Source organism: Quercus robur, chromosome 3, assembly GCF_932294415.1.
Source record: "Quercus robur chromosome 3, dhQueRobu3.1, whole genome shotgun sequence".
Classification (NCBI taxonomy): domain Eukaryota; kingdom Viridiplantae; phylum Streptophyta; class Magnoliopsida; order Fagales; family Fagaceae; genus Quercus; species Quercus robur.
In genome coordinates, this window is record NC_065536.1 from 54,638,053 (window position 1) to 54,780,349 (window position 142,297).

At 35.6% G+C, this 142,297-nt stretch overlaps 11 protein-coding genes and 1 pseudogene across 20 annotated transcripts in view; 5 read left to right on the forward strand and 7 right to left on the reverse strand.

The window, feature by feature from the left end:
• Nucleotides 1-16,046: 16,046 nt before the first annotated feature.
• Nucleotides 16,047-18,650, reverse strand: LOC126718404 (plant intracellular Ras-group-related LRR protein 3). Its single transcript, XM_050420566.1, has 3 exons — nt 17,981-18,650; nt 17,119-17,285; nt 16,047-16,994 (listed from the first exon to the last, which is right to left on the reverse strand). The coding sequence occupies exons 1-3, from the start codon at nt 18,443-18,445 to the stop codon at nt 16,346-16,348; spliced, it is 1,281 nt and encodes a 426-aa protein (XP_050276523.1). The 5' UTR covers nt 18,446-18,650; the 3' UTR covers nt 16,047-16,345.
• Nucleotides 18,651-19,616: 966 nt separating this feature from the next.
• Nucleotides 19,617-25,122, reverse strand: LOC126718405 (uncharacterized). 3 transcript variants are annotated; one of them, XM_050420569.1, is made up of 10 exons: nt 24,892-25,122; nt 24,616-24,725; nt 24,053-24,171; nt 23,852-23,949; nt 22,523-22,610; nt 22,299-22,433; nt 22,076-22,184; nt 21,505-21,644; nt 20,536-20,615; nt 19,617-20,028 (listed from the first exon to the last, which is right to left on the reverse strand). In XM_050420569.1, the coding sequence occupies exons 1-9, from the start codon at nt 24,951-24,953 to the stop codon at nt 20,556-20,558; spliced, it is 921 nt and encodes a 306-aa protein (XP_050276526.1). In that variant the 5' UTR covers nt 24,954-25,122; the 3' UTR covers nt 19,617-20,028; nt 20,536-20,555. The 3 variants fall into 3 exon arrangements, with proteins under 3 accessions (XP_050276526.1, XP_050276525.1, XP_050276524.1); XM_050420568.1 differs by having other exon boundaries at nt 19,618-20,022; XM_050420567.1 differs by lacking the exon at nt 19,617-20,028 and having other exon boundaries at nt 20,099-20,615; nt 24,892-25,121.
• Nucleotides 25,123-30,205: 5,083 nt separating this feature from the next.
• On the reverse strand, nt 30,206-33,265 carry LOC126718406 (pectinesterase inhibitor 10). Its single transcript, XM_050420570.1, has 3 exons — nt 32,966-33,265; nt 31,490-32,868; nt 30,206-30,734 (listed from the first exon to the last, which is right to left on the reverse strand). The coding sequence occupies exons 1-2, from the start codon at nt 33,120-33,122 to the stop codon at nt 32,381-32,383; spliced, it is 645 nt and encodes a 214-aa protein (XP_050276527.1). The 5' UTR covers nt 33,123-33,265; the 3' UTR covers nt 30,206-30,734; nt 31,490-32,380.
• A 15,468-nt stretch (nt 33,266-48,733) lies between these two features.
• On the forward strand, nt 48,734-50,073 carry LOC126716423 (uncharacterized). The gene is made up of 3 exons (XM_050417263.1): nt 48,734-48,959; nt 49,053-49,121; nt 49,335-50,073. The coding sequence occupies exons 1-3, from the start codon at nt 48,890-48,892 to the stop codon at nt 49,628-49,630; spliced, it is 435 nt and encodes a 144-aa protein (XP_050273220.1). The 5' UTR covers nt 48,734-48,889; the 3' UTR covers nt 49,631-50,073.
• Nucleotides 50,074-54,498: 4,425 nt separating this feature from the next.
• On the reverse strand, nt 54,499-59,711 carry LOC126718407 (F-box/FBD/LRR-repeat protein At5g53840-like). Of its 5 annotated transcripts, none has more exons than XM_050420573.1 (6): nt 59,485-59,711; nt 58,384-58,440; nt 57,967-58,064; nt 56,980-57,834; nt 56,689-56,856; nt 54,499-54,992 (listed from the first exon to the last, which is right to left on the reverse strand). In XM_050420573.1, exons 3-6 carry the CDS (start codon nt 58,030-58,032, stop codon nt 54,684-54,686), a joined length of 1,398 nt encoding a protein of 465 aa, XP_050276530.1. In that variant the 5' UTR covers nt 58,033-58,064; nt 58,384-58,440; nt 59,485-59,711; the 3' UTR covers nt 54,499-54,683. The 5 variants fall into 5 exon arrangements, with proteins under 5 accessions (XP_050276530.1, XP_050276529.1, XP_050276533.1 ...); XM_050420572.1 differs by having other exon boundaries at nt 58,388-58,440; nt 59,485-59,710; XM_050420576.1 differs by lacking the exon at nt 59,485-59,711 and having other exon boundaries at nt 56,713-56,856; nt 58,388-58,468.
• Nucleotides 59,712-61,476: 1,765 nt separating this feature from the next.
• On the reverse strand, nt 61,477-65,342 carry LOC126719795 (putative indole-3-acetic acid-amido synthetase GH3.9; annotated as a pseudogene).
• A 25,328-nt stretch (nt 65,343-90,670) lies between these two features.
• On the forward strand, nt 90,671-94,880 carry LOC126718408 (inorganic phosphate transporter 2-1, chloroplastic). Its single transcript, XM_050420577.1, has 3 exons — nt 90,671-91,637; nt 93,365-93,556; nt 93,991-94,880. The coding sequence occupies exons 1-3, from the start codon at nt 90,870-90,872 to the stop codon at nt 94,813-94,815; spliced, it is 1,785 nt and encodes a 594-aa protein (XP_050276534.1). The 5' UTR covers nt 90,671-90,869; the 3' UTR covers nt 94,816-94,880.
• A 1,493-nt stretch (nt 94,881-96,373) lies between these two features.
• On the reverse strand, nt 96,374-115,384 carry LOC126719796 (uncharacterized). Its single transcript, XM_050422311.1, has 18 exons — nt 114,744-115,384; nt 114,369-114,417; nt 112,447-112,884; nt 109,331-109,683; nt 109,033-109,233; nt 108,756-108,944; nt 108,474-108,548; nt 108,330-108,396; nt 107,122-108,202; nt 106,984-107,040; nt 104,151-104,225; nt 103,966-104,001; nt 103,731-103,734; nt 101,464-101,795; nt 99,915-100,167; nt 99,062-99,835; nt 98,373-98,619; nt 96,374-98,026 (listed from the first exon to the last, which is right to left on the reverse strand). Exons 1-18 carry the CDS (start codon nt 115,152-115,154, stop codon nt 97,587-97,589), a joined length of 5,082 nt encoding a protein of 1,693 aa, XP_050278268.1. The 5' UTR covers nt 115,155-115,384; the 3' UTR covers nt 96,374-97,586.
• A 1,846-nt stretch (nt 115,385-117,230) lies between these two features.
• Nucleotides 117,231-117,840, forward strand: LOC126719797 (uncharacterized). Its single transcript, XM_050422313.1, has 2 exons — nt 117,231-117,589; nt 117,675-117,840. Exons 1-2 carry the CDS (start codon nt 117,231-117,233, stop codon nt 117,838-117,840), a joined length of 525 nt encoding a protein of 174 aa, XP_050278270.1.
• Nucleotides 117,841-118,486: 646 nt separating this feature from the next.
• Nucleotides 118,487-128,577, reverse strand: LOC126718409 (ABC transporter B family member 26, chloroplastic). 2 transcript variants are annotated; one of them, XM_050420578.1, is made up of 18 exons: nt 127,820-128,577; nt 127,588-127,715; nt 126,744-126,786; nt 126,461-126,505; nt 126,243-126,365; nt 126,050-126,153; nt 125,583-125,637; nt 125,421-125,491; nt 125,156-125,258; nt 124,401-124,611; nt 123,153-123,226; nt 122,508-122,564; nt 122,342-122,416; nt 120,251-120,325; nt 119,895-120,176; nt 119,684-119,748; nt 119,550-119,610; nt 118,487-119,096 (listed from the first exon to the last, which is right to left on the reverse strand). In XM_050420578.1, exons 1-18 carry the CDS (start codon nt 128,270-128,272, stop codon nt 119,016-119,018), a joined length of 2,106 nt encoding a protein of 701 aa, XP_050276535.1. In that variant the 5' UTR covers nt 128,273-128,577; the 3' UTR covers nt 118,487-119,015. The 2 variants fall into 2 exon arrangements, with proteins under 2 accessions (XP_050276535.1, XP_050276536.1); XM_050420579.1 differs by lacking the exon at nt 127,820-128,577 and having other exon boundaries at nt 127,577-127,715.
• A 4,957-nt stretch (nt 128,578-133,534) lies between these two features.
• LOC126718410 (uncharacterized) lies at nt 133,535-140,306 on the forward strand. 3 transcript variants are annotated; one of them, XR_007652901.1, is made up of 5 exons: nt 133,535-134,201; nt 134,312-134,464; nt 134,608-134,813; nt 139,517-139,618; nt 139,911-140,053. XR_007652901.1 is itself a non-coding variant. In XM_050420581.1 (4 exons), exons 1-4 carry the CDS (start codon nt 133,716-133,718, stop codon nt 139,309-139,311), a joined length of 867 nt encoding a protein of 288 aa, XP_050276538.1. In that variant the 5' UTR covers nt 133,535-133,715; the 3' UTR covers nt 139,312-139,502. The 3 variants fall into 3 exon arrangements, 2 of the variants coding, with proteins under 2 accessions (XP_050276538.1, XP_050276537.1); XM_050420581.1 differs by lacking the exons at nt 139,517-139,618; nt 139,911-140,053 and adding an exon at nt 139,290-139,502; XM_050420580.1 differs by lacking the exon at nt 139,517-139,618 and having other exon boundaries at nt 133,538-134,201; nt 139,911-140,306.
• Nucleotides 140,307-141,678: 1,372 nt separating this feature from the next.
• Nucleotides 141,679-142,297, forward strand: part of LOC126718411 (protein CHLORORESPIRATORY REDUCTION 42, chloroplastic) — a 944-nt gene continuing 325 nt past the window's right edge. Inside the window, exons 1-2 of the mRNA XM_050420582.1 lie at nt 141,679-142,049; nt 142,234-142,297. The exon at nt 142,234-142,297 is cut by the window's right edge and continues 325 nt beyond it. Coding sequence (XP_050276539.1) covers nt 141,751-142,049; nt 142,234-142,297 — 363 coding nt within the window. The 5' untranslated portion in view covers nt 141,679-141,750. The remainder of the gene's footprint in view (nt 142,050-142,233) is intronic.

Below are 142,297 nucleotides of genomic sequence, written 5' to 3' on the forward strand. Positions count from 1 at the left end.
AGGGTTTCTTTCTCCACCTCCATATTTAAATAGGAGGTTAACGGGCAATTTAAAAGGGTTCGCTTATTCCTATTAGGTTTAGACAAACCTTGGGCTCTCCTAATCCTATTAGAATTATACAAACCCATAAACAAATAGCCTCTTAGAATAAAACATTTTGCTAGCTATATTCTGAAATCCGTCACCTCGATAGATCGAGAGGTGTCGAGCTTGTATCGAGAATTCTTCATTAAGTCTTGATAGATGCTAGCGTCGAGCTTATGTCGAAACTAGTGTTGAGATTCACTTGTTTCTTGGTTCAATCTTCATGTCTTTAATGATACCACTTGTAATGTAAACTTTACATACTTCTTGATACATTAAACTAAATTTAGATCTACTCAGTTATAAGTAAAGTTCATTTTGTCAAAGGATATGCCAATATATAGAAAATATGACCCTAACAATCTATCCATTTGGCAATTCGTGACAAAACCACAAAAACAATCATGAGAGAATATGACCCTAACAATCTCCCCAATTGATTCATACAGAAAATAAGCCTAGTCTAAAAGATTTGAACCTTGGAAATTGTTGCAAGAAGAAGACTCAGAATATTGACTTGGCTTTAACCCATCTTCCCTGAAAGGCACTAAACAAGACGCATCAAGGTAGCATATGAAAAATATTGACAAGTTAAATAAATAAGGTCAAGAAAACTTTTATTCACAATGCTAGCAAAATAAACAACAAGAATATCTCAATCATAGCATGTGAACCAAAGCACAAAGATACACATCTCAAAATATATCATTATTAAGTGTATCAAACTAACTCTTCCCCTAAGTTAGTTACATCAAAAAATTTCTTCTCCCTTTAACATAAAGTTCTCCCCCTAAATCTATTACTTCCCTAAGGAATAACATTCAAAACTCAAATTTCTCCTCATTTTTTACACAATTGTCAAAGGGCATAGAAAGCCAAAAAAAAAACTTGACCGAAGACAAACAAAAAACTAACATAAAGAGTTCTAAGAATAAAGCTCTTGAAATAGAGCTCTTTTTTAGTTTTTATAAGCTATAACAATCACAAGGTGACTTTCCTTGAATTCTGTTATGCTTGAAAGCCTAAAGATGAATTAAGGCCTAATGATCCCTTTTTGTGTCCTGGATGTGTGTGGTGGGCCTTTTTTGCAACTCTAGGCTGAATTGTCTCCTACCACATTACGGCCCAATGGTTCTGAAGTAGGAGAGTCGTGACTGGCTTGACTGCAACACACCCCAAGCCAGCTTGTGCACAAGCTAGATCCCCTTTGCTGGGACCTTGGACACATGCCCACGACAAAGGATGCTGTTACAAAAAAGTTATAGCAGGCAGGTGTAATATGAAAATAAGAAGAATATGCTTACTGTCAGCCAAAAGATGAAAAAACTAAATCATTTTCTTAGTAAAGGAGGATATAATACAGCGATATAAATGTGGCAGAAATGAGTTAATAACAACAATAAAAAGAAAAGGAAATAATATTAATGTTTGATCAGCGAAAGGAAGAAAGATTAGTCGACTGTGCTTGATTTTTCAATGGAGTCAAGTCTAGGAAGGGAACTACTCTTCAATATGGGCAATCTCACAGGGAAGTCATACCACAGAAATTGCCCACTTTGAGAGAATGGGCCTAAATGGCTTATCCTCGAATTTCTTAATCCTCACTAGAGAGCAGGCTATTAGAGGAAGAGAAGGGAATAGTCTATTGGTCCATGCCTACCATCACACTCTTGCTCACTCTCTGTTTTTCCTTTCTAATTCCTTTTTCCTTTCTAAGTTTCTTGTTTTCTCTCTTATCTTTCACTCCTTTTCTTACTTGTTTTTCTCTTGTTTTATCTCTCGTGTTTTCCTTCCCCTTTCCTCTGTTCTCCTTTGTTACCCTAACTGTGCACAACTAAGACCCTTTTATACTATCTGCCGTAATGGGTTTTTATTGTTTTACCCCTTAACTGCTTTTATCTTGGTATAGGTGTCCTTCCCAGACCCATTGGTCTATCAGCTACCCAGCCATCACCACTTACATGTGCTAGCCATGCCCCATTCCATTCCCAAACAAAAGAATTTTATTTTGTTTTCTTGCTTTCCGTGGCATTCTCATTTAGATAAGGGCGGGCATTCTCTCTAACTAACCCCTATGGTATGCACCCAGTGATTCCAGCTCATCTTTCCATCTTTTGGGTGGTATGTCATCCCAGCAGGACATTTCCCCCAAAAGAGCTTGAGCGAAAACCCAGAATAGGCATCCCCCTTCTCCCTACCGCCAGACCATACCCTTTCTTACCTTTGACTCATGGCCCATCACTCCTGTATTGGCTGGGTACAAGTGGGTAGTGCTTGAGCCTTATGCGTGCTCCACTTCCATGTATGTCCATGGCTTGTTTGTTGTTCATGCGTTTGCCATGACCTGGGGGCTTGTCTGGTCTTTGCTGGACGTTCTACTACTCATTCTTGACCTCTTGTGGTGTGGATGAGTCATTGGGTTTTCATTCCTTATACATTGCTTCCTTCCTAGGTTGGGTCTTGCTTTGGCATAGGCATTTCCTTCTTCAATCCAACCCTTACCTTCTTTGTGGGTTGGCTGACACCTTTGCCATGTCGCTTCGTTGCTTCTGTCATGTTATCATTTGACTTGTGCTTGCTGGGCCTTTTTTGGGCCTATTGTACACTTTCCTTCTTCTTGGTTCCAGTAGCCCAATACTATCGTTGGGCTTGTATTATTTTGGGCTTTCTTGGCCCATTTCATCTATTTGGGGCTTCCTTGGCCCATTTTATTCCTTTAGGCATCCTCGGCCCATTTCATTTCCTCAGGCATCCCCGGCCCATTCCAATCCTTCATTCCCATGGGTTTTTGCTAAGTCTTTTAGGCTTCCCCAGCCCAAATTACCATATCATTTACTTTCGGGGTTTATAGGCTTTTCCACCAACCTCATTTACTTAGTTCCTTCCTTTGGGCTCCTTTGGCCCATTTTTGCTTGCTTTCCATTTCTCATAATGCCCATGAGTTTACTAATTCTTTCTTCAGGCTCCTTTGAGCTCACTTGCTTTCTTTTGAGACCCTTTTACTATTTTACAGGCCTATGAAACATTATTCCTGCCATTCGGTCTTAATGATTTTCTTCTCAATTTGCTAATTCTTCTTTTTTATTCCCTCTCATATTGTTGGAATTCTTTCTATTATTGGGCCTCCTTGCCTAAGTGGGCATTTGGGCTTCCCCGGCCCAAATTACCATATCATTTACTTTCGGGGTTTATAGGCTTTTCCACCAACCCCATTTACTTAGTTCCTTCCTTTGGGCTCCTTCGGCCAATTTTTGCTTACTTTCCATTTCTCATAATGCCCATGGGTTTACTACTTCTTTCTTCGAGCTCCTTTAGGCCCGCTTGCTTTCTTTGAGGCCCTTTTACTATTTTACAGGCCTATAGACCATTATTCTTCCCATTCGGGCTTAATGATTTTCTTCTCAATTTGCTAATTCTTCTTCTTTATTCCCTCCCATATTGTTGGGTTCTTTCCTATTATTGGGCCTTCTTACCAAAGTGGGCATCAACAATGTGGACCTGACCATGGTAGGTTTGGCATGTTGCCTTGAGGTATAGAGGTACCAAGGCCACACATGCACACAGAAATAACCAAAGGTTAAAAAATAAAAATAAAAAAACACCAATTCCAACCCCAATGGACCAACCTCTTACTTTGGGTTTTAAGTTTTCGTTTCTGTGCTTAATCCATTGGCAATATTCACAGTAGTTTGCTTTGTTGTAGAGATTAGATGTGGTAGAGAACTATGTTATAACAAAAAACAAAATAAAACAACACCAATTCCAAACCCAATGGAGCTATAAAGTAAAGACTAGATGTAGTAGAGAACTATGTTATAAAATTTGCTTTGTTGTGCTTTTATGGTTGTAGACTTAATTGTGAGACTATTTGAGGATGTATTTGGAATCTTTATTTTCTCATAGTTTAGTTTAATGAATTGTTGAGAGATTTGATATTTAAATGTTGTGTTGATGATTTGGTTTAGTATATTTGGGGACAAAATGGGCTTCTGCCCTTTTCGGGCAAATTAATTAGCCTTTTGCCCTTCTTTTCAAACTAAATAGGGATATACCCCTCTTTTGAAATCGAGTTTTTCAAAATCGATTTAAGCCCTATAGTGACGTTTTCAAGGACCTATAGTGACGTTTATAAAGACCTATAGTGGCGTTTTGTAACTTGATATCCATGAAATGGAGTTATAGGCAAACGTCACTATAGGTTCTTAAAATGTCACTATGGGTCCGTTTGGATTGAACTTATTGTTACTGAAACTGAAAACTGAAAACACTGTAACAAAATAATTTTTAAATGTGTGAATAATGTCGTGGGACCCATGAACAATGCGTGAATAGTGTTTTTTGTCCCCTGCACAATGATTTTACTGTTCACATGCAAAGGAAAAAAAAAAGGCATGAAAACACAGGAGTGAAACGCAACTTTCAGCTCTCCCCAAACGCTCACTATAAGTCCTTAAAAACGTCACTATAGGGCTCCAAAATTTTTTTTTTTTTTAACTCGATTTTGAGAAACTCGATTTTCAAAAGAGGGGCATTTCCCTATTTAGTTTAGGAATAATGGCAAAAGGCTAATTAATTTGCCCAAAAAGGGCAAAAGCCCATTTTGTCCGTATATTTGGATATTTAGCTATGCTATGTTCCATTTTTAGAGGTTAGTGCCTCAAATCTACAAGTTTGTAAAGAAATGTTGTAACTCTTATCCAAGTTTGATATTTTGTTCAGTATATTATGCATCACTAAGTCAAAGTTGGACTTTTAAGTTGGACTTTTCTTTGTTGGTTATCACTATAACTTTGCTGTGTTGTCAACAATTATGTGCTTATTTAATTGTTCATGACAAGCCTTGCTTGCTAAGCATATATTAGTCATATGCTAAGTGCATGCTCAATGATTTTTTTTTTCTCAATTATGCATTTTCCAGTCACCAAAACACTTATGAGTATAATAAGATATAATAAAAATAATAAGAAAACACACCCACAAACTCATTTCATTCCACTCCTAGGTATTTTAATGATTAGAAATTTCATAAATCCCACCAACAAAATAGAAATTATTTATATTATTTATATATGTAATTTCATTTTTATTTTATTTATTTTTATTGATACTATATTATCATTCCAAACATTTTTCCCCCTCTTTTAGCACCATCATTGTTGACCAATCCTTTTCCTCTCTCCTTTTATCTAATCATTGAAGAAACTATCTGATTAAAAATAGCAAAGTAACTTCAACTCGCCCCACACTCGCAATAAGGGTCAGAATTCAAAAGCCTATCAAACTCTATCCCACCCTATTGCCATCCAAGTTTGAATCTCTCATTTCTCTTCTTTCGGAAAAAAGTTCCTTAGGCCCAGTTTACAAAATCAGCTACCTTCCCTTTGAGGCCCAATCTTAGCCCAAATTAATACAGCCTTTACAATAGTGGCTAGAATTCAAAAGGCTGTTGGTCTAAAAAAAGAACATGCGCCATGGGTTCTTTACAGAATATTCTTTTGAACCAACATAATTAAAAGACTTCACAATATTTTTGCAATTAAGAAAGAAATAAAGAAACTGTACCCAAACAGTCCCAAGATAAAAATTGGCCAAATTAGTTGAACTCAAACGGATTGAGAATATACTAGCTTGAAAAAAAGATAGGTTTATGATATATAGAAATGGAAATTGATAATTTTACTAATTCTAATGCTGGTTTGGATGGAGGTGGAAGGAAGGGTAGTGTTAACCAAAAATTTTATTTTACTTTTAAGAAAAGAACTTGTATAAAAATTAATATGCTCTGTCCCATTTTTTTTTTTATGAGAGAGAGAGAGGCGTGGAAGGGGTTTTGATGAGAGAGAGAGAGAGAGAGAGTGATTTGTTACTGTGTACTTGAGAGAGATCATTAACGTTGAGAGTTGACAGAAGTTTTCCCATGTCCATTGCACATGACCTTGCACACGTGTCTCTCTTTTGGTTTGACATCTGTCCCTATATGCAACAACTACTGCAGTCTTGTGTGCAGGAAATCCTTGTCCTTGTACTTTCTATTCTTGAGACTAACACAGTATGTTGGTAGTCATCACTGTTCAGAGCTGCAACGTCCTTTGGAGCTTCTTCAAATTTGTTGATATACAGAGATCGTTGTGGACTTGTGGGTTTAGTGGTTTGAAGATTCCAATAGAAGCCCGGTAAGATATAAGATACCAATAAACCTAAAAACTTAAGTTTATGGGTTTTTAGTTCAATTATGCTATTTTCTCGTTCTTCTTCTTATTATTTAATGTGAGATTTTACCATTTAATTAGCCACATCACTCACGTGTGTATATTACAATAAATCTCTCATTCACATTTGTCATTACCTCTTTGTGGGTTTTTGAATTATCTCTCTTGTGGGCTACAAACAAGTCCTATAAACTTTCCTTGTGTCTATGGCCGAGCTTATCTTTATCTGTCATTCATAGAAATCACAACTCCACGAGAACCTTATGCAACATCATTCTTCTTTAATCTAGCGCCAATGACAATATTATTTTGTTACGCCTTTTTTCAAGATTACCTGTGTGTGGGTTTTATAGTCTTGCGGTGTGGGATGAACGCTTGTGTAGATTCCAAGTACGCCCATTATGTCCCCGCTCAAACTATGAAAAGGACAAATTATTTACCCGCATGAATAGATTTGAGAGGAGTACATAAACTGCTTGGTGATCCCATGTCCACTATATTCACATGGGAGATGTTAGAAATGTTGGCCTAGGCCAACCTTATAAGTACGCTCACTATAAACCCGATCTACTCCATAATTAAGAGTTATCTCACTTGGTTTCCTACAAGTAATTACGCATAACTATCAATGTCATAGTCTATAATTACGAGTACTATATAACCACGGGTAAATACATGAGAAAAAAATTAAAGTAAAGAACTCTTAATTTCTGTCCATTTTCACTTTTTGTAGAAATGAATTCTGGGCCGTGGATTCATGATTTCATGTGTCTTCTCTAGTAACCAACATTACCATAAATAAAGGCATGGAGAGCTTCATCAAATTCGTCGATATACATAGAGATCAGTGTGGACTTGTGGGTCCTCGTTCTTCCAAGGATTTGGAGATTCTGTTGGTGCAATCACAATAATAATAATAATAATAATAATAATAATAATAATAATAATAATAACACAACGAGAAACTGAATAATACTTCTAAATATTATTAATTTAAAAAGAAAAATTACACAACACTATTTGGATTGAAGCGCGGCACTCACTCTCTTTAAGGAGATTTAAGCCTTCGGTTGGCTAAACTTTGTAACCGGTGCAAACCTTCTTTGACTTGTCTCCTCTAGGATACAATAACCCAACAAGTATCATATGGCTAGAACAACCTTTGCACAAAGTGTTCAAGCCCAAAACTCCACAAAAAAGAACACCCTTCTTTGCCAAAAACCTCTCTATATTTTTATGTGTATATTGTATATTGCAATAATTTGGATTGGGTCTGAATGAGTCTACTTATAGGCTCAATGGGCCTCACGAAATTACTACCCAAATTAATCTGATTCATTTCCATTTTTGATACCTCCACCCTTCACCTCCCCCTTGCGCATGTATCTAGCCCAATATCTAAAATAATTCATGTTAGCCCATTAATCACCACAATTAAAAAGAACAAAATAGTCTCTCTCCTTTTTAATATGGGATTAAACATTTTCACTAACTCCTCATCTTCTACATCCACTCCCACATATTTACATTTATATTGTAATATTTATTCATTTTAATTAATTAATATTAAAATACTCGAACAGGTTCCAATAGAAGCCTTGTAAGATATAAGATATCAATTAACCTAAAATTTGAAGTTTATGAGTTTTGGCTCAATTATGTTATTTTTTTTTTAATTCTTATTATTATTATTATAATAACTATTTTAATGTGAGATTTGTCATTCAACTAGTCATATTACTCACATGTGAATATTGCAACAAATCTTTCCCATTTACTATGAAGTATTGGCCACTCTAAGAATTAAAATTCTACATCACTTTGTAAGGGACAAATTTTTATGTAATTGGCACATCCTTTGACAAACGCATTTTATTTGTATTTGGGTAAATCTAAGTAGGTTCAAGATGATCATTACAAGTGGTTACATTGAAGACATGAAGATTATTCAAAAACTGCTTAAGAAAAGTGCAATTTGCAAGTCTCAATACCTCTTCGACAGAAACTCAATCTGTCGAGATTCATTAAAGCTCGACACGTGTCTCGATCTATCGAGCTTACGGGATTCAGACTATAGCCAGCAACCTTTTTATTCTAAAAGGCTATTTGTTTATAGGTTTGTATAATCCTTATTGGACTAGGAAAGTACAAGGTTTGTGTATACCTATTTGGAATAGGAGAGTCCATTGAGCTCTTATTTAAATAAGGAGGTGGAAAAAGAAAAACCTAACCCTAAAGAGCTTCATAAGGTTTTCTTTTTGAAACCCTAGCCTCCTCTTACAGAAGAAAGAATTCTTACTGCATTTCTTGTATGCTTTTGGGTTTTGTAACCAAGCAAAGTCTCTCACACCATCATTGAAGATCTTATTGGTGTTTCTATGTGAAACTGTTGAAAATCAACTACATCAATTAAAGGGTTGCTGTGGAGTTAGTCACGTACTAGGATTCGTGTTTTGAACAAAAAGATTGCCGCTACAATACAAGTCCAATTAAGTATTGGGATAAGGGTTCAACTGTAGGTTGGTATTTCGGGATAGGTCAAAGGGTTTGGTAAGATTTCTTATACTTATAATCGCTTGTAATTGATAATAGTAGATTTTTAGGAGTAGTGACCTTAAAATCACCCGGTGGGGTTTTACCTTGGTTGTTTTCCCCATTTGTAAACAAATCACCCGTGTCAAATTTAATTTTCCACTGCTTTTAGTTTAGTTGGTAATTTATTTGTGCTGCCACACTATTGCATGAAATTTGATCTAATTCATTAACTTGGGTAATTAATTAATTAATTGCAATGGGTCAATTCATTTTAACCCAACAAGTGGTATCATAGCAAGCACACTCTGATTAGGTTTTAATCTTTGCTATGTGATCCATTGACCCCTGTTGTCATGGAAACTCTTGATTGTTTTGATTTGCATGATCTTGTGTTGAATGATGATGATGATATTCAAGATGCCTATTGTAAGCTTTATAATTTTTGTATGAGATCTCTTAAAAGTTCTACAAAATTAAAAGCTAAATTTAAAAAGGTCAAGCTAGAAAAAGATGATTTGATTGCAAAATTGGATGAAGCCAATAATTTGAATGAGAATTTTAAAAATCAAATTTTATCTCAGGTGGACAAAATTAAGAGTTTGGAAGAGCAACTAGTTGAATTTAAAACTGAAGTTGAAAAATTAACTAGTGCCAAACTTGTTGTTAAGCCTAACTCAAAAGAAAAAGATTTTTATATTCCTCCATTTAAAAGGAATAATGAAGAGTTGAAGGCTAATATTGCTAGGATAGATAAAGGTAAAAATTTTGATGTTAATGCTGAACTTTCTAAACCTATGTCTAAAACTCCTCCTAGGAAGAATAAAAATTTTGAATTTGTCCCCACTTGTCATCATTGTCATATTGTTGGTCATATTAGGCCAGATTGTCCTAAGTTATCAACCTTTAAGGTTAGATCTCCTTCTAGAAAGCCAAGTAGCTTTAAAACTACTCATGTTTGTCACCATTGTGGTGCTTCCGGTCACACTCGGCATAATTATTGCTAGTTGTTTCCTCATAAGCGAGTGTCCAATAGGTCTTATCCTTTGTCTAAAGGCTCTGTACCTATTCTTGGTGAGTTATTAAAAGTTTTGAGCTTTTTAACTCAATTTCAGGAGAATTCTAATTCCTCTATGTCCTTTAGTAATCATACTAGGACACATGTCTTTTCATTTTCATGGCCAATGACTCATGCTGTGTGGGTGATAAAGGATCCTAAGACTTAATTATTTTTCTATTTGTCCTTTGCTTTAATTTTTTCTATCTAAAGTTGGACTTTTTTGCTTGATTTCTTATTTGCTTTTGAAACCATACTTTCATGCATTTGCATCTAGTTTTATACTTTGTTTTGTTTGTATGTTTTTAGTTTTGCTTTTTTTTTTTTTTTTTTCATAAATAAATAAATTGAAAAATCAAAAATACAAAAATAGTATGTTTTTTATTCATTGGTACTAGTGTACCTTGGATGACTATTGAAATAAAGTTTTCTAAATTTTGTATTTTTTGTAACTTAGATGAGCATCTCTATGCACAACTAAGCAAGTGAGTTTTGTGGCTCGTGTTTGTAATGAGTAAGATTAAGTAATCTCTTGTACTTAACACTCATATCACTCTTTTTGACAAGAAGGATTAGAAAATCCTAAGAGAAATGCATAAATAACCATCTCACCATTGTTGCCCGCTAATCGTGATATGACATTTGTATGCTCTGGTATATCAAAATTGCAATGTCAAAGCTTAACATAATTGGGTATTTCTTCTCTGTCTTATATGCCCATGCATGATATGCTTAGAAGAAAAAATATATATATGCAAAGAAAAATTAAAAGCAAAAAGAATCAAAATTCTTTTAAATATGGTTGCAAGCGCGTTTCTAGGAGATGTGGGAGTTATAGAATGTACCTCGAAGGTGATAGTCTCCATCAAACAGTTACGATTGTGTGTGAGTTTAATTGATTTTCTTATATCTCAAATCATCATAATGTGAGACACTTATGCACTTTTGCTATGTTTTCACACACAACACGCAAATTATTTGCTGCTTTTGATATATGTGCAGGTACAATGTGATTTGGCTATCACAAGAGATACATGTGTTAATGTGTACTCACTAAATTGTCTTGACTTGTTTTTGAAATATAAAATTGGTCAAACTTGTTTAATGTGTGTGTGTTTTGGATCATGAATGCTCTGCACTTTTTTTTTTTTTAGAGATGTTTTTAAGAGCTTTGCATGTTGTTTGGATCTTTAGTTAAGTAGCTTGGTTGATTGCATTCATTTTTGTGTGTTTTTCCTCTCTTTGAAAAACTGGCTTTTATCTAGCTCGACAGCTTCTCGACAGATCCTCGACAGATATCTATCTATCGAGACCCTTGGACTTCTTTTCTCGATAGATCTTATCCTATCTTCGATCCATCGAGCTATCTGGAATTTGTCTCAATAGCTTCTTGACAGCTTCTTCAATCCATTAAGAAACTTTCTATCTGACCAATAGATTCTCGACAAATTCTCAATCCATCGAGGTTGGCTTCTTCTTGATAGATTCTCAACACCTCCTCGATCGATCAAGATACTCTTGCATGTATTTCATTTGTCTTTGTTTTGCATTTTTTTTCCTCTATGTCCATAGCATCTTGTTTTTCTTTTTCTTGTAGGTCTATGGTTCCTTGTTCTCTTTGTTCCCTCTATATCTTTTTTCTGTCTGTCTCTAGTCAAGTTTTTTTGGCCTTTTACGCCCTTTGACAATCGTGCCAAAAAGTGGGAGAAATTTGAGAATTGAATGTATTTCTTCAGGGGGAGTAAATGACTTAGGGGGAGAACTTCATGTTAAAGGGAAGAAAGTTTTTGATGTAACTAACTTAGGGGGAGAGTTAGTTTGATACACATTGATATTGATATATTTTTTGTGTTGTGTATCTTTTGGTTTTATAACCATTTACTTACATCATGTGTTGTTTCTATATTTGATGATAATGTATGTGTTTCACTCTTTATCTCACATATGTTGTTTCTTTTCTCTCTTTATACACATATTTCTTGTTTATTTAACTTGTCATTATTTGCCACATGGTACTTTGATGTGTTTTATTTAGTACCTTTCAAGAAAGACAAGTTAAAGCCAAGTCAAGATTCCAAACCTTCTTCTTGCAGCAACTTCCAAGGTTCAGATCTTTTAGACTAGGCTTATTTATTCTGTAATCTTGAGTAAAATGTATTCGAGGGCATTCAATGTATTCTTGTGGTTTTGTCACGGATTGCCAAATGGGGAGATTGTTAAGGATATATTTTTATGGAATTGGCATATCCTTTGACAAAATACACTTTACTTGTATTTGGGTAAATCTAAGTAGGTTCAAGATGATCATTACAAGTGGTTATATTGAAGACATGAGGATTACTCAAGAACTGCTCAAGAAAAGTGCAATCTACAGGTCTCGATACCTCCTCGACAGAAGCTCAATATGTCAAGATTCATTAAAGCTCGACACATGTCTCGATCTATCGAGCTTATAGGATTTAGACTATAACTAGCAACGTTTTTATTCTAAAAGGCTATTTGTTTATGGGTCTGTATAATCCTTATAGGACTAGAAAACCCAAAGTTTGTAGGTTTGTATAATCCTTATTAGACTAGGAAAGCCCGTGTAAACCTAATTGGAATAAGAGAGCCCATTAAGCTCTTATTTAAAGGAGGTGGAAAAAGAAAAAGCTAACCCTAGAGAGCTTTATAAGGTTTTCTTTTTGAAACCATAGTCTCCTCCTACAGAAAAAAGAGTTCTTGCTATATTTTTTGTACGCCTTCGGGTTCTGTAACCAAACAAAGGTTCTTGCACCAACATTAAAGATCTTATTAGTGTTTCTATGTGAAACTGCTACAAATCAACTACAACAATCAAAGGGTTGCTGTGGAATTAGTCACGTACTAGGATCCGTGAATTATTAGTTAGTCACATACTAAGAGTCATGCATTGAACATAAAGATTGCCACTACATCACAAATCCAATTGGGTATTAGGATAAGGGTTTAACTGTAGGTTGGTATTAGGTACTGTGATTCTTTTTACTTATAACCGCTTATTTTGATAATAGTGGATTCTCGGGAGTGGTGACCTTAAATTCACCCGATAGGGTATTGCCTCGATGGTTTTCCCTATTTGTAAACAAATCACCTGTGTCAAATTTATTTTTTGCTACATTTAACTTAGTTGGTGATTTGTTTGTGCTACCACGCTTATTACATGTAATTGAATCTAATTAATTTACTTGGATAATTAATTGATTAATTTACCAAAGGGGTCAATAAATTGTTGACCTATCAGACTCCTCAAGAATTCAATTCACCCAAAAAAGTCATAAAAAATATAATAATAAAACTAAAATTGCTCATTAGTCTGTGATGTGAGACTTTTCTTTAAAAATGAATAAATAAATAATAATTTAACATAAAAGATTTTAAGAAAATTGTATTCTATGTTTTTCATTTGTCAAAACCATTCAATTATAAAAATATTCTTTCTAATCAACAATTATTATTATTATTACTATTATTATTATTATCTTCATCATGTATAGTAAGATACACAAGTATTTGTATACTATATAAAATGTAAAGTTCATATTTTTAGGTTGGCAACCATGAACAAATTGTAACATTTAGAACTTAGTTTTTGTCTAGTGTTTAATCTAGAAATATTCAAAAACAAGAAAAAAGAATTTTTGCACAATTGAAGACTCAAGAAAGTAGGAAAAGATAAGTACACGAATCTCGATTGGTCGAGATACTGAATTCTCACTTTCTTTCTTACCCATTGGGCCTAGGTTTTTGATAGATCTTAAGAATATGTAAATATAAACCCTAGAACATGGTTTTACACATTTAAGAGAATAGTGTTTTGTACACAAATCTGGAGTTTTCCAAACCCTTTTGAAGCTACAATTGGAGACCTTGTGCAAACAAAAGATCTAGCTATAGAGTAAAGCTAATGCATCAAATTAACCATTGGATCTAGGTTTTGATAGATCTTAAGAATATGTAAATATAAACCCTAGAACACGTTTTTACACATTCAAGAGAACAGTGTTTTGTACACAAATCTGGAGTTTTCCAAACCCTTTTGAAGCTACAACTGGAGACCTTGTGCAAACAACAAATCTAGCTATAGAGTAAAACTAATGCATCAAATCAACCACAGTTGATGATCTAAACCTTTGAGTGGAGTTTTCAAAGTCACAAACAGAAGTGTTTGTGTGCAACAGTTTCACTATAAAAGAATCTGTGGATTCGGAGCTGCGTGTGGTAACATGAATAAGTACTACACGAGGTAGCAGTAAATTTAGGGTTAAGTCTATTGTACAAACTTTCATTTTATTAGTAAAATGTTGCCATGAGGATTGTTTAGGTTAAAACCTCTCCAAGTTTTTACTTTAAAACCACAATTTCAGATGTTTTCCTAGATCATCATTCTTGGTATTCATGTGGTTTATGATTGTGTGATATTTGTTTAAATCAGATCTAATTGCATGATTAATCATTTTAATTAATTGACTAGAAATATGATTGAATCTTACTCAACTAGGGTCTAAAACCCTAACATAAAATTTATATAAAATTATAAATCATCATATATATATATAAGATATATTTATTATAAATTTGGAACATAATCAACTAATTACTAATTTAATTATCACTTATACTAATATTTAACCAAGCTAACTAAATAAATTAAGTTAAAATAAATGTCTTCTTCTCAACAAAAAAAAAAAAAAAAAATGTTCAAACTCATAAGTGATAATACATGATATATAAGCCAAAATAATAATTTTTTCTTATCTTATTAATCATCTAGCCTAATCAACTTCATCTCCCTAGTATAAGTTAGTTTTGTCATTATTTTCATCATCTTGCAAAACCATTTCTTCATTGATATCTTCTTCCTCATTATCTCCAAAATTTATTATCTCTTCTTATTCTTCTTTTTCGATGACCTTTATATATATATATATATATATATATATATTTCTTCTTGACATTCAAGTTTCTTTGATTTATAACAAAATTAAAATATAGTTATATGGTTATTTAATACTTTATTCATAATATAGAAAAGAAATTGGTAAATGTGAAGGCCAAAAAAGTGAGTCAAGTGTGTGGTCCAAATTTTGTAGGAGAGAGAAGAAATCATGGTTGGACATGTTATTTTATTGGGTTCAACCAAGTAATTAAATAATTTTTTATTTAAAAAATTACCAAAAACTTGTTGGACTTCAATCAAAGCACAAATATTAACCACAATAATAATAATAATAATCTAAACCCACATGCCTATGTATTGTTCAATACATACAATAATATAATATGATTCAAACAATATGCATGTATGTATCGTACAGTTTATGAGTATCATCAATACATACTTATGATATGATTTTTTTTCACTCAATTTGATACATAACATGTATTCTACAATACTAACCACTATGATACAATAATTGGTAAGGACTAGAAGATCAATGTGTTGGAAAGAATAATTCACTTTCCATGCCATTGAAGATCAAATCAAAATTTTGATTGCTAGATAAAATCATAGGAATGAAGGGATTGAAGCAATCAAACTAGAATTCAAATTCAAATTATCATTGGCTTTTGTGTGTAATTCCTATTATAAATATGGGGAAATTACACTTTATCCCTCCTAAAATATACATCGTTTTACACTTACACCCCTAAACTATGAGAATGCATTTTTACTCACATAAACTATTACATATGTAACACTTGCCCTCCTAAACTATGAAAATGCAAATTTACCCTACCTAAACTATTAATTGTGTTTTAAATTGCCTTCCATGGGTTATAGTTTAAGGAAGTAAGTGTGCATTGCCATAGTTTAGGGGAAAAGTGTAAAATGAGTCATAGTTTAGGAAATTGCCATAGTTGAGGGGTAAAGCGTAAAATGAGTCATAGTTTAGGAGAGTAAAATGTGCATTCTCATTTATTTATGAAAGCAAATTTTGAGTATGAAATAAAGATTCACACAAGAAAAGTGATCACAACATTTCCCTTGTTTGTGGTCTTTATTAATACGGTGGTGGGTTGCACACTCCTAGAAAGTCTCTCGGATGCAGTAAGAGTAAAATGAGTCATACTTTAGGACGATAAAGTGTAACTTTCCCCCTAAACATGATAATATTGTAATGTACTTTCAAGAAAAAATAAAATGAGAAAATATAGCCACTTAATCTTTTGTCTCGTGGATGTAATGTTACAACTAACAACTGGGCATAACCAATGAAAAAATACAAACAAATAAACCAGTTAATTTGAGTGACCAGTAGTAAGCGGGTGTATCTAACTGTTCCAGAATGGACAACTGCACACTACACACCATATTACTTTATGTACATATATAACATCATTATGTCATCTCGAATGGACCAATAACTCCATTCAACTACAAAATATATATATATACACACACAGAAAATTCTATAAATCCCAGGTCAAGAAGATGATCAAATCATAATTGTTGATCCAACCAAGGGTCTCTCGAAGCTTTTCCAGCTCCCACATATCCTGCAACACTTTGTGAAACCCCAGAAACCAAGTTATTCAACAAGGAAGTTCCCCATGCTAGCCAACCAGTCTGAGCTTGCTGCTTGTTTTCTTCAATCATGCTCCTCTGTTGCTCCTCTGCTTTGATATCAAGCCACCTCTTTGCCATGTACTCCTTGACAGCTTCAACCCCTTTATTCACAATATCTATGGGAGGTATTATGAGCGGATTTTGGTCCAAATTAAGCTTAGTTAGATTTTTGAGCTGACCAAATGTGTCAGGAAGAGCTCGGATTTGGTTGTTGCTTAAGTCAAGCTCCCTTAGGTTCATAAGATCACCAATTGTTTCAGGAAGCTGTGTTAAATCACTGAAATTACTGCTAAGGTTCAGAACCTCAAGATTTGTTAATCTCCCAATAGCATGAGGTAGGCCACGTAGCTCATTGAAATGAACATCTACATATCTTAAAGACCTCATTTCACAAATTGATGCAGGAAGACAACGGATTCTATTCAGGTGGATTGAGAGCCTTTCAAGATTAACTAGTCCGTACCCAATATTTGATGGCAAACACATCAAATTGTTAAAGCTTGCATCTAACTCCACCAGTGAACTAAAAGGAAGTAGGAAACAGTTAATGAATAAAGGACCTAGTGAAGATGCTAAGAAAAGAATAGGAAAATGCAAATTTTCTAGGGAACAATAGAAAGTGAAACACTAGTAAATGATGTCTTTACCTGCAGCGAGCAATCGAGTCAGGAAGGGAACTAAGTTTATTTCCTGAGACATTGAGGACCCTCAGGTTAAGCAACAGTCCAATAGAACCTGGCAGGGATACTAAAAGATTGGAAGAAATATCAAGCTCCTCCAGTTTCTGAAGCCCTGCTATCGAATCAGGAAGGACCTGTTTCCCCAAACGAATAAAGAAAATATCAGGAACTGCATATAGAAATTCTATAATTCCAGTTACACTTTTGAACAAACGATCATAGGTAGGTTCTTCACCACTCAAAATCTCGCATGTACTCTATGTCATGATGGTTCATCAAGGTTTCATATTATGATTAGCTCTCATGTTGCAATTAGAGAATACCAAATGACCAACATCTTTAAGTTCTGTACGGCAGAGTCAGAGACCAAGTTTGGAGTAGACAACTAATATAATCAGAAGTCAGAACTTTTTTTTTATTTTTTATAAATCTAATCAGAACAATATACCTAAAGAAAGAAGCCAGAATAATATCCTATCCAGGAAGCATGCACAAATAAGGTAGTTCTTCACCCTCCCTTCTTTTCTTTTTTCTTTTTTTTTCTTCTTATTTTTATTTTTGAAATAAGTCCTCTACTTTCCACCTACTTGTTCACTCCTAGAAACAGAGTTGAGTAAAAGAAATATAATATTAATCATATGCGACATTTGACACAAAAACTTACTTTAATAGCTTAATTGATCACAAAGTAGGGTCCCTGAATTGGAATTTTTTTTTTTTTTTTTTTTTTGGTTCATTCTTGAATCTGAGATAGTTTAATTTCCATTAATTTCCTACTTTTTTCTTTGCAGCCTTTCAAATTTATCAAAAAAAAAAAAAAAGCACTAACCTCTAGCTGATTACGGGACAAATTGAGCACGAGCAACCCATGAAGCATCCCAAATGCCTCAGGAAGAAACCTCAGCTGACGCCCACAAAGCTCAACCCTCTCCACAACAACCCCACCTTCTGCCTCCTTCAATATCCCAACTACCTCATCACACACTTCCTCTTCCTTAAACCCCTTCTCCAACTCTGACACAACTGATCCATAAACCTCGACCAACCTGTCCTCTGCTTCTCTCAACTGTTTCTCATATTCCTCATGCATCTCTTCCAGCCTCACCGACTTGGTGATCTGGGTGATATCTGGGATGGCTTGGGCTAGTGAGGCTAGGACTTTAGGGTGGTTGAGATAAGGCAACTGGGTCAGCAGGGTTTGTTGAAGTTGTGGAGGGAGTCGTGGATGGGAATTGGGGTTGAGTTGGGATAGGACATAGGAGAGAATTGGCAAGTCTTTGGGGTTTTGATCCATAAAGCAATGAGAAAGTCTAAGAAGAGTGGACTACAGATAGAGAAGATGGTGATGGTGATGAGCATGAGAATGAGAGAGGAGGAGCGTTTGAGGAGAGAAATATAGTTGGTAGAGAACGTAGAACACACTAGACTTTGATACTGTGGGCTGAGAAAAACTGTGTATTGGATGCTGTTTCAGTTTGATTGGAGTGAAAAAAACGCAAATGCAAGATTAGAAGTTGGCACTATGATTTGGAGTATTATAAGTGGATAAATAAAGAAAAGCCAATTTGACCGAACAGATTTCATTCATGTAAAGGTCAAAAAACATAATATGTGGTATTATTCATTATCGTCGTATGGTATGGGGTCAATAAACCTACACTAGAAACACTCTTTTTTCATTCAAGAAAAAAAAAAAAAAAAAAATCCCAGATATATATTGTTGACTAATGATCAATTTTAATTGAGTACTCATCTCTTTTAATATTTCTGTTTTATTGGGATATATATCTTATTGCCTAACCATTTGGTTTTGATAAGATACTCTCCAAAACTTATGTTGATTGCTTATTTGAAAAGTATTGTAGGAAATGAGGGGGAAATTTTTCGCATGAGGAGACTCGCCAAAATAAGCTCTAAAAACCCAATTAATTTTTTTTTTTTTTTTTTTTTTTTTTTTTTTTGTGGGTTTTAGCTTGCCAAACTAACTAGTTAGATTAAGGAATAAAATTCTGTTTTCCCCCACTCTTAATCTTCTATTTCATGCTCCACAAATGCAAATTCTATGTCTCACTTGTTGTATTACACTTTATATTTTATTAATCAAAACATATTACACTTACTCTTTTTCCCTTATAAAGTAACCAAAATTTAAAAAGGGAAAAAAAATTCTCACACGTGACATCTCGCTAATAAACCATAAAGTAAAACACTAAAAATTAAATAAACTTCAACAAAGCAAAAACACAATATCAAAATATAACACTATATTCAAATTATGAAATAAAAAATCATTTGTCCTACTCCTAGTATTTGATTATATGATTCATTAATCGCAGCATGTCACGACTCACGTATACTTTTTTTTTATATAAAGTAACTAAAATAAAATCTAAAACTCTGTTTTGCAACCACAATTTCTCATAGAATTTTTCACAAGCTTCCATTTTAAATTCAAAACATCTTTTCTAACAGCTTATACATGTGATACACCCTATGAATAGTTAGATATCATGTCAATGAGTTAAATCAATATATAACTTACAATATTTTTTTTTAAAAGCAAATCTTATCAACTTTAAAATCACATCTTAATCATCTATATCTACGTGGAAATTGATATATGACCAACTGATCTGGTCTGATTTCCCATTATCTTCAAGAATCTTCTGGGGCCAAAAACCCATTAAAATAAGTCAATGGGAAAGAGACCTTCATCCAACAGGGATTAAAAAATATATTCGAACAATCTCGGGCCACTGCTTACGGCCTTCTGTAGTATGGCGACGTTGCTACCTACTCTCTACTCTCTAGAGCTTGCCACAACCATCCACTAGAAAAGCTCGTATTATACGTCCAATTCAGTACATGTGGCTATTACTGGGACGGGTTAAGGGAATAAACTAAAGCAAGAACAATGAAAGGTTCAATTTCAGTAATGATACAAAAGTTGAAGTAAACAAGTGTGACTAATAAATAATCCATTTTCAATGGCCTCATTCAAAAGCAAATAACTCAGGTACAAGATTCATTAATTTCTGAGAAGAGGTAACATAAACGAAAACTCCAAGACTAGAAAAGACTCAAGAATGCTACTCTTGTACAGCCCCTTCTCCCACAAAGAGGAAGAGAACCAAAAGCTATAAGAAAACTATATAAAATCAAGGGAAACTACTATGATTAAGAAAATATGTCAACTACAATCATGAGATATCTATCAAAATTTCGTCTCCTTTAGTGACTTTCTTTCTTTGCCCACTGAGATTTGAAACATACTCTACACCCACAAAAATTTCATCAGTGTGGTTCACACACTATGAGAGGGAGGATGCATGCATCCAATGCATAAGATACCTTCTCTTACATCTGACCCCATAAAAAGGATACTTTACAAGTGAAGCAATATGCTACAAGCACTCAGTGCAAAAGATAGCCTTTTCTCTTTCATCAACATCTCCATGCTCAAACTGACAAATAAAAGAACAGATTTGAATTGTCTAGGATCTTGATTGGATGTAGCTACTGACAATTTACAGAAGTAGGAAGCAAGCAACTGCAAATTATTTGTATCTAAAGTGTCCATCTCCAGAAACAAGTTAAATCTATGAGAATTCATTCTCAAGAAATTTGAAGAAAATTGCAAATAAGAATTGCCTAAAAATTATGCGAGTGAATTTATTAGTTTACATAATCATCAAGAAAATGTGGTAAGATACCATTATCTTACTTCACTGTATCCACTTTTGATCTATTACTTTCTTATTATAATATCCATTTTTGATCTATTACTTTATTTTTATAAGGGGACACCGGACACCACCAAAGTACACAAAGAATTTAATAGTTCACAGTAGGAAAGAGTTTGGCTCCATAATAGTTCACATTAGGAAAGCGTTACCAATTGAGAATGATATTTGCAATTATCGTGTGCAATGCACATGACTCACTTAACCTAACCAGCCAAGTGAGTCACGTACATTGCACATAACAAGGCATGTGTCATCTTTCTATTGGTGGCTGGAGCCCAATAGAAAGATGTGGTAAGATAACATATCATCAAGAAAATGTGGTAAGATAACATAACTTCACTGTATACAAAGTAATGCTAGAACTGATTTAACTTTGTTCGTCTATGTCCTACATCAGGTTTCCCCACCAAAATCAACTAAAAATATTTCAGTTTTTTACACATAAAAAATAAAAAATAAAAAAAATAAAAAAAAAAGGGTCTATGTTCTTTATGAATTTAGAATCAACCGAAGCATAAGAACAGTCTTTGTATGAATGGAAGGTACTATACATATCACTAACAATGTAAGAAACCTGTAAACAAACCAAAATGTCATTGACCATTACCTCAACAAGCACCCTTGCTCTCTTCTTCAATTTGGCATCAGGTTCATCTTTCGCAAGCTTTCTTGAAGCTGGGGCAGTTTCCTTCCCCACTCTCTTACCAGCAAATGGCTCAACGTCTTCATCATCTCCAACCATTTCAACTGCATCATGAAACTCATTTTCTTATTCCATTTAAGAAACACATCTGAGAATCTGGTCACGTACTCTTGTCCCATTATTTTATAAAGCAAAGCCCCACAATTTATAATTTAATTCCATTATTCAATATGCATGTAAACTAAAAATGAACTACTTGGGATCTGCTTGTTGTAGTTTATTTTGTTTTTCAGCTAGGGCAGCTTTTTTAAGCTTCAGTTTTTTCTAGGTACAGTTGCACTTGTTCACAGCTTAGTTTTTAAATTTTAAAACAAGATATGATAATGAAAATAAGCTCATCCAAATATACTCTTACTTGATGCAAGTAAATATATGAACTAGATGTGCACGCAAAGCCAGGCATAAGATCAACAAAAATTTATAATCAACTTTAAAAGAAAATGCTTGACACAGAGTAATCTAGTGACTGCTATACCATTGCCATCGTCCATCTGAGACCAAGCGATAGCAAGACCACCAAAATCTTCTATATCATCTTCTAGTTCAAGTTCTTCATAACCCTCAACATATTCTATCTCAGGCTCCTGCTTATTACAAGAACAGATACAAGGGTATTTAATTATCCTAAAAGTAGAACCCTCAGTAAACATAAAAACAAATAATCCATATTTAAAACAATAATACCAGGAAGTTCATACCAGCTCTTCTTCATCTTCACTAGCAGCCTGCCCCTCTTCTATATCAAGAACTTTATTGTATTCTTTAACAGGATAGTTGTATATGTCACCATAAACTCCTTTCTGAAGACGTTCTAACAATTCTTTTTCAATGCTCTGCAGAAAATCTATAAAGGCTTAATGAGAGCTGTAGAGACAACATATAGTCGATGTACACCAGTAGCATAAGGCTCATGTATAATAACCTTATCCAGTGCTGCTGCCCTTTCAGCCTTTTCCTCTCTTCTAGCTTCTCTTTTTTTCTCCTTCCTTGGTGTTGTCATTATCTTCTCCCTGTTAGGCAACAGAAACAATTTCCATCATAACAAAGCACGCCAATGTGTGAGGACACCATTTAACATATTAGGGTTAAAGCTGATGAGCTCTAGCACAATTGGCACTCCCTTTTCCCGTGATAATGGGTTAGAGGGTGAGGTCATGAGATCAATACCTAGTTTACCAATTATAGAAAAAACAGGTTACAACTAGACCCCTTTCAGCATCACCACACAATGTCTGAGTTGTCAATTCTGTGCATAACACCAACAAAGTTTTCACATTTTCTTCTTTCTTTTTTTGCTTTTAAACTAAATATCTTTCTTTTTTTGATAAGTACTTTTAAAAGGTAGCTTTTTGCTTAAATTATCTACTGTTTGTGGGTCCAATGCTACTTTTTTACTCAACTTTATTTCAAATAATTTAACTTTCAACTTTTTGAAAATAAGTTAGCTTTTACCTTTTTGTCTCACATTATGCAAATAAGCTATAAAAAATAAGCAATTCGCAAACAAACATTTAAATATCTCACAATGAATAAAAGATTTTCTCATTTAAAACATCCAACCCTCACTTCAATGAATTCCAGTCCGGAGCAAATTAAAGTATGGAACACCTACAATGCATTACCGACCCAATATCTAGATCTTTGCTGATCTAATTGATTTGTCCCATAAGCAAACCTAATTTTTCTGCTTATTAATTACCATTTTCTCATTACATACAAGGGATCTTATAGTGCATCTACCTTCATTTATCAAATGAATTATACTAATATTTTTTATGAAAGAAAAAATTGATTTATTGAAACCTGTAGAAATATCTGAATAAGGCTATGGTTTACTGTATGCTTGCAGTTGAGAAGTATGGAAAATATAGCTTTAAGATAACAACAAACATCTCCAAAAAATTCTTACGGGGAGAGGAAATGCATTTGAGCCAAAGTTCATTGGGAAAAAAAATTGTTATTTAGGATATGATAGTGAGACGCAAACATTTGAAGATCTGCATTACTCCAAGCCTTAAAATTTGGCCCATGTCAACTTAAAGGTTTACATATGTGTGTGTGTGTGTGTGTGTAACATCTTTTCTTGAAAACACAACTAGTAATGGTTCATTATAACTTCAATTATTTTCCCAGAGAAACCAAGTGAAGTACCCAAGACAATCTTGTGGCACATTACAAAACAATATTGTCACATGAGTAAACATTTCTGGTAGTGAATTGAAATCAATTGCAAGCATGAGAAAAAGTGAACCTTGTTTTCAAAGCAAGCTTCCTCATGCGTATCCGCATTTGAGTCATCTTGGTCAACCGTTGCTTTGTTTTGTGCACAAGAGTCTTTGGCCAATACATCTGTCAACCCAAAAAGGTTAGATCAAATTAGCCTCTTCCAGAACTGATACTCAAAATCACATTAACTATTCCAAATTTTCAAAAGCAATCTAACATTCAATACCAGATGTTTGTCTACAATCTCAAGTGCCTTCTCATAATTTCTGGGCAACTTAACTCTCTCCCACAATTTGTTTGGCATATGAGCTCTCTCTATGGATTTCATATAAAGATAGAACACTCCTGCAGCATACCAACACCACCACATAAAAATACCACACAAGACGTTTGTTAATACACACACACTAATCAATGTGCAAAAGCAAATCAGTCCACAGACCACCTACACATATAAACAACCCCGAATCCACTAAGATCAACTAAAAAGGCCACATATAGCATACATTTCCATACTCTTCAGTTTATACAAAAAGAAAGAATAAGGCTCAATTCAACAAATCCAAATAATCTTATTGAATTCAATTGGGTGTGAATTTCTGTTTTCTCAATTTTCATGACAAACACAACTCAACAGGTTGTTTCTCCTAAAAAAACCAAACAAACAATATACAATATTATAATGATTCAAATGCCTATATGTAAAAATCACCAGATTCACCACCCAAAAAATAAAAAAGACCCAAATGACAGAACAAGCAGGAGGATAAGAAAATAGTGAAAAAATACCATCATGGTCACGAATGGTGGCATAGCGACTATTAGCAAGCGGGCACGAGCTCCGGTTACAAATCCCGGTCACATTATAGGGATTTCTACAGAAATTTCCAGTGGCAATTCTACCAAAAAAAAAAAACATACAAAAACCCAACCAAGTTTCAAAACCCACTGCAATACTAGCCAGCCACCATAAACAAATGGATAAAAAACAAAATTGATAAACTTTATAAGGAAGCCAAATAAGCAATGGCTTTTCAAAGCTTAAGAAAGAAAAAGAAGACTTACTTGGACATGAAACTGCAATGGTTGTGCCTGATAACCTGCCATATGACCTCGTCGTGCTGCATCTTTAACCAAAATTTTCAGTTTCTATTAGGGTTTTAGTCCTTTTAGCGCTTAGGATAAATATGAAAAAAAAAAAGAGAGGTATGGGGTTTAGGGCTTTAGGATTCAGGGGTTGTTCTTGTTAGATAAAAGTCATAAAACACTACAAACTACAAAGGCTATATCGATAAGGGGAAGGGGGTAATTAGCACTTTCCCTTATATGGATGTTTTAAAAATTGTAATAGAGAAGAGGGGAAATGATTAAAATAAACAATTTTACTTTTATTTGAATATGAACTTGAAACATTGGTCTATTATTAATTTAAAAATACTAGTAAATTAGAAAATTTATCTAGACAATAATTTATCTACTCTACTTTTTTCCTCCAAATCTCTCCAATTTGGGGAATTAAAAATGAGGGGTTAAAAGTGGTTGAAACCCCTCCAAACTCCTCCCATTCTTTCTTAAAAAACCTCCAAACAAGGTAATCGAATTACTCTCTCTCCCTCTACACTACTATCCCTCCTTTTTTAAACTTCCAAACATGCTATAAGTCTATAAGACTTTCTCGCCCTAAACTTTTAGACTATTTACAATATTCCCAATTTTTTTTTTTTTTTTGGGAGAAACAATAACCCCAAACTATAATGTGATTTATAATTTATAATCTCAAAAAATATAATAGTGTGATTGAATCTTAAAGGATCCAAAAATTATGTGTAATTATTATATTCTCACATTGATTGTAATTAAAAACTCAATTTTCATGATACAAATTTCAAGAATTGAGGTGATAATCAATGCAAATTGATAATTTAAGAGGACATTATAAATTAGGTGAAATTTTAGAACGGAAAATAGTAATTTGTGGTAAATAGTAATATCGAAATTGTTGATTAGCAACTTTTTTAAAATGAGAATACAATAATTTAAACTTTATAATTTTCGAGTGTAACAAATTCAACCATATAGTTTTACAAGAAACAAGTTAAATCCTTAAGTTTAAAAAAAGTAACAAATCAAACCCTATAGTTTCAAAAGTAATAACTTACACTATGAGTTTCAAAAAGAAACAAATTAAACCTAAGCTCATTGTGTTGGAGGTTTAATTAGGGTTGTCCAACTATAACTGCACCTGATCAAACTACTCGACCCAAGCCATCTGATTGGAAAAATGCTTTATCCAAGTAGCACAATGGTTAATGTTGTTTATGTATCATGGAAATCCAATAGTCGCAAGTTGAGTGGCGATTCTATGTCACAGAGATCCAATTCAACCAATTTGATTGAAAAGCTCCACCTCTCCTCCTTCTCCCCTCGTCACAAGCCATTTGTTTCCCTTTCTTATTGTCGACCTTTACAAAATTTTGTGAGATTTTTGCCAGATCTAGAGAGATCTTCTCCAAAATTTGTTCCGCAATAGTGGGTAATGGCAAATCCACCATGACACATTGACTCCACAGTGCATAAGGCGATTTCAATTAATCCAACTAGATGAAATAAAAAACTATGGCAGTCGATTTCAATTAAAGTGGCAATCAACAACAATTCTTCCAATCTCCCACTAAACATTGTCAAGTCAGGTGAGGGTTTAACACCAAAACCGATATTTTTGATTGGTAAACAGTTTTAAATTTAATTTTGACCCAAGGGTTTAATCTGTTACATTTGAAGTTAGATGATTTAGTTTTTATTAATTTTAAATATCAATATTTAATTTGTTACTTTTGAAATCATAAGGCTTAATTTTGTTACACTCCTTAAACAATTAAACTACAGAGTTTAAAATGTATTTATTTTTATTTTTACAACTTGGTAAAACAGGCCTTAACCCAATCCAACCCAATTGAAATTTAACAAGAAATTTGGACCATTGCTGGGTGGTCAACCACAAAACACAGTATGGGGATAAGTTTGTTTGGGCCTAGACTGTCAACTATGCAACCTTAGCAGCTAGCATTCGACCTCTTGGTTTGCTTAAAATCTGATGTATTTGTTTGTGATGACCCATGAAGGCAACTTTGTTAAACTAATAACTGGGGCACGCAGGGCAAGTACATGGACCACTGTCTAAAATCTATAAAACTAGACAAATATGGACCCCCAAATAGGCTGGGCCACATTTACAGATGGTTACCCATCCCACCGACATTTGTTTGGAGAATCTCTAACAGAAATATAGCATGCAGATTCTCAATTGAAAAAGTGAAAAGTTCTCTTACCCCTAAAAAGAAAAAAATCGGCACGCAGTGGCCACTGCAGCTTTGAGGTGCGGGACTTATGATATGCACTAGAGTTACTGGCCTACAGAAGTGAGAAAGTAATAAATCATAACAGAATCTTGTGAGGCTTCTCATTCTTCGTTACTCTTTTGTATCCTCTTTTTAGAGACAGAGTTTTGGCTTATTCTAGTGATTGATTCATGGTGATGGTGGTATTAGAAGCACTTACGTTTGATGTGCCCTCCCATATCCATTGTCCCTCATCGATTGGTTAGGTGACATGGACCAATTCTTTGATCAAATAGGTTTATCAAATATCAAGAAGGTTAGGTTTGTCAACATGAAACGGATAGATGGGAAGGGATTATTGGTACGGTATTGAAAACTTTCACCTTAGAAGGGACAAACCCGCCATAATACATTGGGAAAAAATGAAAGAAAAACTTAATTTGTTCTCAAATCCTATTAAGATAAATATTTGTCCAAATCCCATTAACGTCATTAACGTGACTTCCTAGATCAAAGAAACAACATGAGTAAGTGGGATAGACCCACTACTGGCGATACGGCACAATTGGAAGAAGATGACATTAGTGTTCGCACAATTTCTAATCTAAAGTCCACCCCAATAACAATGAAATCCATACAAAAGGTCATCCAAGAACTAAAAATTGCTAGTAATAATACATGACTAGACAAAATAATGGCTTCCGTCCAAAAATTATATAATAATCTCAAGTAGAAGTGTCCATGGGTCGGGTTTGTGCCCAACCAAACTCAACTTGACCACTTCAAGTGGGGGAGATTAAAACCCACTGTCGACCATAAAGGGACGTTGGATCGGACTAATCATGCCCCATCGGGTGTTAAGGGAGTGTCAGTTGGAGTTGAGTTTGTAGTAAAGGACTAGGGAATACATTTTGTCGGATCTGGCCAAAATCTGGTTAGATTTTTTGAGATCTCGTTGGATTTGGACAAGATTTCCTTATATTGGCAGAGAGAATTAAATCTTATCAAATTTTGGTCAAAATCAACGACTTGTGATGGAAAACTCACCGAAAAATGGTGGAATATCAAATGGGTTGAGTCCATCGAGTTTTGAAATTGCTCACCAGTCACTCGAAATGACTTCATTGTATCTAGACATTCTAGAACTGCTACCAACCGCCATGCTTATTGGAACTATCAAAGTCCAAGTCAATTGACAATGGGTTTGTTGGTTCCATTTGGTTCGATCGGTCTTAGACACCCCTAATCTTGAGGGTAAAGCTTCACACATGAGAGACAATAATATTGAGGCACCAAAATGTTGTGTTAAATACAAGTAACAACAAATGTACACTTAATACAGCCTAAACCATGTGTAGTAGACCTAATTTAGCTTGTTGGAGGGCCACTCTTTGATGAGGTGAAAATTCAGCAAAAGAACGAAAAAGCAAAGGGTGCACATGATCTGAAAATTGAGTTTGATGCCTACTCTAATCAACCCTCCATGCTTGATGAAGTGGAACAGCTTGATATATGATGGTACTACCTATAATAGAAGATAAGGTTGTATCATTTATTCCACCAAGTAATTTTTTCATTCCAAACGCAAGAATTCTTATCCACAACTCAAGACTCAAGAGTTGCTACAATTATCAAGTGCAAGAATTCTTATCAATCAACACTTCAAGACTCAGGTTGAATTTTCTCCAATTGGGAGAGTATGATGCAAGAAGCAAAACCAAAATTATTTAAAATTGAGAAATGATATGTCTACAACATTTTAATGGCAAGTTCTTACTAGTTGTTATTGTTGGGGTTAAAAAAATAATATCAATGGTAGGTTCAAATTTGAATTAATAACAACTAATCATTTATGATTTATTGTGAAAATATTGTGGATGTAGCATTTCTCTTTAATTCTTTTGAGATACTAGGTTTTAAATTTATTTATTTATTTATTAAAATTGACTTTTATTATGATTGAGGATCCATTAATGTAATCCCTAAATCCTAGTAAAAAGAGGCTTTTCAGAAATGGTTTGATCATTGCATTTAGAATAACTATGTTTTTATATAGAATTTTTCTCACCTTGGTGGTGAAACCTAAGGTTTTCCTTTTATTTCTTGCTTTCCTTCACTACATTTTGCATTCAAGTTCAGCCTTTTTTGAGTCCCTTTAGTAGATGATTACAGGTGTTTTTGTCGCGGGATGAAATGTCAAACCTCTAGAAGTTAAATTTGTATTCAAGGAAGCAAATAAATGTGCATACGCCTAACCTACCCTGGGAAGAGGACTTAGTCTGTCTTCCTGTCTGCTAGTTTCTTTGTATTCCTTAACTACCTCAAAAAGAAGAGGAAGAAGAATCCGTATTTTCTTTTTTTAATGAATATATCCCTATTTCGAACATTAGTCTGAAAAACAAGTGAATAACAAGCACACTAGGCTAACTGTACTGTAGATTTTGTATGCCTATCAGAACTCCATTCCTAATTGGCAGATTCTCCACGGCACCATGCTATGCTGTTACACCACATCCTTCCAAAACAATGAAGGCTGTGGCTTTTGCACCAAATATTCCCAATATATATATATTTTTAATACACATTTCGTTCGTTCCAACCATGTGTACTACTAGTCCAAGGGTCCCAATCTCTCTCTTATCTTAAACATCCTTTAGTTGCTTTCAGCAGCACTCACACGCTGTGTGACCCATTACTAGCCTATATAGTTCTTGCCCGCTCACAAAACAGCGACCTCACATTACATATAATCTTGAACGCCGATTAGACATTGGTAGTCATCGTGGGATCCATGGCATTGCCAACCTTTCCATACAGGATTTCATTACAGCCTGCCTCTCTCTCTCTCTCTCTCTCTCTCTCTCTCACAGGTTAACCCTTTGTGAAAAGAAATGAATTCTTTTTGTTTAAAAGGATCAAAAAGGATCATGATTTTGGTGGCATTATTAATTAATATTATCGAAGAACTAATAGAAATTACATAAGGTGGGACAGGATAAATCTTAAACCACTTTTTCCTTTGTCTCAGAAGATAACAATGATTAAACTCACTTTAAATCTTGTTTGGCTCTTTTGATTAATTGGGGGTAATAAGATCTCATATAAAATATAATCTCTCCAAAGTTGAAACAACAATGGGAATCTACCTTCTGAAGGCTACATGAGTGGAGAGCCTATCTTTGATTCTTTCCGCCAAAAAATCCCTTCTCTCAAAACGAAATAGGTCTCTTTCCGATCCGACTATTTATTTATTTATTTATTTATTTTTAGAGTGCTCTTACTTTATAATTTTATTTAGCAATTTATTTTAATTTTTATGGCTCAATCACTTTGTTCAATAAATTGGGATATAGAGGGCCTAGATGATTCCCAAATGGTCCCATCTCCCAACCGGGCCAACTCCAATACTTCCATCTTTATCTCCATCGCTATTGGAATTATATTTTTTTTAAATGTGAAAAGGACTATTTTTCTCCAGTGCCTTCGCAGCGTCAGTTGGTGGAATCTGGTCAAAATGTACACACCATACATCGTCACCAGTTTAGTCATGGCCCATATAGCACACACATCCTGAAAAGGATAATAAGCATTAAATTTTGGAAACAGGAAAGACAATGTGGAAAATAAATATCATGATTTTTTAGTTTTCAGAAATCTATAGATATCGCTTAACCGTTTTTTTTTTTCTTTTTTTTTGGGAGAAAAATGGTGCCCTAATTTCTTTGAGGGCCCCATGATAAACCTCTTACTTTTTGAAGTCAATATTTCTATGAAGATTAATGAAATTTTTGTGATACTGTAAAGTCTGGACATATTATTTTACATGGCTCAAATTTTCTCCACAATATATGATAATTTTTAAAATCTTAAGAAGTTGCTCATTATGAAAATTGTAATGACATTTGAAATGAATCAAATCTTCAAAGCAAGGATTTAAATACCAAACCTCACCAAATCATCTTGAAATTTTGCTATTTTTTCAGTTTAAAAAAAAAAGTCAAAGAGAAATTGAACGACAAATAAGCTAATTAATACAATATTCATACATGATCTTTCATCTTTGTACTGTTTTTAATCTCACCATTTCATAGTGAAATTTTCATATTTTTCAGGAAAATAAGATAACGATTCTCAAATATTTATTTAGTCATGTTATCAGCAATCATATTTTTATTTCAGTTGTTTTTCAAAAAAATATTTCTTTTTTTAATTTTATTTCAGTTAAGGGCAACAATAGTTTATTTTTTCCTAATTAATACTGTATAATGTATAGTAAAAGATTACTGTAATTGAAGAAATAAATAAAGATAAAGTATAATGCATACCATTATCTAGAAGTTGAAATCACGTGATTTTACTGCCAAATCTTAATCATCCTCCCACTTGTTTCATTCCAGTCTCTTCGTTAACCTGCAAAGCCAAAAATGCCACAAATGTCAACCATTAATTAAAGCACCCTAGAAATTAAAATTAAAATTAGGGCACCCTAAAGAAATTGAAGGAGAAAAATGAAAGAAATCCAAAAATTTAAATAAATAAATAAATAAAACCCCTAAGACCCTGTAAAAAAATAATAATAATTGAATAAGGATGAAAATGAAAGAAATACAAAAATCAAAATCAAAAATCAGAAGAAAAAAAAAACAAAAAACAAAAAAAAAAAAACCGAGAAATGACAAGGACGACACAGAACAGAACAAACGTAATGAACACGGATGACTAGACGACAGGATGAGGATAAAGCCTCTGTACGTGCCACACAAAACACACACACATGCACGAACAACAACACATACGTGTGCATTCAGAGCAACGGTGACAACGTGGCACGTAGCACAAACACGCAAAAAACGGCACCTTATATTTTGTGGGCTACGGCGCTTAACGGAAGTTAATGAAGAAAGCTGCTTTGCAACAATAATGGCTTATCTGCTTATGGACTTAACTATGGAAATCCAAAACAGGACGCAACTCAGCACCATTTTTTTTTTTTTGGATCCAAAACGAAATTGGACTGAAATTCATTAATAGCGATGGATCAAAAGCAATCCATCTCAACGATTTTACAGTCCGATTACATCACACATATATAAAATATGAAAAAAATATATATTAATAAAAATAAAAACTCCCATAGTAATTTTGCTTTAGAGATTTGCTTCCCATACGTTTTTTTTTGTTTGGATTTGTTGGATTTTAGTCCATCTGATTTGGTGCTATTGCCAGTGATTCCCGTTGTGGATGAGGTAGATGTTGCTAGGGTTTCCATGAGCACGGTAAGCACAGTGAGGCTTGATCTTCGCCGCCGATCTCTGATACGGAGCGACCGGCGGCGAGATCTGGCGGAGGCACACGTCGGCCACCGGCGCCGAAAACCTCGGGGTGGTGCCGGTGGGACTGTGAGACGGAGACGAAGTGGAACACGACGACGACGACGACGATTTCGATGAAGACGCCGAGGAGTTAGGGATTGGAGGAGGAAGAGGAGGAGAAGAGATTGATTTTCTGGGAGGTTTCGGCGGCGAGAGAAACGCTCTGATCTTCAGAGACGAAGGCGGCGACGCGGCCTTGTCGTACTCCTCGATGAGATTCGCGAGGTCCTCATCGGAGGTGATCGATACTAGAGCGTCTAGATCCTCCGACGGCAACTGGCAACGAAGGCTCACAGGTGTACCACACAACTCTCCGAGCTTCAACAATAGCTCTGTACCATAAATCGAATTCAATTTCTAGCTAAAAATTTAAAAATTTTAAGAATTTTTTTTAAAAAAAAATTCAAATTAAAACGGAGTCGGACTAACCGGAAAAGGAAATGGAGCGGTCAACGGCGAGGACACGGGTTTCGCCGCCGAGGTAACGGAGTTTACCGTCGGGATAACGGGGGAGGATTTTTCCGCCGTAGCTACAGAGGAATTTGATGGTGGTGGCGCTGGGTTTGATGGTGGTGTTGAGTACCATGCTTTTTTCGGGTTTGGGTAAATAGGAAGTCGGGTCCAGGTTTTTTTTTTTTTGGAAAAAGAGAGAGGAGTTTCTACTTTCTAGAGAAAAGAGAGGAGTTTGAAGAAGCTTGTGGAGGGGCGTCTTCAAGCCTAAGTATTGTAGCCTTGGCCCGTTATTTATAGATGGTTTTTTCACTCTACTGGAGAGTGTGGGAAAGTTGGGAGAAGGTCCGGTGAAAAAGTTTTTATTTTATTTTTTTTTTTTAAGTGTTTTAGTCTGCTTACGTCACTAAGATTCTTTTGCAGTCCAATGATAATCCTCCCAAACGGTTGCTTTTGTTTGCATCTCAATTTTTTCTTTAATTTACATAAAAATACCCCCAATTTTTTGATAATTCCATAGTTACTTTGGCGGATTTTGAGATATGAGACTCTTACCCCAAGTTTTAATTTTGTTAATTAAAGTTTTAAATTTATGAATTTTTTTTTTTTTTTATTTTAGTTGGTTATTTTTGTTATTCTAAGCAATTATTGAGCATATAAAAGTTAGAAATTATTACAAAATTATGCTTTCACCTTGAACTTGTTTATAAATTAATGTGTTAGCTACTAAACAAAGAGGCTATAGAGCAAAAGTTTCTCTTAGAGTGATAAACTGATTGCCAGAAGGTGAAGGATTGAAATTGAAATCAAAATAGTTTCATAAATTTGAGGCATTGATTGATAAATTATAAACATGTGATATTATTTAAAACATGGTACAAACTCTAAGTTTTATCCTTTATACTCCATATTGCTCTATAATGATGTAAATGAATATCTTTTATATATATATATATATATATAAGATTGTGAATAAGGAGATGGAACAGGGTTTCAAATTCAAATAATTTCATAAATTTAACACTTTAAATGACAAAATTAAAAACATATGACATAATATGAAACAAGGTAGAAACTTTCTATTTCTCCTTTTGCCATGCTCCAATACTGCTTAGAAAGTTAGAATAACGTAAATGAGTAATTAAAACGGACCAAATTGAAATAGTTTCATGAGTTTAACTTTTTAATTGACAAAATAAAAAATATGTGACCTAATTTGAAACATAGAATAATCTTGAGGCCATTTTATGTAATTCCTTACCCTTTTTGTCCCTCTTTTGGGTGGTATTTTGATTTGAGATCGAGCTACTAAAGATTCTTTTAAGTTTTTCTTTTTTTTTCTTTTTTTTTTTATAGATTTTTTTACACTCTTAAGTGGCCAAAATTTCAAAAGAATATTGGTAAATTTATATTTTAAACATAGTAATTTAGGATGTAAAACTTAAATGTGATTTGCCCATGCGTAGTTTACCATACTATAATTAACGGTTTATCTCACATTTGCAAATAAGCTAGCCAAATGCACACAAATCTTAACTAATGTAGGAATATTATTAATTTTATTATATATATTAAACAAACTAATGTGTCACTTTTTAAACACATTTGTTAATATAAAACCAATTACATTCATTGTCATATCAATATTTTAAAAAATTTGTCATAAAATTAGAAATAACTTTAACAGTATCCTTCAAATTTAAATTTAAATTATATAAAAAAAAAATTACTTGTCCACTAGGAAAAAAAAAGAAATAAATTTAGTATTCGTTAAAACAAAAATCTTCAATAGGTTACTTGTCCACCCAGACTCATCTAAGGAATTTCCTGATTGACTAGCAAGAAAGAGAGATTAGATCGGAGTGGTATATATAGTCTAGTACCGACCTAGGAATCTCTGATGCTTAATTCAATATTTTGTAGAATAATGATCAATTAGAGGATGAGAATTGTAATCTTTTGTTGTTTTGTTGCGTACTTTGGTCATACTAGTGGGTGAGTGTTATATACAGGCCTTTCGGGGTGATCATTGAAGGTTTCATTAATGGGGTGATCATGGCTTTGTTTGTAACATTTGGTGTCTTGATGACTAGTCGACGGCCATTGGGCAATGGTCGTCTATTATGGCCACTATTCTTCCATTAATGTGGGTTTTTAATGCTGAATAAAGTTGTCCACTCACCGGGAAGATCTTATTTTTCTTGTACCTATTAGTTTTTAAAATTTAAAGTTGAAACCCAAATATTGAAAAAATTTTAAAAATTGAAAAGTTATTTTTATTTTTTAGTCATACCCACCAATGATGGATGGGGTTGGCTTATTAAACATATGGATCAGGGTTTTCGACTCTAAACAATACCAACACAGGCCAACCACATCCCAAAGATCCTAGTCCTACCTTGAGAAATTCGATATGGATCCCATCACTTTTGATGACAATCCTATCTTACCAGGCTCAACGAAAATTCTTAAACTACTCAAAGAGAAAGAAATAAAGAAAGGAAAATAAAATAAAATACAATCTAAGAGTTTTCACTTATTCTATACGTTGAACACAATTGGAATCTAACGCATGCCTTCCAAAAAGGAATCTGAATCTTAACATATGATACATTGCACTTGGTACATTCACAAATAGTTGGCTAACTTTAATTTATTACCTGATTTTTTTTCTTCTTTTGAGCTGTTATTTCATAATAAGAACACAATTATCATGCTTCCTTCTTTCATAATAATGGAATTATAGACAAATTCATTCATTGAATTCCTATAATTTAATGATTTAAAAATTAAAATCTTTTTGAACATTTAAAAAAAAAATTAAAAGCTTAAATGAAAAGAAAAAAGAAAGTTGTCTCCAATCTTTTGGATTTTCCTTGGGTCAATCTATCAAAAGGAGTCAAGCACATACATTTTCTACCCCGACCACACGGCAAGACTGGCAAGTAATTAGAGGGGTACCATAAAAAATTAAAAATTAAAAATAGAAAAAAATGAGGGGTACCTCATAGGGCCACACGGGTTTTGAATAGAACTTAAATTCCAAACCATCTTTTTCTTTTTTTTGGTGAGTTAATATTTAATAAAATGATAATTAATTTCACTTGTATAATTTCTTATAGACTTATATGACATGAGTTTTATGCAGCAAAGTAAAAATCATATATTGTGAGGAAAAACCGATAATGTTTAACATTTATATATTTTTCGAGCCTATTTACACTCGTGGCCCAAAGGAAACAAAAATGAAAAATGTAGACTCCGAGAAGCAAAGAAAAACATAACATTTATCTTCAAACGACCCTCAACTGTAACTTTTTGTCTCTTCCCATCACAAAGCTTTATATAGGTCTAGAAAGTACCCCAAGTCTCTCGTCAGATTTATCCATACTTTGGTGCCGATCAGTATTACAGGGCATGGGCCCTATGACTAGTTTTACATATGATATTAAAAAAAAAAAAAAAAAGTAAAGAAAGTAATGTTAGTATTTAGGGTACGTTTGAATATTATTTATTGTTAAAAATTGAAAATTTATTACTGAAAATATTATTACAAAATAATTTTTAAATATGTAAATAATGCTGTGAGACCCAGTTTTAAAACAAAATTTACGTTTTTTTATACTTGTAGGTCCCGTAAACAGTACACAGAACTCAAGAAAAAAATGTCAAGAGTAGATATGGGTTGTTTTCAGTGCAATCTAAACTCAGCTTTAATAGGAACTAGAGCCATTAAAAACTTGTTAACCAAACTGTGATTAAAAAAGAAATTTATTGTGAATTTCTTTTATATTTGTAGCATTGCTCAAAATATAGAGGAATAATGTGAAAGAATATGAAGAGAGTTATACTACGTGAAACAATCAAAGAGGGTCCTATGGGACTCTTGTACTTTGTAGTTCCTTTTGTTAAAAAAATATATAAATTTTACTCATCAATAAAACCCATTAGAAAAATTGAAACTCCCTGCTCCCAGAAAAAATATATCATGTTTTAGATATGAGTTTTCCTCTTCACAAGAGGATAGATTCCAAAAATACATCTTGTTTTGAATATTTGAATTCTGCTCTTCACATGAAAGTGGATCTCAAAGTCCATCTTCATGTGAGAGAAAAGATTTATACATTCGAAACATGATGTATCTCTTTCTGAGACTACCTTGTATCCATATAAAATATCATAACATAATTAGATAGCCTGCGAAAAGTCTAAATCTTCTGTTCCATAATTGGATTCGCCTGGGAACCCCGAACCCGAACAAAATTAAACTTCATCTTATTGGTGTGAGTGAATTTTCGCTGCTTGTCATTGGGTAAACTGAGCATGTGGTCCTGTGATGGCCACGGTTTACCCATTTTATGGAGAAGTGCAATATAGATATCAGTTTCCTTGAGATACTAAATACTCATATAACAACAAAAATATGAAAATTTGGGAGAAACTGCAATCAGTTTTTGCCAACCAACGTTATCCCAAACTATCTTTATTTATTTATTTTCAACAACCAAAACTGGTCAAATGTTAGTGTTCAAACTTCCATGTTCCAACCCAACTACCTTGTGCTAGCTTAGTAGTATAAGCCATTGAATAACAATTTTTGTCCATTGTAAACAAATTATCATAATTTCATATGAAATCATGCAGACATCCACATGGCTTACTTGTGATTGGTGACAGCTGTTAATTAAAATATTTGGCTCGCTAAAGCTGGATGAAAACAAGGCTTAATTAAGGGAGGTTTTTATCAAGCTTTGGTAAGGTTCTTCGCTATGCATCGAATTAAACCACATGCTTCACCGCTTGTGCAGGCTGCTTGATATCTTTTATTAATTAATTAATAGGTCTGGTCTGGATGTTTTAAGACATTTTTTAATAAATTATTTTTGAAAATTTTTGATATTATTTTTATGGAAAATATTAAAACAATGCAAAAAAAAAAAAAATGTTTTGTTTAAAAATAAAATAAAATGTTTCTGTAAGTATTTCCTAAACGAATGTCCTTAGGGTATCTTTTATCAAAATCCTTAATTTATATATTTAAATTTTGGTACAATTTATTAGGGTTGTCAATGAGCCAAGCTAAGTTGAGTATTAAAAATTCAAACTTGTTTATTTAATTTTATTTTGAATACAAGCAGAACTTGAGTTCATTACTAAACAAGATTATATGTCCAAGCTTGGTTATTTATTACTCGTTGAGCAAGTTCAAGCTTGTTCACAAGCTACTTGTTTAACTTATTATTTTCCTATGTATAGTAAAATCATGACTAAAATATTTTACCACTTAAAAAATTTAGGATGAGCTCTTTGATAGTGACTTCTTTTGTTTGGTAAGGTGATGAAAGGTTACTTCAATCATGAATTTTTATTACAAATGGATTGTTCATGTTATGAATAAATTACAAATAATAATTTTATATCATATGAACCAATTTACAAACTTATACCACCTGATTTCAAATCTATAAAAATATAATTTTAGACAATATATAGTATTATATATAGTTAATTCGAGAGCTTATGTTTACGAACATATTATTATATTTGAGCTTGACTTATTTAATAATCGAATCTAGAATTGGGCTTGAGCTTAAACAAGTTCTTTTTTGAAGCTAAGCTTGAACGTTCATAAACAACTTATTTCATTTATAGTCCTACAAATTATTAGGCAGAGGTACACTGCACAAAACAAGTCCCAATTAAGTTGTCTTTAAATCGTTGCATTCCAACTTTAAGATTTTAACATTCTCAAAAAAAAAAAAAAAAAAAAAAAAAAAAAAACCTTTAAGATTTTATCATAATGACAAACTAGATGGAGATACATTATGGTGTACGTGGAGAGTGGCCAAAGGTCCCCTTAAGATTTTATCATAACGACAAACTAGCTGGAGATTAATTATGGTGTACGTGGAGAGTGGCCAAAGGTCCCCTCCAGTCATTAGCAGCCTGAAGATGTCCATTATAGCAATGTCCAATTCTTGATCATTTCGAAACAATTCAAAATATGTGTTGCTAAAAATCTAGTTCATGGCCATCCTAAATGTTATTGTACGTAGCATTTATTATAAAAGTCCAAAGTTTGCCTCTATACGCATCATTGTTTCGTATAACACCGAAAGTGTAACATCATGTTTAACTCTTCAAGATCACCACTATCACATTAAATTTCAAATTTTATAATAAATGACCAAAGTGAAATCAAACTGGTTTACTCGTTAGCATTAATTTTCCTTAATTATGTGCTCAAAAATGTCAACAATAATGTCATTTCGTCACATTGTTTTGATGAGGAGGTCGGCTGCTTTTTAAGGATAAGTTCTGAAGCTTTTAAAAACTAATATTCTGCTAATCTTTGCCTACTTGCCATGATTATGTTTATGTCATACAATAATTCAAGATCGCAGCTCCTTCAAACATGCCAAGGGTCCTACATCAGCTAGAGACCTGTATTTTCCTAACCAACATATCTCTCTATCAATTTGTATTGTTGTATTAGCGTATTTTTCAAAAGGTAGTGAGCATATCCAGCTTTATCTTCTTATCCTTTAGGAGAAAGAATCATGCACTTTGCTAGGTTCATTCACATACATGATACATGTGGGTACCTTTTTTTTTGGTTGATGAAGCACTTGAAACTATTGTACTGTGTAGGTCCCAAATATAAGCTACAAAAGTGGAAAAAAAAAAATTTGCTACCTCCAATTATAACTATTCCATGCTCGAAGGTTCTTGCATCATACATTAAATTGAAAAATTCTTAAGTATTTTTGGAATATAGTAAAATGATATTCATTTTTCTCACATTCACTGTAAATCACACCATAAATTTAATAAATGGATCTATCGTGAATGTGATGTAAAAGAAATGCGCATCATTCGGTGTACTCTGAGAATATCTAAGAATTATTCCATCAAATCAGCAAAAAAAAAAAAAAAAAAAAAAAGGAGGTTTCTAGTGGATTTATTAGAGAATAACTTTGTCCCTTCTTAAAGATTCGTGATGCTCAATTTGATCTTTGTATCTGTTTATTCTGTTAATAATATACACTAAGCTTTAGTATATTTTGGGATTGGATATGCGGTTTTAAAATCCTGACCTTACAATCTCTTCTACAACGTGGCATGGGCCCACTGGGGACACTTGTGAATGAGATGCTGATTTGTGTTTGCTCGTCAAGGAAGCAAGCAACTATCCAAGTTGGAGGTGGTGGTAACCCTTACCCAGTTAAGAGAGAGAGTCGGTTGTCATTTAGTGGGGTTTTTCAAATGCGTGTAAGGAGGTCACTCTCACACGTGTCAGCACCAAGGCCAAGCTATCTTCAAATTTGACTTTTGTGATTATGGGATGTCGAACACCAACTTGTGGTGGAAATATCATGTGTGCACCACTTGTACCAAAATATTTGATAGGCCACAGTTATGCACCACTCAAGGAGGTGGGTCAATTGTAAAAAGTCACTGTTTTTGTGAGTTTGAGTAGTGATAAGTGCCACTATTACTCGGCTGATTTCATACGATGTTAAAGATCAAGTTTAGATAGGTCGAGCAGTGACCACTCAGTCCACACCTATGAATTGCTTATGTTTAAGGGAGTTCAAATGAACCTCCGACTTGATAAAAAAAATATTATATGCATAAAATAGTATTTTGTTTGTTTAATTTACCTTTAAAAATATTTTTTGCACACTATGACTTAGATCTTGCACACATTAACATAGATTAATTTAGCCCAAAACTAAACAACAAGTCCATCCCAAAACTAACCAACAACATAAATCACAGATCTCTCTCTCATGAATCTCTTTTTTCTATGCCCATGGCAATTCCGTGTGGGCACACAACTAAGGTCATGGCACGTTTGTATGCACACTGCTTAGGCCACGGCAACCCAGCTTGGACACGCAGCCAAGGCTATGACATGCTTGCATACACGCTATCTAGACCACTGATATTTCTAACTTTAAGAGTAAAGAGTGAGTTTTTGAGAGTTGCAAGTGTATCTCTTTTTGTTATAAATTTATATATTATTTATGTGAGTGTTTGTCTGATATTGCTTGTGTACTTTATTTTTGTGAATGTAATATAACTTTTTAATAATTTAATAAAGTTAATTTAATAAATATAATATAACTTTATATAATTTAATAATTATGAAATATAGATGATTTGTTATATGTGTGTGTATAGGTATCATGTTATAATAATATTTTGTTATAAAGTTAGTGATTAAAAAAAATAGTAAAGTTAGTGATTCTTCAACCATTTGATTGGTTAAGTAAATACATAATGTATTATTTATATATGTATGGATTTTTTTGAGATTATTATATATGTAAAGATGAGTGTGTTTTTTGGTCAATAATTAATACAATGCATGTGGGTTGAGTTTTGTCATTCAATTTAAAATATTTTTATAAAAACAATGTCAAATAGATAATGAAAATTGATAAAAATAAAAAATGTTATACAAATTTTACAAAATAAAATGGTTACACTTACCTACCATATTGACAAAAAATAATGAAAATTCATAATGGTCAGAATATGAAAACTTGTAAAAGAAAATAATAAAATGTAATGTATTTGCATGAATTTTTTTTTAGATAACTCGATATATTCAAGTTTTATCTTTATTAAATTTTATTAAATTTAAATTTTTTAATAATCCCTTAAAAAAAAAAGGAATTCCTCAGGCTGCCACTGGTTGAGGTTCCATGACCGCTTGATTAGAATCAGGGTACAAGGGACCCACAGATCAAGGGAAATGTTTCTGGTGCTGCCTAATTTTCTGACCTCATGACTTGTTCCCATTTTCCTGTATTTTGTTTACTAAAAAGTGGGCCAATGTGCATGGGTCCTAGAAAAACTATGTTCCGCACAATGCCAAGGAGGTAGGAGGAATCAATGGGAACATTGAGATTGATTCTTTTTGCATGGATTGACTGCATGCCACATGTTGATAATGAAGCTTATTAACATACATGGACCATTATTTTGATAATGAATCCTAAGGAGTTAGAATTGATGGAGGGTAGGCAAGACCTAGATTTTTTATTTTTGGGGTCAAATTCCCAAATGTGGCTCATCTTCATTGGCTACAGTTTGTAAGCGGGATTGGCACGCTCTCTTTGATGTGAAATTGGTATGGGAATTGAAGAATTTGGTCTAGGATTTAGTCGACCAAACTTCAGCGAGTAGAGCCTTATTATTGTCACTAAGTGAAATACGCTGTCATCATTTTTACCCTTTTTTTTCCATAGAAAAATATTAGTAGACCAAACCTCTCTTCCTTGAAGACCAGGTCTAGTTAACGTTGAATTGTTTATCCAAAAGATTAAAAAAATTTGTGGGTTTTTACTATTTTCATTCCCATTTGGCTACAAATGGACTCGTCAATATTTGCGCTTTTAAGGTTCAAACTTCAAAGTTTTGAATTAAAATAATAGGAAACCAATAAAGTCAAGAAGACATTTTGTGAAACTTTGAAACGTTTTAGTTTCCACACTTCTTTCTAGAGTGTTGATTAAGAACTCTTTGGATTTAAGAAATGGATAGAATAAAAGTATAAAACCATCAAACCTGGGTTTATTCTGAATTTTCTTTTTGCACAATTTATTGGATTGATGTGTCTGAACAAGCATTCTTTCCAGTGTTTTATGTTAAAAAAAAAAAAAAAAAATGATGCTACAGCCTTAAAGAATCCCATGTTCCATGGCCATATTAAAAACACCTTCATAGTGAGAATCCCAGAATCCCACGAGTTAATTGTGTTTTCCAACTTCCAAACCCACATAAAAAAATACCTTCATCCAATCTAAGAGAGACAACTGAATTGTTAGTGGCTTCCAAATAGGAGGAATTTTATTCTAAGAATATTAATATTTTTGTAAAACTGAACCATGGCTTCATTGGCGGGGCTTTTTTTTTTTTTTTTTTTTTTTTTTTGTGGGATGGGGTGGAATTTTATATATTTGTTTTTAGGTATACAGCCTCATTTTTTTTATAAAAAAAAAAATCATATATATATATATTTTGGGTGGGACTTTTCAGGGTTATTCATACTTTGATCCTTCTAAGAATATTCATGGAGCCATTGCATATAATATTTAAATGGATATATATATATATATATCTTAACAAGAATTTGAATTAAGATATTAAACAGAACAACCTTCTAAGATGGATTGGATATAATTAAAAAAATTAATTACTAAATATCCTTGTTAATTATTAAGCGAAGAATTCAATCAACATTCATATTTATTAGTAAATATTCATTGTTATTTTCTGTAAAAGAAAAATTCATAACTTTTAGTAAAATTACTTAGATACTAAAGTCAAGAAAATCAAATTCTATGAGTATGACTTGATTTTAAAAATTTTATCGTGAATTACATTTGCACCGGTGGCTACGTGAAGCAAATCTGAAGGTGGACAAACGTCTATTTGGTCCAAATCCAATTCAGTTTCTGGGCCCACTAAGTAAAAATATGGGCTAAATTTCAAGTCCATACTCTATACTGATACAAGGCCTAACACACAGTCTCTGTGGCTGAATTCAGAAACAGACTCATTGGACTTGAGCTAGCAATATCCGCTTAAACTCATGAACCTCACTTATTTATTTATTTATTTATTTTTAATTATAGCTTCTTCTTATTATTATTTTTTATACAATATATAAATTTCACTCTAATCTAATTTAAGTATATATGTATGTGAAGCTCCTTCCTATAGACTTGAAACCAGACCCTTACACCCCCCACCCCATAAGTACTTATACTTGTAAAGTGACTATCATGTCAAAGGTACGCAGTGGTAATTATAACTTTTTCAATTTCCCAAAAAAGTAGTATAAAAAATTTCTTTAAAAAAACGATAAAGACTCTAGGAGGATGCTTGGGTGAAGACTGTTACTTGGAATGCCCCTATAAGAGCATCATTATTGGTGGAGGCATATAGCTATAATGCTATTTTTGCCTCCTCAAACTACAAAATATTGTGCACATTGGTAGTGCCATAGCCAAAAAAAAAATTGGCTACATGCTATAGTAAACAAGTACTAGTACCTATTTGCTGTAGTAAGAAGCCAAATGCCTTTAATATTTTTTTATTCTTTTCTCCACTTTTTCTTTTCTTTTCCTCTCTCTCTCTCTCTCTCTCTCTCTCTCTCTCTCTCTCTCTCTCTCATCACAAACCATATCAGATCTCCTTTGTCTCTCATCCCTCTCTGCCCAGCTACGCCAACCCAAGCCCCAAGTTTCGCTGACCCAAGCCCTAAATTGTCGCTATTGCCCATCTCTCTTCTCTCTTTGCTGTGATTGAGTTTTTGTGTGTTTTCATATGGGTTTGGTGACTGTGGTGGTGGTGGTAGTTGATTTTGGCTATGGTAGTGGTGGTGGATGATTTTGGCTTTGGTAGTGGGTTTTGTGGATTTTGGCTATGGGTTTTTGTGGTTGTGGTTGTGATGGTTGGTTGTCATGGCTGGTGGTTGTGGTGGCTGGTGGTGATGGGGTTTATGATTGTGGTTGTGTTTTTTTTTTTTTTTTTTTTTTTTTTTGGGGGGGGGGGGGGGGCTTAAATGCACTTTTAGTCCCCTACATTTTGGCTTTTTTTCCATTTTGGTCCCTACATTTTAATTTTACCACTTTTAGTCCCTAAACCAATTAACGCATGTTATTTTCGTTCTTTCCATCAATCAACCGATGAAAATATATGACGTGTTTGACGGAGGAATTAAAATATCATAAAAATATATGTTACTACTCAGCTTGTGCTTGCTGGGCCTCTTTTGGGCATGCCATGCACTTTTCTTTTATTCAATTCACGTTGCCCAGTGTTTTCTGCTGGGTTAATTCTTATACCATCTTAGGCTTTCTTGGTCCATTTTATTCCTTTGGGCATCCTTAACTCATTCTATTCTTACATTCCCATGTGTTTCTACTACATCTTTTGGGCTTCCCCGGCCCAATTACCATATTCTTTACTTTTGAGACTTATTGGCCTTTGTACTAACCACATTTACTAATTCCTTTCTTTGGACTCCTCCGGCCCATTTTTCCTTGCTTTCCACTTCTTATAATCCCCATGGGCTTACTACTTCCTTCTTTGAGCTTCCTTGGGCTCATTTGCTTCCTTTGGGCCTTTTTACTATTTTACAAGCCCATGGACTATTATTCCTGCCATTCGGGCTTAATGGTTTTCTTCTCACTTTACTAACTCTTCTTTCTTACTCCCTTCTATATTGTTGGGCTTCTTGTTATTGGGTCTTCTCGCCAAAGTGGGCATCAACAATGTCAAATAAATGAAAGAGGATGAATTTCCCTAAATGATATTTTTAAACAAAATATTTAAAAATTCATGTGAAAAAATACAATTCACCCATAACTCGATTGACTCGAACTTTTTTTTTTTTTTTTACCTGAATAAATTGATCCATTTTTTACCTAAACCCCTTTTTAACCTGACTAGAAACCAACCCATTTGCCAAGTCTATGTATATTACATACTCTCTTCATCCCATTTTGTTTGGCTTGCATATAAAGGAACATCATTTAATGCATTGTCTTTTATATAAAAATATGCAAGTTTTCAAAACGGGTTTGGCTTACTTCTAGTACTTTTTTTAAATGGAGGTGTCATTTTGTTTTAAATATACAATAGCAAGTGGTAGTAAGTTTCAATCTCCACATTTTATTTAGTTAGTGAGTGATGTGACAATTTCTCATTAAAACAAAAAGAGATTTCAGTTAAAAAAGTACTAGAGGTAAACCAGACCCTTTCAAAACTACCCTCATTAATTTAAACTTTAAGGTCCATTTAGTTAGGGTGAAAATAGGGAGGATAGCAAAAAGGGGAAGAAAAATAGGAGAGAAAAGAGTTTTTGGGGTTGTTTGGTTTGGTGGAAAATTAGAGGAATTTTGGTGGCACCTAGGTATTTTCTCCCCAAACTTACCAAAATATTTTTTTTCTCCAATCCGAAGAGAAAACTCAATTGATTTTGCTGCAGCCATTCCAACGACTTTTCTACCCCTTAGTTAAGGTTAATTAGACATCTCTCTCACTCTCTTTGATTTTTTTTTTAATTGTTTTTTCCCCTTCTACTCTCTCTCTCTCTCTCTCTCTCTCTCTCTCTCTCTCTCTCTCTCTCTCTCTCTCTCTCTCTCTCTCTCTCTCTCTCTCTCTCTCTGTTTAGTTTTTGTTGATGTCATTTACTTATTTTCCCTTTTTTTTTCTTTCTTTTTCTACTTGTTCAATATCAATCAATCTCTTGACTCTATTTTTTTTTTCTATTTTTCTCATAAAAAATTTAATAAATATAATAAAAAAGAGAAAAAAAAAAAAGTAATATGTATAATGATTTAATTTTTATAAAATGTTATTTTATTAATTTTAAATAATAAATAAATAATATTTTATTACAAATAAATTACTTCTTATATGAAATGAAATAAAGATATAAGTGTAGATTTATATAAACTACTTTTTTTTTATCTTTCCACTTTTCTCCCCAACCGAACAAAATTTTTTTCCATTTCTCCAACTTAACACACAGGAGGAAAAATTAAATCTTATCTATCCTCTCATCATTTTCTATCATTCTACTTGATGATGATCTGATCGTCAGTTGATTTATGATCGTCCAGATGAAGCTGTTCCTCGCCAGACCAATCTTCTGCAACCCGTGGACGAACGAAAGGAAGTAGTTTGCCGGCGTTGTGCCTGCAAAAAGGTCTCCGATGCCAAAGTTAGAAAGATTGACAAAGGAGAACAATGGGAGTAATTTGCTAGAGTGTTTTCTTACCCTCCCCCTTTCGGGGTTCCGACTTTATATATGTGTGTTTGCAGGTTTTCTCTTTTAGCCGTTGGTGGAGCCTTGATGGAGGCTTTAATCTAGCCTGGTAACGTCTTTGCTGGGTGTTAATGATGAGCTGCCATTCCCAACGGTCTGAAGGTTTGATTACTGTTTTGTAACCGTTCCGTGGAGAGTGGGAACGAGTGTTCGGATCTTTGAGCAACGACCTTACCTCTAAGGACGATTTTAGTAAGATCGTCCTTATCTTGCATTGTATGGACGATTACCATTTTGGTCGGGCTTATCACTACTTTTTCATTTTCCCAACCAAACAACATCTTAAGTGAAATAAGGGTATTGAATTTTTAAATAAAGTAAGGAGTATGTTAAAAATTTTATTTGTTGAATTTTTAAATAGGATTTCATATTGACCCCCTTTCAATCGTCCCCCCTAGGTGAACTAAAAAGACTAATATTTTTTCGCTCATTTATTTTTGAAATTATCATGAGCAAAACTTGATCCCCAACCCCAACATTACATGATTCGTCATGCTAAATTTCTAATCCCAAAACTCTTAAGAATTCAACTCTACTCTCCTCTTATTTTATTGATTACATAACCTTAGGCCAATTTCTCTTCCAACTAATACCATCCTAATCAAATTACCAGCAAACAGCTACAAATCTCTTGCAAGACATTTAGGCACTATGCAAGCTCATAGCAAAATGTGAAATGCACACATTATGAAAACATGTATGCATTGTCATTTATGCCATAAAATCGAGAAGTGCCCAAGAGCAACGCTCCTAAAACAGGAGGGACATAACAGATTTAACAAAAACATTACCCATATCAACTCGCTCCTCCTTGCTACTCCCATTCGTCTAGAACAAGAACACTGCATGACTGAGTCCTACCTAGCCATTTACACCCAAAGTGACTAGACCTGCGTGTTACTATCTTTTTTTCTTTCTTGACAAACATGCAAAAGCTTTAGAACATTCATATAAATTTAGGCCTAAGCATCCATAATTTATGTTAATTTCATTTATATTTTGAATTCACTTTTTTCACACTTATGAATGCTTCTATTAAATGTTTATAATTTAAAATATATGTTTTTAACTCTATTGCAGCCGGATTATTTTGGCATATACTTTGTCATTTGATATCTTCAAATTTTTACTTATCGCATTATTCAAGCAAGAAATTGTCTCAACCATTCATCTTTCATTCTGTTTGCATTTAGTTTTCTTAAAATCATTGTATTTAAATGACATTATATATATGACTTATCCAAAAAAATAATAATAGTAATAATAATAATAACAACATGCATTATTTTTGTCAATTGAGTTTGAGTTGTGCACGGTAAAGCCCACAACTAACAATTAAACCAATAATAACTAAATTTAAATTGAGTATATATAAATTTTTTAAAAAAAGGGGTTGGGTCACAACTCACGAGTTACCCAAGTCGGTTTGAATTGATCTAAAAAAAAAAATCAGGCTCAGGTTGGGTCAGGTTAGGATAATTAGGATCTTATTGAAATTTGAATTCCTTCATATTCCATGTTATTTAGCGTTCAGATTGTGCATGTTTTTGTTGTATAACTTATCAAATCCATCCTTAAAAGTTATTATAGTTTTTTTAGTGAAGATTGTAATGTACTTTTGTTTCCAAAAAGAAAAAGAAAAAAGAAACCCAAAAATATGGTGTCTTTTCAACAAAAGAAATGATGCATTCACAATATTTTCACAACAAAATTTAAGTAGCAGGTTGTTACTAGTTGTTCTTGTTGGAATAAAAAAATAATCTTAATATTAGGTTCAACTAATAACAACCAACTACTTATTATTTGTTGTAACAATATTATTAAAATATTAACAAATAGTAAATAGATGGGATTCTCAAAGTCACAGACTCTCTCAGTCTCTCACACACATTCAGTCTCCAGCTTGCTTGAGAAGCAAGATCTCGCCCACGTGCGAGACGGTTATATTCCATTCCCGCCAAGCACCAAGCTTAAATTGAACATCACACCCATTTTTCCATCCTTCAAATAAAAAAAAAAACACCCAAACCTCTCTCCGATAACCTCACAATATGCCGAGTATCACCGTTGTGATTCAAGAAAACCTGCACTGGACTCTTGCAATGTCGAGGATGAACGGCGGTGAGTTTCTGAGGAAACTTTTCAATTTCTTCTTCTTTTTCTTTTTCTTTTTCCTTTGTTCTAAGATACCTGTTGCTGTTGCTGCTTTTCCAGTTCAAGTTCCAAATGGAACTTCACCTGAAGATTTGTTAGCATATTGCCAAAGCAGAGCACACATGTTTGGTATATCTTTTCCTTTTTTGTTTCCATGTTCTCTTTAATTGTCAATTCACAATTGTATGTTATCTAGGGTTTGTTTGTGAGTATGTGCTATAATCCATACAGAATTTTGGTTTGTATATTCAATTTTCTTTTAATATGTCTATGTTGAGAATTGTTTCCTTATATATAGACATATTCATAATAATGTGATTTATTTATGAATATGCCAATCAGAGAGAGATGATTGGGCCGATAAACGTTTTACCCCTGGGAGAGCGATGTTGCTGAATATCAGGTCCAATTTTCAAACATTGTTTTGTTTGAGGTATTTGATGAGGATTAGGCGCTGGAACAATCTTACACGGAGGGTGCTACGGCAATATCAGATCAGGCATTCTCGCGCTCTTAATGCATTTGTAGCCTCCATCTCAGAATTTGTGAATTGGGCCACCATGTTGCATTATTACCTTACACATGACGAGAGCATCGTATTGGTGCTCACTGGTTTTTGTGATTATAAGGTCTTCTGAGTCTCTGACCATTCACTTGTGATGGGATGCTTCCACTTGTTCTCCACCAGTGGGTTTGGAAGTTGGAACCTACTTTAATAAATACCATAACTATCTTGTTCTTTCACTGCCTTTTGGGATTTGGGTGTTTAACATTTTTGGATTTAGGTTCCCTTTTGCAACATCCTCTGTCATGAGATGGAATGGCATGATGGGTGCAGGATACAGAAGCTGTCTTTGGTTTTCGTTTTTAAGATTTCACTTTAATTGCATTTTATGTTGCCTATTGTGGGAGCATAAATCATAGCCAAGCTCAGTTTTCAATATATGAGCTCTGAATTCCTCAATTTAATTATGACATGTCACACTTATACATACTATGTATATTCTACAACATCTCCTGAATTTCTTTTTGGATTTATGTGTATGCTGCAAGTTGTTCCTGTATTATAGGTTTGCTTTCATGTCAGAGATTATACCAATTGCACTATTTGTATTATAGGTTTGCTTTCATGTCAGAGATTATACCAGTTGCACTATTTATGGGGAAAAAAAAAAGTCTATAAGCATCTTGAAGAAATAGGTTATGTTTTTATTTCTGGTCAATTCGAACTATTTATTTCCTTATTTCACATTGCTGCATAAAATGGAGTATACATAACCTTAGTGAAGGAAGTCCACTAGTGAAAACTGATTGAAAGGGATGCACGCAAGTGATTGCAAGAAGCTAGGTTCTAAGCTTAAGGTCTGTAACATTTATGTTCCTCTTAACTCTCAGGTGTTAATAATGTCGCTCAATCTTAGATAAGAATGTGGCACATTAATAGGAATTAAATTTAAGAGCAGAATTTGTTCACAAATTGGAAAGAAGATATATACAAGGTTAAAATAAGGAATGCTCTGGCACTACATATTAAACAGGAATTTGTGTAATAAAATGTAGGTATCTAATGGGCTATATGAAACATGAACTTCAGATTATTCTATGAAGGCCTGAGTCTCAGTTCCCCAAATAGTTCAGATGGGGTTTGAAGTTGATATGATTGCTGGCAAAGGAAGTCTGTGTATTTGCCTCTCTTCATTACATTTTTTAAATTGATTGTGGTAGATTAAGTTTTCTCTTTTCTAAATTGCTTTGATAGTTGTCTTCTTCTATTTTTCTTTTCCCTGAAAAGTAATAAAATTATATATATTGAAGACAAGGAGAGCTGAAATGGTAGAGCCTCCTAAAGAATTTTAAGGTAAGCCCAAATCCTAGTACAACATTCAAAACAGAAATACTAGAAAGTAGACTTGATCTTAATATATCTCTTCTAGCCTTCTTCTTGTAAGAAAAAAAAAAAAGGATTAAAAACCTATCCATGCCTTCTAAAATTTGGTTATTCTACAACAATAGCAATAACAACACCTTAGTCCCAAAATTTGGGGTTGGCTGTTGTTATGTTAACCGAAATTGTAACTGCTGTCAATTGTAAAAGTATTCTATGAAGCTTGTGTCCTAGTTTTGAACTACAAAGTACAAGATGCTACTTCAATGAAAATTTTTTAGTTTGTACAATCATTTCTGGACAAAGGGGGTTTTTTGCATTCACTTGAACCTGTGATTAATTGGTACACAAATAAAGCCTGGCCAGCCAAGCTACGTATAAGCAGAACTTCGTGACAGGCTTGCCTCAATCATTCTGTATGCCATTCTGTTCTGATTTCTAATCTTTCTCATCTGCATTTGAGACAGGAAATTGGAATTGGTTCCTTGTGTGTTATTATCTTCTGACAATGAACAAATATTGATGTGGAGGGGATTGGAAATCAATGCATGAAAAAGCTCCTTCAGCTACAACCCCCCCTGAAATCAGCATTGCAGGTGGTTCTGAAAGTTCAGCTATGCGTTAGAAAGAGGGAATGGGACAAGTCACATTGCATTCACACAAATTTCTTTGAAACCATACTGTGCAATAATTGTTTGTTATAATGATGGGAATAATATGTGGCGCACTCCTGAGGCGAAATTGGATGACATTACAGGTTTCTGTACATTGTGTTTTCTTAACTGGGTTTTAGGTTCCTAAAGGAAGTTATGCAAGTAACCCAAATGCACGCCATATAATTGGGTTTTGAAAGGTGATTCAGTTATGGATTGTTGAAATTATTCCTTATATTAGCAATTTAGCTTTCTCAAAACATTTTCCCCAGAAAAAAAAAAAAAAAAAATCTCAAAACATATTTAGCAAACCGGCCTCTATTATTGTCTTTATTTGAATATTGCTCATTGCAGATTGTCTTGGGCACTAAAGCCTTTGGTCACGTCTGCAGACTTACAGCATTAGAGGTAATTATGCAGAGTTAATGAAATTATTTCTTTTACACACAGGTAGGTTACTTTTGCCTTACCAAGTGCAGTACAAGTTACAACCACTGATTCTATGCATACACAGATACTTGTCACATTAGGGTGAGGAGTTTCTAAGCTTCCCACTATATATTAAACATTATGAAATTATTATCTTAGGTTTATTAAATAAAAAATCATAAGGAGCCTTTTGGTTTGGTTTCATTTACATATCTTGCTCTAGAATTTGAGGAGGAAGGTATTATTTTTTGTACTTATGGATGTCTATGAATTTGGCATTATTTTCTTACAGCTGATATCAAGAAGCATCCTCACTTCCATACACTATCTAACACTCCATTTGATTTGTTGTAAAACATTTTCATTAAAATATTTTCAGATGTTTTGTGTGATATGTAATTTTTCAAACACAACCCATCAAACCGATGAACCCCGAATGAGTGGGGAGAGCCACAATGTGTTTTTGTAAAATATTTTACAAAGGATTTTACAATCAACTAAAAACGTTTTTAAATTTGATCAAATTTTACAATAAAACAAACACGATAAAAAGCTAAAAATATTTTCTGTAAAATATTTTATAGTGAAACAAGCAGGGCATTTACCTGATGTACCTAGTTTGAAGGCTTTTTTTGAAAAGTCTTCTTTGGAAAAACCAGTCTTCCAATCTTATGGAAAAAAGTTCAATCTCATGGAAACAATTTTCAATTGAGCCTTGAAAGGATTTTGGAAACCCACTAAAGGGCCAACTTCCCTTGAAAACAACTTAAAAGCCCAACGAGTCTTTCAAAAACTTTAAAGGTTCCTATGAGTTTTTTTTTTTTTTTTTTTTTTTTGATAGAAGATTAAGTTCAAGTTACCCCTAGTGCAACTTTAATGGCCTGTTTGGAAGTTTAGAGAGGGAGGAGAGTAGAGGGGAGTAGATGGGAGGAAAGTAGTGGAGAAAAGAGTAGAGGAGAATGGTTATCTTCTATCTTGTTTGGATGTTTTTAAAATTAGTAAGGGAGAATGGAGTAATTAGCCCTTCCTCTATTTTAAAAATTAGGATAGAAAGGAGAGGAAATGATTTAAATAGACAAATTTATCCCTATTTGAAAATAGACTTGCAAAATTGGTCTATTATTAATTTGTTATATTAAATAATTATGTAATCAACATTCTCATTTCATCAAATACCACTAATAAAAGTATAAAACTACTATTAACTATTATAAAATAATTTTTATTACCTCAAAAAAAATTATAATAAGTATTCTGATTAATTAGCTAGGTTGAGAAAGTGAAAATTTCAGAATTAGCGTTAATAGAAACGTGAATAAACGTTAAGCTCCTTTTCCCTCTCTTTCTCAGCTAATTTTCTCAAGAACCAAACAGAATATCAACAAAATATACAAAGAAACGAAACCTGGATATGATTGAGAAACGATCTCGCAGAGTTAAGCTAGATTCAAAATCCAACAAATATTATCGAGAACCGATCTCGTTGAGTTAATCGAAATTCCACACTCCGCCGAGGGACCACCGCAAACAATACTGATTTTAAGAACTCTACGTTTCTCCACCGCTTACTCTTCCTTCTCCACAATCCGGTCATCCACAACCTCCAGGGAGGCGCGTTGAACTCCAACGCTCCACGAACAACTTATAATTCTGTAATCGCATGAAATTCAGAGAACCAGCAAAGAAAGCGTTCGGTGAAGAAGTTCCAACGTTGGACCTCCAACGAGTCCTTCGACGTCGTCCTCAACGACTCGTCCTCGTTCTCGTCAGTAACAAAGGTATATAGCATGGCTACATATTACTCTGTTTGGTTGCCCAGAAAGTTGGAGCAATAAAATTAAAAAATTTCAAGTTATTAATTGATTTTTTATTAATTATTTTTTCATTTTCGTGGTCTTTCAATGGTTTTTAGCGAAAATGGCATGCTTAAGTGTGTAAAAAAAGGGGGTTGTTTAGCTTCAGTGTCAGTGAAATAGTGAGATTCAAAATTTTTTTTTTTTTCATTCACCTAAAATTTTCTCAAGAAACAAACAATGATTATTTATATAATCGGTTTGTAATTTTGTTAATTTAGAAAGGATAAATTGGGAAATTCATTTGGTCAATAATTTATCTACTCTACTCTCCTTCTAAATCTCTCCAATTTTGGAGAATTAAAAATGAGAGGTTAGAAGTAGTTGAAATCCCTCCAAACCCCTCCCTCTCCTTCTTTAAAAAAACTTCTAAACAAGGTAATTGAATTACTCTCCCTCCCTTTACTCTACTCCCCCTCCTTTTTTAAACTTCCAAACAGGCCATAAGTAATGCTACACATATAAACATCTAGTGCATGAATCAACTTAGTTCTTGATTCAAACAAAAAGAAAATTGAAACCCCCTATAGATGAATAAAGTTAAGAGAGTAAAGAGTGTTGTGCTGTTTTAGCATAATGAAATTTAATGTTAATGTTATCAAAATAAATAAATCCTATAAGATTCCTACCAATAACCCAAACATATGAATCTCAAATCCTTGGAAATATGAGTAGATTCATAATCAAGCCAAACATAGAGATAATTATATTTTTAGGGATCACATTCCAAGAAATTTGAATGTCATTGGATAATGTCAATTCCCTAAACCAAACGCTGTCTAAAGTTATGTACAAATAAACAAAACAAACAAAATAATTCCAAATTACAGTGTTGTAATGCTTACCATATCACATCGAAATAAATGCCCCCTTATAGTATCAACAATTCCACCCCTGGGGCTAAGCTTGTTTCTAATTTCTTCGCACAAGCTGTAGCTGCTGCTAATTTCTTCTTGATATAGCTAGAATCATGTAATATTTCTCCCAGACTTAGCCTTTGTGTATAAACAATTATCTTCTCCAATGACGTAGCTTTATTGATTAAATACAAGGCAAGCTGCATGTCAGCAAAACAGCCAACAAAACCAATCAATTCAACCACCTTGAGGCATTGGTGTGGACATGTATCCCTCCGCACATTTATTTCTCCATCCATTTGGGGATCATTTAGCCCAACAAACTGTCACAGGGAAGAAGTAAAGGTGTTATGCTAGTTAAAAGATAGGCACACCATTGTTATTAACAATGTCATCAACAAAAGACTAGAAGTTTAGACTTTGCGTAGCCACAACTAATAGGTTGTCTACTTTATTATATTTTCATATTTGTTGAATATAAGTAGGCCATTACCTATGCAATGCCAACTGAGACCATTGCATGTTCCATAAGGCTAGAAATCAAGCTTATTTGCAAGGAAAAATTTTACCACCACACCAGTTTTGGGGAAATTTTCTCCAGCCCACTACGTGGCAGTCAAAGAGACTATCAACATTACTTTTAGTCACATGAATTGCTTAATTAATACAAGTGGATGGTCTTATAAATTATGAAAACCCTGTCCTATTTGCAAATAAACATCAAAATATCATTACAATAAAAAGAAACATAAGCATAATACAACAAAAATACAAATCTTCAAAATATCATTACAATAGAAAGAAAACATAAGCATACTACAACAAAAAATAAACCCCATTATGCTGACGCAATTTGGATGTAGGTGCTAACCAATTCCAGCTTCCATCCGTAAAGCCAAGTACTAGAGCTATTAATATGAACAGGGTAACTTTCCTAATCCATGGGCTAGAAACTATACTGCATTCAACCAAACAAAAGTTGCAAAAAACCATATAAAAAAACACCACTTGAAATAGGCATATCATTTTTATCCTATGAATTGAATGCTGTGCAATAAAGAATGGACTGATTTTATTTGCAACGAACACTCAAAAAAAAAAAAAAAAAAAAACAATTTTAAGAGAGAATGATCCACAACTTGCAAGTTCCTTGAGGACTGATTCAATTTGCTAAAAAAATTAAAACATGATATTTGCTTTCAATAAAGGAAAGAAAAATTCTCACACAACAAACAAGTTGAGTGAGAGCCATAGCAATTCCACACCAAATTCATGACTGAATCTAACCAACAAAACATGAGTTAGATAGTTGTACTTCCACTAGACATGGTTCACAATACACAATAAGGGCGGAACAAATACACCAACATAGAAATGATTAGGACGAAGCAACATAGAATGTAACCCTTTATCAATGTTATGCAAGCCATGATAATTGTCTTCTATTTATTATCTAATCCATTAAAACATGTTCTATACATTTTTGTTTATTTTTTATTTTTTATATAATCGATAGTTGAGAGATGGGGGATTTGAACCTTGGACATCACTGTTGGAAAAACCATGAGGTAATAATTGAGCTACAATGCCCTTGGCATGTTCAAGGTATAATTTATATATAGTTAACTCTAATCACTTTGATATTGCAAGCATGCAGCATGATGATGTAATCAAACAATGCCAACAATGGATTAGTCAACAAACACATTCATTTAAAAGTTAGTGATATTACAATGATAAATGTTATACCAGGTGTGACTTAAACCAAGCCAATAACCTCTATAGACAGCAAAAAAACACATAATAAAAATGACATCGTAAGGGCTGTTCAAGTAAATGACAGAAGGAGTTTGATAAACAATTGAGACAACAATAAAACATTACATGGGACTTATCTACAATTGATACTTGATAGCAAAGCAAATATGTGGCTACATAACACATATGCATACTAAGATAATAAAATATACAGCTTAAGTGAAGATGTAGATAATAAAATGTCAGCACAATAAAACTTACCAACTCTAAATTTATAAGAGTTACCTTGAGCACAATTCTTTGCAACATAGGGGATGCTGTAAGAAAGGAAGTGCAACAAGGAATGCCATCCAAGAAAAGTCGATGTATATCCAATTTCAGTAGCCTAAGATTTCTTAACTTTGGTAATTTGGGGAACCTGAAAAATCTCTGAAAAATTGAACCAAGAAAAAATAGCACATTCATAAACAAACATTATCAGCATGAGAAAAATAAAATTATATATATATATATATATATAAAGTTAACAATCATGAAATTTTTTTGACTAACCAAAATCATTAATTCAAGTGTCTCCAGCTGAGAGAAATAATGTGACATTGGGCAACGATTTTTAAATGAATAACCAACATAGCTATCCATCACAGACAGAGAAACAAAATTGGGAATATCACCTAGAAGGATCCTTGTTGTCTCACAACCAAAATATTTGAAAGAAACCAGATTTATAGCATGAATCTGAATGTGTTTGAGATTTTGGCAGAATATTATCTTTAAATGCTTTAGCTTGGGCAAAGGGCAAGAAGTCTTTAAATTCATTAGAGACCTTGATATCTCCACATGTAATATTTCAATGAATGGGCAATTAGATAAAATATATTCGAGAACTTCCCCAGTCACTTCCACAGAAGTCAAAGAGAGGTCTGTTAAGGATTCAAGACTGTAACTCTGAAAAGGCTGACTAGTAAGAGAATATTTATGACGCCCAAGCGACAACAAATTCAATGAAAGCTTTTTAACTTTTTTTCTCATTGAAAATCTTATCCAATTGTCAAGTACCGCCGAGAATGTCCCATCCATGTCAAAGAAAACTCTAAACTCATCTATAGTATCACCTTGATGCAATTCCAATACATCATTCACCCAAACAATAAACTTAGATCTTTCAGAATACAATGCCGTCCTAAAGTCAGCAATAGAAATCTCATGACACTTGTATTTCTCCCACACAGGTTGCAACCTTGATTTATCGAAAACTAAGTTACAAGTCACAAATGTCCACAAATATCTCCACCTTCTAGACAGGATACTTGTTCTCTGCCTTTCTTCCAACTTCAATAATGACAGAATCGAGACAAGAATTTCATCTGGCAAGTCACTTAACCGATCTTGGGACAAATTGATTCTCTGAATATTAGAGGCAGTGAATATTAGCAAAGAATATAACATATTTTTGTAACTTTTTAATCAAATACCACCAAAAAAAAAAAAAAAAAAAGAGTCAACAAAATTTTGACTTCGGGTAACGAAATTTATCACCTTTTGGTTTGTAATTTTTGAGCTGGGATGAACTATCTTTGCCAGGTTAGTCTGTCTCTTCGCCATCTAGTATAGGACTTTAATAAATATAATAAAAACTGCAGCACAAAGAAAGATCAAAACTTTAGTCGATATTCGCTGAGACCAGAGTCTGTCAGCACATCCAATGTTTAAAATTAAGTAATGAAAAAATAGCTATCAAAATATAATAGAGAAAATAAAAAGGCAGGATTTTTAAGAACTACGAAAGTTATGAGAAGAACAAAGAAGGCATAGAAATAAATAAATAAAAAAAATCAAAAGACACCGATGTGGGAACCTAGATTCACATACAAGCAGATACAACGAAGACAAAAAATAATAATAATAATTTAAAAAAACTAAGAAATAAAAGAAAAAATTTATATAGAGACTCACTCACCGGAGGTGGCAGAGTGCGAAAGAGAGTCTATCGGCCTTGGAGCAAGTGCCGCGCTTAACAAGAAGAAGGAATTTGGTGTTAGTGTTAGTGGACTGGATATGTTAAGACGGGCTTTAATTATGTTTCTTTTCTTTTGGGCCATAATGGGATGAGCCACTTAAATTGTTACTTCTCTAGAAGATCTGAGTCTAAATATTAATAGGTTTATTTAAGGGTATGTTTAGATATAGTTTATTTTGTTAAAATTGAAAATTTATCGTTGAAAGTACCGTAGATTAGTTTATTTTGTTAAAATTGAAAATTTATCGCTGAAAGTACCGTAGATAAAGGTAAAAGTTAGTTGAAATTGTATAATAGGACTCATAAATAGTATCAAAAAGTATAGTGAGGACCATAAATAGTAACAAAAATAAACTGAATAATGAAATAATTTATAATTTTCATTGGTTTCCAAATGCATACTAAATTGTTAGAGTAATAGCATCTAGTTTTTAGAAAATATCTCATTTAATCATTTCAAAAACTATTTTATCTATAATATAATATCATTTTACAATACACCTAACATTTCAACTTTTATTTTACCATATAATGCATTAAAATAATATATTTACATAATAAAATAATATAACCCAAAATCATCTCTATTTTCTCACATTTCTCTCCTATTACTAATTTTTTTCTCTCTCTTTCTTTCTCTTGACCAACTATCGCCGCCAAGCAACCCAAAAGCATAGCACCACCCATCGGCACAGCTACTGATTCAAACCATAATAGAAACACAAAGCCAAATAAATCCCAAAACAGAAACTCAATTAGCCAAACAAAAACTCAAAACTAGTACCCAGACAAATCTCAAAACCCAAATTGCCACTGCAACCACCAACTACCACCACCACAACAACGAACAAACCCAAAAAAAGCTACCAAAACTCAAACAAGCTACTACAAAATTAAACATTTAAACAAAAACCCTTCAACCCATTAAGCAAAAACTCAATCTTAAAATCAAAAAACTCCGACAACTAAATTAAACACTTAAAAACAAAAACTCATTAAAAGCAAAGCAAAAAAAATCATAAACTTCAAATAAATACCCCAAAATCCAATAATTGGCGAGGTTGAGCCCATCATTGGAGGAGAGGTTGAGCATCCCATCATTGGAGGAGAGGTTGAGCAACCCATCATCGGAGGCAAGCTTGACCGCCTGCATCACAGGACCATGTCGCCGAAACCACCAAACCTACGCCGGACCCACGACCCACACCAAGAAAAAACGACCACCATGAGTGAGATGTGAGAGAGAGAAGCCATGTTCTGGAGAGAGAGACAGACAGACAAACAGACAGAGAGAATGAGATAATGAAGAGAGAGAAAGAGGCAGATATTTGTAGGTGGGGATAAAAGAAATATTATTTGGGTTTTAGAACGTTGCTACAATACCATCATAAATTTATGATGGTACTATGGCACAATTGTAAATTTTTTTAGAATTAAAAAACCGGGTACTGATGCTCTTACTCTCCCTCTCTTCATCAATACCAAAAAGCGATTCGTGTCTTGATCTGATAATAAAGAGCTATCATCAAGAGCAAATGTCATAGGTTGAAACTCTCTTAAAAAAAAAAATAGTATTTTTCTCCTTCACATGCCCTACCCCAAAACACACACTCGGACACTCTCTTTTCTAAAAAAAAAAAAAAAAAAACTCAAACACTACTTGTAGGCCACCAACATTTAAGCAATAAAGGGTTATCTTTCAATATTCAATAGAGTGCACATAATCAAAGGATTTACAAACTAGAGCTTAGAATTTAATAAATAAATAAATAAGTGATATATTACTCCTTTTTTATGAACAAAACATTCATGAGAGAGAGAGAGAGAGAGAGAACTCAAATATGGTATTAAGGGTGAGCTTGGAGGTGAAAGGGTTGAGCTTCATTAGCAAAGCCAAAGACTGTCCAATCCAACCAGCATGACTCTCAGCTCATTCGTCGTTCGTTGCCACTGCCACTGCCACTGCCACTTTACCGTTTCACTGAACTACCTTGACTTCGCCACCACTTGCTTTAACTTAAAAGGAAAGTTGGGTTTGTCTTTGATGTCTTTGGATTTGGGTTTTGTGTTATGGTAAGTCATGGCAACGAGGGAGAGGACGGGTTTGTTGGGATTTTTATTTGGTGGTTTTGTAATTTGGATTTTATTGGGTGGGTTTGCTATTTGTGTTTGTGTTTTGATTTGGTATGGTGAAATGAAAGAAACTTAGTTACACAAACCTTAGTTGCACAAACAAACTTTTATATCTCTAAAAAGCCTCACTGTATATGGATTATAACGTCCTTTAAATATCAAATCAAATGGATCTCGAATTTGACTATGAGCCATGTTGAGTAATGATGCAGTAGATTATCTGACATGTTTCCTATGTTGCATAACTATTAGCACATAAAATAGTGTGTTTGGTAGAGAAAAAATAGTGTGTTCATGTGAAAATCAAAAAACGACAAGCAACTAATCATAGTTTGCCGCATAAAATAATTGTGATAAAAGTTGTAGGTTAGCTTATCATACTAGATTTACTCTTACTACTTTATTGCTTGACACATGCATGCAACAGTTAGCTGTGGCATTTGGCCACGCCAAAGTATCTTTTTTATTCTCCATGTGAATATGGTTGATCTCTTTTCCTAAACAGATTTATCTAATTGCTTGTTATACAATTCAATATCACACCATATCCAAAATTCTTGTTCCACCATTAAATTTGAAATGATGAATTAATACAAGTTCTCCAAAAATGCATATATTATTCATTATTTAAGAAGAAAGCATATTAAATCAGTCCACATGCAAAGGCATTCCCTTTAAACTTCAAAACATAAGGAGGACTACAAAGAAAGGGAAACTTATTAGCCAACAAAGTTTTGATTCTTCTATGGCAAAACATTATAATTAATTAAGGGACTAATTATAGGTTTAAATTGTACTAGCAATGTAAATCTTATATTCTACACAATTTGTTGATCTACAATGTAAGATTTACATTGCAAGTATAATGTAAACCTATAATTACCTTAAATAAGGAGTCACTTTGATTCTCTAGGACTAATAAAAGATAGTTTCACGTGAGAATTAATTAACTTAAGAGCTCCTTCAGACTTAATGCGCCTTGGTGTTTTATATTGGCTGATCAAGGCCCCTTGAAAAAGTCCAACAATTCTTCAAACGTGCCTAGTTCCACCACTCGAATCTCAAGGGGCCCTACAGACTTGTTATGTGTACAGCATATTCGATATGTGTAATCGAGCTCTTCTTCCATAATAATGCAACATTCTTGTAGCACCTTGTCATCGAGTGCTGCAATATTAGCCAACTGATCATCATCATCTGCCTTCGATGATTCATGAAATCGAATTTCCCAATACAATACATAATGTCCTAGGCCTATTGGCTATTGGCATAGTTGATGCATCCACATAGCTAGTGTAGTCCATGAGTAGAGCACTATAAGGCTCTAGCAATTTCTTGGCCACATTGATGCTCTTTTGCAAATCCTCTTTGTTGGTTTTGTCGTCATCTACACTGAGAATGATGTCTCTCCTACATATGTATGGAAATTGTGGAGCTCGATTGTGGAATCCGATCACTTGTAGCACGTCACCAACACGATGACGATATAGTCCTAATGGGACATGTTGAAATTAAAAAGCTTAGTGTTAATGAAAATACGACACCAATGTATATATTAGTGCATAAATAACAAAATTGGTATAAGAGAAGCTTTGAATTTGAATTTTTTTTTTCTTTTTTTTAATTTAAAGAAAAGGACTTTTATGTCGTGATGATAGTTCCATACTATTCATAAGTAGGGTTTAAGTGAGTCAGGAAAAGTGAATTTATCTGCGAGTTTTTTTTTTTTTTTTTTTTTTTTTTTTTTTTTTTTCTTCGCTTAGTCTGAAAACAAAAGAATATATTCAACCTTAAAATCAAAGTAAGGAAATAAGAATAAAAACATTTGTCCACTTTTAATGTTTTGATTGCATGTAATTCTTCAATTAGTTAAGTGTCCCTTTTTTTTTTCTTATATAAGATTTTCATTTGAAAAAAAAAAAAAGCAATTGCAAGTAAAGACCCACCAGCAATGGTAGTGACCGCCAATTCATAATAACAGCCAAGCCTAACTTGTATAAGGTCGACAAGTCTATCATTGGGTACTTCATCTTCTTCACCTACGTTCATCAACATTGTCCCATTCTCTCCCAAGGGTATAAATTCAAAATAACCCATATTGGGCAAGAGGGTATATGCTACATCAGAAGGGTCACATAAGGGCTTCAAGTTAACCCCAAAGAAACATTCTGATGAGGTATAAATGTTTGACACCAATGGCAATTTCCCATCACTATAATACTCTAGGGCCGGTATATATTGTGCCATCGAGCCAGTGATCGCAGCCTCAATGAACTTAGCTCTAGGCCAAAGTAGAAGTACATGCCCTTGCCCTCGTCAACACCAGGGACATACCTGGAATTAGAATGTCACACATGCTTAATTAGAAACAAGATGTATTCTTGTATAGCTAACCTGACCTTAATTAGTTGTGCGGGTTATAACTAATAACTTGTTATGAAATCTAATTCAATGCAGGCTTGTGATTATGGTTTTATGATTGTAATGATTTAAAGTCAAAACTTAGAAAAAATCTTACTGGATTTTAATTAGAGTTTAATTTTGTGCTAACTGTTAAGTGTCCAATTGACCTTTTAAAATTTTGGTGAACCACAATAATGTCATTGCTTCAATCTCAATACAATACTTGTTACTGAACTGTTCTGGAGATGAGCACCCTACAAAAATGTGAGTCCCATTTATTATTCATAGATATCTATTTGTATTCCATTCATTGTTTATATATGTTTTACATAAGAAAATGAACTGGTGTAATAGTTCTTTAAAGAATAACCCAAATGTCATTATATACTTCTAATCGATGCTAGTCTACTTTCAACTTTATATCTTCGCCTAATTGTTGTGCATGCTTTAAATCCAAAGTTAGATCTACGTTTCAATTTCATTACTATTTGGCAAAATTCTAAGGTATTTTTTCATTTTTTTCATCTCTATCTTTATTCTTCAAAATGTTATGTTGTCTACGTGAATATGAAATGGATATATATATATATATATATAACATCAATAATATCATTATAATTGAACATGTCTATGTGTAAGTACGGGTTACAAGGTAAATAGTAAGTGAAAGACTAAAAGTCAATTTTCTTTAACAATTTTTAAAAGAAACATTAGTAAAAACATAAAAACAAAAAAGGAAATGTTAAACAATGCCCTTAAGACATTGGTTTAAGAGATATTTTTAAAAACATTTTATTAGGAGAATAATAAAACAATAAATGTAGTTTGTAAGGACTCAATTTGTAACGATCCCAAACCGGTCTTGGGTTTGTACACTAAAAGAGCCCAAACAATATAATTTGTAGAGCGTGATTTTGAAAGGCTAGGCCTTGGTCACCGTACGGTGGGTGGTCATGGTATTCATACAGAGATTTACCATGTTTGCCCAAGAAGTCTTTCTCCTCGGCATGGCCTAGGAGGCCCTGGTTCTTGGCCTTTTTTCCCAGCCCCCTTTTCTGGATTGCTTACTTCTCCTTTTATATTAGCCTTTACTCCTCCTCCAACGTCCACGTGTAGCTTCAACCATACCCAAAGTGGTTGGAGGTGGTTGTAAAAAATGAAAAGCATTGCTCTGTCTGACGCAGAGTATTTAATTGCAGTAATGACAGCCTTTCCTTTGTTCTTTGTCGCCAAATTGTCCAGGGGTCCTTTCTCCATCAACGTGGATGTGTTCGGTTTTTCCCTAAATTGTTTCTATACCGTTCTTGCCCTTTCTTTTAGGAATGCTTTAGGATGCCGAGGATAGAATCATCCTCGGCTATGTCTCGTGGCTATTTGGACTTTCATTGTATGTCTTCGGAAATTCCTCTTCTCGGCTCAGGCCTTGGACCCTAAAGCAAAGTGGGCCGGGGTCACAAGCTCTTTGGCCCTACAATAGCCCTTCAAAATCCTGCTGTCCAGCCCCTCGGATGGAGATGAGGGTTTTGGTGACGTCAGGCCTATGTCACGGCTTGCCAAGCTTTGTCCTTCATTAATATCGGTGTCTTCTCGTTTGCCTGGGAAACGCTCCAGGTTATGAGACATTCATTTGGTTTTACTCACGTCGTGCTTCTGCTGTTTCAGTGTACGAGGCGCGCTTTTAATAAGTTTTTTTTACGAGGCAACGCCAATCCAACGGTTGTAGATGGCGTTGGGAGTTGAGTGGGAATTATCTCGTTTGTAGTTTTTTCTGGAAATCTGTACAGATTAAATGCCACCAGACTTGCCTTCCATATAAGAAGCAAGGTAGGAGGTCATTTCCTTTACGTACAAACTCCTCAATCTTTCCAAATTCCTAAACCACCTGTTGTGCTCAAAGTCCTCACTGTCAGTGGGATTAAGCCTTAGGGAGTAACATGGTTGGGGCGAAGGGACCACACCCTCTCCAGAAGTATTGGGTCACTCCGAGACTCAAGATGGCCCGGTCAGGGCAAAGGAGACAAAGACTCAAAACACTCTTCCCCCTTGACAAGGCGGGAAAGAAGCCTCTTCTTCCTTTAGCCAAAATCCGAAGTAGGTGCTGGTTGCATCAGATTTTTGGTGCGACGGCATTAGGGTTGCTCATCATCGGTACCATTCGCTCTCTCTCGAGCGCTGCTAACTTGGCACTGGACTGATGGGAGTCAGAGCTGGCACGGGGATTAGACATCCCTGCTTCCTCCTCTCCTCTTTCTCTGGTGCCTCCTTTTACCTCCGCTTCTTCTTCTCTTCCATCACTAAGGACATCCTGATGTTTCTGCTTCTTCTTCTGCCTTTTCTCCCCTTCCATCAAAGGGACCATCCTGACACGCTTAGTCGCCACAAGAGCAAAATTTTGAAGGATTTTATTGTTCCCTTGTATCTTTTTCTTTTTTGCTTTTCTTTTTACTTTTGTAGTTAGCTTCCGGTATAGGCTTGTTTAAGCCCCTTGTTGTACGCTGTACTATTTCTTCGTATTAATAAACGATGACTTTACTTTATTCTAAGTACTCTCTCTTTTCTGCAATAGTTATATTGTGAATGGGTGTGCTATCTATTTTTTTTTTTTTTTTTAATTCTGAACGATACCTAGGGCCGAAACCCCTGCTAACAGAAAGCTATTATTTTGAACTTATTGAGACAAACAGGCATAATAATGCCGACCTGAAAAAGGTTATACATATAAGACTAACTAGGATAACAGCTGAATGCTATGTATTGCATATGAAGCGATCATCCGAGGATGGGTAACCCAAAATGAACTATCCAAGAGGGTCGCCGAGGAGTAGGGTACTTTGCCACGTTCCTAACAACATCCATAGCTTTAACCATTTTTGGCATCCGATCCGAGGACCGAGGTATGATTGTACCGGGCCTAAATACTCGCTTACATTAGTCTCCCTAGAGATGGGGATCTGAGGACGGTACGGGATTTCCATTATGTCTAAGATTTAATCCATTTTCTAATAACTAATCTCCCCATAGGTTTAAGTCCGAGGGCCATGCAATACCTTAGTTCTGTCCAAAACTTAGATTTTTCTTTAAGTAGTTGGTTTCCCCATAGGTTTGAGTCCGAGGACCATGCAATACCTTGGTTCTGTCCAAAACTTAGAATTTTCTTTAAGTAGTTGGTTTCCCCATAGGTTTGAGTCCGAGGACCATGCAATACCTTGCTTCTATCCAAAACTTAGAATTTTCTTTAAGTAGTTGGTTTCCCCATAAGTTTGAGTCCGAGGACCATGCAATACCTTGGTTCTGTCCAAAATTTAGATTTTTCTTTAAGTAATTGGTTTCCTCATAGGTTTGAGTCCGAGGACCATGCAATACCTTGGTTCTGTCCAAAACTTAGAATTTTCTTTAAGTAGTTGGTTTCCCCCATAGGTTTGAGTCCGAAGACCATGCAATACCTTGGTTCTGTCCAAAACTTATATTTTTCTTTAAGTAGTTGGTTTCCCCATAGGTTTGAGTCCGAGGACCATGCAATACCTTAGTTCTATCCAAAACTTAGAATTTTCTTTAAGTAGTTGGTTTCCCTATAGGTTTGAGTCCGAGGACCATACAATACCTTGGTTCTGTCCAAAATTTAGATTTTTCTTTAAGTAGTTGGTTTCCCCATAGGTTTGAGTCCAAGGAGCATGCAATACCTTGGTTCTGTCCAAAACTTAGATTTTTCTTTAAGTAGTTGGTTTCCCCATAGGTTTGAGTCCGAGGACCATGCAATACCTTGATTCTATCCAAAACTTAGAATTTTCTTTAAGTAGTTGGTTTCCCCATAGGTTTGAGTCCAAGGAGCATGCAATACCTTGGTTCTGTCCAAAACTTAGATTTTTCTTTAAGTAGTTGGTTTCCCCATAGGTTTGAGTCCGAGGACCATGCAATACCTTGGTTCTGTCCAAAATTTAGATTTTTCTTTAAGTAGTTGGTTTCCCCATAGGTTTGAATCCAAGGAGCATGCAATACCTTGGTTTTGTCCAAAATTTAGATTTTTCTTTAAGTAGTTGGTTTCCCCATAGGTTTGAGTCCGAGGACCATGCAATACCTTGGTTCTGTCCAAAATTTAGATTTTTCTTTAAGTAGTTGGTTTCCCCATAGGTTTGAGTCCAAGGAGCATGCAATACATTGGTTCTGTCCAAAACTTAGATTTTTCTTTAAGTAGTTGGTTTCCCCATAGGTTTGAGTCCGAGGACCATGCAATACCTTGGTTCTATCCAAAATTTAGATTTTTCTTTAAGTAGTTGGTTTCCCCATAGGTTTGAGTCCAAGGAGCATGCAATACCTTGGTTCTGTCCAAAACTTAGATTTTTCTTTAAGTAGTTGGTTTCCCCATAGGTTTGAGTCCGAGGACCATGCAATACCTTGGTTCTGTCCAAAATTTAGATTTTTCTTTAAGTAGTTGGTTTCCCCATAGGTTTGAGTCCAAGGAGCATGCAATACCTTGGTTCTGTCCAAAACTTAGAATTTTCTTTAAGTAGTTGGTTTCCCTATAGGTTTGAGTCCGAGGACCATACAATACCTTGGTTCTGTCCAAAACTTAGAATTTTCTTTAAGTAGTTGGTTTCCCTATAGGTTTGAGTCCGAGGACCATGCAATACCTTGATTCTATCCAAAACTTAGATTTTTCTTTAAGTTTAGGGGGATTAGCCCCTCGGCCAAGGTGTGGGACGTTGATCTGACATTGAAAGCCCCTAGAACCATCCGTGCCACTGACGCTTCGAAACGTAGCCCCTAGTGGAACTTTATGTTAAGACACTACAACGGGCTGCTGGAAGTGATGGAGGGACTTTCTCGATCTACCGCCTGTGCCAATGCACAAGCCTTTCCCACAGACGGCGCCAATTGTAAGGACTCAATTTGTAACGATCCCAAACCGGTCTTGAGTTCGTACGCTAAAAAGGCCCAAACAATATAATTTGTAGAGCGTGGGTTTGAAAAGTTAGGCCTTGGTCACCGTATGGTGGGTGGTCATGGTACTCATACAGAGATTTGCCATGTTTGCCTAAGAAGTCTTTCTCCTCGGCATGGCTTGGGAGGCTCTGGTTCTTGGACTTTTTTCCCAGCCCCCTTTTCTAGATTGCTTACTTCTCCTTTTATATTAGTCTTTACCCCTCCTCCAACATCCATGTGTAGGTTCAACTTTCCAGGGCTGATACTTGTCCTATCAGTCCATACCCAAAGTGGTTGGGGGTGGTTGTAAAAGCTGAAAAGTATTGCTCTGTTTGATGCAGAGTATTTAATTGCAGCAATGGCAGCCTTTCCTTTGTTCTTTGTCGCCAAATTGTCCAGGGGTCCTTTCTCCATCAATGTGGATGTGTTCGGTTTTTCCCTAAATTGTTCTTATACCGTTCTTGCCCTTTCTTTTAGGAATGCTTTGGGATGCCAAGGATAGAATCATCCTCGGCTACGTCTCGTGGCTATTTGGACTTTCATTGTATGTCCTCGGAAATTCCTCTCCTCTGCTCGGGCCTTGGGCCCTAAAGCAAAGTGGGCCGGGGTCACAAGCTCTTTGGCCCCACAGTTGTTAATAGCTTTTTATATTTCTTATGAAAATGATGTCAAAACTTTTCTAGCTATTATGGTTTATTAACAATTACCTTAAAGGAATCGGTTAACATGACCCAAACAAAAATTATATTAGCAATTTTTATATCTCAAAAAGCAAGGAAAAAGGGTTATTAACCAAATATATATATATATATATATATATAATTGAATAAGTATATTTAAACATTAAAAATCTACTAAAAATTTTGGGCTTAGCCCCAAAAATGTATTGAGACCCCGTGAAAAATGGAGATGGAATTATCTAACTGATTCATGATTGGCGTGATAAGGCTAACGAAAAACACGATCCTATCAAGATCTTCTTCGATTGAGGGCATCAACTTTGGCTTTCCTTCTGAAGTCCCTGTACTGCAAGTACCATGACACAAATTAATTACTTCACAAAGCAAAATACTATTGAAAACCCACAAAAAATGAGGAATTCATGAGAGAGAGTGTAAGACCTCATTATCATTTCAGTTATAGGGTGGCTAGTAATGAGAGAGGAATCTTCACCATTAGCAATTCTTTGGATGTAAGGGCGAATAGCCTTGTAAGTAACGACAGGGACACTTTGCTTGAACTCCAACATATTTTTTGATCCTTTCATATACTTAATAAGATAATCGGTTGCACTATTTTGAGTTAAGATCTCTTTCAAAATGTTCTCTTGTACTTCGTCAACCTTTGTAGTAAGTCTCTCAATCTCCTTTAATGCCTCCTTGTTCTTCCCATGCATGTTATCAGATAGAGATGAGCAGAAAAGTTTGCAGCAAAAGGGCAATTTGAGTCTCAATATTCAGCATTAGTTTATGTAATGAGTTTGGGGACAAAATTGGCAAATGCCTTTTTCGGGCAAAAAAAGCAGTATTATGCCCCATTTCCCAAACTAATTAGGGAAATGCCCCTCTTTTGAAACTCGATTTTCTCAAAATCGAGTTAAGCTCTATAGTGGCATTTTTAAGGATCTTATAGTGACGTTTTAAGAACTTATAATGACGTTTTGAAACTCGAGCTCCATGAACTTAAGTTATAGGTAAAAAAAAAAAAATTGCATGTAACTCGAGTTCAAGGAGCTCGAGTTTCAAAACACCACTATAGGTTCTTAAAACGTCACTATAGGATCATTAAAAACGCCATTATAGGGCTTCACTCGATTTTGAGAAAATCGAGTTTCAAAAGAGAGGCATTTCCCTAATTAGTTTGGAATAGGGGGCATAATGCTACTTTTTTTGCCCGAAAAGGGCATTTGCCAATTTTGTCCATGAGTTTGGTTAAGTAAAATGCCTTTCTCTCTCTCTCCCTCTCTCCCTCTCTCTCTCTCTCTCTCACTCCCTCGCTCTCCGAATTTTTTTTTTTTAAATATATCAAATTTTGCCCCAAAATTCAGGAGCCTTTCTCTAGTAGGAGGCCCTAGACTCCTAGACGATGGCATAAGTCTAGGGCCGACCCTGACTACTACTATTTCTTTTTGGATCATATTAATAGATGCCGCAATTGTTAATAAAACATAATAGAAAAGTTTTGATACTACTTTCATAAGAAATATAAAAAATTGTTAACAATATTTATTATTTTATCATTCTCTCAATAAAATGTTTTTTAAAAAATGGTTCCTAAACCTTGGTTAACTTTTCTCTTTCTTTTTTTGTTTGGAGGCTACATTAATTGCCCTAACAAGTTAAACATCTTTTTTCAAATAACCATTTTTGTTAGGAATGAACCATAACATTTAATAGCGCATTTGGCTAGCTAAGAGCATATCTCCAACCGGTTATGCCATCTCATCCTATTTTACCATCCCAAAAAGCTACTCTATCAATTATACAATACAATTTTACAATACTCCCAGCATCCCAACTTTTATTTTCCTATTCTCTTCATTAAAATAATATTTCAACACAATAAAATAATATATCTCACAATCACCATCATTCACAATACAACCTATTATTTATTCTTTCTCTCTTTCTCTTTGTTCAAGAACCACAATCACCACCACTGCTGCACTACACACACCTGACACCACCACCACTACCACCACCAACAACCCATAATCTACTGTCAACACCAAAAAAAAAAAAAAAAAAAAACACAGCAACCCACGGTAAAAAACCAGACCCACGCCATTGCCGCTGAACCCCAACAAACCACCAATCACCACCACCATCACGCCACACGCCCACCGGAAAAATCCACTCTATCAAAACCCCATTAGAACGAAACCCACCCAATCAAAACCCGATCTCCATATACGCCAATCAAAACTCCGATCTCCACAGAACCCACGCTGATCAAAACTCCATCAGAACCCACCCGATCTCCTTTTGCCAATCAAAACTCCATCGGAACAAAACCCACGCAATCAAAACCCGATCTCCATATACGCCGATCAAAACTTCGATCTCCACAGAACCCACGCTGATCAAAACTCCATTGGAACCCACTCGATCTCCTTCCGCCAATCAAAACCCCATCTGAACCCACCCAAAATCAAAACCCACCTCGCCACACCGATCTCCACACACGACTAGCCACAACCCATATGCCCCACGATGAACTCCATGCAAAACGACCCAAGCAGCTCCAATGGCAAGTCTTGAACGAGAGAGGGAGTGAGTGCAATCACATGGAGAGAGAGCAAAAGTGAGAATGCTGAGAGAGAGTAAAGAGAGAGTGCTAAATAAAAAAAATATATTTATTTTTAGAATTGAGCTATAGTACCATCTTACATTTAAGATGGTACTGTAGCACAATTGTAATTTTTTTTAAATTTTACAATTTGAAAAGTCCGGCTAGAGCTCACTTTTAATGTCTTAATGCTAAAACATGCTAAAATATGGCATTTAGAAGTTCAGCTACGAATGCTCTAATGGCGTGCAAATTATGTAAGAAATGGCAATAACTGACTATTCTATCTTCAAATTTGACTTTTGTGAATTTGGGATGTCGAACACCAATTTGTGGTTGAAATATTATGCGTGCACCAGTTGCACCTAAATATTTGATAAAAAAAAATTGTATTAGCATTACTCATGCTTCAAGGGGTTCAACGACTTGATAAAAAAGCATTATAGGTATAAAATATTAGTTTAATTGACTTTTAAAAATATGGAAATATGGAGGGTTTATTATATGTGTGTGTAAAGTTATCATGTTATAATAACATATTAAGTTAGTGTTAAAATTCACAAGCTTAACAAGAAATCTCAAATCATAAAAGAAAAGTTGCAGAAAGCTCAAGAAAGTTTGAGAAACAAAGAGAAAATTTCAGAGAGAAGAAAGAAAATTCATTGCTCTAAGTTTTTGTGTAATTATAGAGACTACTTATCATACACACTAAGCTAGTATTTATATAGTGTTGAGGCTCATTTTTGACAAGCCTAGTAAGAGAAAAGGCCCAGTGACACGGGCAGACCAAAGTTAGCAATCAAGAAAAAGCCATTGAGCTCAAGTGGCAGGAATGAATAGCTCATGGGCTCATAAAGTGGATCCTGAGGAAGCAAACGGGCTTGAATGGGCCCGGAAAGAGAGAAGAAGCAAACCCATGGGCAACATGTAGAAAAGCAAGAATGGGCCACTGCAGGCCCAAAGTAATGCAAACAAAGAAAGTAAGGGGCTAATGGAAAACCCATCAGCCCTAAGGGTGAGGTATAAAGTAATTGGGTTAGGGAAGCCTAAGAGAGTTAGTAAAGGCCCATGGGAAAGCAGGATTGGAAAAGGGCCGAGGAAGTTCAAGGAAAGCAAATGGGCTAAGGATGCCCAAGAAGGAAATGGGACACAAGAGCCCGCAAACAATGTAAGAAAAAGCCCAGTGAACACACTGAGTCACTGGGAGGGAAATAAACAGCAGGCCCAAAGAGGCCTAGTAAGATTGAGTCAAACAACATTACAGTAGGAATAGTAGGGTGGTACGGCAGGAAATGCTAACAAGGCCACGGAGTGAACACAGAGTAGGCTGGGGGAAGGAAGGCCCATGATCCAACAAGGCTTAACCCCCAAAAGAAGCAAGTCATAAAGAATGACAAATCAGAAAACAACCCACGCCATAAGAAGCCAAAAGTGCATGGCAAAATGTATAGACCAATCTCTAGATCACGGCAAATGCATGGGCAGCAGGCAAAGAAGGTGGAACACAAGCAAGACCCAAGCACCACCAACCTGTACCCAGCCAATATAGGAAGTAGTGGGTCATGGGTTAGAGGTAAGAAAGGGCATGGTCTGGAGGTGGAGAGAGGGAAAAAACCTATTTTGGGATTCTTGCTCAGGCTCTTTTGGGGGAAATGTCCTGCTGGGATGACATGCCACCCAAAGAAGTAAGGATGAGTTGGAACCACTAGGTACATGCCATAAGGGATAGAGAGAGAGAGCACACACACTGTAATAGGTAGAAAAGCCACGGCAAGCAAACAAAAAAAATAGCCTTCTTTGTCTAACAGAGGGGAGCGGCACAGCCAACATAGGTAAGTGGTCGTGGCTGAACAACTGACGACCAGTAAGTGGTCGGCAAGGACACCCACACCAAACAAAAGTAGTTAAGAGCTAAAACAGTAAATACCAGTCACAGCAAGCTCTATATAAAGGACCCCTTGTTGTGTACTGAGGGGGAGGAAAAAATCACGGTAATAGGAATTTCTAGGAAAAGCTATAACCAAAAGTAAGCATTGGGAAGAAAAGGAAGTAAAGCAAAAGAAAAGAAAAGTAAGAAGTAACGAGAGGAAAAGAAAAACAGAGAGTTTAGAATGGCAGGCATGCACCAATAGGTTGATCCCCTCTCTCCTTCAATAGTCTTGCTCTCTATAAAAAGCAAAAGACCTATATTTGGACATAGACCATTTAGGCATGTTCTCTCAAAACAATTAATTTCTTCTCTGAGATTACTCGTGTTGAGAGAATAGTTGTCCCTTTCTTAGTTTCAATCCCGTGTATTACTTGGCATGGCAGATTAACACTTTGATTTTGCTAACTCCGTTTATCCTTCACTTAACTTATTCTGTATACGGAGAGCCTTTTGTTGCTCACTTTTATTTATTGTGGCTAAAAGTAGTGACTATATTTTCTTGTGTTATCCGTATTATATTTGCCTGCCATAACTTCTTTATAGCGACTTTGCTTGCTATGGGCATGTAACCAAAGCCTAGCAAACGTGGTATAGTTTGTGCACAAGCCGGACCAAGATGGGTTCTAGTTTGATTGGTCTCAACTCCCTTATCCAAAAAACTCGGGCCTAGTGTAGTAGGAAGCAACCCAACATCACAAACAAGGCCCACCACCTTACATACAGCAATTACCAAACCAAATGCGGGGGAAAGCTTAACTAACTCCTAACACATTCCCTAATAAGGCTCCTCCAAAAAGATTTAGCCAAGTGGCACTCCCTCTAACTACATAATTAACCAACTTCACTCACCATGCAGTGCACATGATATTTAACCACTTAATGCCTTAAGTAACTTCTTCAGCCACGCTTCAAGCCTCCTGTGATGCTTCCTGTGATGCTTTGCCTGTGCACTACCTGTCTTCAAAGTGGATTTACCTCCTTCCTTCAATCCTAATTTACCCATCTTCAATTTACTTTTATCTTTAATTCCAGGCTTCTTCTTAACAGTTAGTAATTAAAAAATTAGTAAAGTTAATGATGTATTATTTATATATATATATATATATATGTATGGATGAGTGCGGTTATTTGGATCAATAATTAATACGATACACATAGGTTGAGTTTTATCATTCAGTTTAAATATTTTATAAAAACAATGACAGATAGATAATGACACCTGCATAAAAATAAATAATGTTATTCAAAATTTATAAAATAAAATGGTCATATCTACCTTAGCTAAACACGTTGAATTGCTTAACAAAAGATTAAAAAAAATATGTGGGTTTTTTACTTTTTTGCTCATTTCATTCCGATTTGGCTACAAATGGACTTGTCAATATTTGAGCTTTCATGGCTCAAAGTTTTGAATTAAAATGATAGGAAAGCAATAGAGTCAAGAAGACCTTGTGAAACTTTATAATGTTTTAGTTTCCACGCTTCTACGCGTTGATAAAGAACTCTTTGATTGAAGAAATGGATAGAATAAAAGTGTAAAACATTGGGTTTATTCGGCATTTTCTTTATGCACAATTTATTGGCATGTTCATACTTACTTTACAGTATGAACATGCATTCTTGCCAAAGTTTAATGTTTAAAGATGCTTCAGCCTTCTCAGCAAAAAAAATAAAATAAAATAAAATTATATATATATATATATATATATATATATATATGCTACAGCCTTAAAGCCCATGTTCCATAGCCATATGAAAAACACCCTCATAGTGAGAATCCTACGAGTTAATTGAGTGTTCCAAACCCGCATTAAAAAAAAAATACCCTCATCCAATCTAATAAGAGAGTCAACTGAATTGTCAGTGGCTTTCAAATAGGAGGAATTTTATTCTAATAATATTAATATTTTGTAAAACTGAACCATTGGCTTCATTGGCTGAGTGTTTATTTTGGGTGGGTGGGGAGTGCCTTTTGAAAACCATCTGCCTTTATAATTTATATAGTTGATTTCATAGGTATATTGTCTCAATTTTTTTTTAAGAATAAAGTTTAACTACAAAATTGGTTATAACCTACAATCTTATTTAATATTATTTTATTAGAGGTGAATTTTGACAAATCCACTATTAGATTACATTTTCTTCTTATATCATTCATGCTTGCAAAATTTCTAGAAAATCAAAGATCAATAACTATGTTATCAATAAATTTTTTAAATTGTAGGTTTTTGTAGTTTAAAATTATGAATAAAATATAAGTTTATAGATCATATAGTAATAATATTCAACTGACACAAAATTTGACATATGTATTAAAAGCACAAAGAATATGCAATCCAATTATTAAATTTTCAAAATATGTAGTAGTTTTAATAATATTGAGTAAGGTTGCAGCCTTAGACTAACCAATTTTGTAGCTAAATTTTTTTTTTTTTTGGACTTTTAAGTGTTATTCATACTTTGTAGGGTGGGCCTTTTTGTGTATTGGGCTAAGTTGCTCTTGTTGTACCACGGCCCTGTGATTCTGGAGTAGGAGAGTCGAGACTAGCCTAATTAAGACACAGCTTAGACCAACTTGTGCGCAAATTGGACCCTTCTTATTGTGTTGATGCGTCCTGACAAGAATCTCAAGCATATCTGCATGCTCATGGCAGGAAAAATTGTTACAAGTGTTATAGTAGGTGTTGATGCTCATTTTGAGGCCCAATAGCAGGAAGAAGCCCAACAATATGGGCAAAAAAGAGTTAATGGATGGTTAGAAGAACCATTAAGCCTGGCTGGCAAGAGCAGTGGTTCATAGGCCCATAAAGTACATAAATGGGCCTTAAGGAAAGCAAATGGGCCTAAAGAAGCCCAGAAAGAGAAGTAGAAAACTCATGGGTATTATGTGATGTGGCAAAGTAAGAATGGGCCACCGCAGGCCTGAAGTAATGAAGTAAGAAAGTAAGGGGTTGATGAGAAGCCCATAAGCCCCAAGGATAAGGAATAAGGTAATTGGGCCTGGGAAGTCCAAGGAAGTTAGTAAAAGCCCATGGGTATGTAGAATTAGAAAACAGGCCAAGGATACCCAAGGAAAGCAAATGGGCCAAGGATGCTTAAGAAGAAAGAAATGGGACAAAAGAGCCCACAAGCAATGAAATGAGTCAAAAAATGCCTAAAGTAGCATGAGTATAAAACCAATGACCATATGGAGTCATTAGGAGAAGAATAGGCAGTAGGTCCAAAGAGACCCAACAAGCACGAGTCAAACAACACCATGGCAGGAACAGCAAAGTGGTATGGCAGAAAATGGTAACAGGATTACGAAAGGAGTAAAGAATAGGCTGAAGGAAGAAAAGCCCACAATCAAGCAAGGCCTAGTCCTTGAAAGAAGCAAGCTATAAGGAATGAGAAATAAGAAAGTAGTTCACACCATAAAGGGTCAAGAGTGAGCGGCAGAATGCGTAGATGAGCCTCCAGACCACGGCAAACGCATGAGCAGCGGACAGGTTTTGGACGTACACAGAAGTGGAGCACATGCAAGGCCCAGACATCACCAGCTTATATCTAGCCAATACAGGAAGTGGTGGGTCATGAGTCAGAGGTAAGAGAGGGTATGGTCTAGCGGTGGGGAGAGGGGAAAGCCTATTATGGGGTTCCCACTCAGGTTCTTTTGGGGGAAATATTCTGCTAGGATGACATACTACCAAAAGAAGTAAGGATGAGCTAGAACCACTAGGTGCATGTCATGAGGGATAGGAAGAAAGAACACCCACACCATGGCGGATAAGAATACCACGGTGAGCAAGCAAACAAAATAATCTTTTTTGTCTGGTGATGGGGAGTGGCGCAGCCAACACAGGTAAGTGGTGGCGGCCAAACAACTAACAAACCAATGGTGGTCGGCAAGGACATCCAGACTAGAAAAAGGTAGCTAAAGGCTAAAATAGTAAAAATCAATCACGGCAGGCAGTATATAAAGGACCCTTGTTGTGCACAGTAGGGGGATCATCATCACGGCAATAGTAACCACTAGGAGAGAATCACAACATTACTAGATAGGTAAGTACTGAGAAAGGAAAAGAGGAGAAAAAGAATTAGAAATAACAAAAACAAAGAAGAGAGAGAGAATCAATAAGAGAAAAAGAAGAGTGTAGAATGGTAGGCATGCACCAATAGGCTAATCCCTTCTCTCCCTCTAAAAGCCTACCCTATTTTAGGAAAAATGACTCATTTGGGCACAAGCCATTCAGGCCCATTCCCTTAGAGTAGGTAATTTCTATGGCAAGATCATCCTGTGAAGTTACCCACGTTGAGGAAGTAGTTTCCTCTTTGGCCTTAACCCCGTAGCACAATCAAATGTGGCAGACTGATCTTTCATTCTTTAATTTTCTCACTTATTGTTATTACTTCTCATCTCATCTTTGTAACCTCACTCAGAATGTGTTTTTCTTTCCCTGTTTTGACTAAGGATTTCTCGCTTGTCTTGCCTTAGTAACTTATTTATTTCATCATTATTTTATCATATTTGTCTGTCGTGACTCTTTTATAGCAATTGCGTTTGCTATGGGCACGTGATTAAAGTTTCGACAAACGGGGCATAGTTTGCATACAAGCCGATTCAAGGTGGGTTACAATTAGACTGGTCCGAACTCTCCTATCCAAAATACTTGGGCCACAATACAGCAGGAGATAGTCTAGCCCAAAATCACAAAATGCCCACCACAGTAGGAAAACACAATACAGCAGGATATCTGAAACACTTAAACTAAAATATTTTCTGCTAACAACAATAATACATGAACAGTTCCACGAAAGAAAAAAATATATCACAATGTGATTATGGCAGAAATAGATTAATAGCAAGATGTTAGGTTAGTCATTAATCAACCATGACAAAGGAAAGAAGATTAGTCTGCTAAAGGAATGGGCTTGGCTCTATAGCAGATTTAAGTCCAAAAAGGGAACCAATTTCCAATGTGGGTAACCTTAAAGAGGAGTCCTATTGTAAAAGTTACTCAGTTTGGAAAATGGACCTAGATGGCTTAATCTCAAATTCTTAACTCATTAGGGCTATTGAAAGGGAGAGAAGTTGGTAGCCTATTGATGCATGCTTTTACTCCTATCACTCATGTTTTTCTTCATTACTCTTAGTTTTTTGTGTTCTTTCTTCCTCTTGCTCATTTTCTCTATTTTCTTCCTTTTCCTTCTCCCCCTTTTTTTCCTTCCCTTTACTATGCATGTCTATGGCCTCTTATACTGCCTACCATGACAAGATTTGCCATTTTTACCTCTTAACCACTTTTGGCCTATTGTGGGTGTCCTTCTAGGATTGCCCACTAGTCTACTGGTTGCCTAGCCACTACTACTACACTATGTTGGCCGTGCCATGCCTCATTCCTAGGCAAAAGTGGTTTTGTTTTAATTTTTTTTTTTACTTCCCCTTGATACCCTCATTCGAATAAGAGTTAAACTTCTCCCTTACTAACCTTTATAGTATGCACCTAGTGATTCCAGCTCATATTTACCTCTTTTGGATAAGATGTCATCCCAGCAAGACATTTCCCCTAAAAGAGTTTGAGCGGGAACCCCAAAATAGGCCCCCCCTTTCTCCCCACCGCCAAATCACACCCTATCTTACCTCTGACCTGTGGCCCACCTCCCCTGTATTGACTAGGTACAGGTAGGTGGTGCTTAAGCCATGTGTGTGTGCTCCTCTTCCATGAGTCCATTGCTTTCTAGCTCTCACGCGTTTGGCATTGCCTCCAAAAGAGAGATGACATCTCATCTCTCTTTGGATGAGATGATATCCCAGCAGAACATTTTCCCTAAAAGAGTTTGAGCAGGAACCCCAAAATAGACTCCCCCTTTCTCCCCACTGCCAAACCACACCCTGTCTTACCTCTGACCTGTGGCCCACCTCCCCTGTATTGACTAGGTACAGGTAGGTGGTGCCTGAGCCATGTGTGTGTGCTCCACTTCCATGAGTCCATTGCTTTCTGGCTCTCACGCGTTTGGCATTGCCTCCAAGTTTATTTGATTCTGCTGCACGTTCTAGTGTTTGTTTAACTCTTTCAGCATGAATAAATTTTTGGGTTTTCATTCTCTGCATCCCATTTCTTCTTCAAGCTGGGCATTGCTTGGGTGTGAGCTTTCTCTTCTTTAGTTTGGCCCATGTTCTCTTTTTATCCTTTATCTATGGGTTAGTTGGTGCTCTTGCCACGCCACTACATTATTCCTACTGTGATATCATTCACCCATTTTTTGTCTTGTCATTACTTCTGGGCTTGCGAGCTGAAGTACCTGCCATACCAATTTCTCATATTATTTCTTCTTGTAGTCTTTACTGCCCAGCATTCTTGTTGGGCCAATCCATTCAACACCTCGGGCTTCCTCGGCCAATTTCATTCTTTGGGCATCCTCGGCCCGTTTCATTCTTTGGGAATCCATGGCTCATTTCATTTTTTCCTACCTCTTTCATTCACATAGGCTTTTGCTAAATCCTTTGGGCTTCCCTGACCCAATTATCATGTCCTTTGCCTTTGAGTTTATTGGCCTCCGAACCAATCCCATTTACTAATTCCTTTCTTTGGCCTCCTCTGGTCCCTTTTTGCTTTTTTTCCATTTCTTACTTCTTATGATTCTCATGAGCTTACCACTTCATTCTTTGGGACTTCTTTGGCCCGTTTGCTTTCTTTGAAGTCACTTATTATTTTGTGAGCTTGTAGATCATTATTCCTGCCATTCTAGCATAATGATTTTATTTTATTGCTTTCTTTATCCACCTTTTTCATATTGTCAGGCTCTATCTGCCATTGGGCCCTTTTGTCAAAAAATAGGTATCAGCACTTTGATCCTTTATATTTTAGTATAAAAAAAAAAAAAAAAAAAAAAAGGCATCAGCCCTTTTCAAAAAAAAAAAAAAAATCATAAAATTTAGTAAAATTACTTAGATATATATTTGTAGGGACACAAAATCTTCAACGGCCCAGCGACGATGTTGGGCTTGCACGTGGAAGATCCCTCACAATAGTATTTGTAGAGAGTGGGCTTGAAAGGCCAGCGTTGGATCACAGGGGGGACGTTTCGAGCCGGACTTTAGGTGAGCCGATATGAGAAAAAGCTTTGGGCTGGATATTCGGGCCCATCAATCTTGTACCTAAGAGGGTTTGTCTCCTCGGATCATGTCCGAGGAGCGATGGTGTTGTCCTCGGTTACCCGTCGATAGTTTCTTTGGTGTTGTCCGGCGTATATTCTCCAGGCATTCTCTTTCATCAAGTCTTTTTTAGAAGCTGGATGGGAGACCCCCTTCTTTATTAGTTTACCTTTCCTTTTATACTAGCCTACGTTTGTTGTCCCTCGTCCACGTGTAGGGTCGATCTTTCCAGGACAGATATTTGTCCCATCAATCTAATCCCAAAATTACTGTAGATGATCCATAAAGCCTAAGATCCCGGCTCTGTTAGGGGCAGTGTCATGTCAGGGAAGGGTATTAAAGACAACTTCCCCAGGATATTTTCTGATCTTTCTAGCTTACTCATGTTCTATTCCTATCCCTGAGATTTTGGGCCTGCCGAGGACGAAGCCGTCCTCGGCTATGCCTTCGGGCTATTTTTATGCTTCCTAGTTTCGAGCTCGGGCCCCGGCCTCCTTCAGTTTAAGACTGGTGGGCTTCCCATAAGCGTGTGGGCCGGACCCGTAAATTATTGGACCCCACATTAGCCCCTCAAAATCCTGCTGTCCAACATCATGGTAGGACAAGTGGATTTTGATGATGTCAAGCCCTTATTGCCGCTCACTTTCTTCGGATCTTAATCAACACTGGCGACTCTTTCTCTCCCCAAGGAACGCAACGGTCTACGAGCCGTTTTTCCTGGATTTGCGCGCGTTGCCGTTATGCCGCGTGGTTATCTGCAGCGTGTCTTTAATGTCTTCCCATTTACGAGGCTTCCCAGATGCAACGGTTACTGATGGCGTGGGAGAACGAAACGGCGCGTTATACTCTGGATTTCCCTGGGGATCTGAATGTGTCACATTCCCTCTTCTTCATTCCCTATATAAAGAGAGAAGACAGAGGATGATTCTCTCATATCTGAATCCCTCACGTTCTTCTCAGAATCCATTTCCTCCATCCGGTTCCTCCCTACTCAATAATACTTCTCTCATAGTAATCCACCATGAACAAACCTTTCCTTTCCCAGAAATGTCATGTCCTGACAAAACTTGAGATGGCTCGGTCAGGGCAAGGATGGCGGAGGCTTAAGATTTGCCTCCCCATTCTTTTAGCCAAAATCCGAAGCAGGGATTCGTCACACCCCATTTCTGGTGTGACTGAGTCGAGAACTTCCCTTGTTATCTCCATCCGCTCTCTCATGAGCATACCTAATATGGCTCCCCTTCTCCCTCTTTTGCTCCTTTTATTTTCTTTTCATTGCTTCCCTCTTCTTCTCCTCCTTCCCGCTCATGTCCTCCATCTTCTTTTTCCCTTGCATTCTTCAGCAACAAGAGCTTGCTGAAGTGCTTCCATGTGTTCCAATTCTTCTTCCTTGTCCTTCATTATTTTTGTATAAGGATCTTCTCCTGATATGAGCAGTACTGAGGCATAGATTTCAGAAAGACTTTGAAGGCGAATTCAGAAGACACCTGATGGTTTACTTGTGTTACGGATGTTGTTACTGTTTTAGCAGTTCATTTTTTGTATAGGCTCGTTTAAGCCCTCCCTTATACGTTGTAACAATTTTTCATATTAATAAAAGTTATTGTTATTCTATCTCGTATGTCTTGTTTATATATTTTAACAAATGTGAAAGCGCTGCTCGGCATAATAGTATAGCATTTCAATCGATATTAAATAAGGCCAAAGTAATCGCTGATAAAAAGATGCCACGATGACTTTAACAAAATTATTATTCAACATAGCAATCCGACCAGTGAGGAATGAGACTTATCTTAAAATTAGCCGTGATGGGTATTAGTTGCTTCAATAAGATGTAAGAAGTATCTGTCCGAGGACGTGTTACCCGCCGGATGAATGGCCTCTTTAGGTTGACGATCATTAGGTTGTTCTGCCATTTTCATGATACGCGAGACTTAACCCTTTCCAGTATTTAAGCCGAGAAATTTCTTCATTCGGGCAGTTGATTTCCAAAGCAGCCTGAGTCCGAGGACTTTGCAAAACCTGGGTTTTGTTCGAGACTTATGCGTTTTATCTTATGTACTCGACTTTTTCCCTTTAGGCTTGAATCCGAGGACCATGCAAGGCTTAGGTTCTGTCCGAGACCAATGCCTGCATTAGTACTTGGTTTTCCCTTTCAGCTTGAGTCCGAGGACCATGCAAGCCTTAGGTTCTGTCCGAGACCCATGTCTGCATCAGTACTTGGTTTTCCCTTTTAGCTTGAGTCCGAGGACCATGCAAGCCTTAGGTTCTGTCCAAGACCGACGTCTGCATCAGTACTTGGTTTTCCCTTTTAGCTTGAGTCCGAGGATCATGCAAGCCTTAGGTTCTGTCCGAGACCAACGTCTGCATCAGTACTTGGTTTTCCCTTTTAGCTTGAGTCCGAGGACCATGCAAGCCTTAGGTTCTGTCCGAGACCAACGTCTGCATCAGTACTTGGTTTTCCCTTTTAGCTTGAGTCCGGGGACCATGCAAGCCTTAGGTTCTGTCCAAGACCGACATCTGCATCAGTACTTGGTTTTCCCTTTTAGCTTGAGTCCGAGGATCATGCAAGCCTTAGGTTCTGTCCGAGACCGACGTCTGCATCAGTACTTGGTTTTCCCTTTTAGCTTGAGTCCGAGGACCATGCAAGCCTTAGGTTCTGTCCGAGACCAACGTCTGCATCAGTACTTGGTTTTCCCTTTCATTAAGCATTTCCCGAGGTGCCGAACAGGGTGTCCCTGGGCCTTTATGCAAAACGGGCCTGGGTCGCGAATTCAATGAACCCGCGGATCAAGAGATATTTCTGCAACCTCTGGCCATGCAGTACTTCTCTGACGCCCCAAAGATCGAGGCGCGCCTTTACGAGGCTCCTTCAGTCTTTTGGCTGCAGTTGACGTTGGGAGTTGAGCCAAGACCACTTTGTCTGTAGCGCTCCTTGGGACGCCGCGTGAGTTGACTGTCACTATCTTGTCTTTTCAAATAAATAGGAGGGAGAGAGGGTTGCTTTATATATATACCCAGCCTTTTAGTTTTCTCCCATACCACGCTTCCCATACCCGGAGCTCTCCTTTCTTGGCATAACATGTCGAAAGTGAGGGTCGGGAAGAAAGAACTTCCTCCGCCGCAGGGGCGCCGTGTCCTCATGAGGCTTATAACAGTAAGGTATGGGCACAGGAAGCACAAGTTCAGGAGGGTACTCCATCTCCACCGAGGGGGAAAGGAATCTTTCCCTCTTTTAGTCAAAATCCGAAGCAGGTTCTGTCCATGCCAGAGTTTTGGTGCGGCAGAAGAAGGGTTTTCCTCCATCAGCGCCTCTGCTTTGCGGTAGGCGTATATTTAGAGAAAGCCCCACCACCTCCAACTCCCTACACCTTTTCTTCAACGGTGTCAGGTTCAAGTTGGGTCTCTTGAGCTGCCTGAGTTATGGGCAGGTAAGGGTGTGGGGGAAGAATAAGGTCTCGGAGCTGTAGCCAACCTTTCCTCCGACATACCTCCTCGGCTTTCTCCAGCTTTCTTGTATTTTTCTTTTTCCCGATTATGTAGTAAGCTTTGACGTAGGCTGATTCCAGCTTTTCGTTTGTACATTGTACTATTTCTTCATCGCAATAAAAATGAAAATTGATTTACATGTTTTAAGCGTTGGTCTAATGGGCAACACCACTTTGTGAACGAATGTGCTCTATGTATGTGTTGCTTTGAAAATATTTGTGATAAAGCTACTTTGAAGCATAATCTGATCAACCCTCGTCTGTCAGTACTATCAGGCATTATATCGATAACTTGTAATAAATCAAACTTAAGAAACTAACCGGGATATTAGTTGGGTATTCTGTGACAAGCGCGTGAATATCGTCCAAGGCTGATGATTTATAAATATTCCATGCGAGCGATCGACTGGGAGTTAGGGGACTCCGATGGCGCTTTTGCGTACTTGGTTTCCCCATAGGCTTGAGTCCGAGGACCATGCAAGGCCTTGGTTCTGTCCAAAACTCGTATGCTTCTGTTTAAGTAGTTGGTTTCCTCAGAGGCTTGGGTCCGAGGACCATGCAAGGCCTTAGTTCTGTCCAAAACTTGTATGCTTCTGTTTAAGTAGTTGGTTTCCCCAGAGGCTTGGGTCCGAGGACCATGCAAGGCCTTGGTTCTGTCCAAAACTCGTATGCTTCTGTTTAAGTAGTTGGTTTCCCCAGAGGCTTGGGTCTGAGGACCATGCAAGGCCTTGGTTCTGTCCAAAACTCGTATGCTTCTGTTTAAGTAGTTGGTTTCCCCAGAGGCTTGGGTCCGAGGATCATGCAATGCCTTGGTTCTGTCCAAAACTCGTATGCTTCTGTTTAAGTAGTTGGTTTCCCCAGAGGCTTGGGTCCGAGGACCATGCAAGGCCTTGGTTCTGTCCAAAACTCGTATGCTTCTGTTTAAGTAGTTGGTTTCCCCAGAGGCTTGGGTCCGAGGACCATGCAAGGCCTTGGTTCTGTCCAAAACTCGTATGCTTCTGTTTAAGTAGTTGGTTTCCCCAGAGGCTTGGGTCCGAGGACCATGCAAGGCCTTGGTTCTGTCAATTATTTGTAAGATTTCTTTTTTGTACTTGGTTTCCCCATAGGCTTGGGTCCGAGGACCATGCAAGGCCTTGGTTCTGTCCATTACTTGTAAGATTTCTTTTTTGTACTTGGTTTCCCCATAGGCTTGGGTCCGAGGACCATGCAAGGCCTTGGTTCTGTCCATTACTTGTAAGATTTCTTTTTTGTACTTGGTTTCCCCATAGGCTTGGGTCCGAGGACCATGCAAGGCCTTGGTTCTGTCCATTACTTGTAAGATTTCTTTTTTGTACTTGGTTTCCCCATAGGCTTGGGTCCGAGGACCATGCAAGGCCTTGGTTCTGTCCATTACTTGTTGGAGATCAGCCCCTAGACCATGGCGGGGGGGGGGGGATTTGGCCTGAAGCCGGAAGCCCCTAGAGCTGTCCGCGCTGTTGACACTACAGGGCGTAGCCCCTAGCAAAAATTCGAGTCGGAGCAACGACGGCATGTCGCCGGAGATGGAGGGAATTCCATAAACCTCAGCTGGCTAGAGAGTTGACTCAAACACCTCCTACGCCAACGCGCAAGCCTTTCCCACAGACGGCGCCAATTGTGGTTGCACGATTTTCCTGGCCCAACTTCCGTTGATCAGGCCTTGGCCCAAAGCACAACCCACAATAAATACTTGTAGAGAATGGGTTAAAGAACTTGGCCTCAGTGAAACTAGCTAGTCTAATGCATGTTGTGTACTGTTTGCAGAAAGGAAATAAGAACGCAAAAAATGATTCCTCAAGTCTGATTTTATTTCTTTTGTTCCTCTTACAATTCTGCCGTCCCTTCTTTGAGGGACTTCACTACATTATATATTTTTCTTCTTTTCATCCCAGCCTTACACCTGTTAGTCATCCAAGCATCCACTCGAGCACCTGTCCCATCAGACGCCCTCATCAGACCCTTTGTGAGTTGCAGAGGCCAAGGCGGTACTGTTCAGGAGTCTTTTCCTCATTAATGCGGCCAAGAGGGTGGTTGGGGCGCAATTAATGTGGTGGTAGCCTTCCGTGAGATATTTTGAATTTAATTCGTTTTATATGTTGGGGAAGGTGAGCTGAAAGGGCTGAGCAGAGTTTCTCGTCTGGGCTTCGTGATGTCCGAGGACGAATTACTTCTCGGACGGATTTCCTTGGAGCTGCTGGGATTGGGTAATGCTGCATACGAGGCTCTTCCTCAGATAGTACGCTCCTCGGACGGGCCTGAGTTTGGAATAGCCCATCATTTTTGGGCCGGCCCCCACAATATTTATTTTGATTGATTTTTAGAAATTTATCGAATTACATTTGCTCCGGTGGCTATGTGAAGCAAATCTGAATGTGGACAAACGTTAATTTGGTGCAAATCCAATTCAGTTTCTTCATTTCTGCCCACTACGTAAAAATATGGGCTAAATTTCAAGTCCAAACTCTATTCTGATACAAGGCCTAATGCACACTTTCTGTGGCTGAATTCAGAAACAGTCTCGTTGGAAAGCCAGTAACATCAGACCTCACTTATGATTGTTTTTTTAAAGACCAAGTCTGGCGTCAAATTTGGTGGTGGATTAAAATTATAACTTTATTCAATATCTTTTTATTGGGTATGAATTTTGAAAAATCCATCATTAGATTATATTTTCTTTTTATATTCTTCATGTGCTTACAATATTTTTAGATAATTAAAGATTAATAGTTATATTATCAATTAATTGTTTAAATTATAAGTTTTTGTAATCTAAAATTATGTATAAAAAAATAAGTTTATTGATTGTATAGTAAATAACATCTAATTGGCACAAAATTTGATATGTGTGTTAAGAGCATAATATAACATGCAATCCAACAATTTGATTTTCAAAATATGTAGCAATGTTAATATTTTTAAAGGAAGTTGTAACCTTAGGCTACATCCAAATTTGTGTCCCTTTTTTTTATAACTTTTTTTTTTAATTTCTCATAAAAATAGTTTCAAAACTTTCCTAAAATAATTTTTTAACAAATGCCCAAAGGGCACCATTAATCGCACCCTACAATTTACATTAATGATTTTATTAATCATACCTAATTGAATTTTTTGAATAGTTTTTTCTGTTTTTCAAAAAAGTAGTATCTAAACTTTCTTAAAATGGTGTTTTAACAAATGTCTTAAGGGTATCTGTTAACCAAACCCTACATGAAGTTATATAGATTTGTTGTTGCATGATTGAATTTAGGTTTTTTCCTTTGAGCTAGCTAAATTTACAAAGTTTAGAATCTTTTGCATATAGTTTTCCTATTGTCTTAAATGAGATTTTCCAACATGATTTTCTAAATAATTATTGTCTTTATTTTTATGTTCTCAATTTTTAGCTTATTACTGCTACACTAATTAGGCTCTTATTAAAATTTGATTTCCTTTAAGCTCATATTCCATGCTAATAAGTATTTAGATAGTGCATGCTTTTGTAATACAACTTACCTTATCCTTTCTTAAAAGTTATCATAACTTAATATTTACCCTGAGTTTGGCTTATTAAGCCAATCTTGTAATGTTTACCATATTAAAACGAAATAAACGATCTCTTATAGTATCACCAATTCCACCCCTGGGGCTAATCTTGTTCCTATTTCTTTCGCACTATTTGTAGCTGTTAAATTCTTCGTACATTCAGAAAATATTTTTCCCAGACTTAGCTTTTTCGTATGAATAATTGTTGATTACATACAAGGCAAGCTGCATGTCAGTAAAACAGCCAATATCTTTATTATATTTCTTTATATATTTGTTGAATATAAGTACTTCATCACCCATGCAATGACAACTGAGACCATTGTAGGTTCCATAAGTCTTGTAAAATCGGGTTTATTTGCAAATGAACATCAAAATATCATTACAACAGAAGGAAAACATAAGCATAAGCTACACCCAAAAACCTTGCTTCCATGGCCAAGTAGTGTGCATGTGGACCATTTGTCTTAATGGGTCGCACTTCTTAATGGGCCTTAAATGGTAACGGCCCTTTATAATAAGGGGTATTAAATGGGCAGTAAGTGAGTAAGGTATGGCTCATTAGTGAAATTTTGGGCTAACGTTTTGGGCCTTGGATCAGCAATTCCAATCCAGCAAAAAAATTATCCATAGTCTTAGACCAAGCTGATACACAGTTAGTTGTTGCCATTTCGCGAAAGTGAAAAGATCAATTGATTTTAATTGGACCATATCATGTTCTATATTTAATTGGACCCTTAATGTTTATACTATTGTAATCATGATAAGATTATTAATTTCTGATCCTTTAAAATGTATATCGATTTCTAATTTTTTTTTTTTTTATTAGAATCATCAATTTCTAAAATTTTGTAGTGAACATTTTGTTTTTCTCATTTGTCATTTTCCCTTTCTTTGTAGTTAGAGTTTGGACCAAAAAGTTTAGCACCACACACTTGTGTACATACTTTGACATAATTTAGACACGTAACAAGGATAGATTGAATTACTTTTCATTAAGTTTTAGTGATAGACATGTATATAAGTGATACAATCTAATCACACATTGACACAAGTTGTGTCAAAGTACGTGGACAAGTGTGCATCGATAGAAGATACTATTAAGAAATTTTCACTTAAGAATGAGTAGCTCTATCTATAATGGTGGGTGCTATAAGAGTCACACTTAAAATCCTAGCTATCAGTGCATCTTGTGGGTCATCTCACGAGTTTGCCAAGTCGCAAGATTACTAATGAGATACACTGACTCTTCAACTTCTAACATGTGCTCCCCATGTGACCTTCAACTGTCTTGATCAAATTTTCACCACTTAAAACTAAACTCATTACAATTAAATCCCACAAAATACAAGGAAATAAATTAATGAAATTACAACATTTTTTGTTACGGAATAAAGCTAACATAAATGTTATGTAAAAACTATAATTTAACATATTGTAGCAACAATAATGACTCTTTTCATATGGTGTTCTTTTTTTCTTTTCTTTTCTTTTTTCTTTCCATTTAAATAAAATAAGTGATAAATTCATGTAAAACCCTCAATCTATGGGAAAATATAATTATTTGAATTGCTATTTTGAGGGGTACCAACATGACCTCACCAATTCAGGTCAACTTGGCTAGAAAGGAACCACCAAACCAAAGTTGCGGCCTCTCACGTGGTGGGTTACAGCATAACTCTCATTTGAAGTCCCATTAAAGTTTAAATATTGTCACCCTTAAGGAAAAAAAAAAAAAAAAATTAAAGATTATGAATCATAATTATCATTTCTCATCAATTTTAACTTTTGAGAGAAAATGATAGTTTAACTTTGATATTGGACCATGTACTAGTTAGACTTATTCTTATTCTTGGTAAAATAAAAATAAAAAAAAGTTTGTGGATTCTGTAACATGGTGCACATTGGAAAAGAACTCTAAAACAAGGACGGGGCAGGCTCGATGAATTCTCAAGCAGAATGTGCATGCGAGTGATGCGACGATGGCCATTACAATCACTAAGTGCCTTGGCGATGTTGGCATTCACTAAACCTTACCATCGAAATGAGAAGATGCACTAGTCTGAGATCTCTTGGGGTCGACCATGATCCTGAAACGAATTGAAATCAAATGCAAAGGATCATCAACATAAGACTCAATGGAATGAGTGTGTGCATGAGGCTTCCCATGTATACATGCATCTAGCCCAATAACAATGTAACAAAGTCAATCATGTCACTTGGACAATGATTTCACTCTCTCTGAGGAAGTAAGGGCTTATTTTTCAAAAAGTTCATCAAAAAATTAATAATAAAAATGAAATTTTATATAATAAATTTTATGTTCTATATTATAATTGTGTTAAAAAGACCTCAATTGTTCTTCTATTTTTCAGCATTTTTTTTACATTATTTATTTATTTACATATTTATTTTATAGAAAACAATAAACTCGGTACATTATAAGAATATAAGTTTTAAGTACATTAAAATTATTAATAAAGTTGTTTTTCAAAATGAAACTCTATTATCAAATTTCTAGAAGTTTGAAAATGATTATTCCAATTTAAATTATTTTATTAATCTTCATAAGTTTTTGTGTTAATAGTAAAAGTTTGGTCTCGCATGTCATGTTTTCATTTTAATTAATGTTTGATTTCATATTCATTTGCCATTTATGTTTCAAATTTTTTTCATTTTTTAGCCTTTTACATTTGATTTAGTTTTTTTGTTTGTTCATTCACAAAAATGAAAATTTTAAAGCATAAACTGTCACACATAAAACTAAACCAAATATAAAGAGCCAAAATGGAAATTTTGAAACATAAATGGCTAAATTGAAAACGAATCAAATATAAAGGGTTAAAATAAAAATTTTGAAATGTAAAGAACCAAAATGAAAATAACTCCAAACTTTAAGAGCCAAAAGTTTACCCAGTCTTAAAATATTTTATATTGTTCACATGCTTTTTTTTTTTTTTTTTGGTTATTTTTTTCTCAAAAGTTTTATTTTATATTTTTATAAATCAATTGTTACACTAAGTGGAGATGAGAGATTCGAACCTTGATTCCCCTCAAAAGTTATACCATGCTTAAACACCTATATAAAGTATATTTTCATGCAAATCATCTTAATTTCTTAACTTTTAATTAATAATCAACTAATCACTTAATTTTAAGCAATAAAAGTAACGAAAATAGTATGTAACTATGGATAAAGCAGTTTTTTTTTTTCCCTCTCTAGTCACAGTGGATATTGTATCTAATAGACTAATATCCAGTTCTCAATTTTCTTTTATAATTTTTCAGAATATGGACGTGTGGATTGTGGTGGTGATTGGTTGAGAGGCTCTCAAGAAAAATAACCACCACTCGTTCCAATCGACCAAATGCAAGCAGCCAAATCCACTCACTTCTACCTCCCTTTCCCCACACACACACAAAGAGAATCAAAATGGAAAAAAGAAAGAAATCCAATTCAAAATGTACAGTCCTCCATTCCTATTGCACCACCTAACCCTTCACCAAACCCCATGGAGAAGAATCTACCTGAATAATAAAACCTTCCATAATATTCCACTCTCTCATCCACTTATCTTTTGAGAAATGACTCCCTCTTATTGCTTATCTTCAACCAGAAACACTACTACATCTGGAGCAGCAGCATTCTTTCTGCATAATTCTCATCTCTACCTTCCCAAACATCGGTCTCTCTTGGTTCCCAATGAAACCCAACTCCCCAGGAGGGAGACTTTATTTCTCAAGCCTCAAGCACTATCACCCAAGTCTTGCTTTCCCACCTTGAGGCTAAAAAATTCTAAATTCATACACCCTTTTGCAAGCATATCGTCTTTTGCTGAAGCTGAAGGAGAAGAAGAACAAAAAGAAGAAATCAAAGTTAATGATCATCGTCATGAAGTTGCGAAAAGTACAAAGGAAGATGAGGATGACTTGCCTGGAATGGCTCAGGCCTTTCATATATCTTCAAGCACTGCTTCTGCTATAGCTATATGCATAGCATTTATGGCTCTAAGTCTTCCACTGTTCATGAAATCTTTGGGGCAGGGTTTGTCCCTGAAGATCAAGCTGTTATCTTATGTAACTCTGCTATCTGGGTTTTACATGGCTTGGAACATTGGAGCCAATGATGTGGCCAATGCTATGGGGACCTCGGTGGGTTCAGGGGCATTGACACTTCGGCAGGCTGTGATGACAGCTGCGGTGTTGGAGTTCTCTGGGGCATTGTTGATGGGCACACATGTGACAAGTACAATGCAGAAAGGTATTCTTGTTGCTACTATGTTTCAAGGAAAGGATACTCTACTTTTCGCTGGCTTGCTGTCTTCTTTGGCTGCTGCTGGTACTTGGTTACAGGTACATCGATATATATTGTGGTTTTTTAAAGTATGTTACTATGTTTTCCAATTTAGTTTTGAAGCTCTGTTGGTTGTTAATTACTTTCTTTCTGGGATGATACATGGCTATCACCAACCAAACATGGCAATGGAAATTAAGTTAATCCAATGCTATATTTTCAGGCTATAAATGCTTATAAACGATTATGGGAGTCTAATGTCTACAGGATATGATTGTAAACACATAACTACATTGAATTTAAACTTATTGGGAATGTAATATTTATCATGTTTCATTGGTCAATGCAACTATGTTTGAATTTAATTGAAAAATCTAATGTATGAACCTAAATTTTATCCTAGCAATATGAATATATTTGTCCAAATCATTGAAAGTGCTTGCACACGTGCAGTCATGCTATATCATATTAGTATCTTGTTCAAATTAGTATGATATATTGTATTAGGCGGTTGAAATTCTATCGTATATTAGTATTTTGTTCGTTACAATTCCCTGCAAACAGTTTGGTTAGGTTGATTCTGTCTTAGGCCATTTCGTTTGTTCTTAACTTAATGGAACTAATCACTCAACGAGACAAAAAGTGAATATAATATCAATAAGTCATTGTGGATATGGCACAGATCTAAATGGCAACAAAAACTATGCGTGACTAAGAACATTTTGTTATATAAAAACTGTTCTCTATGGGACTAAACACAGTAGTTAAATACTAGGAATTCGTGTCTATTTATATGTGTGCGCACAGGAGTTTATTATACCGAAGGTAATGTGGTGCTAGTCTTCCAGCTATGTCTGAAATTCCTTAAATGAGCATTTCCTTTCAATTTCCATTAAAAAAAAATGTATCTACCTTTAAAGATATTTGGATCTTAAGAATATAAAGTTTCTTTAGTAACAGACTAAAATAGTTTACAATTTCTTTCATCTGAGGGCATTTGTATATATTTTTAGTATACTATTTATAGGCAAAGACCATAGAAAGGAGCATCCTGATACTAAGATGCAATTTTCTTCCCTTGAAATCATCAGCATGAAAAATTCCTTGAGATCTACATCTGAAGACAGACAGAAATAACAATGAAATTTGGTTAAATGATCTAAACAAGTTGCTTAGTACAGCTTGTTTTTCTTAGCAAGATATGTCCCTATTCAAAATTCCTCCAAGGGAGCTAGGAGTTTCATAATCTCATCGTGGCCTTGCAAGTCACTATTTTGGATTTGAATTGCAGATTGATTTCTCCAAAGCTGCATGTATGATATCTTTAAGAAATGGAGAAAAAAGAAAATATATCTTTGAACTTTATGAAAGTAGAATATAATTTTCAACATTCAACACTGGCATTTGTACCAGAGACTCCGGCTTTGAATAACATTCTACTAAATTCTTGATTAAACTTGTATTTCCTTTCTATAGTTCCTTTTCCAGAGAATGAATATCCAGAACTAATGGCAACGAAGGAGGATGAACATCCTAAAATTTCATGATAAATAGTTAATGGAACTGGAATAATAGTCAATCACTTCCTGACTCACAAAACATTATAAAATTTGTACATTTCAGCATTACTCACCAGATCAACATAGAGACTTCTCTAAATTAGAAAATTTACTCTTAGGTTTACTTGCTTGTCAGGTCACATGGGATATGCTAAATACGACTTCTCTTTAGTTTTACAACTGAACTCTAGTCTTTGATTTATAATTATTTATTGGGTGTTATGCAGGTTGCATCATATTACGGATGGCCGGTCTCTACCACACATTGTATAGTAGGATCAATGGTCGGATTTGGACTCGTATATGGAGGAGTTGGTGCCGTTTTCTGGAGTTCACTGGCAAGGGTGATTTCTTCATGGGTGATCTCACCGATAATGGGAGCACTGGTGTCATTTCTTGTCTACAAATGCATCCGTAGGGTATGTTCTCAATCTCTGGGACTTAGATAATACGAAGCTCACTGCCTTACACCCTATGTGGATTTACCTTGACTAACCTGCTAACAGCGCTTCTGTAAGGAAGCATAAATCCTGCTCCTTAGTTTGCTGACTTTGAAACCTGGAGTCATTTTAGGCATTGTATGGAGATACTTTGTCAACAACAAAAAAATTATATATCAAATGACAAGAGGCTTGAATCTTAAGACTCCTAAAAAAAATCATAATCCATAAGCATTGTGGGTGACTTGTTGTACCTTATGCTTCCTCGTTATAACTTTCAACAAGCGGCACAAGCCAAACATAAAGAAGCTACTCCTTAATCATAAAGTATGTATAAGCAGCTATTAGCTTTCGTTGAAACATGAGTTATTGACGAAATAATTACATTCTTACAATCCTAATTTCTTTTCCAGTTTGTGTACAGTGCTCCAAATCCAGGACAAGCTGCAGCTGCAGCTGCACCAGTTGCTGTGTTTGCTGGTGTAACTGGAATCTCTTTTGCAGCCTTCCCTCTTAGCAAGAGCTTGCCTTTGGCAACGACTCAGGCTTTAGCCTTCGGAACTGCTGGGGCGGTCCTTGTAAACAGGATTATCCGAAAACAGCTAGGCCATCTCCTTCTTCAGCCAACTACATCACTAGCAGAGCCAAAAGAGGGAACCGTCCCCAGCAAAAATATAGGGTTTCTCTCTGATATTGCAGGTCCGAAGGGTACCCAGCTAGAGATAGTATATGGGGTCTTTGGGTACATGCAGATACTATCAGCCTGCTTCATGTCATTTGCCCATGGAGGAAATGATGTCTCCAATGCAATAGGTCCTCTGGCTGCTGCATTATCCATACTTCAAGGAGGTGCCAGTGGAACTGAGATTGTTATTCCACTTGATGTTCTTGCATGGGGAGGATTTGGTATTGTTGCAGGGCTTGCAATATGGGGGTATAGAGTGATTGCAACAATTGGGAAGAAAATAACAGAACTCACACCAACTAGGGGATTTGCAGCGGAGTTTGCTGCAGCCTCTGTGGTTCTATTTGCATCAAAGCTGGGACTACCCATCTCAGCAACCCATACTCTAGTGGGTGCAGTCATGGGGGTGGGGTTTGCAAGAGGACTTAACAGTGTTAGAGCGGAAACAGTGAGGGAGATTGTGGTTTCTTGGGCTGTGACAATTCCAGTTGGTGCTATTCTTTCTGTTCTCTATACATGGATCTTGACCAAGCTTTTGTCTTATATTTTGTGAGCGTACATTCAAAAGATTTTAATCTACCTGTGTGATTAATTAAATTACAAAAACTTTTTTTTCCAGTGATTTGTAGAATAATGTCCTTGTCTATGCTAACATGCTTTCCTCCATATGGAAGTCAAGTGTCGCTATATATTTGGAACTGAGTAACAAATTTGGTTTTCTTGCATAATGTGTTCAAAAACCGTTCTTTAATATCCTACACTGTGTGATATACCTATATATCGAGCACCTTTTAAAGGACCACACACACACACCCATATATATATGAAAGCTACCAATATATAATAGCTATAACTGTCTAAAATTGTCATTCGAAACATTACATATGTTGGAAATTAAGGACTAAGAAGATATGACATCCATAAATGTTACATGGTATGTTATCAATCTAGCAAGGAATATGTTCAAGTATCTGATAGGTAAGATGAGGTATCTATTTATTTCTGTTTTAGCCTCCAAATACTGTGTTAAAGTCAAGAGGAATGACTGTCAGACAGCATCTTAGTTTCATTCATTCCTGTTTAGACAATCCTCTTTGTTTTCTCTTCGACTTGTGTACAACTATGACATAGTCACATAAAGGGTTTCAGCAGCAGTATGGTGCTTTGCGGATAATTGTTGTTATCAGAGACAGTAGTAATCTCTAAACTACAAGTTGATTTCAGCAAGCTCATGCTCTATATACAGTGCAGAGCAAGCGGGTTCAATGGCCAGTAGAGCTAAGAATGTAGTTTTTGAAGTTTTATTTTGAAGACACTGGGAGCAGTTAAATAAGTACTATCTCAACATTGTTATCATTGCTAAAGCCCTACTTTATTCACAAAGAGAAACCAGATCACTGTTGCTAAGCATCTTTAAACTGCATGTCATTAAAATCCAGTAAACCTTGGTATTAAATAATGATCTAAATTCTTAACAAAATTTCCGTATATTTGGACTACTTTTACGTTTCTTGAACTCAGATAAATTAATATAGGCAACCTTGGAGCCATGCTGCAGGACCATATTTCAAACTATGGTACAAGAGAACAATTCCTAAATGAGATGAGCTAGTTAGTAGAAGCTAGTACACTAGGAAGCCAAGCCATAGCCACAAGGCTTTCATCCTAGGCAGAAATTTAATTTTACTAGATAAACTACCTCTTGGTCCAAAAATTTAAGATCCTACTTTAATACTATGATAAAATACCACTAATCTCAAAAGCTTAAGCTAATAGGAAACAATGAATTTCACTGTATAACAATTTTTGTTAAACACTCCATTTTATATTTTTTGGGACAAGCAGGATAAGAAGACAAGGAATAACACTAGTAATATGTGTTATATAAGAACTACAATAGGAACAAAATGAAACCAAATAGAGGAAAATTAAACAAAAAGAAAAAGAATAAACACTAAGAGATCCAGTGAAATTTTGGTATACCAGAAGATTTTGACAAAATTTATCCGTAGTGTCTAGAAATATAGTAATAAATATTATAAATAAATAAATAAAGAGTTTAGAAATATACTGATGAGTCCTATAATCTAGGGTACAGCACCTTAAGCATATTATAGCACTGAAAATAGTGAACTTTCAATTCATCATAGTGAGTACATTTCCCTCTCAGGTTTCTCCATGCATTTTTTTTAAAATCTGTATAAATAATCAGAATTTTATTCAAAAGAGGAGACTCCTTACGTACACAAAGCACATATAAAAGCTCTCGTAACCTTCTCCATGCAATCAACACATTTATATGAGCAATTCACTTGCTCGGAAAGACCATGTACCACATGTGGAGAAGCATCTCATAGAACCAAGTCATGGAGAGAGCTCCAGTACAGAAGTTAGGCTGGGCTCCCATGGAAATCCTCTGAATGATTTTGCCTTTAGGAGGGGGGGTACGAAAGGTGTTTTATTTCTTATACCTTTTTTCTTTGAACATTTTGACCACCTCTCCCTGGAGAGATAAAATTCTTTTGCGGAACAAACAGATTCCTCCATACTTACTTCACCTGCATCAATGATGATCTTTGAATCCCACTCTTCTTCTTCGGAAATTTCTTTGACTTGGGCCTTCTCTGGGTATCAATGCTTCAGTTTCTGTACAGTCCTGGATAGGATTATATAATATTTCTGACCAGGCAAGAGATTCTCTTCTGGGTGTAAGAGGGACTTATGTGGATTTGTGAAAACTTCTGTCCTGGCAACAAACATCCCAGGATATTTTTCCATCAATCGAGATGCAGGAACCGCATCTTGATACTGTTCCTCTTGCCCACCTGCATGAACTATCCTCAAAAAAATATTCTTTGATTGTAGGCTAATGTCCAATGATATGGAAACTCCCGATATTCTTCTAAATTCTGTGTCCTTGGAAGCTCCTTCCAAGTATTTCTTCCTTCTAGTTTCTCTGTTGTGACCCATCCCCAGCAACTGAATACACCCCTTCATCATAGCCAGCAATCAAATGTCATATATCCAAATGTTTCATTATATTCCGCTGGCAGGGAATATGGAACACTTTTATTTGCCAGAGGTATACTAGCACCAATGAGCATTGACAAATGTATATTCTATTTTATTTTTCATGGCCGGCTCTTATAATTAATAATTTCCAATAAGCAGCAGTGATGAAACCAATGCTCAGCAAAGTCAAAAACATGGAAGAAGGAATGGCTTCATCTGTATCTCTTCTTGGAGTAATTTTTGTCTCTTCTTGGAAGTGAAAACCAAAAGTGAGCCTTGTATAAAGGATGATAAAGCATCACCTAGGCCCCATTAGTTTGTCAATTTGAAATTGTGCCAACTTTGCAAGCACATCCTTGTACCAGACTCATAATCCCATAAGCCTGACAATACCTGGCGTTCCAGCTTCTTCAGTCTCCCCCTAATCCAATTGTTGTGGAGAACAAGACAACCCTTCTTCACACAGGCAGCTTTAACATTTTTCTTCCTCCACAGATCTAGGTAAGCACCATTGGGGAAGAGGTCTCTGTCCAAAAAATAAACAGTCAGATTTGTTTCAGGTTCCACACATCTATTGTCACCCACACGATAGGATCCACCTTCCCCGCATAACGTGTCATAGAAGCTTGGCTGCTCAGAGAGGCCAGAAGTTGCTGCATGCTTCACCACCCTCTCCATAGCAGCAATTGTTGAATCATCACAACGAGCAAAGTAGAAACCAGAGTTTAAGCGCCTAGGTAAGTTTATTGGTCCTGCATATTAGCAAAGAGGGATGAGCATGTCACACTAAATATAAATTAATCCTCATAATGGAAGAATCACTAAAAAGTGATCCCACTAAAAAATATTTCGGACTATGAAGAATAAAAATAAAAATAAATAAATAAAAAAACCTGCATCTATTTCTGTAAACCTACCAAACAATAGAAGAAAAAAAATAAGAAATTTGATTTGTAAGTGATCACACCAATATCAACCAGATATTCAAGTTATCCAATCAATTATTATTTTCCTCCCTTAACAGTATATTTGTATTCTGTACCTTTTACCCATCAGAATAGGAGTGATTATTTTAAGTTTGAGATGCTTAGAGTATACCTGTTGTTTTGTATTCATCTGACTGTGCCACAAGAAAAGCAGGGCCAAAAGTGTAAAGCAATGGCAATGGATTTTCAAACCAATATACATCCACATCACTAAGCAGTACATTGTAACCAAGCTTCAGTATCGTCAAAACCATTCTGGACTTCACTTTGGTCACCCTTTGAAAGCATTTTGTTCCGAAGTGGCAATCATTGAAGCTGATGTTACTTGGAGCCAACGGATCCTTGAAAACTGGCAGGCCCTATCAGTAAATACAAAGTACTTAAATTTAGATTTCACACACCTTAGGGGCAATCTTCCAACAGCATGATGGAATGCAAGGCACAACTCAGCTATTCCATTAAGCTATTCCCCCCCTCCCCCACACACACATCAGATTAGTCCCAGGCCCCAACAACACAAACAAGCTTCAAGATGTGAGATCAAGCAGAGTGTTCGTAGTAATATAGTATACAAGTTTCCCCAGACTTGGCTGCAATATATTGTTAACCAAACTCACTCTGCTTGATGAATACACTAGATTCCTTATTTTATTTGCATGTGCATATGCATGTACATAAACACGTGCAACAAAAGAAGTTGGTTAGATAAAAAAGAAAGTCAATTAGCAAAATAATTAAATTTAATTATCAAAAAAGTGCATAAATAAATAAATAAAAAGAACAGCATCGAAGCAGAAATACCTGCAAGACAGAGAACTGATAGGTTTCCTGGTCAAGAGCACAAATCATAAAATTTGTAATCAGGAGGCGGCGTAACCTGCACACCCAACTCATTAACATGTCCTTGTAACTATATCCAGCAACTGCAAGAACAATTGTCTTGTTCTTGTCTGCAATAAAAGGAAGGAGTGACTCCAAGGAGAATGCAAATTCTAATGGTGTTGAGAGCTTCATATGATCCTTCAGAGAGCAATCCGGTATTTTTTCCAGTGAATTAATACCATCAATACAAGCCATGATCCTCCTTTTCCTCCAGGGATGCAAGATCCTTTCCTTCCATAATCTGAATGAACTCTGGTATCCATATGGATAAACAAAGTTTTCCGTTGGGTTGAAGAAAATATATTTTCTGTCACACTTCAATAGTTTTACAAGGCTAGAATAATTAGCTTCATGATACAACAAGGATCCATACAGTGCCCCAATATGGGAATTTCCAACATACTCCCAGCTTCTCATCTCAATACCTGAAACTTTGGAATTTCCGACTACTCCACTAGACCAAGGCTCTGGATCATATAGGTGGAAACTTGAGATGGTCCAACTGGAGTCAAACACAAACCTGAAATCAGATGACATGGCCTCATTAATAAGCCAATTGTTGTGAATCCCTTTCCCATACAAGAAAGGAGGAAGAACGCCAGTATGTAAGGGCAAATCCCCGCTGTTCCATGCCATAAGCATTCTCCCTTTACAATGATTCCACTGCCAACTTTGACATAGTATCTCCTGCAACTGAATGAACAGAGTACAATTAAATTGAGTTGTCTCACATGGCCCAGCAACTTTCAATCTGGAACAGGTTCTTTTATACCTCCTGGGTTCTCATCCACTTGCCATCCCCTCTTCGCCAACGTTTCCCAGCCTCATCCAAGTAGAATGGGAAGTGGGAAATATTTCGTGAAGAAGCAACAAGGAGCCAATCACGGTCAAGTTCATAAGCATAGTTAAGAGTGGAAATGAAGTCATTGAGAAGAATGGTCTCAGGATCGATGAGAACAAAAATATCTGATGTGAATGACCACGATCTTGCTATCATGGAATGGAAGAATGGAGTACCAAGAAACCTAGATACATACAGGCAGATCATAAGGCAATGTATTCAACGTTTTTCCTTGTAAATAAGGCAAGAAACAGTTCACTAACATGCAAGAGTACAAAATCATAACCATTATCTATCATATCTTCTTTAAAATGTTTTTTGTAAAGTTTAATTATAAAAATAAAAAATAATAATAATAATAAAAAATTGTAAAGAAAATCTCATAGGATGCTGTTCATTATTGTCTATAAGATTGTATAATATAAGCATCTGGACATTCAGTTCATACACCTGGTAGACTTGCTCACAGGATATATTGTTTTTAGATGTTTCATGTATTTGAAATCAAATTAAATCAATAACAAAATCTTTCCTAAAACAATACATATTTGTAGGAAAAAAAAAATTCTGGTATGTGGATTACATAACAGGGGGGAATTTTAGTTCAAAATGACACAACGTTAAACTAATTGTGCAATAGAATCTGAACACCAACAGGCTTTTAAAATTATAACTATATAGTAATGTCATAATATTGAACAAAATCAAGTTTATTTTAAACATGCTACCTGCAGACATCTTCTCATGGACTACTTTGCCCTAGTATTATTATATAACCCATATTTGTTTATCCTTATATCAACACCAAATTGTTTTATGTATATACTAGGGTCTTTGAATGTAGAACCTAATACTGAAATTTCTATCAAACATATTTGTTTAACCATATTTGGACCACAGATTGATGCTGTTCCTGCTTTGTCTTTAATGAAACCTTAGAAACAATCTAAAGCAACCACAGCAGATTATCTGTGTCAAGCACATGTCTAATTCCTTTTCCACCAGGAATTATAGAAAACATAAAGGCTTTTTATCTTGAATCTTCTGATGTACTTAATATCAACTTCTATATTCATTGACAGAAAGAAAAAAAAAAGGTATCCAAAATCTTTTGCTGGAAAACAAATTACTTTCCCGTTTATAAAATATCAATTATCCTAAAAGTGTAAGCTGTTAAGAATTGGTAAATGTAATCATTTATAATACTAGAACAAATTACAAATTGTCCCAAAAACTTAAGCTGCTAGGACGTAGGTAATTTAATCACCATTATTTTAACACTATACTGTTCCCAGTCAGATAGCAGTCTGCTATGTTAGCAACTAGAGGGAATTACATCCATATATAAACTCATCTAGTTGTTCTGAAGCCCAGCACAAGATACCAAATTGAAGCTCTATACATATAGCAATTGCCTTCAAATTAATGCAGTCAATCAACTTGATGGATAAAGAAATCAAAAACTAACTCATTTGCTTACGTGAAATCAATGTTGGGTTCAACCAAAACCCGTGAACCGAAATCACCAGCGAAGGAAACAACAGAAGGGTGTTGGCTGAAGAGAAGAACAGAAATTTGTGGGGACAGAGCAAGCCATGACCGAATAGCTAGACTCTGCCTAGCCCCAACAGAGCCATTAAATGGGCTAGGAGCTGAGAAAATGGTAATTCTGGGTTTTCCCAGATCACCAAGATTGAGTTTTGACACTTTGATCCGATCATTGAGAGAAGGTAACCTCTGAGTAACATAGAGGGAGAGAGCAATCAACACAAACCCAGATAGCCAAACTGAGCATAGTCCAACTTGGAATACCTGTGAAACAAAAACAAACTGCTTAGAAACAATGCATATGAACAAAAAAAAAAAAAAACATAGAGAGAGAAGTGAAAAGAGAAAGAACCATGCCTTCATTGTTGTATTATGAAGAAGAATGAAATGAAGTTTGTGATGGGTTTGTTTTGTTTAGTTTATTTATGAAGCCGGTGCTGAGTTAGTGGGAGAGAGAGAGAGAGAGAGAGAGATACGGAAATGAAACTTTAACTGAAGGAAACAAAATGCACTAGTAACGAACTTGCCACTACTGTACTTTGACTATCAGCGCCACCAAGTCCGGGAAGACCATGAGCCATGTGAGGGCTTTGTCGTTGTGGACACGTCAGTTTCCACTTTCCATTGAAAAGTGAACCTTCTTTTTTTTTTTCTTTCAATTGAATTATCGAACTGCATCAACAAAGTTTGAGACAGATTTTTTTGCCGACGGAAAAATGGTATAAAATACACCACTTTTATTACAACTCTACACTCATGAGTGATGAAGAAAAATTAGTAGGTCTATAAGTCCACGCACAATTCGGCATATGGGTGAATAAAGCTGTGTATTATATTGTGATCCTAGCATTGTTTTTGTTTAAAAGGTAGAGAGGATTTAAAATTCGATAACGGCCCTTATTTTTTACTAAATAGCTCTTCTATTTGACAAAATAATGTGTTCAAATCTTCTCTACCTAAAAACTAATACTAAATCTTTTTACACCCAAAAAATAAAATCTTTTTACATAGTTCCTAAAATAAATATAAAAAAATCTTTTTACACATTTCTTGTTGCACACTGTCTTACACTTTTTGTAAAATCATTTTAAAATTATGAATTTTTGAACTTGTGCTTTAAAAACACAATTTTAATTGAAACACAGCAGTTTGTGTTCGGTGAATGCTAAAATATGTGCAATTTTGAGGCAATATCTTCATAGAGGTCACAGAAGAATAGAATGAATAAATTATTGAAGAATGAAATGAGATGATATATTCAATTTTGTATGTGTAAGGGAATTTATAAAAGGGGATGAAGGCAAATAAGTATATAATTTTTACTTTTACCATTATGCTCATTGTCAATGTGGATGCTTTTGAAGTCATGTTCTTTGTATCTGCTACCAATGTTACTAGCCCAGTCTATTGTGGCTGATTGCAAGGCCATTGTCCAAGTTTTTAAGGAAGCCGAGACCAGCACTGCTACAGGGAAGTTAGAGGCTGCTGATGCCCTTGCCAGAATTGGTTTTAGGCAACCAGAATCTATTATTGCCTATGATCACCCTCCTTTCGTGTTTATGGAGGCTTTACATTTGGATTTAAAAATACAAGGATAAAAGTATAATTTGATTACTTTCTCTCGATTAATGAGGGGTGAACGACAAAATTCTCATACAATGAAATATATGTAAACTATTTCCTAATAATTATTTCTCATTTCATTTTTAGGCCTCGTAGTGTTGCCGAGGTGGGTGAGGGGAGACTGGAGAAAATAAAAGTACAGGGAAGTTGGGTCAGAGGGGTTTTGGGTAGGGGCGTGGACCATGGGTCGCAAAAATGGATGTAGTAATTGCTACTGAAATTGAATGAAAAGACATTTTGAAGCCCAAAAAAATAATAAATGAAAAGATTATTATGATTGTGAATCAAAACAAATTTTGTGTTTTGTTCTTAAAAAAATGTCCTGTCCTAATCTCACACACATATAATGTTGGTTTTCTCCTTCAAGAACAATTTTTAAGAACATAACAAATCAAAATAAAATGGAAATACAATAACCAAAAACCTCTGGGAATGCCTTCCACGCTGTAGATACAGTTACAAATGATAAACACTAAAAAAAGTGCAATCCTAAAGACCACAAAACTGGAATACAAATTTCTCCAGAAGTAGGAAAGCTAAGAGATAGACATCTGCCTACCTTGATGCATCATTAACCTGTCTAAAATGCAATTTTCATGCAATTATACTACCAACTAAAGATTACAGGATACTAGGACTCATTCAAGTTCCCTCACATACACCCACATGATGTCAACCAAGTACATCATTCAACCCCTGATGCACACCAGATTTACGAGTGCAACTCAAGCTTCAAGGCTGATCTAGAAAATATTTCCACCAGAAATTCCCATCAAAGCCCATAATCTTCCTTTTCTTCAATTATCTATGCCGTCGAACAGGAGATCTGGATCTTGACCTTCTTCCCCTGCATTTAAATTCGTAGCATAAATACACTAGATGATGTTAAGAGTTAAAATTCAGAAGCCTAACACTTTCACCTGATTTGCTTATTGTTATGATGATGGGTGTGTGTGTCACAAAAATAACACAATCTTAATTTAAGAGACAACATACCTGGTGGTATCAAGAGAAGAGTAGGGAGAATGCCTGCGCTGAGAATGCTTGCTATGTGGGGACCGCGAAACTTGTCTAGAAATGAAAACACCCATCATACTGATTTGGTGAGTTAAACGTATTCAGAGGAGAAATGTTCAACCTTTTGCATAGTCAAACTTGATAAGCAGCTTCCAGTTAGCATAAAAATATTATGCTTCTAATTATATAAAACTGGAGATATATAATTAAAACACCAAAACGAAAAATGGGAGCATGTTGCCAAATCCAGGACAAGAATTGTAGATCCACCTACTGAGGATTTTTGGCTTAATATCAAATGAAAACATGAGAAATTTGCTCCATAGAATCCAGCTTTCACATTTACTAAGAATTGCACTCACTTGCAACTGTCCATATATTTTAGCCTCAAGCACAAATGACACCTCCTTCCCTTGTAAGAGCAAGGTGAGGGTGACGTCATAAGTTTAAAACTCAAACGTGTGTGTATAATTACCAAAAAAACAAATTGTCCATTTATTATCAGACAGAATAAACCACATACACGTGCCAGATGCATCAAAATGAAATGACGTAACTGTAGATATAGTGTTGTCCATACCTGACCATATCACTAAATTTATGATGATCAATTTTTAAGTAGAAGAATGCAGTGAAAAGGTAAAACCATAATCAGTAGCACCAAGAGTGGTAGAAATTATAATAATAATAAGAGATTAATTGATTAAAGAAACACCCCAAATTCACCAAAAAATAAAGAGTGTCCTCTATAATGATAAGGGGGAAACTGGCCTCATGCCTATAATGAGAAATTTTTTTATATTAAGTAAATTATTTCAGTAAAAAGTGCAAAAGGGGCATAACCATGGTTTCGATGACTGGACCCACCAGTTTGACCCGTTCAACTGTCAACCAGCTAGTATTCCAGTCCGATTATCAATAAAAATTGGAAATATCTCACAATCGCTGAGAACCGGAGAATTTACAGTAGAATCATCAAAACCGAAAACTGGACAGGTCAAACAGGTTGTCAAGGGAGAGTGATAACTAAGAAAATATCAGATAACCTAAAGTGAAGAGGATCCAGTGGAGAGTCAGTATAGTCTCGCCCTCCTTATCAAGAAAATCACAGTCAATCCCAACTGCATGGACTCTACCATCACTTGGAGAGTCGATCCAGAGGAGAATCAACTGCTATTACTAGAGATTTCTTGGATCTGTTAATTGGCAACACCTTTCTCAGTGGTGACAATCCCACAACTTCCATAGTGGTGGCGGCTTACCAGCATGCTTTGTGGAGTGCATCTGTGCACTGTGACGTTCAAAGAAACAATTGTGGCATCTCTGGAAATTAAAAAGAAGTTAACCTAAAGTCTTATTGTGGGCGGCTTTATATTGGCCATTGGAAAGGAGCGAGTGGGAATGGAGGGTGGAGACTAGGATGATATTGTATTTGTTTAATATTTTTTAAATATAACCATTTGTTATATATTTGTTTTTGGTTAAAATAAATGAGGATTTATTGTTGGCCACATTTTCTTTATTTGGACAGTTAGAATATATGTATTGAATTAAAAATATATATTATTTTTCTAATGATAATTTGGTTATTTATAGTTAGTGTTTTGTTATTTCCACTTTCTTAAATTTAATAAGATTTAAGATTCACTTACAAAATTGTTTTTAAGTTTTTGAATTTTTTGGTAAATATTATTATTAACTATTTAGTTAATATAGAATTATTTACTAATTATTAATTAAATTATTTTATTTTTGACATCACTGGTTCGATCACCAACCTTGGTTGATCCAGAAAACTGAGAGCCACTCTATTTTCCAGTTCTTTGTCCGGTCTAGTTTTTAAAACCAGTCCACTCCATACAAGATATACACCAGAAACTAAGAAAAAAAATAACAAAGAACAAGCATTTCAAGTAAATTGAAGAAGAAAATTTTCCCTGAAGTGTTCATCCACTCAAATAAAGATTTGAATAATGAAAGTTTCAGGTCTATAATTGAACAGCTATAATTAGAATTTCAAGATTAATGTTGAGTGTTTATATATAAACAGAAGGGCATGGGTCACTACTTGCAAACAAATAAAAATAGAGAGGTAGGGGGGAGAGAATATGTATAGGAAAGAGAGAGATTTGACAACACCTTACGCAGAATTAACAAATATATAAGATATAAGAAAATGGTTAAGTCAACTCAACTAGGTCTTATTCATTTAAAACTAGGCATAAAGAAAGTGTTATAGCACAAACCTCACAACTCTCACAAATCAAATAACAAAAACTTCTTTTTTTATAAGTACAAATCGGATAACAAAAAACTGAGACCAATAATTCTGTTTTCATTATAATGTATCTCTATGCAAGATTGCACCACTAGCTGCCTCCACAGAAAACATGATTGATATCATAAATTAATGATAAATCTGCCTTTAAATAGAATTTAAAAAATAAACCTTTACTGAAATTGAATGTGTATTACCACTAATAAATGTACCTTTAACTTCCCAATTTGAAACCACAAAAGAATTTGCACATAAATTAAGTAATATGCTGGATGTAAACATTGAACAGATGTTGAACTAGACCATTGCATTTTTGGTTCCTTGAAAAATAAAAAATAATAAAGCTATTCAACCATTTTTTAAATTAACTTGGTGACTATGATAATAGCTCCATGTCATACAATCAAGTATTTTGTTTTTAGTGCTACTTAAAATATGGGCTCAATTTGATATTCATAGGATGTCCAAACATTCCCTTGATGTTTCACAATTTAAACCTGGATAAAAAGTAAAGAGATCTTAATAAATACATACCTTCTCCTAGACCTGACAGGTGATGGTGATAAGTGACGTTTTCTCGATTGCAGCTTCCTGCAGTATATGATCATGTATAAGGACCATATAACAAAACAGAAAGAAGAGAGGCAGAATCAGAAGATTTTAATGGTGAACCTTTTAGAATTGTCTGAGGTGTCATCACTTGAATCATTGGCATGACTAACTGAGTTGTCTTTACTGTTTCTACCCTTACTGCTGATGGAAGAAGAACGCCTTCTTTTGTGCCTGCTTGAATCGCTTGCATTTTTATGTCTTGATCTATCTTCCTCCTCATCCTTTCTGCGTTCTTGTTTTCTTTTGGTATCTTCTTTAGCACTAGCTCTATGAAGCCTCTCTGTTTCTTTTCTGTCATCCTTGACCTCAAGACGGTCAGACCTTTTTCTTGACTCAGAATCCTTTGTTTTTTCCCTAGGCTTAGAACTTTGATCTTTCTTTCTCTCCTTTGACCCATCATCTTCTTTTTCCCTTCTTGAATGCCTTTCATCTTGTCTCCTGCGTTCATCTCCATTCTCATCTGACCTTATCTTACCACCATCTTTCCCAGAACTCTTTTTACTCTCGTGTCGATCACTTTTATCTAACTTCCTTCTCATTTCACTGTGGTGGGGATCATCTGTTGATGCTCTCTTAACATTGACATACTCTTCAGGATGTTCAGATTCCATTACTCCTGCAGTGTTCTTCGATCTAGAGGAATTGGTTCCATCTAGCATTTTTCCACTAACATTAATTCCGTCATCAGTATCTTCAGAAACCACTTTGGAAGAATATGAGTGTCCCATATCTCTATCCACCCTATTATTATTCATCTCATTAACAGTATCACCATTGTTGCTCTCCTTTGTTTTCTGACTTCTATTGTCCTCTTTCAGTTCTACCTTGGAAATTCCATTCTCAGCAGCACCATGTGCATCTTCTGAAAGCTTTTCAATGCTTGACTGCTGAAGAACAGGATTAGAATTTGGTACACTGGAGCTCTTGATTTCATCATCTCCATCATCATCATCAGAAGCATAATTTGCAAGACCTAAAATATTTCCTGGGGAACTGGTACTAGATTTTTCACTGACACTTCTAGTGTCAGAATCCTTTGCTAGGGTGGGAATTAGAACTTTTGCAGATGGCTTAGGAACTGCGACTGCTGGGTGAGATGATGGTGATACCTTATGATTGGAAGTGACAGTGTTCTGGTCAACTATAACAACAAAAAATCACATCATAGTCATTATTTTTTTTTAAATGGCAGAGTCAGAGAACTTCAAATCCAGCGTCAAAGATATATAGAAACTGACAGAAAAGTTAAGAGGTCATGATACAATTACCATCAGCTGTTAGATCATCTTCACTAAGAACTTTAGTTGCAATTTCATCAAACAGCTCATCAGTAACCTAATAAAAAACATTAAAGTTAGCACTATGGTAGAAAGAAATTAAAAAAGACAAACATCACTCTCAGCAGCTGTAACCTTTAAAAGAACTTCAGTTAGAACACGTTTTATTTCCTGGTTAATTGCTGCAGTTCTTGCTGCTTCCACGTAATCCTGCAGAGCAATTATGGAAAATCAATAACAAAAGACTAATGAGTGCAACCAATAACTATATTATAAAGGGGGAAAAAAAAAAAAAAAAAAAAAACCCTAAACCAAAGAGTGAGGGAGGGAGGGAGGGAGGGAGGGGGGAAGCAAGGGAGTCTTTTTTAATATAAATAAACAACGGAGAATCACAAGGCAAAACAGGTAAAATAAAACCTCATCATCATCATCTTCTTCAGTTGACCTAGAAGAATCAACGCTTTTACTATCTGCCTGATCAGCCTTCCCAAAAGATTTATCAATGCCTTCATCCTCATTGGATTGTGTTTCCTCCTTAAGATGATCTACAGAAGTTGTAATGACTGCTTTCTTTATTTCTTCTTTAATCCAATTAGGCACTGACGGCTGGCAACAATTCCAAAACATTTTAAATAGTGAGATAAATTCAATAACAGCTATGCCACTTTTAAAGCATTAACACTGACAAAATTACCTTTTTAGGGCGTTCAGGAATAGTTGAAATTCCATATGCATCAGCAGAGAAGGCTGTTGTAGGATGAAGTGCAGTTCCAGCACTTAGGGCAAAGGGTGCACCACCAGATGGAATTGTAGGCTGACCTGGTCCAGGGAATCTTCCAAATGGTGGTGCAGCATGTGCAGGAATGGAGGAATGCATGGCTATGGAAGGATCATGCTGCTACATGAAACAAATGTCAGCAAATTCTTTGATACGAAGGTTCTAGAGTCTAGAGTCTAGAATTGAAGGACAACTCAGAAAGCCAGAATAAGACCTGTGCCCCTGATGCAATATCTGGAGAAATTGAAGGATAAACCAAACCAGGTGTAACAGGAGGAGTCCAATTATTTAATTGCCCTGCTGCAACAGGGTCAACACCTCTTACAGGTCCAACTGAATCATGATTAGCATAACTAGATTGCATGTGTGAATCATAATCATGGTTAAATCTAGGCACAAAATCCAAAGGCTGATCAGCAGGATTAACTGTGGAATCAGCTGACTGATTGCCATACATGAAGGAGGCAGGCAGTGGATGCACATGGTGCTGTCCCTCCTGAGCTGAGGAATTTGGAGGAGGCAACAGTTTGTATGACTGCTGATTTTGATCTGCAGTATCTTCTTTACCTGCCAATTAAGTGAGTAGTCAAAAAGCAAACAAGAAAAAGTGTCAGTGTGTGCACGTGCCTGTATTGGGTGGAGTTATGGGGGATTGAAGTTCAAACGGCTATCAAGAATCACAAACATAAGGGTAATGCAGACAAATCTTGGCTTTTTTAGACTTCAAATTTTGATGTGATTGAAAGTCAAGTGAAGTAACCATCCTCTAATGAAATTCTCTTATGTAGGCCAATAGAAGCTTACACTGCTTCTCATCATAATTACAGCAAAAGTTGTAATTAAATTTGAAACATAAAATAATTTCTTTTATAAGTGTAAAGTCAAAGAATATAAAAAAATGGGACAGATGGAGTATATTAAATATATAACCAGAAGATCCCCTTAGGCCTCATTTGGAATGAGGGAATGAAATAGAATGAAAAGAATAATTTTAAAATATTCTTCTCTTCCCTTGTTTGGGAGTTTAAATGGAGGGAATGGAAAGCTCATTCCCTTGTTTGGGAGTTTAAGTGGAAGGGAATAGAATGATTAGAAGGAAACACTCATTCCTCTCTATTCCCTTAAAACCTCAAATTTTTATTCCCCCAAAATTGGGAGGAATGGGAGGGAATGGATTAATAATTTTTTTACTAAAACTCCCAAAATGCCCCTATATATTCAACCCTTTATTTTAAAATATGGGTCTAATAGTAATATTGTCATAAATAATTCAATTCCATTCCCTCCATGATACTCCCAAACAAGATTACTTACATTCTATTCATTTTCATTCATTTCCATTCCTTTATTTTAAAACATCCAATCAAGGTTACTTAATTCCATTCTTTCCATTCCTTTCCTTTACTTAAGTACATTCCATTCCTTTCTATTCCCTTATAATCATTTCATTCTATTCTCTTATGAACTCAGAAACAGAGCCTTAGTAGTCAAGAGTACAAAAGAGTCAATAAAATCGTACAAAGTTGGAGGTCTACCCCTATCCAAAGATATCCAAAAGAAAGAGACCAAACAAACTGAGATTTCAATCTCTCTACAAACAACTCTTGCCCCTCAAAAATCCTCATTTTCCTCTTCCACCAAATATGCCACATCAAGCACAATGGCACCACATTGTATACTCGACTACTGAAAGATTTAGGACTACAACAAAAGCAATGAAGCAATTCACAAACCAGTCTTCAGCATAACCCATTTCACTCCAAAAATTACAAAGACAAAGGCTCATAGCTCCCTTGCTATTGAGCAATGCAACAACAAATGATCAACAATCTCACCACATTACTTACACATACAACTATGATTCACTTTTTTTTTTTTTTAATTATGATTCACTAAAGGCATAACCCATTTTACAAGCTTGTTTATAGTTAAAATCTTCCCCAATGAAGCAGTCCACAAAGCTACCCTCGAAGGAACCTTCACGCACCATATTGCCTTCCATGGAAAATCTAATAGGGTCAGACCCTCTTAGCAGCTCATACTATGATCAAACACTAAAACAGCCAATTTTGCTCAACTTTCACCACATATCTTTCCTCTCTATTCTTGCACAAGCTGAATACAACACCTAAAAAAAATTGGCACAAATCCACTTCCCAACAGGCCTCACAAACATAAAATAATTATAAAAGAAGGCAGGTCTCTATAATCTGTATAACCATTTACATTGACATGCATCAAACACAGCAATTTTCCATTTTTTAAAAAAAAAAAAAATTTTAATTTAAAATTTAAAATTTAAAATAAATAAACACTAATGCACCATTATTCCATACATTCATAACTCTTCATCACTAGCTGAGTCAATTCCACATGGATAATTTTTTTTTAGGAACAAAGATCAGTCTTCACAACTTTGGATGTTCTAATATAATGCCAGTTAACAAACTCAATGCTTGTTACAAAATAAAAATTGTCAAATTATTAAATTATTGTTTTTTTTTTTAATAAGTAAAATTATTAAATTATTGTAACAAAAAGGAATCCACACATGGGATGTAGACCTGCAGAAGAGTATGTCAATGCAAAACATCACAGTGCACTGGATAACATGATATCACTGGTATAAATTATTCTACAAGAATTTCCAATTGTAAAACTGCATGTAAAGAAGAGAGCATGAATCACACATAGAGCACAAAGAGAACTAAAATTAATGCAAATCATTCAATAAAAGAAGGGCAAAACTTAAATACAGTATTTAGGTACTGTTACTTAGATTCCCTTTTTAAGATTCTATCATGTGGATTTTTTCTCATAGGATAGAAGTGGATTTTTTAATTAAGTAGCTATATGGTCAAATTTTAAGAGAAGAACCTAACGTACAGCACCTAAGGTATTGTACCTAAGTTTTGTCCATAAAAGAAAATGTCACAAGTGTTTAGGACAGTAACAGAGAACTATTATTTCAAACAAACTTTGAGAAAGAAACACTTCATACCACAGCTTAGATATCTGCTAAACAACCACTAGCCAATAACCATATTAAATAAGGGGCGGAGTGATAGAAGGAACTACAGCAGGAGAACCAACATCACCCCATCTCCAAAACCCACCAAAAATAAAGGTGAAAGGAAATTCCAATTAAATATAACATACATGCAGATAAGAGTCTTGAAAGTAAAAAATTCATGCACTTCAGTGATTGCTCTATGAAAGTCCCCAATTATGGATTAATGACAGAATTGGAAATATAGAATTAATTAGTAATAGCAGCATTTCTTCAAAACAAGTTTTACATGCAAGCTCAATATGCTAGTGAATTATTACCTGTAATAGAAGAATAACTAGAAGGTACCTCCTGCTGATGAACAGATGAACTTGCGGGCATATTTCCTTGTTGGTGAAACATAGCACTTGAATCTCCAGCCAAAGTCCCGTCTCTAACACTGTAAGGCAGATGTGCATCTGGAACATGAGAAAATGGTTCAGAACTGAATGCATTCTCCTGGGTATGAAGTACTGATGGCCAGAGTAGAGGCACACCTGATACTGGAAACTGTTGATAGCTTGATGCAGGATGAGATTGATTTTGAATATCCGAATAATGAGAATCAACAGATTGTGGATACTGATCATAATAATGACTTTGGTCTTCTATCCTGCCAGCTGGTGTATATTGAGACTGTGAATGCTGATTCTCCATTGCAGTTTTAGCATCTGCCCACGCTCTAGCCCTAGCAGCCCAATCTTCTTCATTGCCATGGACTGTCATTATAAAGATCATGAAAAGTTAAAGCCAATTTCATTGACATACAGAAAGGGATGCTCAATTTGAGATAAACCTAATAAAAGTATTACTTAAAAGGTAAGATATGGCTCACCCTCAAACCATAAGTAGCAGAACTAGATAATTGTTTCACATTAAGAGTCTAACAAATTGCAGGTCAAACCACTTATATGCATTGGTTATTGTGATTAGAAATTCTTTTTTGATAAATAGGATTCTCACTGTGAGAACCTATAGAAAGTAACGTTTATGATGACCATCACCACTTTAATAATCAAGCCCTCTCTTTTACCTATCAAAAAACTAAAACCCCACATACTTCCTTCTACCACATAAACATTAAATAACTCATCAAACCACTTGTTAATTCCTAACACAACCACAAAAACACAATCTTTCAAAATACCAAACTTTAGACCCACAAGTTCTCCTAACCCTAATTGACACAGAACAAAACTGAAACAATAATAAAATAAAGGATATGACCTAGGAGTCAGCACCTAGGCCTTACTTGGAGTCAGCACCAGACCAAGGAAAGAACAAACGGCCATTGTTTTCATTCATCAAAATATCAACTATCTCCTCAAGGAGTACAATAGGTTGCTTATAAAGGATTACTAAACCCTAGTTCTAATTGGCTAAGAAACCCTAATCACCTTATTACGAAAATAACCTTGCTTCCAAATTAAAATATTAATAGCCTAATAAACTACTAGGACCTAAAACATTAAAAATACAATTGACTTGCAAACATAAATAATACTAAATAAAAATCTTCTTGCATCTTCCGCATCACTAATTCCACCCCAAGCACACAAAGACAAATTTCCCTTTCCCTATTTGTCCTACATCAAATCAGGGACATCTAGAAATTCTGATAACATTGGTACAGTGCATATGCTCACCATCAACACCTTAAACACATTGCATACCCCTAAAACTTAAGAAAAGACGGGGTACCAGAATATGTCAATCATTCATTTCTACATAACCAATTACAAAGTTAAAAACCACAGAAATCAACCCAACTAAAGAGATGCCAATTTAGCAGTCACGCATGTTATATACATCACCGACACTCATCTCAAATGATGCAGCCATCAGCTTCTCAATTTCATTTCAAAACAGAACAGCTATCATTCAGTCATTTCAGAACAAGCTACCGACACATCAGTCCAGATGCAGAGTTAAGACTTGAGACAATCCAATAGTGAAGTTACTCAAAGGGTCCAAATTTGACACCAAAATTTATGTTTTCCATTAACTTGCAAGTTGGTCAAAGGAAAACATGGTGAACAATAACAAAGCAATGCATTTCCATGTGAGCATGGCAAAACAACTTGTATACAACAAATTACCAGGATAATTCCACAATTTTTGGTCAAAGGAAAACATGACAAACAATAAAAAAGCAATACATTTCCATGTGAATAATTGAATAAACTTGTATACAACAACTTACCAGGATAATTATAACTTTGTTGTTGACCCCAATTTGAAGTGCCCCATTCCTACAAAACAAGATTATGAGTTAAAAACCAGTCAATATGAGAAATTACTTACGATTCAACTAAAAGAACTAACAAATCTACCATCAAAAAAATGGCAACTAATCACAGCTCAATAAAGTTCATTATCAATTTATCTAACATGCAAGTATAGAGATTGATAGATATAAATGACAAGACTCCTTAACATACATAGCATTATTAAAAAAAAAAAAAAATGGCAAAGAAAACTAAAACCCTAGAAAGAGAATCACAAAGGCATGATTAGAATAAAACCAAAACGAAAGGCTAAACGACAAAAAGACTTTAAAAGAGAAAGCAGGAAGTACCTGATTGGCCTGAGGATAAGACTGAGGGACCTGGGAATGAGGTGGCAGAGGAGGAGGAGGAGGAAGCTGTGGACGAGGAGGAGGAGGAGGAGGAGGAGGGAACTGGTTGTGGTGGACGGGGGGGTGCGTAGGATAAGGGTTAGGTGGAGGTGGAGGATAAGAAGGAGGAGGAGGGAGGTGGTCGGAGTGAGGAGGAGGAGGAGGAGGTGGTGGCCACTGTGGCGGAGGCGACGGGGACTGGGAAGGGTGGTGGTACTGGAATTGGTTAGGGAACCACGGGGCTTGTGGCCTTTGCGGCTGGAATTGTTGGTGGTGGTGGAGTTGGTGGTGGGGATCCGACGTGGATGGCGGAAGTGGTGGCTGTGGCGGCCTCATATTCATGTACATCTGAGACTGTTGGTACGCGTCCATGCGGTTTCAGGTTTTTTTTTTTTTATACTGGTAGGATGGGATGGCTTGGAGGGAAGGGTTTACAGGAGTGGTAGTGAAGGTGGTGAATGGATGAATGAAATAACGATGGTTAAGGCAAAAAGGGATATTAGGAAGTGAGGGAGCAGGGAAGTTTCCAGTAAGGTTTACGGTTTGGAATTACTACTCTTTTACAACTTCGGAGGACTTTTAGGCCTACCAGGTCAATGGACCAATTTCTTGGAATCCAATAATCACCTCTTGGATGTTAAGGATTGATTGATTGAGTGAGTAAGAGGTCAAATTACTTTTTTCCGTAATAATCTTTCACCCCATTGCACTTAAGTTACGTTTGGGCTCAGAGTTAAAAGTGAGCTTATTTTACTATTTAGGGCCCATTTGGATAATGTTTATTTTGCTAAAAATTGAAAATTGAAAATGAAAAATAATTTTAAAAAAAGTTATTGTTCATGCGCAGATTACTTTTCATTGACCTAAATGCACTGTTCATGTCACATGAACAGTGCAAGAGGCGCAAGAGAATAATCTAAATCCAAACGCATACTTAGTTTATTTTTGTTATTATTCAACTTATTTTTGCTACTATTCATGACTTCCACTATACTTTTTGATATTATTCGTGGGTCTCACTGTACTATTTCAATTAATTTTTACTTTTATCTACTGTACTTTCAATAAAAAAAATTTAATTTCAGTTAAATAAGTTATCTAAACAAACTCTTAACTTTCTAGAATTATCCACAATTCAGCAAAAAAAAAAAAAAAAGAATTATCCACGATAACCTTTTACCTCATCACACTTAACTTTCTAGAATTATACGGGTTCTAATTAGTTTAACTAATAAAGTATCTTGTTGTCCAATAAGAGATTTGAGATTCGATTCCTACTTACACCAAAACCAACTGGTGTCTTGATGTGATGATAGAAAGCAATCATTAAGAGCAACATAAGTCAAAATTATATCTTTTAAAAATAAAATTTATAGAATTAAAGTTATAACTCTATTTTGATGTTCCCTACATTTTTATTTTGATGTTAAATCTAACACAATTGATGTTAAATCTAACACGATTTAGTATCGAGAAACCAAATTACCCCTCTTTTCCCATAAAAATTAAAAATAAAACTTACCCCTCTTTGTCTTAGTAAAAACGTGACTCATTAAAGACAAATAATGTTTTCATTAATTTATCACCTCAATTACGAGTCTTACAAAAGTGCACGCGCACGCACACGCACACACACATACACACATACATATATATATCCCTGCAAACAAGCATGTTCATGTTACCAATTGCACTGTGATGAGATAACTTCAATGGTTCGTAAATTCTGATGGAGGCAAAATCAGAAGTGGTCTAAAATAGCATGGCTAAGTTGGGACAAGGTGTGTCTACCTAAGAAAGAAGGAGGTTTGGGGTTTCAAGATTTAAGGGCATTCAATATTGCCATAAAGCAAGGCTAGTGTTCACCGAGTGTTTAAAGCTAGATACTTCCCTGATGGTGATTTCCTATCTGCTGAATTAGTTCACCACCCATCATATGCTTAGAGAAGCATTTTCTCGGCTCAGTCAGTTGTCCATAATGGTCACCGATGGCAGGTGGGGAATGGGAAATGTATTAGGGTTTGACATGATAGATGGCTTCCAAATCCATCCACTTTCAAGCTCACTTCACCACCGGTTGGACTCCCTTTTGATGCACGGGTAAGCTCCCTTATTGACCCTTTGGATAAACGCTGGCATACAGACATGGTTAGACAAACTTTCTCTCCTGATGATGCCACCTCAATCTTAGGCATCCCCCTGAGTGCTAGATTATCAGCTAATCGATTAGTATGGGCTTATTCCACCCAAAAAAAAAAAAAAAATTCACGGTTTGCAACGCATACAAGGTTGCTTTATCCTCTACTTTCGGTTCGATTCTCAGACCTTCTAATGGGCAGAACAGTGGAGCGTTCTAGAAATCTCTGTGGGGCCCTAATGTTCCTAACAAGATTAACCAACCTTTGTCATCAGAAAGTCTTAGACAAACCAACATGTGAGGCTTGTGGAATGGAAGCAGAAAGCAGTGAGCACCTATTTTGGCAATGTGACAAAGCTCGAGAAATATGGACAACCTCTAGAATTCCGATTGACTCAAGTGGGGTACATTTCAATGAATTCGTTGATCTCTTATGGCATTTAAAGTTTGTGCAGCATTTTGGTGATGAAATCCTAGAATTAGTCATCACTATTGTTTGGAGCATTTGGTTCAATCAGAATCAAGTTTGGCAAGGGAAAGCTGATCAATCGGCTAATATGATTATTCACAAAGCCAGATCAATGATTGAGGAATTTCAGGTGGCAAACTTTCAGCCTTCAGGATCATCTATGAAAGAAGTGGAACTGTGGATCAACCCAAAACCTCCATGGTATAAAATCAACATAGATGGAGCGATTTTTCTTCAGCAGCATGCAAACGGGTGTGGCCGTAGTTATTCGTGATCATGAACGCAGGGTGGTGGCTGCATTAAGCAAGAAGCTTCATTACTCTTTGGGGCCTTTAGAAGCTGAAGCGAAAGCAATGGAGGAAGCTGTGGAGTTTGCCTGGGATGTTGGTATTCAGGATGCGCACTTTGAGAGCGACTCACTTGTACTCTCTAATGCTATTCAAGGCCTGTGAAATCCACCAGTAGCCATATCTAATGTTGTCACTAGGATTTGTCATAGACTGCAAGTTTTTTTATTTGTGCTTGTTTCCCATGTTAGGCGTAGCTTTAATAAACCCACGCATATTTTAGCTCAAAATGCCAAAGGCATTAGTAGTTTTTTTAACTTGGGTGGAGGAGAATTCAATTGTCATTGAGTTGGCTTTGGCTGATATATTGAATTTCTTTTCATCTTAATAAAGTTATTAGTCTTTTCATAAAAAAAAAAAAAAAAATAAATAAATAAAACATTTCCGGATCACTAAAGCGGCTTGACTATTGATGGGGTGATTCCACAAATAATTTCTTACGCACGCTCGCCGACTCATTCGGTAATTTTGGCTGTTGTAAAAGAAGAGAGAATGTTTGTGCTATGGGTATAGAAGCAACTGATCTATTCCAAGTGTATCTACAAGAAAATTTCATAATTATCAGAAGTTGTAATAGCTAATTAAAAAATTTATCAAAATATGGCAAAGAATCATAATGTGCTGATTCTGGAACATCTGACCAAAAAACTTTTGAGTCCACAAAATTATCAAATCATTTCAAATTAAAACTGACAACAATATCTGAAAGAAAGAGACCATGAGCCAAAACCAGATTGCCACAATCAGCCAATCATATGAACTTTTAGCATTTGTATAATAACCACGTTAATTACTCAGACAAGCTTCCGCAGTGACCAGTGAGTCTTTGTAAAAAGCCTAATGGAAGTCGAAAGTCTGATTATACAATTACAACAAAAAATGACAGTGCAATAAAATCAATGAAAGCATGATCCAGGGACCAAATTACATTTATCAGCACCCGTACGCCTGATACATATGCTGCTAATCAAGATTTGACTGTCATACTTGTCTTGCCTGGCTTTCTTACCTTGGCATCATAAATAATGAATTGAGAATATGATACTGCATATTCTGTTGAAGCTGCCTCCAATAATCTATGGAGGCTAAAAATGCATAGCTGCAACTGCTTCAGTAATACATTTGTATACACTCCTTTCCTCTTTTCCAAACCATGCCGAGTTTTTTCTTTTGGAATATTATGAATATATGTGTCAACAGTGAAAAAGATGCTTGAACCCTATGCCACATCAAAGAAGCCTGTGGAGAAATAAAAAGGGAACATCTAACACAGTCCAAGATCATGCCACAGCATCAGCCTGTCTTCTAGTCAGTCTAGCATATATGCCATCTTGGAGGAGAAGATCCCTGTGACTGCCCATCTGCGCATTGGAATAGAGGTAGAAGTTACATTCACAGCTTACTTTTTTTTAAGTGGGTTTGGGGGAGAGAATGACAGGGGCACATTAAATTTAAAGCTTACACTACAGAACAGAATAGAATGTGCACAAAAGACAAGCCATCACAGTTTTTCAGTTATCTCACAGTAAAGCCATGTAGCTCGTGCTTATAACTCTTTCCACAATCTTATTATATTATAAGAGGGCAACCCTAATATGAGTTCTATATCCACTGAAAAAGGCCTATGACACAAATTATTGGCTTCATTGTCCAGTTATATCTGTCTCATGTTTAGGAACGGGGGAGTGCAGGATCAATTCCCAATAAGGCTTTTTGAGCCTCAATGGACAGTAGTGATACCCTTTAAGCAAGGTTTCCCTTGGGTGAGCTCTGCTTGGTTTTAGAGATTCAAAATGAATGGACAGAAAACCAACCTCAACCACTTGACCACCATCCATTACCACAATCCGGTCGGCGGCTTGAATTGTAGAAAGCCTGTACAAAATGAGTAATAAAAAATCCAGGTTCAAAATTAAAACACTTGAAATGAGCACTTTTGAGAACGCACCTGTGTGCAATAACTATAACACTTCTCTTTGTCGATAAGTCACTTCTGATAGCACGAAGAACACCCTAGACGCAAAGGTAAATGATAAATCAATATCTTGCTCCATTTTTTCATAGGTAATGATACAGAAATATCTCTCTTTATTTTTCCTCCATGTGAGAATCTGAGTGTGTGCATGTGTTGACATGGAGTTATTGCTAGATGCAGCTACCTTGACATTGTGCTCACTCTCTGCATCTAATGCACTAGTGGCTTCATCAAGGATCAATATGGTAGGGTCCCTAAGAATGGCCCGAGCAATAGCGATTCGCTGCTTTTGTCCCCCACTTAGCAAATCATCATCAACGAGTGTTTGGTAACCATTAGGCAATGACGAGATAAAGTCATGGGCATATGCCTGCTTGGCAGCCCACTCAATATCCTCCTGCTTTATATCTCGAGTACATCCATATCTGATATTTGAACTAATATCCATACGGAAAAGTCTGGGTTCCTGTTCAAAATTCTTAGTAAGAAGAAAATATCTAAAATTAACTGAATTTATTTGTGTTGGAATTAGATCAGAACCTGTCCCACAAATCCAATTCTTTCCCTCCACCACATGACATCCAACTCTTTAAGAGGGAAACCATCTATCAAAATCTGCAATTAAAATCACAATTACAAATGAAAGAATCAACTGATGGGCATCTAGACACCAACTATTATAAAGAAAGATTAATAAATAGCTACCAACGATTATATCCTAAAACCCTCCAAGTAGAGCAGCAATTAAAATCTAGAATTACTAGTAACTGGTAATTAGGGGTTCAACTGATGGACATCCACACCCTGGTTACTTGAGTGTAAGTAAAAACAAAGAAATGTTGGAATTTGGGACTAGCAGAGGTGTATTCACACGAATAAGAAATTATAACATCCACATAAAACAAAAAAGTTTAACGCAGTTCATCCATGTCTGAATCCACGGTTAATACTAACAAAAAAAACAACTATCAACTATACGGATTAAAATTACACTCAACCAAACCTCAGAAGCTATACTCACAAACAATACTCATAGACCTCATAAACTTAAACACACTCAAAACCTCTCACAAACACAATCCAAATCCCAATTCACTGAAAACAAACTATCCATACCAACTAACAATCTCACAAAAAAGATACTCACAATCCCAAAACCCCAGTACACCCAATGATACTTTCTCATTCAAAAAGAATAGACAAAAAAGCATTGTTACAGACCTGATTAAAGCAAAGACGTGATGAAACTACTGAACTCTTTAGTTCAAGTGGTACCTCCCCGAGTACTAAGTGCTTGGGGACTAAAGGGTTCATGTAGTAGTAGGACATTTCTAACCAATATATAATTAAAAAAAAAAAAAAGACCATCATATGCAAAAAAGCCAAGCGCAATTAAATACAATAAGAAATACTTAGAAACCTGTTCTTCATTGCTGAAGTTGAGTCCAAGAATTTTATAAGTAATGACTTAGTTGAGAAGCTGACATTAATATGTTTGTGACCAAGGGCAATCCTCAACAACTTACTCTTAAATTATTCAAGAAGTAATATTTAGCATAAATACCATATCTTCAGGTAATTATTTGTTTTCTTTTTAGACCTTTTCCTAAAAACACAAAGCAATTGTTTAAACACAAAATCCTTCCAATTTGATATTATTAGAATTGTGGTCAAGTGATTAAATTCACCATTTCACAATAATTTAAGCTTTTGGGACAATTAGTAATTTATCATGATATCAGATTAGGTGATCTTGAGTTCAAAAAAAAAAAAAAAAATTAATATCCCACATGTTGGGCGCAGTGTAGTCAAAGGCAAGCCGAGTGCTAGCCTAGATGCCCAGGTGAGGCAAGGTGCCACTAAGGAGCCTTAAAGGCTCTAAGGTGAGGCTCCTTTAATGAGGCCCTTGCCTTTTCAGCCTAGGCAAGCAAGGCCACTGCCTTAAGCCATAAAAAAGGCGCTAAGGCAAGAGCCTCAATGTTGTTTTTTTTATTTTTTTTTAAGTTTTAAATTTTTAATAGAAGGTTGTTGTAAAACCTATCATTAGATTATTAATTTTAAAAAGCATGTTATAAAACCTATTGATAGATAAATTAATTTACAAGAGTTTGTTGTAAAACTTATTGTTAGATTAATTAATTTCTAGTAGAAGCTTGTTGAAAAACCTACTGTTAGAATAACTAATAGAGCCTAGACTATGTTAATCCTACTTTGAAATCATTTGATAGACCTAATTTTCACGCAACATACTCAAAAACACTTTATTATAATATTTCAATACACTAGAAGCTGTATATGTATAATAAATATATTTAGAATTTGGTGTCTCACTTTACTCAGGCTAGCACCTTTTTGTTGCCTCACGCCTCAAGCAATAAAAGGCCTTGGCACCTTAAGCTCGCCTTTCACTTTTGACTACCTTGTTTGGGCCCCATTTATTAAGGGGGAGTCTAAATTCACTCTTGAGGAAATGGCTAGAATTATGATTAAGTGATTCATTATTTCCTAATAGTTAAATCTTTTAGAACAATCCGTTATTCATCAAATATGCTAGTGATAAATAACTATCAAAAAATAAAAAATAAAAAATAATATGCTAGTGATAAATATTACTATGGCTAAAGAAATTACCTGACCATTTGTTGGCTCATAAAGACGGAGCAAAAGATTCACCAGTGTGCTTTTTCCACTGCCACTAAGACCAACCTAATCAATATTAAAACAAGTATAAGTTTATTTCTTATGATCATTGTGGGACACAAAGGATCAAATAAAGCAAATAGAAGCACTTTCTTACAATTGCAACTACTTCACTTGGATGCACTGAAATGTTTACATGTTGCAGCACTGGTACCTGTACAGATGTCTAATTATTAGTTCATTCTGAAGTAGCCACACTAGCAATTTTGAGCCAAAAGTCCAATCATAAATCCAATTAGGATCAGGTAGCCTAATCAAATAAAGCAAGAAGCATCAGAAGTGCTAGTGGAAGACTCTAATAGCCTGAATTATTGGATTTAACCATCAGTTAGTTTGAACTAGGCTAGTGCCAGATGAACTATGTACTCTTTTGATAGGAATTTTTCCCACTAAATGCATTGCAACAAGAAGTAATGACATAGCATCCTAAAGCACTATTGGAAATGCCTTACAAGCTACATGAAAAGCTAATTAGCTCCTAGATAATTAAAGATAGTCCTCTTGATATTGTCTATAAATGCATGTTCCTAAGACAACCAACACATTGAGATACTCTACCATTTGACTAAAGTTTTTCCTGCACCATAGGGTAGGAAACATCTTCTGAATGCAAGTATTCTTTTCTACTCTAGCACCTCAAACACAAAGATGTTGTAGAGCATAAGAAATGTTATTGAAAACAGGGGTTTTGAAAATTATAAGCTAGATGGAGTATTTATAATATTGAGCATGGGAAAAGTACCGTTGGCCTTGAAGGATAATGAAAGGAAACATTTACAAACTCAATATGTCCCAATATCCTATGCAACTTCAACCCTGTAAAAAAATGACATTAAAATTCACAATTTCACTATTAAAAAAAAATCTTATAAGTACAAAATAAGGATTTCTTTCAATTGATTAAATTAAAATTTTGATGCCTCTTTTTTTCCCATATTTATGCCTCAGTTTCCTATTACCAAGATATTAAGTACCCTACTAATAAGTCTTCTTACTGGAATCATCTTACTGAGATAAATATTCAAATTGTAATCTTAAGCATCATGTGCAAACATCAAATGAAGTATCCAGTCACCTCGAACATCCCATTATAAGTTAGCATCATGTCTAAATGGCAGCAAAATTATTTTTTTTAAATACAGTTATATAATTAAATAAATAAATAAAGTTAATGTTATTCAGTGCACTAGGTCAATTAGAGAAATGGAGCTTTTTGAACATGAAATTAAAAAAAATTAAAAAAATTTAATGTTCATTAGTAAGCTTATATTGTTTGAATTCACATGTTATCTTCTTCCTTCTTATATCTTTTATCAATTATTTTTAAATATTAGTTCCCTGCTTCATTCATGCAAGCGCCTTTATCATGTCCTGCCTTAGGCAATCTTGGGACCTATAGCCGTAGGGCTGCCTTCCATCTTTGAGTCTTTGATGTTCAAGAAATTATGTTGCCAAGGAACATGCAATGAGGAAATATTTCATGAGATGTACACATTCCAGCGGAAAAACAAAAAATGCAAAAGGAATATTCCAACCCAAAATATATAGGATAAGGCTATAATGGCATTTAACTAAGGCAGGACTATTACGTGATAGTCTACATTTAAATACTTGAAGAACTTCAGAAGAAACAACTTTATGACCATGAAAAAAAATGACTGTTTAAACTGAAAACTTAAATATAATTGACAGTTACATAATAATTACATATTCCTAGTTGGAAAATACTTCAATCACCAATACTTCTTTCACAGTGGTCATTAAGAAACATGTTAAACGAATGCATCAACGGAGCTTTTGTTCCTCAATTTGAAAAACCATTGCGATACAAAAGTTAAAGGCAGAATTAAGAATGCATGTGCAGTTTAACACTACAATTCCTAAAAGATAGGTCAATAAATGAATTAAAGAAAGCATGGAAAATGGACTAATTCAACAAAAAACAATTTAATTATGTGAGACCTTCCATTTAACTCCATAAAATCCTTACCTTTTGATATGAATTGATTACTGGGCAAGAGATCCATCAATTGGAAGACTTTTTCACTTGCCCCAATCGATTGCATCAATGATGATAAATTGTCCCCCACCCACCATGTTGAATAAATTAGCCATTCGCTATACAATATAAACTTCGTAAGTTGCTCTGCTGTTAGATGACCAGCTAGAATAGATGTTCCTCCTAACAGTACAGCAATAACCTATAAATCAAATTCGCAAATGAAAGCATAAGTACCAAAACTTAAAATGGACCCAAAAACACATAGAAAATAAAATTCTCATCCAAGTCATCTGATTTTTAAAATAAGTAATATTCCAAAGTTGCTAAAGCTTTAGCATTTATCCATCAAACTATCCATTCATTCATAATATTTGATTTTTTATGCACTAATGGCGAATTACACATGCTTCTTTTTAAGTCCAAAAGATTGCAGCAGAAAATTATTTCTTGGATCCAAGAAACACTTTTCTTAAAACATGATTAGAGACAATAAAAACAAAAACGTATTAGTTGGTAAATACTGCAACATAGCTACCTCTATCTGTACCAATAAGAAAATCTGACTTGAAGCCAAAATTCAGAGCAGAAAGCAAAGACTTACATTTAAATCACATAGATTATTGAGTATCAATTGAAATTTTCATTCAAGAATTTTGAAAATTTTGAGCAGGAAAAACATGCAGAAGTGATTATCTGAAACACTAAAAATCTTTTAATTTTGAAAATCACTCAGAAAGCAAGACCTGTGTTGAGTGATAAAGAGTATTGAAGCTCGTGTTCCAAACACCATATGCAACACTTTGTCGCAAGCTTATATCAGCTAACTTCCCCAGCCAATGCTTGAACCTATACATGTGTTTGGATAATTATCTGTCAAAATCAGTTAACAATACAGCACATGCATGTTTCCATATGTTTCCAATTAAAACGTTTAAGTGCACTGTGGTACAGAAAATTAAGTTTGGAATCGCTATGGAAGAAAGACATGACCACTAATAGCAATTTTACCTTCCAAGTTCATCTTCCTCTGTTCCATAAACGCGAACAGTTCTCATCAGAGAGAATGTCTCTTGAGCAACCTGAAATAGATAATGAAATGCAGCTTTTATAGAAATCATTGAGGAAGCAGAATTTTCAATAACAAACTATAGACAAGGAGTCTTATTCTACTTCATTAGCAGAAGCAGTACATTCTTGGGTTAACTTTGCTGCCTTCTTCTGGTAACTACAAAAATGACACATGAAAAGTCAACACAATTTCCGCAGAAACAGAAACAAAAAAAAAGGAGAGAGAAAGAGAGACATTGAAGGAAATAAACAACAGATAAGTGTGCGCGGATGTTTTGTGTCTCAGCATGTTCAATCAATATCTTCCATAAAGTCAATGGGCATCTTTTTCTCTTAAGGCTTCCCTTCCCATCTCTTTGGGAATCCTATAATTAGAAGAAAATTTACATCTTAAACTGGAACATTCTAGTGTCCTTTACACACATAGGTCATTTCTAATTTTAGCTTTTCTTATCTTGACATGCTCCCACCTAACTCATTCAGATCACACCATGTTATTTACAAGTACATTCTTTAAGGTAAGGTCACATTCAACTTAGAAAATCTCAAAAGACAAAATAAAACCTTACCTGCCATAGAGCAGCATAATTGCTGCTAAAGTAGAGCATATCAACAATGTACATAAACCAAGTGGCCAAGACAGAATTATCAAGTAAATCAATGCACCCGCTCCCTAAAACAGAATAATGAGAAACAAAAAATTAATCCTCAAATTGAATGCAAAATCTGAAAGGCATTAATTTTTTGATCAGCGAAAAAAACCTGTAAGAGATTGCGTAATATCATATTAAGATCATTCCCAATAACCCGTGACACTTGCTGACAATCTGACCCAAGCCTACTTGTCAAATCACCAACCGTTTCAGTGTCAAAAAAGGATATATCCTACATCAAAGATACTGCCAAAATAAGTTAAACTACGCCAACTCTAAACAGATCTAACTTGCTTGATAGGTGCAAATGACAGCGTATTTCAGAACCTGTAGGAGAAGGGAAGAATATAATGTTTCCCTCATTCGCTTGACCTGTGGAATGTTATAAAAACTCTGGTCACTATCAAGCCAATAATAAAAAATTAATGTTTGAACACAAGTAGCGAGTGATGGTAAGACAGAAAGTGAAACAAAACAGAAACTTAATTCATTTCACATCACCTTATACATGACTGCACTAAGAACAAATAAATGGCATAGCAATGTACAATGTTGAATATTTCTTGGATAAATAAAAAAAATATGGCAATTTTGGTTATAGTAGACTCACAAGAATCATATTGGCAATGCCAAAGCAGCAACCTCGGACACCACTGAAGTTCAAATAAACAGAGTATGGGGTCAGCAGCTCAGTCACATCGTTCATCAAGATGGCTCAAATTTCACGCATTGAGAGTGATAAGTATTATTATTATACACAGCACAAGTTCAAAGCAAACAACATAAAATAATATCAATAAATAGCCCATCATAGCCCGTATATTCATGTTCAAAATCCAAAAAAAACTACAGAAATGTTCTTCGGAACACACTTATTTTTTTTGAATCATACTGACCTAATTTTAACTGTTAACATACTAAAATTTCTTATTTAATATATATTTCTTATATTATAAAAGAAATTAACAGATAAGAATAGGTAGGTATGGTATATAACTTCATGTTAAAAAAAAAAAATGTGTACCATAGAATGATGACATAAAGAATATTCCCATGCATCAAATCAAATCCTTAGTAGGGTTGTAAACTAGGAAGCACGGACACTTAATTTAAGATGTCATATTCATATCGTACCAGTGTCATACCGGTGTCGTACCGGCTATTTCATGTTATAATTTTTCAAAAATTGCTTGTATCACCGTGTCATACTCGTATCTGTGTCCCGTTGTAAATGAAGTGAGCTATTCATAAACAACTTGGGTTTGGCACAAAAAAACTTATTCATATTTGTTTAGCTACATTTTCTCGACAAGCTAAGTTCACAATGAAATGAAATAAAACAATACAGGATCCACCACAACTCAAAAAAAGTTAAGGTTTACCGGGAAAAAAAAAAAAAACAGTAGTTTGACCAAACAAAGAAGAAGGGTACTTTGACCATACAAGATTTTGACCTGCATATTCCTGAAGTGATACACAGCACAATCAAGAGACGCACATTCCGATGGAACACCGCGACTTCACTACTCTGTGCCGTAAATATTGAGGCAGTCAAGTAATGCGGTATCGCAATCTGTGCAAGCTGAACCACCAAATGTTACACAAAATTCCAATTAGTAATTCAATTCCAACTTTCCAAACATGTTCTAACAGAAACGGTAACGATTTACACAAAAAAACACTCACCGCTGCGACAATTAGGGTAGCAAAAGCTGTAAAAATAACCCAACGGTCTTGCGCGACGAGGTGCCACATTCGAACAAGAGCTTGCAACACGGTGACCGGTTTGGCCAATAACTTGACGTCGACGTCATCGGAGAAGCTCCACCAGCTGCCGCCGGGGAGAACTGTCCTTACGGAGGCAATCCACCGCCGAACTCGCTCGAATAGCTCGGCATTCCGGCGGTCTCTGGAGACTTCCGGAGCGTTCTGGATGGAGAATCCGTTGATTGAAGAAGCCGATTTGAGAGGAGGCAAGAAAACGCGTTTTGGAGAAGAGGGATTGGGGGGGTTGGGAAGAGAGAGACGGGGTTTTAGGTTATTGGTGGTTTTAAAACGGTGGCGTTTGTGGTGAGTTTTGAAGATAGGGAGAGAAGAATAAGGGGCGGCGAGGTTTATATTGCAGAGAAGCAGAGCCATAGCCGGCGAAATGTAAAGCAATAGAAATGGAAGTTAAGGTGGAGAGAGCGAAGAGAAGTGAGATATAATAGAAGAGAGGAGATTATTGGTGCAAGCGTGGCGGAGACGCAAGAAGAAGAAGAAGAAAATTGGGTTGTGGAATTTCTGGCGTGCAAGAATTGCTAGTTTGGTTGCTAGTTGCTACTATTTTCACGCGACAGTAGCTACAAAAGAAGAGAAGAGAAGAGAGGCAATAGCGTGGGGGACCCGGGGCGTTGGTCGGTCCTATATCCTGGGCCAATGTAGTGTGTTATTTGACGAAGGGAAGATGGAGTGACTTTTTTAAGGTTCGTTCGTTTTTTTACAATTTTTTTTTTCAGGAACGTTTGTTTGCTTGCGCTTACTTTTGTTTCCAGAAAGATTTTCCCAAGGCGGCATGGTTAAGTGGACTCCGTTTTTTTGGTTTTTTTATAAGAGAAATACGTGGCTACTTGGACTGTACTGTTACATTTATAAATTATTTTCACTATTCTGTGTATTTTTTTTCTTATTTAGACTCTACTGTTCTTTTTGACATTATATATAGGCTCTATTGTATTATTTCAATTAACTTTTATCTTTAATTACCATACTTTTAGTAATAAGGACCAGTTTAGTATGTGTGTTAAAACAACGGTTTTCAGATTTTTTGAAAATACGTGTGAGTAAAAAAATGTGTGAAAAAATGTGTAATATTGTTTAAAAACTAAAAACATGTGTTTAAACATGTGTACCAAACAAGTCTTAAGTTTTCAGTTTCAGCAAAATAAGCGGTATCCAAATAAACCCTTAATTAAGGAAAATTTAGGGGTTGTCTGGCAACATTATTTGAACAGCAGTTTTCATTATTTAAATAACACAATACACATTTTTACTATACTTTTTTATCTACATGTATTTCCACAACACTTAAACAACCTTACTAGAATAATATTACTAAACAGGCCCTTATTTTTTGGACTAATGTTGTGAGAAACATGTGGAGATTTGAGGTGAGGTTTCAAATCCTGAGGGAGAGGATTGGCGATGAGAGAGGGAGAGAGAGAGGGGGGGGGGGTGGATCAGTCACAAAAAATACCAGGTTGGTGACAGAGCTCAACAGATCGGCAAGAGAGAACTTCAGTTTTGATACTTGTAAGTCTGATTTGCACAAATCGAGCTTTGGGGCTTCGTAGGTTCAAGAGAAAGAGAGGAAAAGAGAAAGAAAAAGAGTTGAGCAATTTTGGCAATGAGGATGTGGGCAACGATTGGCGGTAAGGATGAGGGTAATGTTCGGCCTGGAGGTGGGTGTCGGTTCAAGCTCTCCTCTCTACTTTCTCTCTCTCTTTGCTTCGAGTGTGTAAGAGTGTGAGTGTGATAAGTGATGCTAAAAATGAAATGTAGGAAAATAAAAATGTAATTCATTTCACACCAAAACCAACTCTATTTTACAATCAAAGAGAAAATGTTTCCAGGTTGATTGGATTTTCAATCCAACCAAACACCCATAAATGTGTAAAAATGTTTTTCGTGACTTTTTCAATCGTACCATACATAGCCTCATATGTGAAACAACAATTTCTCAATTTTTAGACCTCAAAAGTCAAAAAGCCCAAATTTTACATTTCAATTGTCTTCCTAGTTCCCACCAACGGAGTAAGCAACAAACCAACCCCATTTCATAAGCATCCATCCTTCCAAAACTCCTTCCATAGTGAATGCTTGCCATTATTTCATAACCCTGCATATTTTGTTGGATCTGTGCGCATAATATTATCCATTTCAACTTCTATATATGCCGATGAGTATCTATCCATCAAAGATTTGGCCATTAATAACGTTTCTATAGTTGAACACGTTTTTCTCTTGTGGACAACTTGGTTTCTATTAAACCATAAAAGTTAAAATCCACATATTTATCAGAATGTTGTGCTGTATAAGTGTAATCCTAGCCAGTCAAATTTTATCTGCCCAACTAGTTTTCCAGCCATGAATTTAAGGATCAATAGTGGAACATATCGATCCTTAATGCTAAATCAGATCCCACCATGTTGCTCTTGAGAAAAGCCATTTTAATAATAAATGCTCCAAGGATTTCTCTCCCTTATGCAAGTTAAACACACAATACACTTACTGTTCTTACCATGTTAAATAAGTTGCAAACTATGTGGTCTAAAGTGGACCATTTAAAACACCACGTTTAATATTAAAACATAAACATCTTATATGTTCATCTAAAATACTTTTTGTTTGTTTAAATCGAAAAATGCCAGTTTTTTAATTTCTTTTAAATTAATAATGGCATGACATTTTTATAATTTTTAAAAATGAGATTTAGCCTATGTTTGGATGGAAAGAGATGAAAGGAGCGTAGATAAGAACTAAAATGTACTAAATTTTAATATATTCTAACTAGATTCCTCTCTACTCCATTTTCCCTCTATCTCCTCCGATTTCAAAACATGCTACTGTTTATAGTTTGGACTTTGGATTCAAGGATATTACGGTTTAAGAGTTTTTCAATTTTCAACATTCATAATCTACTAATCTTATCCAAGACAAAAGTCCCTCTTTATATACAAAAAAATTTTAAACCACAAGCTACTCATTTACGAATCAAATTTTTATATATGAATCCGGATAGTGAGTGCTGACTGCTGAGCAACTTTTAGTTAAAAAGGTTTTTTTTTTTTTTTTTTTTTTTTATTTTTTTTTTTTTTTATTTTTTTTTTTTGATCTTTTAACACCGTTAAATGCAATCTTTCCTTATCAAGTGCAATCAAATACCCGTTAACATATATTACTAGTATAAAGAGTGAGGTCCCTCTTCAGTAGTGACTTCAGGATTATTTTCTAGGGGGTTCGATAAGAAACATAAAGTATACAAAATTTCAAATAAAATATAAATTAAATATATTGACATCACCAAAAAAAAAATAAAAAAAATCTTAATACATAAAGTTTTACAATTGTCTTCTACGATGTTTCGTAATCTGAAATTATTGCATGATATCTTCATTATCAATCTTACTAGCTACATCTGTTTCAATGTACATAATCAAGCAATCATTCATCTACTAATTTCCTATTTGATTGATTTATTTAAAATTTTTTAAGATCTAAATGAGCTTTTTCTAAGGTTTAAGATTAGCAAATTCTAGTTTTGTTGTTGGGCTAATTAAATTTTTTTCCCAAATTTTAGATTAACTTGGTTTGTTCTTGAGATTTTTCTTTATGTTTAAAAAGGTTAAGATGTTGTAAAGAATTAAGATGATCATATTTAAGATTATTCCAGTTCGGCTTAAGGTTAGGGTGTTCAAATTTTTATTTGAAATGTCAAAACAGGAAAAATAAGATAAAAAATATTATAATAAATTTTTTTGGGTCCAATTCAGGGGTTCACTTGAACCCCTGGGCTCCAAGTGGAGCCGCCCCTGTCCCTTTTACTTCTTTAAAAAATAGTCTCTTTGTGAGCATCCAGTAAAATTTGGAACGTGAGGAATAATCAATGGGTAATTACACATAACTCACATGTGGTTTAAGCGAAAATCACTTTGCCTACCCGTGGTTAGAAAAGTGTCACTTAACCTACTTGTGGTATGTTTCGTTTGTTTTCCGTAACCTACCTCTGTTAAAATCAGGGGTAAATAAGTATTTTTACTCAAATTTTATGTCTCTCTCTTCCCAAAACAAAAAGAAGATACTAAAATAAGAGAAAATAAGATCAAAAGATGTTATTTGTAAGAATTTAGAAACTTGTCTCAAGAACTCCAATAAATCACAAACTATATTTTTGTAACACACTCAAAAGAAAATAACACAAAAGGAAAATTTTACTTAACCCATTAACTTATTTTCTTCTCTATACATTAATTTATTCCTCACGCTCTTTCTGCTCCTCTCTCTCTGCGTTCTGTCCATGTCTCTCTCATCTCTCACACTCCAGTTCAGATCGTCGGCAGCTTTGGGTCGTGGTGGCTTGGGTGATGACTGTGGAGGAGCACGAGTTGGCTGTGTTGGTTCAGTATGGGTTTTGAGGAGGAGCACGATGTTGGATTGGGTCTGGGTTTTGAGGAGGAGCATGACGTTGGGTTGGATTTGGGTTTTGAGTTATGTTTTCTTCTTCTTCTTCACTTCCATTTCTTTCTTTTAGCTTTTCAATTTCTTTTCAACTTTACTATGGATGGGTTGGATCTTGTGCAGAATTATTTTTGTTTTTATTTAAATTCTTTCTCCAGCAAAAACAATCCCAGCAACCAAAACTCAAACAAAATTTCGGAAAAAAAAAATCTTAGCAATCATTGAAACTTAAAGCAAACACATGAACCAAGCCTAGCAACCACCACAACACAGATCGCATAACCAAACCACAACCCACCACTGTACCAAACCCAGCAACCAACACCATCATGAGACACTGATCTGCCACATCTCCACCACCTCACGCACGTCGATCTCAACACCATGATCTGCCAAACGCCCACATCCCACGCCAGTAGACCCACTTTGGTGAAGAGTTCTGAGAATTGAGAGGGAGTTTGATTGAAAAGAGGAAAGAAATATTGAGATAAATTTTCACAAAACCCTCCCTTTTCCACCACCCCGCGCACGCTGATCTCAACACCACGATCTGCCAAACGCCCACGTCCCACGCTGGTAGACCCACTCTGGTGAAGAGTTCTGAGAATTGAGAGGGAGTTTGACTGAGAAGAGGAAAGAAAGAGTGAGATAAATTTTCACAAAACCCTCCCTTTTGATCTTGTTTCTCTTGCATTTTTGTGTTATTTTTTGTTTTGGGAGGAGAGAGACATAAAATTTGAGCAAAAATACCTATTTACTCCTGATTTTAACAGAGGTAGGTTACAGAAAACAAACAAAATATATCTCAGGTAGGTAAAGTGATACTTTAAATCATGGATAGGCAAAATGATTTTCACCCAATTCACAAGTGGATTTAGTGTAATTACCCCAGTAATCAAACACAGGAGGAACTGGATCATCAATCACGGGACGGCGCACACACAAGTAATTGGCGCGTCAAACTTGATCGTTAGACTATTCATTTCATGACACTTGTACGACGTCGATGTATCGCTGTCTAAAACGGTGTCGTTTTGTCCGATTCGCACTTCCACATTGACGTGTTCATTCAACGTAATAGTAAAGCTTCCGTTTCCGTAAACACAAAAGCTCAAAGGCTGCAACAGTTGCCACACGGCTCTCTCTAGTCTCGCCTATATAACGCCACGTTCACATTCTTTTCAAGACAATAATCCCCTTATCAAATCCACAATTTCCAAAGCCATTGTAAGCCAAAAAAGGGGCCTTTTAGTCATTTCCAACTTCATCAACTACCCAAATTATCTACCCCAACCGTCTTTTCAGCGGGAAACCCCATCTCTCTCCCTTCACTCTCTCTCCCTTTCTCTCTCTCTTTTCTCAATCCATGGCCGTGGTTATCGGAAATCTCGCTCTGTTACTAGACGTGATTTCGCCTCGTACCGTAATACTAGACCGTAAGACTCGTCCGGTGTCGCTCGACGTCGTTTTGAATTTGCTGAAGAGAGACCCTCACCACCACCAAGCTTACTACGCTTCAATTGCGTCCAAGAGCTTCGATTCGGACGGCGAAGCTCGGCACCAGCGAGTGGTGGCGCGTGGGAAGTCGAAGTCGAAGGTGAACGGCGTGGACTTCGACGCGAGCTCGAGCGACGAGGAAGGGAATGGAGACGGCGAGGGAGACGAGGAGAGTTTCGATTGGGAGAAGGAAATGCGGAGGAGAGTGAAGGAGATCGAGGAGAGGAAGGAGTTGGAGAAGAAAGCCGAGGAGTTGCAGAGTCGAATGGAGGAGGAGGGCGGTGAAGGCGGCGACGAAGGTAAGGAAGAGACCGAGGAAGAGAAGAGAGCGAGAGTGAGAAAAGAGCTCGAAAAGGTTAGCTAGCTTGTAAATTTAATTCCTCTTCACGCTTTGTTTGGTTCCTCAGAAAAACTTGCGAGAAAAAAGAAAAGAAAGTAATTCCTCCTTATGTATTTTCTTTGCAGGTGGCTAAGGAGCAGGCAGAGAGGAGAGCAACGGCACAGTTGATGTTCGAATTGGGCCAAAAGGCTTATGGGAAAGGGATGTACGGACGGGCAATTGAGTTTCTTGAAGGTGCCCTTACTATTATCCCTAGGCCCACACTATTTGGTGGTGAGGTTGGTTTGAATAATTTGATACCCACTACGGATCTTTTTTTTTTTTTTTTTTTTTTGGGTTTCGAGATGTTTGATGATCACCTTACTGATAACCGAAAGACGTGTTTCGATTGCGGTTTTTTTCGTGTCTCTCCATTTTGCAGATTCAGATATGGCTTGCTATGGCTTATGAGGCCAATAATCGCCACGCGGATTGCATTGCACTTTACAAGCAATTGGAGAGGCATCACCCCAGTGTCAGCATCCGACGCCAAGCTTCGGAACTTCGCTACATTTTGCAGGCACCAAAGCTTAAGATAACTCAAGAGGAGATGGTTACCATTCCTCTGATTGGTTCTACTTATGACAGGTATATTTGGTTTTTTTATTTTTATTTTTTTTTATTTGCTTTGTTGGTGCTAGAGAAATGGATCATGTGAGGCTAGAAGTCACGTACGAGAGTTTTTCTAGAAATGAGAGGGATAAGAATGAATTGGTCACCTTGTACCCTTTCACGAAGAGTTTCACTCTCATGAAGGGTTGCAACTTTAGGAACAAGTCAACCCTTTGTAAAGGTCACCTCCATTCAGTAGAGAAATAAACTACAATAGAAGTTATCACCACTTCTTTAAGAGACAGAGCAGGAAATCTAGTGTGTGGGGGTCCACTATTATTATGGTGTGATTGCTGATCACCCCTATAATACAAACATCTCTCACTTGATCACACTATAACAATAGGTGATAAACTATATTTGGTTGGCATGAATACATTGATACCAACTAGGTGAAAATGCTAGATCTTATCTATGACTCATCATAGATTGGCATTGGATAGTGACAGAGGCCATACATGCGCATACTATTATCAGTTTTGATTGCAACCTTTCTAATGTACTTATTTTACTAATAGCATACTTTGGATGTCTTACAATTCACTATCATTCAAGCGATCAACATCGGTTTTCAGTCCTATTAAAAGCATGCAACCGATTACTGCACTTATAATAAGACCACAACAGAACACAGTCCACACTCTTACAAGAATAAAAAAAAGTTAGTCTTACACACCAAGCTATGTGTCTATTTCTGTTTTTCAAGAACTTCCTCTAATGCCCAATTGACAAAAGTTTTCTTTGAACACCTTACCAATGACTTTGGCACAGCTTGGGCTTAGATATCATCCAGAATCATTATAATTTAATTAGTGGACTTTAAATCCATGTGATCTGTGAAATCTGTACTCCTTCAGTGTCCTTCTGCCTTTAACTGGCCAATTACATCCCTCCGTATAAGATGCATACAATCGTTCATCCAAGCATCCTTGGATCCCACCAACTATGCAACCATCCATTAATCATTTGGAACATGTAAAATTCAGCCCTCACTCCCTTGAGCCATGTCACCATGCCACTTCATCATTAAACATGTTATGCATTATACTCCTGCATCAGATTCGATCTGTTCTATTTAGTATTCAAGTCTATTGTTTTTGTTTATTGCTGAATAGTATGCAACTCTATTAGATCAGAGTCTTTCTGCTCTCAAAGAGGGTCTTTTTTGATGCTGTGGAACCTCACCAAGGCAGGGCCCTTTGGACCCACCCTTGGGGACTAAACCACACACATGACCCCATCCACTATAACTGTGTATCGGGTAATCTAAGGAAACTCTTAGTGGGGATCAAACTTAGGATGTCTGGGTCTATAGCTCATTCTAAGCCTCCAACTACTAGGCTGCACCATGACGGGTCTCCCAAAGCTGGTTGTTAAAGACATGGAGCAGAATTTTTGTATTTTTCTTTTGAATGCTCAGATGGCATGACCACTAGTGTTAAGGTGGCTGGGAGTGCGGTTTGTTGCCAAATAAGGAAGTGGTTTAGGTTTATAATGATTGGGGGATTGGAACAAGGTGGCCATCATGATGCACATTTGTTTGCACAATCTGGAGCCTGAATCTATTTGAATTGTCTAGGTTAAAATTTGGTTGTTAGAAAACCAAATTTCTGGTGTGTTACCACAGAACTGTCATGGGGTAGGGAGGAAAATTCTAAAATCTTGGGGAGTAGGTTAGGACCTAGGTCCTTCCTAATGTATCAGGTTGGTGATGGGGCCACATGATCACTGGCACCAAATGGTGTCCTATATTTTAGATATGACCATTGGGTGATCTATGATGTGGCTAGCAGTTTTGATGCTAAGTTGTCAAGTGTCCTGCAGAACTGAGCTTGGATGTGGAGGCTAGTAAGTTCAGAAGCATTAGTAATGATACAAAGCAAGCTCCCAATGGTGCCAATCAGGGAATCTGATAGGACGATTTGTATGACTACCAAAACAGGAGATTTTTCTTTTGCAGAAGGTTGGGAGCAGATTCCTTTTAAAGTCCCTGTGGTTAATTGGTGGAAGATGGTCTAAATTTCCAAAACAATATCAAGGCATGTGTTTAGCTGTTGGCTTGCAGTGAGGAAAAAATTTATAACAAAGGGTAGATTGGCAGCCTGGGGCTATAAGGGTGACTTGCTGTGTGTATTTTACAGATTAAAGATGGAAAATAGAAACCATCTCTTCTTTTTGAGTGACCTTTTTCTAAGAGAATTCAGAAGGCAGTTATGCATCTATGCCTTCATGAGGACCCTAAGGTTGATTGGGAGAAACTTGTTGAGTGGGGTGTTAACACCTGGAAGGGAAAAAACCACTTGAGATCTTTGGTCTGCAGGTTGAGATTAGGTGCTGTCATTTCTAATGTCTGGAAACAGAGAAGCACTATTAACTACCAAAGGTCTATGTGTTCTGAAGAGAGGGAGATAGCTGCTATTTAAGCAGGAAGTGTAGGCAAAGATAGAGGGAAGTGGTCCTTAGCCAAAGTCTCATCATAATAGGATTGTTTGTTGTAAATGGGGTTGCTGCATTTGTTATGTAAGAAATGGAAGATAGCCTTTGTAGCTGTGTTTGTTCCTCACAGGATATCTAATGAGAACTTGTTTATAACTGTTTGTTTGTTTCTGGTTTCAGCGTATTAATAAAATCTTTCTTGCCAATTAAAATAAAAAGTTTGGGCTTAGAAAGAACTTTCATATTCAGAGTCAAAGATGCCCCCTTTATCAATGTTGATTGGATCCAATTTTGTAAAACTTCACAAACATGGCCCAATGACTTAAATGTTGACCCATGAATCAAAATGGCATGTCAAGCATCCAACCAATTCGGTTGTGTACTCTTGAGCATTTTCTTCTTTTCTTATGTATGTACTATTATGTCGTTCATTGCCAATACATCTTTTCCATCTGCCAGTCTTACCATCCTGCTCCCCATGCTTGCCTCCTTTCTTCAGCTTTAACTGGCCTTTCTACTTCATCAGTCCAGCATAATTCAAGACCGGTTTTTTGTTGGTCATCAGTTCTCAAGCATTTTCGTGTCTTCACCATCACTATGTAAGCGACTGTTAGGCCCTTCTCCATCGTGGTGTTCTTCTTGGCCTTTGCAAGTGCCATGCAGGATTCGTCACAAGCACTTCAACCTACATGATTGTGGTTTTCAGCATTTGAAATGGTTGCTTCCTTACTTGTTCCTCATTTTTCTACACTCTTCTTCATCATCTTCTCCAAACATTATTATCACACAACACTATCGTGACATTGTTCTAGACGGTCCATAGGTTCCATTGGTTGTGGTCCACTTCTTTCCTTTCTCTATGTCTCACTGGACTTGAACCGCAGGCAGCACTTTGAGTCAAGGGCTGTTGTACTTCCACCAATGCCCATCAACCCCATGGATTTATGGTGCCTTTTGAATTCACAGATTAGGACAGCTGTTATTCACATGTTCTCCGTCATACAGTGCTGTCGTGAGTACCATGCAAAAGTTTTGCAGTTGAGGTTTATGATATCTTCTTCCAATTGCCCCTCTCATCCATTTTTTCAGTACACATGCTTGATGGCATTACCAACACATGCACAGTCATGGTGACAAATTCATGGTTGCCACAATTCTTGTTTAAGACCTTGTATCTGAAACCTGATACTTAAGTCCACTGTTGATCCTAGAGAAATGGAAGTCTTGTGAGGGTGGAAATCACATGCAATGAGTTTCTCTATAAATGAGAGGGGTAAAAATAAAATCTCCTGAAGACTTGGGGTCTATTTATAGACACCCTTGTACCCTTTCATTAAGAGTTGCAACCCTTAAAGAGGGTGCAACTCTAGGAACAAATAAAACCCCTTGTAAGGGTCATCCATTTACTAAAGAAACTCACCACATGGGAATTATCACCATTTCTTTAGGAGACGGAGTTGGAAATCTAGCATGAGAGGGGTGCAATATTGTTACAGTGTGATCACCCTCTATAATACCAAAACGTTCACATGCACTGTATGATACAATTGTTGGTTCTAGTTATGACAGGTAAGTTAGGTTCTGTATTTTGTTCCATATTTATTGGGCTATGGCTGTGCCTAAGTTGCCTACTGAAGGTTACTTGTCTTACCCAAAATTCCCTAGTGCCTGTGTCAGTGCTCTCATTTGTCTGTCTATTGCATTGTTGTTGTTCAACCTGTCAATCATCAAGCATGAAACAGAAATTTTGTGGTGCTAAAATAGCTAACTGAACCCCCCCCCTCTTTCTCTCTCTCCCCCTCTTCAATTTCCTCTGATTGACATGCCTATCTTGTCTCGATTGACTCTTATAGTATGTAGGTCCTTGACCAGTCAAAGTACTTAATATGTAACCAGTTTATTTCAGAGTCTTGCTCCATCAATTCTAGAACTTCTTATGAGAGATGCTGTTCCTTGTTGGTATTATTTTGTGAGAAGATATGCTGTATATGATATGTCTTTACTTGACTTGGACAGTGTTTGTAGGCAGCCACCATAACTGAACCAATGAGAAGTATCAACGACTTCAACTGGCTCCAAAAATGATATAAACTCATCTTAGGGTTACCCAGTTACTTGGATACTATAATGCCTTCTATTGAAAAACAAATTCATTTTTATGGACCAGCTGCAATTTATATCAAACTTTAAGACATGTGATGAATAAGTGAATACGACGTTCTTGGATTATTTACTGCAAACAGGAGGAGCAAATGGCGATGACTTCTAAGTTACTTTGTGTATGAGTTTTATTTCTCTGTGGAATGGGGTGGGGGTTGTCCTGGTGACTGGTGATCAAAGTTGCTGTAAGATTACTGAACTTAAACATTATTTTCTTTTTGGGTGAGTTTATTTATTAAATAGAGGATCTGTGTATATTACCTTTTGCAAATACTTTTCATCAGTTCTTTTGCTTGTTCATAAATTGAATGACATTGGCCTCAATTAATGCCATCCATGACTTTTTCCTTGTACTTTTTACATCTGAGAAGTATTTGAATGCACGTTCACTGACCGGACATATTTCAGATACTGATTTTTGTGACTTCGAGTACATTCCAAACTAATTGGATATGTTCTTTTGTGTGATTATTTTAGCTACGCTGGAACATGGACTGATAAATACAAGGACAAGGATGAAAGGAGAATTGGGTCAACAACCAATCAGCTTCCATCATCTAGAGATTATCTAGGTGACTTTCTGGTTTGGCGACCTCCTATTGGATTGGAGAAAAATGGAGCTTTCTGGGCAGCTTTGACATTATGGTTGGGCTTGGTTGGAGCTATCATCTTTCTCCAGAGATAGATCATACTTACATATGTCATTTGTATTTGTCAATTCATCATATGTGTCCAATCAAAATTATAGTAGTTGTTCTTAAGTTCTCTGTGTAATTTTATGCCCAAGTCTTTGTGAAAAAGTTGTATGTCTGAAATAGAAAGATTGTTTATATCTTACCTATCAAAAAATAAAGAAAGATTGTTTATATCTTAGTTTTCTTATAACGAGTGTATTCTTTTCATCTACTCATAAAGTTCCTTCTTTACTAACACTAGCATCCCTGAAGCCTTTATTGATGCACGGCTGAACTTCTTCGAAGAGACTGTCCAATTTTGTGAAGGAATGCTTTAGGGCATTCACAACAGACTCCAGATCCCAAACCCAAAATTTGTGAAATTTACAGTGTCTCGCTCCATCGGGCAAAGTACTGTAGCTAAATATATATTTTTGTAATGATTTTTTCCCTCAAAATTTATTTATGCTAATGATTTGTTCTTCTCTTAATTGGTTAGGTATAGTATCACCATAAAAATATGAAAAAAGCCCCATCCCAATGGATCCCCTTCGTTGCCTCTTTTGCCCTTTCCCATGGATCATCCAAATTTGGAGCCTCAAAATAATTATAAGACACAAATTCATTCTCTGGCTCCTCACTAGGGAAAATTTCCCAACCAACATGACATTAGGCAGTAAGTTCAATGTCTTCACTGTTCAATACCCATAGCACATGATGCATTGATCAGCCTAAGACTCATGAACACACTTTTTTCTTAACTGCTTATACACAAATCATTGTTTGGCACAACTTGGTAGTATGGTCCGTTAACCTGACCTCCTTCCAACCCAGACCAGTCGGTGAATGACTCACTTTCAATTAACCTTATGTGATTGCTTAAAATTCTAAAAAGCTCCCTTTCAATTTAAATATTGCCTCTCATAAAAAATTTAATACTGCCAAATTAATAGCAAATTGAAGAGAGTTTTTGTTACATCTTGTTTAATTGATTATTATTTTTGGAGTGTTAATTTTTTTAGTTATGATTTATTGTTTGTTTTTATTTTTGGATATAAGATATGAAAACTTAGTGGAAATTGTTTAAATTTGTTATTAGATAATTTTCAGTAAAAAATATTATTTGTTATATTTATTTGTATTATTGAATAAAACAGTAATTTACTTGTTTATGATGTTACGGATTGGTTCAACTGATCAGGCTAGAAAATCAAAAATCACTCCTTTTGATTAAAGATGGCCAAGTCCCTTTTGTCATCACCCTATTTTGAAGCTCTAATTTTCTTAAACTATTCGGTGTCATAAAAAATGCCATTTCACCAAGAAAACCAAAAAACATTTTGAGTTTTAACTGAAAATTCAACTGTTTTATAATCGGAGTAAAAGTGATTCCATACCAAAAAGTATTAAAAATTTCTTTCGGATTTGATTATTCAAAGTTCAAAGTAGGATTTAAATATATAACTAAAATAAAGAAATTAAACAAATTAGCCAAATTTACAATATAAAAGACTGTAAAATGTGTTGTTCACTGCAGATATTATAAGACTCTGGTATGAGCGGTATAAAAAGTTGAAACACTAGCTTCTTTTGACAACCACATACAAAATATCCTATTTCTTTGGCAGATAGATTTCCTGCTCATGGCAGCATTATCTCTATCATTTACTACCTCTGTTCCATGCTCTAAGTTTCGTAGTTGTTCAACATCACAATTTGATAGCTTAAACAGTCAGATTCGCCGTCCAAGCGTGGTTACATTTACAACAGTGTGTGAATTGAAAGAGCCACCAGCTGAGGCAGGGCTGCCGGGAAGAAATTCAAAACTTGAAATAGGGTCACCTGTTATTGTCATTGAGGCTCCCAAAATGATAAAGACTTTTGCATCAGTTCCATGCCTAAGGGTGAATTCTGGTTTAGTCAAGCCTGGTGATGTGGGAAGGTACTCTTATATATATCTATCTCTTCAATGTGTGAATTGTTGGCTTTTTTTTGTGTTGTCTTGTGGGCTAGCATTGTGGTTCTTAGTTTAAGTTTTTTAAACATGAAGGTGAAAACTACATCAATGTGTGAATATGATGCACACTACATATTATTACATTCTTATTCAGGTAAGACTTTTGCAGGATTGTGTCAAGAAAGCCTAAAGATGTATGGGCAGTTCGTCTTACCATTGGTGCGTATCTCATA

What these genes read in the sequence shown, in the direction of transcription:
- LOC126719796 (XM_050422311.1), bottom strand. Translation starts at nt 115,154, where the DNA reads ATGGACGCGTACCAACAGTCTCAGATGTACATGAATATGAGGCCGCCA. An exon ending in CCTGTCAGGTCTAGGAGAAG is followed by an intron (nt 104,226 to 106,983) that starts GTATGTATTTAT and finishes TTTCATTTCTAG; the next exon opens with ACAAGTTTCGCGGTCCCCAC. An exon ending in ATCAGTTCTCTGTCTTGCAG is followed by an intron (nt 98,620 to 99,061) that starts GTATTTCTGCTT and finishes ATTTACTGATAG; the next exon opens with GGCCTGCCAGTTTTCAAGGA.
- LOC126718405 (XM_050420569.1), bottom strand. Translation starts at nt 24,953, where the DNA reads ATGCAGCACGACGAGGTCATATGGCAGGTTATCAGGCACAACCATTGC. An exon ending in AAGCTTGCTTTGAAAACAAG is followed by an intron (nt 22,611 to 23,851) that starts GTTCACTTTTTC and finishes GTTGCCTAACAG; the next exon opens with GGAGAAGATAATGACAACAC. An exon ending in GAGCAAGGGTGCTTGTTGAG is followed by an intron (nt 20,616 to 21,504) that starts GTAATGGTCAAT and finishes TTTATTTGTCAG; the next exon opens with TTTGAGCATGGAGATGTTGA.
- LOC126718404 (XM_050420566.1), bottom strand. Translation starts at nt 18,445, where the DNA reads ATGGATCAAAACCCCAAAGACTTGCCAATTCTCTCCTATGTCCTATCC. An exon ending in TGTCCCGTAATCAGCTAGAG is followed by an intron (nt 17,286 to 17,980) that starts GTTAGTGCTTTT and finishes TTGGGGAAACAG; the next exon opens with GTCCTTCCTGATTCGATAGC. An exon ending in GACTCGATTGCTCGCTGCAG is followed by an intron (nt 16,995 to 17,118) that starts GTAAAGACATCA and finishes ACTTCCTTTTAG; the next exon opens with TTCACTGGTGGAGTTAGATG.
- LOC126718409 (XM_050420578.1), bottom strand. Translation starts at nt 128,272, where the DNA reads ATGGCTCTGCTTCTCTGCAATATAAACCTCGCCGCCCCTTATTCTTCT. An exon ending in ATTATGCTGCTCTATGGCAG is followed by an intron (nt 125,638 to 126,049) that starts GTAAGGTTTTAT and finishes TCATTTTTGTAG; the next exon opens with TTACCAGAAGAAGGCAGCAA. An exon ending in CAAGTGAAGTAGTTGCAATT is followed by an intron (nt 122,417 to 122,507) that starts GTAAGAAAGTGC and finishes AATATTGATTAG; the next exon opens with GTTGGTCTTAGTGGCAGTGG.
- LOC126718408 (XM_050420577.1), top strand. Translation starts at nt 90,870, where the DNA reads ATGACTCCCTCTTATTGCTTATCTTCAACCAGAAACACTACTACATCT. An exon ending in CTGCTGGTACTTGGTTACAG is followed by an intron (nt 91,638 to 93,364) that starts GTACATCGATAT and finishes GGTGTTATGCAG; the next exon opens with GTTGCATCATATTACGGATG. An exon ending in TCTACAAATGCATCCGTAGG is followed by an intron (nt 93,557 to 93,990) that starts GTATGTTCTCAA and finishes TTTCTTTTCCAG; the next exon opens with TTTGTGTACAGTGCTCCAAA.
- LOC126718406 (XM_050420570.1), bottom strand. Translation starts at nt 33,122, where the DNA reads ATGGTACTCAACACCACCATCAAACCCAGCGCCACCACCATCAAATTC. An exon ending in CCGCTCCATTTCCTTTTCCG is followed by an intron (nt 32,869 to 32,965) that starts GTTAGTCCGACT and finishes TTTATGGTACAG; the next exon opens with AGCTATTGTTGAAGCTCGGA.
- LOC126718410 (XM_050420580.1), top strand. Translation starts at nt 133,716, where the DNA reads ATGGCCGTGGTTATCGGAAATCTCGCTCTGTTACTAGACGTGATTTCG. An exon ending in TGAGAAAAGAGCTCGAAAAG is followed by an intron (nt 134,202 to 134,311) that starts GTTAGCTAGCTT and finishes TTTTCTTTGCAG; the next exon opens with GTGGCTAAGGAGCAGGCAGA. An exon ending in CCACACTATTTGGTGGTGAG is followed by an intron (nt 134,465 to 134,607) that starts GTTGGTTTGAAT and finishes TCCATTTTGCAG; the next exon opens with ATTCAGATATGGCTTGCTAT.
- LOC126716423 (XM_050417263.1), top strand. Translation starts at nt 48,890, where the DNA reads ATGCCGAGTATCACCGTTGTGATTCAAGAAAACCTGCACTGGACTCTT. An exon ending in AATGTCGAGGATGAACGGCG is followed by an intron (nt 48,960 to 49,052) that starts GTGAGTTTCTGA and finishes CTGCTTTTCCAG; the next exon opens with TTCAAGTTCCAAATGGAACT. An exon ending in AAGCAGAGCACACATGTTTG is followed by an intron (nt 49,122 to 49,334) that starts GTATATCTTTTC and finishes TATGCCAATCAG; the next exon opens with AGAGAGATGATTGGGCCGAT.
- LOC126718407 (XM_050420573.1), bottom strand. Translation starts at nt 58,032, where the DNA reads ATGGCGAAGAGACAGACTAACCTGGCAAAGATAGTTCATCCCAGCTCA. An exon ending in CACTTGAATTAATGATTTTG is followed by an intron (nt 56,857 to 56,979) that starts GTTAGTCAAAAA and finishes TCAATTTTTCAG; the next exon opens with AGATTTTTCAGGTTCCCCAA. An exon ending in CTCTTATAAATTTAGAGTTG is followed by an intron (nt 54,993 to 56,688) that starts GTAAGTTTTATT and finishes TCCCTGTGACAG; the next exon opens with TTTGTTGGGCTAAATGATCC.
- LOC126719797 (XM_050422313.1), top strand. Translation starts at nt 117,231, where the DNA reads ATGGAAGCAGAAAGCAGTGAGCACCTATTTTGGCAATGTGACAAAGCT. An exon ending in ATCAACCCAAAACCTCCATG is followed by an intron (nt 117,590 to 117,674) that starts GTATAAAATCAA and finishes TCATGAACGCAG; the next exon opens with GGTGGTGGCTGCATTAAGCA.